This window comes from Crotalus tigris, unplaced genomic scaffold (genome assembly GCF_016545835.1).
Source record: "Crotalus tigris isolate CLP2741 ecotype Arizona unplaced genomic scaffold, ASM1654583v1 scf7180000023598.3388751, whole genome shotgun sequence".
NCBI lineage: Eukaryota > Metazoa > Chordata > Lepidosauria > Squamata > Viperidae > Crotalus > Crotalus tigris.
The window spans coordinates 1-112,988 of NW_024100068.1; the positions used below are offsets into that span (position 1 = coordinate 1).

Here is a 112,988-nt window from a genome sequence, read left to right on the forward strand (position 1 = left end):
TTCTGCATGTACTTCAAAGGCAGCCTCATGTACATCACATTGCAGTAGTCCAGTTAGGAGAATTTGTGGGCGTAAGTAACCTTGACCAGGACTGGGCACAACTGGTGCACATCCGAAAGCTGTGCAAAGGCCTTTCTAGCCTTGGCTGCCACCTGCTTTTCAAGCAGAAGCCAAGAGTCCAGGAGGACCCCCTAAATTGTACACTGGTTCTGTCTGAGGCAGTGCCTACCCATTCAGGACCAAAGATGGAAGGTTCCCAGAATCATGAAAATCATTAAACCCACTCAGTCTTGCTTAGGTTGAGTGGTAGCCTTTTGTGTACCATCCAGGCCCCCACAACATCCAGGCACTGAGACAGAGCTTCCATGATTTCACTCAGATGAATAGGACAATGTAAAGCTGCCATGAAAGGTGTATAATGTTTGGAAAGATAGAAGGAAAGAGAAGTGGAAGATACCCAGTACAAGATGGATGGAATTAATTTCAGTAGTGATGGATGCACTCTTGAAAACGTAAAAGGCTACTTTTGGGACAGATGATCATGAAGAACTATCTGTGATTGCTAAGAGAGAAAAAAAAATCAATTGATTAAATCATTTAGAAAAAAGTCAAGAACATTCACTTGTAAAGTTGTCTAACATCAACTCCTAGCACAACAAAGAAATATCTCTAACATCATTGTCATTGTCTACCATCAACTCCCAGCACAAGAAAGAAATATGATTTGATAGCTGTAAGGGAGACTTATGGGATGGCTTCTGCAATTGGAATGTAGCAACTGAAGAATACATTGTATTCAAAAGGAACAGATGCAACAGAAAGGAAATGGTGTTGCACTATAGGCTAATAGTAGCCATCAAATAAGAATATATACAGATTACTGGAGCTATAAAGATGCTCAGTGAAAATGACAGAATGCTAACAGATAATGAAACAGAAAAAAATGGTTGATTTTCAGAATGGTATAGAAAGGCCTTTCCTTGTACGTGGAGGAAAATTGTGCCTCCTTTCTTGTTCCCAGATCTTTTAGGAGTATCTTTGGCCTTTTATAGAGGGGGAAACTTTCATCTTGCCTCTTCAATGGTTCAATAACTGAGAATTGCTCTGGAATGTACTTAATCTTATCTTTTAAAAATATAGAAATCATCTTAGTCTGTCAATGTGGTAACAGTAGAGGGAGCTCATGTAATAAGAAAGACAAGCACCGTCTTCGGATAGGCTGAGCAAAAGAACCCATGGAACAGAAAATCCAGGAACAGCTTGTGAGGCTGAGCTCCTGCCCTTGATCTTTAGAACATAAACTTGGTGATCAATTCAGCAAAAGAAATTGTTTCTTGGGAACAGCCTGTGATAAATCCCCAGCACCTGAAAATAGGTTGAAATACGAACTGACACCTGGCCTTCTGTCTAATAGTGGAAGGGGTGGTGGGGGAAAGGAAATGAAAAAAAAAAAACTTCTTTTAATCCTGAAAATACCTACCTCCATTCATTCAGGAACATTAAACATTGTTGGATTGAAATCCTTGCTTCACTGCACTTTAATACTGGGATGGAAGGAAAGGGGGCTATAAATCCAATTGAATCTCATAATAGAATAACAGAATAAGAGAGTTGGATGGGACCTTGGAGGTCTTGTAGTCCAGCCCCCTGCTCAAGCAGGAGACCCTATACTAGTTCAGACAAATATTTGTCCAATCCCTTTTTAAAATCGCCTTTCATTCAATCCTTGAACATATATTAGTGAACAAGATTTCCACAACTATTAAGCCTCTCCAGATAAGTAGGGAGAACTAAAGGAGAAGGAAGCTACCATGGAACAGTCAGTGAGGACAAAGTAGGCCAGTCAAGAGGGAAAGAAAGGAGGGGAGAGATGGCTTGATTGGAATTCTTAAGGATAAAATGCAAACATGTTCTTTTAAAGTGGTACCTGGAAAAATATTAATGGTCTGACAAAGAATATGGGTAAAAAGCAGATGGCCCACCAAAGATTGTGTGTGTAAGGGAGGTTTGTTTTGCTTACAAGACAACTCTTAAATTTAGGATGGCCAGACATCCTGTTCCCAGCTCTGCACATGATATATTACTAACTGCCTGTCACATGGTATATCTAAATTGCTTAACACTTGATATATTGCTGATTGCTAAAAACATTCCAATGTAAACGAGGAGCTATCGATTATAGATCTGTCTAGTAGTTTTTCTATGTTAGAATAAGGACCTATAGAATGTAATGACCTGAAAATAACCCCCGCCAGAAAGGGTTATAAAAGTGGTCATCAAGATACAATCTGGGTTCAGACTGTTTAAGCCAGGATGGCTCTCTGAACCTGCGTGCAATAAACTTCCCTTTCCTGAAAGAGCTGATTCAAGTCTTTGATTTCTACTACATTTTCTGGTGCATTGGCCGGGAAAAGCTTGAGTGAGGCGATATTTCGCTGAGGACGGCTGGACCCTTCGGACCTGCTGGTAAGCCATCTCTGAACAATTCTCCAGGCGCCATGGGGGTGTGTTTCCTCCAGGAGACAGCTGTGGCTTCTCAGCAGAGCCGACAGTACTGAAGGCCAGTCCAAGAACCCTTTGGGAAAGGAAAGGAAGTCTGAACCAACTCCTGGCCAGGATGGGTGTAACTACAAGGCAGGCGAGTATGTGTTTAAAGTAATGGGACCTATCTCACTTGAAGATAGAAGAGGGGGCCTGATCACTCCCCTGGACTCGGGACGGCGATCCTAATGAAGTCCGTGTTAGGTTGTGTGGGTGGTTAAGCCAGTGCATTCCCTACGAATGACCGCCGGCGCTGTAGGTCATTGGCAGTGTGTTAGGATGGGGGGGGGGCGTAATATGGGTGTGGGGTGGCCCCCAGAGGGGACTTTTAAGAAAACTATCCTAACCAATTTTAGTATATAGATCAGTGGGGGGATGCAGTAGCAGGACGAGCTGATGAGTTATTGCAATGTCAAGCTGAAATGCTTCGTTTGTGTGTGGCTAGACCCAAAGGAAAAAAAGCTTCAAGTACAAACTAAAAGAGTGAAAGATGGTGTCAGATGCTAAGAAGGAGATAAGGATGGAGGTAGACCTCCTCCCTACGTTCCACCTTTCTCCCCCTCCCCCCCCCCCAGTGCCGGCTGTGGCAGAGCCAGCAGCCGCTCTGACAGAGGAAGGGCTGATTGACCCTGCTGTGTCCGAAGAAAGGCAGCCAGCTGTGAGACGAAAACAGAAAGGGGGAGGCTGTCAGCCCCCAAGGAGGAAGGGGATTTGGAAGGTCTCTCTGTAAATGTGAGGGGAGAAGCAAGAGGGAGCAATTGTTGAATATTTTGTTGACTCCCGAGGAAAGGGAGAAGGGGAAGGCTGCTGTTAGGCAGTGTTTGAAGGATAGGTTGCCGGCTGTATGAGATACACAGCCAGAGATGGAAGCCAGGGCACCAGAAAAGGACCCTGAATGGAATACACAAAACCCAGCACACATGACTTTGTTAAAGGAATATCAGAATTTAGTAGTAGAGGCTCTTTGCAAGGCTGGAAAGCCTTCAGTGAATGTGTTAAAGCCGTCTTTTGTGATGCAGGAGGCAGATGAAAGTCCGGAAAGTTTTTTTTTTTGCAAAGGCTGATTGAGGCTTATGAGCTTTATACACAGGTTGATCCAAGGAGTGCAGACAAGGTGCGAATGTTGAATGAGAGGTTCATAGCACAGAGTTATGAAGATATAAGAAAGAAGTTGTAGAGGTTAGAAAGAGCATTAGGAAAGAACACGACAGAATTGTTGGAGGTGGCTAGGAAGGTGTTTGTTAATAGGGATAAGGTGGAAAAACAGGAAAGAGATGCTAGAATGCATAAGAAAATTGAGTTGTTGGCGGTGGCGTTACAAGGAGGGATCATGCTGGGACCCAACCAGTGTGCTAATTGCAAGGAGGGAGGTCATTAGCAAAAAGAATGTCCAAGAAGGCAGATGCGAGGTAGAGGTTGGAGAGGAAGAGAAGGCAGAGGATGTGGAAGTGTTGGCAGTGGGCCCCCCATGCACTCCCCCTTCATGGGTAGAGGGCAGAGAGGGGCTCCAGGGATGGTAAGAGATGGTCTGAGGAATGTAGGAGATGGTTTGAGGAATGTGACAGATGAAAATAGAAATAGGGAGATTGAAGGAATTGGATTGGCAGGAACTAACTGGTCGGATTGACGGGGACCTGGCTTGGAGAAAGCCCCCCTGAGCCATTGGTTACTTTAAATATAAGGGGCAAACAGACAGCGTTTTTGGTGGATACTGGAGCAGGAAGATCAGTTGTGGATTTGAAAGCAGAGTCTTTGTGTGTGAAGTAAATATGACTGTTACTAACCTCAAGAGAAAAGAAGATACAAAAAAAAATATATATATATAACCTCACTCTGTTTGTCTGGCCAACAAACAAAGTGAAGAAAGATGTGTTTGTTTATTTATTTATTTTTTTTCTCTCCCTCTTAAGAACAGCCCAAAGTTACCTGCTCAGGCAGGAAATCCTATACCATTTTCTTGCCCATTCTGCTCTCTCCCTTTTGCAAATGTTAGTGTGTTAATGCCCTTTTCAAACTCTATCTGCAGACACAACCCCTAACCCCCCTGTTTTTTTTCTGGCTGTGTTGCTTTGAGAGGGAGAGAGATAGAGAGAGAAAGGAGAAAGGGGGGGGGTGATCTTTTTAACTTTTTCTCTGCTTAGAATTCAGGTTTGAGAAAGGTTGGGTGGCTGTGAAAATTTAATGCCCACTTTTGCAATTTTTTTTATTCAAAAGAGGAGTCAGTAATTGTTGGACAACTTTTTTGGGAAATTTTTGAGTTTAAATTGTTTAATATCAACCAAAAGAGTTTGCTTAGATTTGTAAATGTTCTCCCTATTTAATGGAAATTTAATGGAAATCTGTTTCCATCTGAATGGAATTTGATTAAATTGGGATTTGACTAACTTTATATTAAAAGCAATACTAGAGTTTAGAAAAAAAAAAAACTTTCAGTAACTCAGAATATCTTATTAAACTTGTTTATTTTTTTGTGGGAAGTTAGAACGAAGTTGAGAAAAATTTTGGGATTATAAATAGCTATGCTGTTTTGAGTAAAGATTTGTATGCAAAACTGTTAGAAAAAGAGCTTGTGTTAATAAATGCAAACAGGGTTTGGTGAGCTCTCCGTTGTTGGTTCTTTGCTAGGTAATTTATTTATAAACAAGGACAAAGGTTGGAGGAGGTTTTGGCCCAGAAGTGTGTGCGTGGGGGGGGGGGGGGAAGGCAGCCAGTGGCATTTTGATCTAAAATTGACATTTGGGGACATCTTGGTGGTTAGCATTTCTTATCAAGTGTGGACAATTTTAATCAGGAAGCCTAAAGGAGGTATACACTTGTTCATAGCAAAGTGGTTTTCAGTTGTGGATTTGAAAGATGCTTTTTTCATGATTCCTATTCACAAGGCTAGCCAGCCGTTGTTTGCTTTTGAGTGGGAAAATCCAAATACAGGGCAAAAAGCACAGTATACCTGGACCAGGCTGCCACAGGGCTTTAAAAATTCACCTACCCTGTTTGGAACAGCCTTAGCAGAAGATTTACAGCATTTTGTGCATTAGTCAGACGGAAAGTGAAGTATTTGGGGTATGAGATTGAGGAGGGGCATAGGGCTTTAGGCTGGGAGAGGAAACAAGCTATGCTAGCTATTGCTGAACCCCTTAATAGGCAGCAACTGAGGGGCTTTTTGAGTTTGGCAGGGTTTTGCAGGATATGGATACCAAATTTTGCTCTATTATCAACACCTCTTTATTCAGCTACAAAAGGAGGTGATAGAGAACCTTTTGAATGGGAGGGAGAACAAAAGAATGCCTTTAGGGCAGCTCCAGCTTTAGCCTTGCCTAACTTAGAAAAGCCTTTCAATGTGTATATTGATACCAGGAAGAATGTTGCCTTGGGGGTGTTAACTCAACAATTAGGACAGTGGCAATGCCTGGTGGCTTACTTATCTAAGCAATTAGATGGGGTTGCCCAAGGCTGGCCACATTGCCTGAAGGTTCTTGCTGCTATAGCAGTCCTTTTACAGGACTGTAATAAATTGACCTTCTCATGTCCCATAAGTGTCCACCCCCTCATGCAGTTCATTCTATCTTGGATAATAAAGGGCATTTGTGGATCAGCAGTCAAAGGCTTTTTAAGTATCAGGCGATGATGATTGAAAATCCTCAAGTGAAATTAGTGGTGTCTAACCGGCTAAACCCTGCCACCCTATTGCCCACAGAAGTGGATTCAGAACACAACTGCTTGCAAGTTTTGGAAACTGTATATTCAAGCCGTCCGGATTTGTCTGATATTCCTCTTCAGGATGCTGCCCTAAATTGGTATACAGACGGCTCGAGTTACATGCAGGATGGGAGGAGGGTTTCTGGATATGCGATTGTGAATGATGAGGAAGTGGTGGAAAGTAGTCCGCTAGGAGCAAACTGCAGTGCTCAAGTGGCAGAATGGTGGGCATTAATTAGAGCATTGGAAAGAGCTGAAGGGGAAACTTTAAATGTCTGGACAGATAGTAAATATGCTTTTCTAACTCTGCATGCTCATGGTGCTGTGTATAAGGAGAGGGGATTCAGGGATTCGGCTGGCAAACATGGGTTACATGGACACTTGATAAAGCATCTTCTCGATGCAGTACAAAAGCCAGCAAAGGTTTCAGTTATGCATTGTAAAGGGCCATCAGGGGGGAGTATGGGGGAACTGAATAAGCAAGTGGAAAAACTTAGGAATTATGTTGTTGAACAAACACCTCCTAAACTAATAACAAGATGTCATCCCTTTAAACCAGGGGATAAGGTGTGGGTAAAACATTGGAAACATGAACTGGAGGGGAGATGGGAAGGACCTTATGGAGTAATAATGGCCTCTCCTTTAGCAATAAAGATTGCAGAATCTAAATCTTGGATTCACTGGACCAGAGTTAAAGCAGCTGCAGAACCTCTGTGGACAGTGAACAGGGACCCCAAGGTCCCCACCAAACTCACTCTTAAAACGTGTTTAGTATGTTTAATGAATATTTTATTGTTTGTAAACCAGATATTGTATTAGCACAAGTGTATCCTGCACATATATCTACGGCTGCCTGGCTGAAATTCAACCCCCTGCTAAGCCACACCCGGAAGCTGGCTTTCTACGCACGGGAGAAGAAAGGATGAAAGGCTTCCTTCTGCTTTTATATAGTACTGTTGTTGCATGTAATAATGTTTGTCTTTCTAATTTAGGCCAATGGAGCAAGCCAGAAGAAGCTCCACGCCTTATCCAATCTTATGCTATAGGCACGGGCACTTGTGAAAGGTCACCCCCCTATTGGATTTTCCCCAGAATGCTGGAATGGTAGCTGGCCTCATCCTTGTCAATTTCCCCAAGCATTTGACAGAATAGTTAAAGAAGCCTGTATTATAAGACCACCTGTCAATCCCGAAGCCTGTCAGTATGTTGGGTATATTCTTAGGAAAGGCATATGTGTAAAGGCCCCATATAAGAAGCCTCCTCCTCCTGTTACTCTGGAGTGTGGGCCTCCCTTATTCTGGGGATGGGAGCGAGTCACCCTAGTCTCGCAGTTGAAGACGGGATGGAAGGGGACTTGCATCGTACATGTAATCCCGGGGGAATTAGGAGTTACTAACCAACGACCCCCGAGGAAGCGCCCAGAGAGAAAACGAAGCAAAAGGTCCCAGCAGAATAAGGATATGCCCCATCCATTGGAGTCAAGGATGCAATATAATTTGTGGGTCAATTGGCTAAACTAGCCAACACAACTGATTTTTGCCTTTCTGAAGCATATGACATGGAAAATTTGCTGTCCACATGTTTAATAACCGTATGTGTTCCTGTCACAGCAGCCAAGGAGTTCAGTCACCACGAGTTTAAAGAACACATAGGCTATGAAACAATGTACAGCGGGGTCACATTTCCAAGTTTCTACCCACTGATGCTTTAGCTTTACATACTCCTAATGTAGCCATTCCAGAAGACTTATAATGTGCACATATCACAGGGTGTGAGCAGAATACACCTTCACCTCATTGCCTGAAAGTGAGCCAAGAAAGGCTAAATTGCACATTTTTCCAAACAGTGTCTTTTGGGTATGCAAACATATGGTTACCTAAAGGGTGGTTCTTCACATGTGGGAATTCCAGAGACAAGAGTATAACAACATACATACATAAGACCCAAGTGTTATGGAATGAAACTTATCTGCATAGATGAGATAAGTCTCATCAGGGGGGAATAAAGTGGTACCTGGAAAAATATTAATGGTCTGACAAAGAATATGGGTAAAAAGCAGATGGCCCACCAAAGATTGTGTGTGTAAGGGAGGTTTGTTTTGCTTACAAGACAACTCTTAAATTTAGGATGGCCAGACATCCTGTTCCCAGCTCTGCACATGATATATTACTAACTGCCTGTCACATGGTATATCTAAATTGCTTAACACTTGATATATTGCTGATTGCTTAAAACATTCCAATGTAAACGAGGAGCTATCGATTATAGATCTGTCTAGTAGTTTTTCTATGTTAGAATAAGGACCTATAGAATGTAATGACCTGAAAATAACCCCCGCCAGAAAGGGTTATAAAAGTGGTCATCAAGATACAATCTGGGTTCAGACTGTTTAAGCCAGGATGGCTCTCTGAACCTGCGTGCAATAAACTTCCCTTTCCTGAAAGAGCTGATTCAAGTCTTTGATTTCTACTACACTTTCAGGTTCCATTCCTTTATATATATATTTCTCTTCCTTGGAAAATTCACTATTTATTAATTGCATTCAGAGTATAGATTTAATGCTGATAATAATAATATAAAGAATTAAAAGAGCAAAAGAGCCAGACGCCTCAATGAGAAAGCCAGCAGCAAGATAGTCTTTTAATAGCCATGCTGGATCTTCCAGCACTACTTTAGAAAGAACTCAAGAACTGAAATCATTCAGAACTGGACACATGCAAGCTCTCCAGGACTCGGAAAGTTTCCAGTTCTAAATGCAGCTCTAGAAGCACACTAGAAATGCAGTGTGAATGCACCCCCATAATGGCTAGTACCTCATGCAATTTGCCTACACATGCCAGGGAAAAGTTAAATTACCCTTTCACCCTACCAGTTCCTCTGCATGACTGTGCTTTGCCTCATGTAATATCTTCATACACAGAACAAATACTCTGTAAATGTTAAGATCAGTGTCCAGTCATAAGCAATTGATTACGTGGGCTTTTTAAAATCACATTAAAAAGAGCAACAATTCTCTGATTAGCTATCTATTGCTCAGTGGAGGGAGTGAATCATACCAGCATTGTAGCCACTATGTACTTTTTTTTTGTAACACCTGACTGTATTGAATGAATAAACATAGATATACTAGTGTTTCACATTGCATGGCTAGGCACGATCATATAGGAATGGTGTCACTGAAGACAATAGGGTTTATTCCAAATGAAATGGAACAGAGAACAATGTTGACAGGGGATTAACATAAAAGCTTAACCCCACCATCTCACACAGTCTCCACAGGTGCCATCTGCAAATAGTTCTTTACAGCTTTATAGTCAGGATTTCTAAAAGAATGCATGGAGAACATTCTGAACTTCCAGAAGTACTACGAACACTAATCTTTCCAGCCCAAAGAACACTGGAAAGCAATTATGTAAAACTATTTGCAATTGGGCCTGCAGGAAATCTCTCTGAACATTAGTATTAGTATGTTAGGTTGTATAGCAGAGGTCTTCAAACTTGGCCCTTTTATGACTTGTGGACTTCATATCCCAGAATTCCTCAGCCAATGTGCCTGGCTGAGGAATTCTGGGAGTTGAAGTCCACAAGTCATAAAAGGGCCAAGTTTGAAGACCCTTGTTGTATAGTTTGCTAGATGTTTAGACTGGATTCGGCATTTTTGTCCACCCATTGAGTTTCCAAGGACCTGGGATAGGCAGATGTTGTTTGATGGCATTAAAGATACTGTCACAATATGTAAGCAAAATTTTAATACAGTTGAACAACATCGGCCTATCCAAGGTCCTTGGAATAAATAAATAAACCTGCTTTTTTCAATTGACTGATGGTGATTTTATTAATGCCAATGTTATTCAAGTGTCATTCTAGATGATTTGGAATTGCACCCAACGGACCTATTACTATTGGTATTATCTTTGCTTTCTTTTGCACAATCATTCTCTTCTATTTGCAAGTTCTCATATTTTGTGATTTTCTCCAGTCTATTCTGCTGTCTCCAGTTACTGCAATATCCAGTCCAGATCTTTTTGTCTTTCTTATCAAGAGTTGTTAAGTCTGTGGTGTTGTATGGCAAGTGCTTGTCTGTTTGAATTCTAAAGTCCCAAAGCACTTTAGCTTCTTCATTTTCTAATACTTTATCTATTTTGTGATCCCACCAATATTTGCTTGCAGGCAAATGATATTTCTTGCAGATATTCCAGTAGACCATTATTGCTTCTTTGTCATGCCATTGTTTTTTTCCCTTAATCCTTGCATTGCCTGGAATATATTATTATTTTTGGATCACAACAATGTGAAGCCATAGCTGCCAATTCTTTAGCTGTTGTTGGCCTTCATATGCAGCAAGTTCTACCCAAAAACCTGGAATGTTTTAATGTATCCCTGTAGAATATTTGAGGTTCCAAGCAATGTGGTTCTTTGCAATTGATTGATGGAAAGTTTGTCAATGTGCAGATTTTTTCAGTGCCATTCAAGATTTTTGGCTATGGCACCCAGTATGCTGATAATCATTGGGACCACAAGGTCTGGTTTTTGCCATAATTTGCCAGCTTCAATTTTCAGATCTTGATACTTTATGATTTTCTCCAATTCTTTGTCTTCTATTCTACTATCCCATGGAATTGCCACATCAATTATCGACACTTTTTCTTTTCAACTGAAGTTTAAATCTAGTGTTTTCCGAGCCAAGACTTTATCAGTTTGTATTTGGAAATTCCACAATATTTTAATCTATTTGTTATTTTACTGCTTTTGCAACTATATATTCCCACTAATTATTATTATTTTAACCTGGAGCAGAATGAGACCATTTATATCTTTCTGTGTATGTATGTTTTTGTATGTATGTTTTGTGTGTGTGTATATATATGTATGTGTGCAATATGTATGTGCTATACATACATATATCTACGTGTGTATATATGTGTGTGTATCTGTCCTATGATAAACCCCCTTTCTGATTACATGACACAGAGCATTAAAGTATACTTCCCAATTCATATGGTCACACATGTAGCATATTATTATACAGAAGCATTTTTTTGCAGTTACCATTTCTTTACATATTTTAGAAAATTTAGCATTTATGGCCTCAAATTCCTCTGAGAGATAAGGGTCATAGCACTCCATCTTCCAATTCTAACCCTTCAACCACAATCTTGTGAGGTAGGTTGGGTTCCAAGTCACCAAGTTCCAAGTTCCAAGTCATTTGAAAGCCAATAGAATAGACTCTCTTGAATAGAGTCTAATTCTGTTGGCTTTCAAAAGCCAATAGGAATTGTCCAGGCTTTCTCTGCCCTGCTGAGCCCGCCAAAAGTCCCATTCTGCAAACGGTGCTGCACCAGTTGTGTAGTCCTCGACTTACGACCGGTTGAGTAGTCCTCGACTTACGACCGGTTGGGGGTCGCAGCATTACAAAGGTTGAGAACCACTGGTCTAACACCTTAATCACTCCATCACTTTAAATAATCAATGGCTTAAGGGTAGTATTAGATCTGTAGGAAGGAGAACAGCTTTCCTCAACTGGGGGCACTCTGAGTTTACTGATCTAGAAGGATGGTCATTTCCAGCTAACATGACTACAGTTTAATATACATGGGATTTGCCAGGAGACTGAACTGCACTGTTTATTTTCTGCCCACCCACTTCTTTCATCAAAGTTTACATCACTAATTAAGAGGGCAGATAAATGAGAGCCAGAAAAACATCTGTCAGGGGTTGGATTTCCAAGAAAAGATGACCAGTGCTAATGTCTAAATCATTTTTCATTTTTTTTTTTTAAAAAAAATCTGCCTTTGGTTTGAAGCCTATTGCTGAAAACTGTTTCCATGAGAACAGGAGCTGGGCCTATTCGCTAAATTGAAAGTTTCTGATGCAAAGAGATGAAATACTGTAATATGACAAAGGAAAGTGAATTGGATGGTTCATTGAAGTCTGTATAGACCAGATTATATATTCTGCAAATCAAGTGACAATCCCTTTCCTGGATGTTATCAATTTAGGCTGAATATCAGTACGTATTTTAATGTAAAAAGACACGTGTAAACAAAGAGAAAACAAAACTCTATATATAAGAAAAGAGAGCATCAAGTGAAAGAAATTTTACTTTCTGGTGTGAGAAACTTTGTTTGGGGAATCATTTCAACATTTAATCTCCCTACTAAATTAAGGCAATCCCCAGAATGCTTCACCACTTGATTCCACCAAATACTACAGTGAAACAAATGTTTAAAAAGAGAAAAGGGATGTAGGGGAACTGTGTCTTTTGAAGTATGAATTTTACAGACACCTAAAAACTAATCAATTTATTGTTGCATAAACTTTCATGGATCACTCATCAAATGCTTGTGAAAACTTATGCAATAATGAATGACTAGCAATTCCCCCCACCCCCCCAGTAGGTCTTTCTTTCTTGAGTATTGTGGGGTTTGTTTACTTAACTTATGACTGTCTGATTTGTCTGTTTAGCATCACTGCAGTTTTTAATGGTATTTTTGATTCTGTTCTCTGCCTCTTGCGGGGGGGGGGGGGGCAAATAAATGTCATGCTGATGTACCTGGTTTACTTATGTTCTGGTGGCTGTTTTCTTATTCCAAAAACTGTGAAAGAAAGCAAATGGTCTGGACAGAAAAGGAGAGCCAGTCCCAAAGATACATACCAAGGACCTATCCTTATGGCTTAGGTTCATCTTGATTCAATGGTAATTTCCTCCCTTTAAGAAATGTGGGAGTTGTAGTCTCTAAAAAAAAGCAAGTAAATGGTAGCTAAAATCTTGACAATCTTGTAGAAAACTCTACAATTAATATACACTGTTCTGTGAATAATAATAATAATAAAGTTGGAAGGGACCTTGGAGGTCATCTAGTCCAACACCCTGCTCAGGCAGGAAACCCTATACCATTTCAGACAAATGACTGTCCAGTCTCTTCTTAAAAACTTCCAGTGTTGGAGCATTCACCGCTTCTGTAGGCAGGTTGTTCCACTGGTTAATTGTTCTGTCAGGAAGTTTCTCCTTAGTTCTAGGTTGCTTCTCTCCTTGATTAGTTTCCATCCGTTGTTTCTTGTCCTGCCTTCAGGCGCCTTGGAAAATAGCTTGACTCCCTCTCCTTTGTGGCAGCCCCTGAGATATTGGAACACTGCTATCATGTCCCCCCTCGTCCTTCTCTTCATTAAACTAGACATACCCAGCAGCCTTTTCTTATATGCTTTAGCCTCCAGTCCCCTAATCAACTTTGTTGCTCTTCTCTGTACTCTTTAAAATATAATATAATATAACATAACATAAAAATATATAAAATATATAAAACATATAAATATATATAATATATATATATATATAATATAAAATATAATACAACATAATAATATCACAATACAATACAGTACAATACAATAGTATAATATCTTGAGGCTTTCTTCTTTATATTTAAGAAAGACAATCTTGGCACAAGAGAAGCTCTGCAAAGCCAGAGCTGCAAATGCTGAAGTAACAGTGTCTACATTTCTTTGTTCAGTATGTGGCAGAACATTCCGTGCTAACATCGGTCTTATTAGCCACTTACGGACACATCATTGATGGCCCATAACCCACAAGATGTCAAGGTCTTCACCGAAATCGATGGACGAACAACATATATAATATAGTTTTATATTATGTCTTGGATATACCCTCTCTTAGCCATTGCAAGTTCTTTGACTTGGACTATACTTGCTATATAATGAAAAAGAGAAAAATACTTCTCTTTCATCAGAGTTTTTTTTATTCTTACTTGTTTTTACCATTGATTTTTCTGGACTCTATTTTTAATGTTTTGTTAGCCTTGAGTACTACCTGGGTTGGTGTGTATTAAAAGAATAAGTAGTTCTGAGATGGATTAGAACTTTCACCTCAGTGGTGGAGGACATGTGCTCAATATGCAGAAAATTCCAAGTTCAGTCTCTGGAATCTTTATTTTTTGGTAGAAGGTGATGGAACAAATTTTGTCTGTGATCATAGAGAACCAGCATTTGTCAGACTAAATCCTATTGCAGTGTTCCTCAACTTTGGCAACCTAAAGATGGGTGAGCTTAAGCTCCCTGAATTCCCCAGCTGGCATGAGTGGTGTGAGAATTCTGGGAGTTGCATTCCATATGTCTTCAAGTCACCAAGATTGAGAAACAGTGCTCTGATGAGGTAAACTTAATGGACAAAGGGACAACTCTGCACAGCCTCCTATCCTCCCAAATTCTTGGGAAACTAAAAAGGCAAGTCTTTTTCCTGTACATTGGGACATTGAAAAGCACCTTCATGGTGTTTCTCACCAAATATTATTGTCCTTCAATACTTCTTGAAACCTATTGAAAAGCTTGCTGCTCCCATCTTCAAAAAGTCCCAGAAGCAAAACAAAAAAGAAGAAGAAGAGCCTAGTGATCTTCTGAGCACATGTCACATTTGCAGTTAGAGAATCTACAGCTTGTAATAGATGCAATTTCTTGCAATCACAAAATGTTCCTGACCTTTTGGTGATCATAAAGCAAATGTGCCTTTACTTATGTCAAGTAACATCAAATTTTCTTTTCTGTTGGCTGAGAAGAATGAAGTTATATGCCATTCAGGCTAACAGGAAATTTGAACGAAGTATTTGATTAGAACAGTTTCATTTAAGATTTTAATGATCAAAGCTCTGCCTTGGTGTTCTTTTCAATAGGTCTATTCCCTTCCCCCCCTTATAAACGTATATGAATGCAAAGAAAACTCCATAAGAAAGGGAACTTTTAAATAGGGTATTGTATGAATTTATGCAAGAATGAAGCATGTATGAAATATGGCTGTTCCATTTTAATTGTTCCTTGAAGTGATGAACCTCTAAATCAGTCTAAACAAATTCTTGGGTATAATTCTTTTATTTTCCTTTTTTTAAAAACCTGTGTGGAAAGACAACTGAACATTCACATTGCAAGCATTTTCTTTTATATGTGGTATAGTACTGGATTGTTGATCCAATGGGTGGGACTAACTTAACACCCCCTGAGCCAAAACCAAACTACACTTTGTTTTACTACAGTATGATCTGTAAATTGAGCATCTGTGGCTTTTCAGTCATTGTTTGTGAATTAGCTCTATGTGTGAACCCATCTGTGGTAGTTTATTCAACAAATCAAGGTTAAATAAATGATGGTTTAATTTAACAAAGAATTAAATCCAAAGTTGTAACTATTACTTGCTTTTAAAATGTTTTTTCATTGTCATAATCATCAATTTGGCTTGGATTACACATTACTTAATTTTCTCTATCCAAAATCCACTCCCTAAAATTAGTTTTTTCCCAACATAGAAATAGAACATATGTCACCTGAACAAAACAAAACAAAACAAAACAAAACAAAAAAATCTCTCCTGCAATGTACTCTTCTTATGGCTAAATATATCACTTCATTTCCTCATTAGATTTGTGTTTCCATACCATTAAACATCCCCATTGCTCTCCTCCAAATCTATTTCAGTTTGTTTATAGATCTAAAAAAGTGCACTGCTCAGAACAGTACTAATGCAAGATCAAAGCATGGAGATAGTTGGTTTACCAGCTATGGAATATACACCACCTGAGGAGTGCAGTGATCCAAGAAAATACAGCATCCTGAAACAGATGACGATTTTCCTCTCCCTATAGCTAAGCCCCTATATTTGAAAGATTCTTCACTGATTGAAACCAGGCTCATTCTTATTGTCCTTGCTCTTCCCAATGGGTTGAAGAACCGCCGTTCTATTTCACATTATAGTGCTGGAACCAGTGATGTTCAGTGTTGGATTAGTGACCCAATTAACAGACTACATTCAGTCAACTGTGTCTGTCAATCCCTACACATTCACCTGTGGAAGTCATAGCTGGTACAAGGTAAAATAAGTTTTTAAAACAAACTGGAATAATCTCAAATACACAGCTTTAGGTAGCTTCCCTAAACTTATGTGCTTCAGATATGATGAGCAACAGCTCTCTTAATCTCCAACCAGCCTGGTCAAAGGCTAACAAATGAAACCAATGAACAAGATAGCATCACTAACAAAAAAAGAACACACCCTATCAACGATCTATTATGGAAAATACAAGGTGGAAAAATATATGGTAAATAATAGGGTGGCCTATGGACAAACCACATTTTGCTTCACTGCTTAACCAAGTGTTCACCATAATTAATACAACATGGGTAGATTCACATGGGTAGATCTTCACAAATGTAATTCACATCTCTCCTTATAGGCAAAGGTAACATAAAAAAACAGCAATAATATAATGAATGTTCTTCATGGAGGTAAATCAGAATGATGTGATTTAGTGATTTAGAACTGCTTTAAGCTGTTCTATTTCATTGGAAGTACAGATTCCTTATCAGTTGAAATCCAGAAATGATAAGATATATCTCAAGCCTTTAAAACAAAGCTATAGATTCAACTTTTACATTCTATGTGAAGCTCCCATTATGGGGATTTTCCCATTCAGAAGCATCAGGCTGGGAAGCTGTTGTAAATAAATTGACTCCTTGGAAAAATAAATAGAAAATGTAATATTCCAGACCCAAACATATGTATCTATTTTATCTCTCTGTTTATCAAATCATAGAATCATCTTTCAATTATATGAATCAAATGTGGCATTTAAAATAATAGAAATATATTGCAATTGCAAGTAGGAGCTGAAAGTTATAAACAAGCAACAACCATCATAACCAGGAGAAGGTTCCCTTACACATTTGAGACCTTCCCCAGCCATTAACATGTTTGTAGTCTATTTGACTATATTTTGTTTTTATTTCTGCTTTATTTCATTTTAATTCTGTTTTTATTATACACTTTGGTAAGCATTTGTCTGTTTGTTTGTTTGATCAATCAATCAATCTATATGCTGCCCAAATCTTATTTGCAACTCTGGACAGCTAACATCAGATTAAAAACAAGTAAACAAAAGATCACCAAAACCACAAATAAAAAACATGTCACAACAGAGGCCAGCCACAATTATTCTCTTAAGCTTCGCGGGATGGGTTCATCCACACCTTGGGCCAGTGCCTGGGTGAAGAAGTGCCTGCTTTTCAAGGCCAGTAAGTTGGAGCTACCCAAAGTTCAGTGACGTGTGTTTCATACAACAGGCACAGCTACCAAACACATATGCATCTAAAACATACAGAATGTTTTATCAACTGCTTCATAAATGTTAAAGTAAGATGTGCCACATAAATATTTACAATAAACAGCCACATAATAAATCTAGGTTATGTTGATTTGAAAGTAAAACTTTTTTTGAATATAGAGAAAAAAGTTCTATCAAATATTGCAGATGGATGCTAATACGTTTTGCACACCGAAGAAGAAAATATCACTTCAAGAAGCAGGAAGAGTGCGAAGAAAAGAGACACTTCTTCCTTTCGCATTTGCTCCTGTTTCTCTCCTCTGCCAAAGTATATCATTAGCTTCTTTTTTTAGCAGCTCTTAAAAACTAATTAAACATGCTCACAGAGGGACAGCTTGGGGATGGGGTGGGGCACAGAAGGAGTGTGAACCACCAAGTGCTCCATAAACACACTTCGTGAAATTGAGGACTGGCACCGTATTTAACAAACTGAAAAAAGCTATTCATACCCTAAAGATATCTGAGAACTGCATAGGGAGAAAAGAAAAAAGAACAAAGGCAGACTCTTCAGAAGAAATATACTGCAAGAAGTACAGCTTCACTTATCTAAAGTTGACCAAAAAATGAAGAGAGAAAAAATAAAGATGGATAAAAGCTAAAAAAAAAAAGGAATATTTTTCTGAGCCTTCAGTTAAAAAAGAGACTTGATGTAGTAACTATTTCTCCCTGATCCTATCACTTTCACTCCTTGATTACAATTAGAAAATTTCATCAAGGTAAGTGTCATTTTTACCACTACTATTGCTTTTTTATGGATTGGTGACTTTAGAGAAGCAGTATGGAAATAGCAGGGTTTTTTTCATGGTTATAGTCATTATTTCAATAAGGAGGTCCAGAAGTCAAATAAACTAGCTGCTACCAGCCTGAAAGTAAATTGTAATGGTGAACCAAAGCCTTCTTGCTGTTGTGGTGATTGGGGCTGAGAACTGGCAATATTTGGTATGGTTGTTTTGTCCCTTCAAGACAGATGGGCAAGAAAGAAAACCAAGTTTTCTTAGAAATTTGTCCCATAATCAATATGATCCCAGAGCTAACATATTCTGGGACTGAGGAGTTCTAAGAGCAGAGATACAATATGGGCATGATTGCACTTCTTAAGGTCAGACATTTTTTTCAGGTTACTGTCTATGCACATGTAATAGAAAAAATAATTGAGAGAGAAACAATATCTGAATTACATTAGTTTGCTTGGGTGTAGCTGTTGTGATTTCAGAGAATGTTGACAATCGCTTTTTCTTACATCAAAAACTAGGTGTGCATAAGAGAAATTGCATAACTCCCCCCCCCTAAAAACTGAGCTCAAGAACCATGTATTAAAGCAACAAATTAAGGGAGGGTGTGCCCATAGATAATCTGTGAAATGCTGTTGATTTTCTGACAATAAGGGGAAAGTAATAAACTCTTATCCTTCCTTATACAGCTGGACCCGGCCTTTTTGCTTGTTATCAATACTGCAGAAAATGAGACACTTTTGATTACTCATTCAAGCATAAAATAGGACACTTACTACTAAATCCAGAAGTTCCCAAGTAACCCAATCACTTTATGTGTCTTCCATTTCTGATGTTATTGAGCAGTTTAAAAAGCTGTTTTAGCCAAATCATTTTTTGACAAGATAAAATACCCTCATTACTGTTGAACATTTTCTAGACAAAAGAAATCATCCCATAAATTAGATTCCAAAATATGTTGGGTAGTCAACAATACAAACCAAGCAACATGATTGGTCCAAGTAATGTATACTTAAAATATTAATAACGTTTGTGATGCAAATGATTGAATTGTTTTAATTGTTGCTTCCTCAAATTCTTTGCACAGTTTGCCCAGAATATTTTCTGCAAATATTTATAAGTAGAGCTTCAACTAAACATCAAATAATTACCTCCCATTTTCAAAAGAGGGAATCATAGTGCTAAGTCTGGGTTTGGGAGAAAGAACTATTATTCTGTGGAGACGCTCAGGGGCCGTGAGGCCTGGGTCCTTTGCTCCATCACAAGGGTTTTAAATCCAGAGTGCAACTCATCCTAATTTTTGGAAGTCATGATCTCACAAAGAAAGTCTCATGCTTCTGTCTGCCACTAAGCTGCCAAATGTTTTTATAACAAAGACTGGGCTTTGCCATCATTTTTGCCACTTCAGAGAGTTTGATATATTCATATCTAATTGTCAGAAATACTCAGCTTTAGCTGGATTCCAGTTAAAGTGTGTTTATGTCCATATCCATGAAAAGCAGTTAATGTTTTACCCATTTCTTCTCCCTTGGTGGGATTCAGAGGAGACCCAGACACCTGCTCTGTTTTCGTTCAGCAAGAAGTATCTTTTTCAAAAGTGAGTATCTGTTTTCGATTGAGAACCTTATTCAGCTTATAAGTAGCATGTTAAATATTATACTTAAACACAATATTCAAGGCAAAGCCAGGGCAAAATTAAATTCAATTAATGGATTATTCTTCTCTGTTTTACATATTTTCTTCTTTCTGTCATGGTAAAAATTACAATTTAGCGACAAGTTTGAGCCTAGCTTTGGAGACCATACCCAAGATTTTCAATAACTGCGTGATATCCTGGAGGACTGAAGTAGTATTGTAACATGATTATATCTATTTGCTAGTCATGTTTATGACTAATTATTTCTTGTTTTTTTTCACAGATCAATTACACTCTTGTTTCCTCCCACTCCTCCAATTGTTTATTTTTTTTATTAGAAATATGGCATAGCCTTGTGATTTGCAGGTGATTATATTCAGTAGTTTGTTACAGATGGATTATGTATAAACAATGTTATCTGTGAAAATGAGAATAAATCTGATTATGCAATTTTGCTTAAGCATCTAATAAAAGGAAAAGTTTGCTATAGAAAACTATTAAGTCCTTTGTAAGGATTCCTACATGAGCATTTTTAAAAAGGGAATAATTCAAGCTTTTCCCTTCTGATTAGAACCAGATATTTAAAGGACATAGACAATTACATCATTCAACCACAAAAGGATCTGATGGATGGGAGAACAATTCTTAATCTGCAATTTTGATTTCGGGTTTAATATTCTATTTCTACACTTGCCATAGCAGGTCAACCTATCAACAATATATTTTAATTGAAACCAGTTTAGGGCCAATAAAATATAAAGATGGATGCTGATGATGATCTCATCAAAGCATGGGACACTCTTTATCAGATACATTTGATTATATTATTTGCTTTCTTGTTTTGGGAGTTGGGATTGTGGTGGTTATAAACACTGTTAAATACATAAATAAATAAATAAATAAACAAGCAAGCAAAATATGGTCCAAAGAAATTTATAATCTGTAATCAGAAAAATGACCCAGTTTCCTATAGATGTTAATGTGAAAAAAATTAAGGCCTATTCAATGTAATGGGATTTACTTCCAGATAAGGAGCATGTGATTACTATTTATTTATTTATTTATTTATTTATTTAGCCACCCATCTCATCTAGAGGTGACTCTGGGTGGCTTACAAACATTAAAATCAGCAAACATTAAAAGGGATAAAATAAGAACAATAACAAAAATAATAATTTATCATTAAAAAATGGGGAGGAAAAGGGAGCATGAAGAACAAGGGGAGAGGTGTGGTCTTCTCCTAATCTAATAGCCACCTCCAGAGTGATACCTCCCCCATTAGTGCTCCAGGTCAACAAACAGAACTAGGTCATTAGAGCCTTACAGAAGGTCAGGAGGGTGAGTATGGATCTCACCTCAGGGAGGGATATGATATTCCAGAGGGCAGGACCATGACCAAAATGACTTTTCTCCTGGATCCCGCCATGTGGAATTCCTGAGAGGGTCCACAGCATGCCCCTTCTTCTGGAATGGGTGGGGTGGGCCAATGTCATTGGAGTGAGATAGCTCAGATAGCCTAGAGTCCCATGGCATGAAGGGCTTTAAAGGTGACAACCAACACTTTGAATTGAACCCAGAAGCAAACCAGAAGCCAGTGCAGTGGAACAGTGGTAGAATATGAGCCAACCAAGGGCCCCCAAAAACTGCCCATGCCACCTTATTCTGCCCAGTTGGGTGACCCTTTACAGATGCAATAAGAATGGAGAAATAGTGATCTTGCTGCTATGACGTAGACCTTAATAGTAGCTCTACATTGTGTCCGGTCAGAGTCATCCCTCATTTTCCTCCAGCAGCACTCTAGGCATCTCTTAACCCTTTTCAGAATCTGAAGCTCCTTCATGAACCACAGATAGAGTCAGAAGTGATGGGTCAAGAGGGGCCAAAAAGGCGTGATCCTGTCCAAAGCCTTGGCCCCCTTTGATTCCAGGACACTACAGATCTTTGTCAGGGCCATGCAGCAAAGTCCCCAGCATTTCCTTCAGTTCCCTTTTGAACCCATTTGGGCCCATTAGTCGCTGGGGGCAGACGACTCAAATGGGTCTAGCCTCCCTGCCAAAGAGAGTTGGTGGCATAAGAGAATCTGAAGGACAGCAGAGCATGATCTGACCATGACGGGGAAAACCAAAGGTCCCCAACAGGTCATGTTGCCATTGCTCCAACAAGAAGATCATATCTGACCACTGTTCTGAGTTGGATCTGAGATGATCAGAGATAGGTTGCCCTGGTAGTTATGAACTCCTGAGCCGTTTCCGAGGCCAAGCCCAGGGATGGCAGATTGAAGTCCCCCAGGACCATAAGCCTGGAGAAACTTCACTGGCAGCCACAAAATGGCCTCCAGCAGCTCAGGCAGGGAGGTTGCTATGCAGCAGGGAGGCTGGTGCAGTTGAAACACTACCAGATGATCCCATGAACCCAGTTTCAGAAACAGGGTGTCATGGTTGGAAACTTGGGGAGCAAGGTCTCTGAATGCCAGAAGAGATTCTAGGATGATTACTGCCATCCCACTTCCTCTGCCCCAGGGCTTGGTTTGTGCCAAATCTGAAACCCAGTAGGGCACATTGCTGACAAGGGACCCCTCCTCATTTGGAGTTAGTCATGTCAGATCTTGGGTGAGGGGAGTCTTATTATCTGGCATTCATAGCAGCAGCTGAACAGTAGGACTTTGAAGGATACATATGCTGTCCAGGGTCTGGGAGAGAGCTAAGTGGGCCAGAACACACCACTAGTCCTAAAAATCAGAGGCATCTTTCCCTGTAATGACCTCCCCTCTGACTATCATAACAGCCCATGCCTATCACCCCCTATATGTGTTCTCTTCTCAAGAGTTCCCAAGGTGACTTCCCCCTCCCCCTAATTTTCCTTTTTTCAGAGCCATGGCAAATGGGCGAGGAAGGGAGCAATCAGGGCATTGTAGCTCTGGCTCTCAGTGCTAGCAAGTTCCCAGGCTTCCATTTTCCCCACATATGTATACTCCCCCCTAAGCTGAACCCTGTCAGCTGGAGGGTGGGCAGATTCATTGAGCACTCCACTCGACTCTCACTCTGGGTGGAAGATCCCTAGCATCCACCAACGGCACATTAGCTACACTTAGGCTCTCACCCAAGGAGCAGCCTCTCAACCACCTCAGGGCCAGCTGTCTTTGGGTTGCCATGTTGCTGCCAAGGCAACATATACTGGAAATATTTGCATTTTCCCCAGAACTACCAAACACTCACTTCTACAAATTTTCTGGTACAGTTTTTAGATCAAAAAATTATGCAAAAAACTATGCATATTAAGAAATAGTAGAGTGCTCCGATCGGCATATGAAATGCATTATATAGGGAATATTGCTTGTAAGAAATTATACTGGACAAAATGCATGCAAGCATAATGCACAAAACATGTTTGAACAATATATTTAAAAAGCAACTGCAACTGGAGAGAGAAAGAAATTTTACTGGTATTTTCTCATCTGTTGCTGTGCTCTACGTGCTGTTGTGCGCAATTTTGTCACATTATAACAGGCTGCCTGTCCAAATTCACATCAGTGAGAAACAATGTTGGTGGTTTCAAAATTTTACTAAAAGGAGCATAGAAAATCTGTTGTGCTAATACATGTACAATTCACAATAGCACTTAGACTTATATACTGCTTACATAGTGCACTATAGCACTTTCTGAGCAGTTTACAAATGTCAATATATTACCTCCAACAATCTAGGTCCTCATTTTATCAACCTCGGAAGGATGGAAGGCTGAATCAATCTTCAGCCAGGCAGGATCAAACTCTTAGCAATGGGCAGAGTCAGACTACAATACTGCATTCTAACCACTGTGCCACCATGGCTCTTCCAATATATAGCTGAGTATGTCCAATAATTTCATTCCCCATTCAATCTCAGAGGCAAGTATGCTCCTCATAAGGGGTACTATTATATTTGCCCTCTAGAACAGGAGTTGAAGGAACAAACTGAAAGAAGATTCTGTGATGGTTAGACAGTGCCAATGTAGCGAGATATTTAGCTGGGAGTAGGCTTAGGTTCCGTCTCCAGGATTAGGGAAAAGATTTCATTTACAGTATTTTATCGTTCAGGATCCAGAATGTATCATTTAAGAAGCACTTATTCTTGATCATAGCCTAGTGTTTAAGTATTTCTTAAAGTGTGGATCTAGGATCTTTGGGGGCCCAAGACCATCTTGGGGGGTTCTTAAAATCAAAAGTATTTGCCAGCCAATGTTGAAAACTTAATATTAAAATCTCTTCAATTAATTGTGAGAAGCCATTGAGTCAAATTAAAATTTGAATATAGTAAATAGTGATAAATATAGTCCATACAAACAATTGCTCTTTTGAGGTCCTTCATAACTTTTTAAATTGTGGTGTCCAGAGATAAAAAAAAGTTAAAAGAAACATTGGCTTAGAAAACAACAACAACAATTGAAGTGAGAATTCAGTCAGCAGTATTGAAATTCAGCAGGAATTATTAAAGGAACTAGGTCCATGGAAGAGCAGATAAACTCCAATCAAAAATGAAAGATGTTCCCAAGTCTCCCTTTTATATAAAGTGCAAGGCAACATTAGAGATGTGCCTGGAAATCTGCCATCTGGATTGTGCAGCTTCTAGAGAAGAATTATTTGGATATGGACCAAATTATACTCCACATAAGAGATGATTTAAAAAATAGCTTGAAACAGTTTGATGAAATAAGCAGGAAACTGTCTTCTTTTGAGTCTGAAGATACCCATAGCCCTTCCTTATGCTGTCTCCATGGCCTTTTCAGCCTCCTTGCCTGAATCATGCATGCAACTCCCAGAAATTTCAAGCAATTAACTTACTCAGTGATACTGCCCTAGGGTCTTTTGCAAATATTACAGTCTTTGTCTTTTGATAATTAATCAGAAAATTATTTTTAACACCACAGTACTCAATATTCTCCTGAGATCAACTGGTGACTGTAATAAAGTGCCCAGCGTCATCTGTGAAAAATAGCATTGATGCACTGTTTCCACTGTTTTAGGAGGTGAAGGGTGTAAATCATGCAAGGATGTGACTAAGCAGTTAATATAAAAGGTGAACAGTAAAAGCTCTTAGAGAAGGGAATTAATAATTGTACAGCCAAGTAATGCACAAGAAAGGGGAGGTAATATTCAGGAGAGAAAGTGGTGAAGGAGTCATGATGGGAAATGAGAACTGAAAGTGGAAAAAAGGGAGTAACTTCACCTTTTGAAGGCTTAACTCAGCAGTGTTTCTCAACCTTGACAATTTTAAGGCATGTGGACTTCAACTCCCAGAATTCCACAGCCAGCATTGCTGGCTGTGGAATTCTGGGAGTTGAAGTCCACATGCCTTAAAATTGTCAAGGTTGAGAAACACTGGGCCTTAGAGCTTCTCCGGCCAGTTTAATGTTTTTTCTCCCATCTACCAGGCAACAAAGTAAGCCAGCAGTGTCCCAAAGGTGTTTTTTCCAAAGGCAGCTGGACTTTTTTTTTGCTTTTCCTTAAAGAAGTTTCACTTCTCACCCAAGAAGCTTCTTCAGTTCTCTGAAAAAGAAGCTTCTTGGATGAGAAGTGAAATGTCTTCAAAGAAAAGAAAAGCAAGTGCAGTTGCTTTTGGAAAAAGCACCTTTGGGGCAACCATGACCTGGATGACTGAGAATCTCCATAGACATTAAGCCAGCAGTGATTTGTTCAGCCCCCACAACAATTTTCAGTTCTGTCTGAGTAACAAAATAGGGCTGACCTAACAGTTTACTGTGGGGCAAAATAAGACATAACAAGCAATGTGGGGTGAGTATGGGGGAGAAGGCAAGTTTTGACAGATGGCTATAGCAGTGGGTTTAGCCATCTCTCAAGCCCAGTTCACAGCTAGTGGGGGATTTTGACTTCTGCTTTACCATGAAGCAGAGCTGGGTTGACACAATATCTTACCAACCACTACTCCCTATATCACAATTATTGTCACTCCGTTTTTGGGGATCAGGCTGACAGGCAGCACATGGGACAATGTTAAGTAAAAAAAACCCCATAGGGAGTTTTCAACTTATGACCACAGTTGGGATCATAATTTCCATTGTAAATTGAATAGGACCTGATTTTATGACAAATTATGTTGGCCATAAAACAAATCACATGGTTGTTAAAAAAAAATCCAGCTTCCCCAATGGACGTTTTTGCTGGGGATTGGCAAAAAAGATAGCAAATCATGGTTCATGTGATCACAGGATGCTGCAACTGGTCATGAAAGTGAGCTGGTTGCCAAGTGCACGAATTGTGATAATGTGGCTATGGTGGTGTGACAGTCATAAGTATGAGTATAGATCATAAGTCACTTTTACAAGGCCATCACAACTTTGAACTGTTGTTAAATGAGTAAGCTGAGGATTAACTGTACCTGTCAGCCAGGAATCACTCCTTCTTTCTGTTTTGGTGTTTGTATGTTTCTGCAGATGGAATGGTAGGTGGAATGATGCAGTAGTAACGTGCAGGATTGGAAATGAAGAACCAAGAAAGCATGTTTTGGAGTTATGACTATTTAGATCTCTTTTTTACCTTTGTTTTCTAAATGTGAGACTTTACAACCAGCACATGTTATTTAAAGCCATAAATATGTGGTTCTTTCTCCTGTGCTTTTAGCAGAGGGGGATTCTGCCTTATGCTTCTCAGAATATGAGACAGCTTGCCCCTGGGCAGAATACACACAATGGACAATATTTCCTTTATCAGGATGCAAATACATTATCACAGCATTGCCCTGCAAAATGGCTTGCCGGTTAGCAGAGTCATTATTTTATATACGGCAAGCTGAAAGTAGTCATAATTGGAGAAATCCCAGCTCCTGCTGTATCATCATCATCCTGATTGCCACAAACATCATATATTGTATTTACAGCAAGGCTTATAATGGGAGAAGATGAGAAAGACCAGAACACATCTCCCCAGCAGCCAACACTAGATATGCAGGGATTAACACCAAGCAAACAACCAAGCAGAAAACTAGCCTAATCAAGGAACTTTTGCCCCCAGTCCAAAAATTCCAAAGTTAGGTCGCCTCAGCTATGGGCTAGGAAGAAAGAAAGCTGTGCTATGAAGACTTCACGTTTAAAAATGGTTAGCAGGGGGCAACTTTGGGCAGAGGTTGGGGAATGTGTGGATGTGCTTTTAATGAGATCCATAAGGAAACAATTAATATAGCAGATGGATGCCAGTCACATTTTTGGAAACAAGGAAAGTTCAAGCCTATTGTCCTTTCAGAATGTTGGAAGAGTTTCCAATGGTTGGTCGGGATATTCCCAGGCCATTCATTCATAACTCTGGTACAGGAAGATAGATGTATTTACTGTATTTATTTTTTGATTTATATAGCTGCACATTTTGCAATAACACACAAAAGTAATACAATTATGAACAAGGAATAAAAGCCTACAATGGTTGATGAAGATAAGCCCAAGCAAAACAATCAATAGAAACCTCTAAGTGGACCATCTAATTCCCTGAACCCAGGTCTTCAGTGTTTTATGAAAGGCTGACAGAGTAGGGGCCAATCTAATCTTGGGAGTATGGCCTTTTAGAGAAAAGGCATGCTATCTAAGTACCATTAATTAGATGATATTCTTTAATTGAAAGGACCCTACTGTTAAGCCTTGTAGGATGTGTTGAGTCCGTGGCGGGAAAACAGACACGAGAAGCAGCTGGAGTTCTCAATTTCATTTATTCAGCGTTCAGCTTACAGGAAGATGGCTTCAGCCTCGCCCAAACGCCTCGCAGCCTCTTATATAGGCAACTCCCGGGTAAATGGGTTACTTTTCCCGCGCCAGCACCCGCGCATGCGCACGGCGCTGGCGACAGCCTGTCTGGTCCCGGGCAGCTTTGCACCTGCCCGGGACTGCCTGCAAACGCCCGAGCCGTTTGCAAGGCTCGGGACATAACACCCCTTTCCCCCGGGCTAAAACTACTACCAACATACAACATTTATTTTATATGACATTTTGCTCCCCAGTGCTCCCACTGATTACTGGCTTTTGCCTTGCCAGCAATGTTATGTAATCTTCTAGATACTTAGGAGATTTCTTTGCTCTCTGTGACCTTCTTAGCTCTGGGTTACTGGCATAAGTCCCCTGACTGGAGGGAGGCGTGAGCCTGTTCTCTCTATTGTGCCCTGGTGTCTTCCAAGGACTGTGCCCCGATGCCTGGCCTGCTTGCTTGCCCACCGGGCTCGTCAGGCCAGGGCTTCTGTTACTTTGTGACCTGGTTGACCTACCTAGCTGTAGACCCTCAGGCCCCTTGAAGTGATAGCCGCTGCTGGGCATCTCTGTAGAACCTCCTAGGTCAGTCCAAGACCTGTCAGGAGGCTGTCCATTCCCTGAACCCCATTCTGTGTTCGGGCTCGTGTGGGTTTCTGTACTTTCCCAAAACTCAGGTGTTCCCTGATTTGTGCTAGGATTGTTGTAGTCGGGACTTGGTTCCTCGACTACTCTGTGTATGTTTGACCCCCTGTAGGATTTGGGGTAAGGTCAGGCCAACCTTGGGAATTGTGTGCCAGCTCTCTTGCGGGGAATGATTTGTTGGGATGCCCCCGGGTATCCTCCGTTGCTGGAGTGCTGTGTGATGTGTGTGGAAAGTGAGTATGCCCCCGGGGTGACTCCCTGGCTGGAGTAGGCGTGAGTGCCTGTTGTGTGGGTAAGCTCCATGACTTCTTTTCGGAGCAATTGCAGAACCTTGGGACGAGCCGTTTGTGGCTCCCTCAGTGGAGATGGGCAGTAGCTCTTGCCCTTCCCTTTGCTCCAAAGGGTCCCCCTCCCCCCCTGGAAAAGACCCAGGAGTCTCAGCAGAAAAGTCTCGCCTAGAGCGAAGTTGGTCGATGTGCCGACGCAGGACACGACCGTTGTCCAGGGCAACCTCGTAGGAGAGAGGACCTGTGATCCTGGACACAGAAGCGGGGACCCATGTATGACCAGGCCCGTAATTGCGAGCCCAAACCGGGGCACCCACAAGTAGTTGTCTAGGTGCCCTAGGATGTGAGGTAGATGAAGGCAGTCTGTCCGGATGCAACCGGTCAAGTCTAGTAGTAAGTTGGCGCCCCCAACGAAGTTCAGCTGGACTTCTCCCTGTAGAAGTGGACGGTGTGGTGCGATAAGAAAGGAGAAAGTCAGCCAACCTGTGATGCCAGTCCCCGTAGGTGAGTCTCTTCAAGGCGTCCTTTGCGATGCGCACCATGCGTTCAGCCATACCGTTGGTGGACGGGTGAAAAGGCGCAGACGTGGCATGACGAATCAGGTTTGCCTGTAAGAAAGCTTGGAATTCGGAGGAGGTGAATTGAGGGCCGTTGTCGGACACAATGACATCTGGCAGCCCGTGTGCAGCAAAAATCCCCCTCAGTACCTGAATAGTCTTTGCAGTGGTGGTGGATGAGACAGGCACAACCTCAAGCCATTTTGAATGGCTGTCAACAAGGACCAAGAAGAACTGGCCCTGAAAGGGCCCAGCGTAGTCAATGTGCACCCTAGACCATGGGGACTGTGTTTCCTCCCATCTATGCACAGGAGCTTGGGGCATCTCTGGGCGAGATCGTTGGCACAGGTGGCATGCGTGTACCTTAGCCTCAATATCTTTATCTAAAGCAGGCCACCACAAGTGGCTGCGTGCAAGAGCCTTCATACGAACAATGCCAGGATGACCCTCGTGGAGGGATTCTAAGACCCTAGTCCTCATTGAGGTGGGAATGACAACTCTGTTTCCCCAAAGCAGACAACCCTGAGAAAGGGACAGTTCGTTTCTTTTGGACCAGAAACTCTGAAACTCAGGACTAGGGCAGTGCTCAGGCCACCCGGACAGGACCCAGGAGCGGACACGTGAAAGTGTGTGATCTGTACCTGTTTCAGCGGTAACATCCCTGGCACTAAGAGGGAGCTCGGGCAAGGCTTGGATTGATAGAATGTTGACAGCTGGCGCGGGGTCAGCTTCTACTACTGGCAGAGGCAACTACTGAGGCCATCAGCATGGCCCATTTCTTTCCCAGGCTTGTGGAGTAATGAAAAATCATATGCAGACAAGAAAATAGACCACCTAAGCATTCTAGGGGAAATGATGTGGGGAGTCTGCTTACGTGTGGTAAACAGTCCCAGCAGAGGCTTATGGTCAGTGAAGACCGTGAAATGCCTGCCATATAGAAAATCGTGGAATTTTTTAATTCCAGCAACAACAGCCAGAGCCTCCCTGTCTATCTGAGCGTAGTTGCGCTCGGCAGAAGACAGTGTTCTGGAGTAGTATGCAATAGGAACCTGAGTTCCATCAGACCTGAGGTGACTCAGGACAGCTCCAACCCCGTAGGGGGACGCATCACAAGCGATGCACACAGGGAGAGACTCGTTGAAATGTGCAAGAACACTGTTAGAAGTGAGCAAGGCCTTGACTTCTTTAAAGCAAGCCTCATGCGCTTGTGACCACAGCCACACAGCCTGTTTGTCTAGTAGCCTGTGAAGAGGCTCAGCTACACTAGCTTTATGTGGAAGAAAAGAATTGTAGAAATTCAGGAGGCCTAGGAAGGCCTGAAGTTCGGCCTTAGACTTTGGCCTGGGTGCATCTAAAATAGCAGTTAGTTTGGATTCAGCAGGATGAATCCCAGCAGCATCAATTTTGAATCCCAGAAATTCAGTAGAAGGCACCCCAATCTGGCATTTGTCTTTTCTGAGCTTGAGGCCTGATTTCCTGAATCTTAACAGGACAGCCCTAAGCCTTTCAGCTAGAATGTGTGTGGAGTCTCCTGCAATCAAGACATCGTCAAAGTAGGGGCAGACCCCTGGTATACCTCGTAGTGTGTTTTCCATAACGCTTTGGAAAATCCCAGGAGCGACATTCACTCCAAACTGTAGCCTTTTTACTTTAAAGGCTCCCCTGTGGGTCACAATGGTCTGAGCTATGGCAGCATCATCATCAACAGGCAGCTGTTGATATGCTTGAGCTAGGTCAAGCTTTGCAAAAACACGCCCCCCCTTGAGAGAGGCCAGGATGTGACTGACCACAGGAACAGGATAGGCATGTTGCTGCAATGCCTTATTGAGTGTGCATTTGTAATCAGCACAAATGCGAATGTCCCCATTTGCCTTTAGAGGCGTGACAATGGGGGTCTCCCACGGGCTGGAATCAACAGGTTCTAGGATTCCCTGTTGGATTAGTTTGTCTAGTTCAGTGTCAATCTTACTTTTTAAAGCAAAAGGGACCCTCTTGCTTTAATCCTAATGGGAGTGACAGTGGGGTCTAGCTTTAAGGACACAGGTGGTCCTTTGAATGTGCCCAGCTGGGGGCTGAAAACATCTGCAAATTCTGTGCAGACTTCCTGTAGGTCGAGTGTTTGTAAGCTATTTGAGTCCTGTGACGTGTATCCCCAGGGCCTCAAACCAATCGAGTCCTATGAGACTCGTTCGTTCACCCCCTACTACTAATAAGTCTAGTGGACCTTCAAAACTCTTGTATTGCACGTTAAGGGTGGCCTCCCCCTTAACACACACTCTTGAGTTCTGAAAATCTGTTAATACAATATCAGAAGGCCTTAACTTGGCCTTAGACCCACTTCTGGAACAAATCTTCCTAAATGTATGCAATGAAATGATGGACAGGGCAGACCCTGTGTCTAGTTCCATAGATAATGGAACCCCTTGTAGCTTCACGTTGAGTGACAGCTTTTTCTTCATGGGCTTGTGTGTGCCTGTTCTACAGATGCTTCTTCGCGAAGCGCAAAAACCTACCCTATTCTGGCTGGGGAATCTGGTACCCTTCAGGCGTTCTTCTTGGGGTTGTGCCTTTCGTCGGCCCAGGCACACAGCTGCAATGTGCCCTTGTTTACCGCATGCCCGGCAGGTAGCGGAGCGGAACTTGCAGTCGGTTCTCCTGTGGCGACCTCCACAGCCGATGCACTTGAGCGGAGCCAAAGAGCTTCCCTTCTGGTTCTCTTCCTTCGCGGGGTGTAGACGGTCGACTTCCTCGTCCGGATCCTCCTCGGAGTTTCGTCGGACGTCTTCCTGGTGCACGGACGCACCCTCTGCACTGTTTCTGATCGGCCGCATGTTTTTGACGGCGCCGCCTGCTGCTTCTTCTGCGGTGACTTCCCTTAAGGCGTCTTGGAAGGATAATTCTTCCTTTGCGAAAAGTCTCTGTTGTAGCTCGCGATGCCTTAACCCGCACACGAATCGGTCCCTCAGTCGTTCCTCGAGGTCCTTGAACTCGCAGGGCTTGGCGGCCTTCCGTAACGCGGCGATGTATTCCTTGGCTGACTCACCGGACCGTTGATCCCTTTGTTCGAAGGTGTGGCGCCATGAGATAACGGACACCTTGGGATGGAAATGCTCCTTCAGCAGCTTCTTCAGGTCTGCGTAGCTTACAGACTCTACTGGGACAGGTGCTGCAAGGTTTTCTGCGATTTCGAAGGCGTCTTGGCCGCAAACGCAAAGCAGGGTGGCCGCCTTCAAGCTATCTTCCCTCACTTGGTTTGCCTTGAAGTAGTTCTCCATTCTGGATACGTAGGACTCCCACCGCTCTGGATGTGAGACGTCGAATTCCGAAAGCCTTCCGATTTTCGCCATCTTCGGATCTTCAGGAGACGGGTCTATCAGCCAGCCTACCCCCGAATGCGCACCGGATTGGCGGGCAGCTGCCGAGTCGACGCCGTTCCTCTTTCGCCGCTCAGGACTCCTTGGGTAAGCTTACACTTCTTCCTTTCCAGGTAGTGCAAGGCATCCCATCCTCGTCGCCAGTGTTGAGTCCGTGGCGGGAAAACAGACACGAGAAGCAGCTGGAGTTCTCAGTTTCATTTATTCAGCGTTCAGCTTACAGGAAGATGGCTTCAGCCTCGCCCAAACGCCTCGCAGCCTCTTATATAGGCAACTCCCGGGTAAATGGGTTACTTTTCCCGCGCCAGCACCCGCGCATGCGCACGGCGCTGGCGACAGCCTGTCTGGTCCCGGGCAGCTTTGCACCTGCCCGGGACTGCCTGCAAACGCCCAAGCCGTTTGCAAGGCTCGGGACATAACAGGATGGATAAAAATAACAGCAGAGAGACAGTCCCGCAAATAACCTAGCCTCCTGCCACTGGTAGTGGTTAGTATGGTGTCTTGAGTGAAGATGAAGGAAGGGAAGCAACAGAAGCATAGTCATATAGTCTAAATACTAATGAAAAACCATTATAGTATTTACAATTGGAGAAGCAATGCAGTAATGAGTAAAATAGTCCCAAAGCCAAACCAATCTGAACCTAATCAGTTTCAAATGTGGGTGCTTCACCATTGACATTTTAAAGAAGAGACTGGACAGCCACGTGTCTGAAATGATATAGGAACTCCTGCTTGAGCAGGGGGCTGGACTAGAAGACTTCTAAAGTCCCTTACAGCTCTAGTCTGACTGATTGATTGAGAAGATGCTGGTTTTAACCCTATAAAGCCCTCTGTGACCTGATTCTCAAAGATATTCTGGATTGCCTTGTCTGAGTGGGATTGGTTTTCTTGATATTGATTTTTTAAAATAGAAATTAGCAATCCTCCAGTTTGAGGAGGTTAGCTGGACTGAGCTCATAAGCAATGTTTCTTGGTTGTGGCTTCTGTTTATGGAATAACCTCTGCCCAGGTTCACCCATCTGGTGAATATCAAATGATTTAAAAACAATATTTATGATGCTTTCTTATTTCAGTCAAGCACCAGGATAAAGTGAAATAAATAAGAAAGACAGTCAATCAGAGAAGAAGGATCTCAATCCAGACAAAGAATAGAATAGAATATTTTTATTGTCACTGTATAACACACAATGAAATTAAGTGCTGTCCACAGTGCACACTACACACAAGTAGAGTTAGTATACAACAACATTTGCCAGACAGCCAAATTTAATGATGCAAAAGTAACAAGTTATTTAATTCACAACTGAAACCCTAACTCCCAATAGATATTACTGAAGGCTATGACTGCTTCACACTTAGATAGTACTAATTAACCGTGATTTGGCTGTAAAACTATCTAGGCATGGAAGATGACTTTTCAGTAATCCTTAAGGGGAATCCCTTTTCAAAGTAAGATTTTTTTTAATATTTTAACATAATTTATATTGTAATAATATATTATAAAGGCATGTGGTTCCTGTTCTGGACAACCTCAAAGATCTTACAACATGGGAAGAAAAGATCATACAGTTAGAAAGTTATAAATTCAGGACTGGCAACTGCAAAGTTGCACAGGTTATGAAGCTTAGAAGGAGAAAAGAATTATCATAGACAAATAAGATCAGGTCTTTACATATGTAATATTTGAAGAGGCCCTGAGTCGAATACTTATGATTTCTGGCCCTGTTCATGAAAGTTTTATGTCAGGAGAAAAACCATTTTCTGAAAGATGAAAAATGCAGAGATGTTGAAACGAACAAAGTGGGCAAGTGTTCTTCTGAGCAACTCAAGTTCTTAGCAATCTAGGCAAAGAAAACATGTTGTAATCTCTCATCAATCCTAAACTTTCTCAAAGCAAACCACTTCAATGCTAGGTTTATGCCAAGTATTCACACTGAACAGCAAAGAAAGCTAAGTTTTTGATAGGTCTCGGTGCCTTAGAAACACCTCATCCGCTTTATGTAATTCAAGTTTACTCCTTTATATACTCTTCAGAATCTCCCTTCTGAACATTTCTAGTTTGAATGACACAAAACATATTATAGCTGAAGAATTTAGTCCTAAATAACTATCTATACACAGTATGAAGGAGTTCAATCAAGTATTGGGGTGGGAGGAAGCAGTGGATTGCTTTTTTAAAAAAACAGGTATTACCTCTTCATACCTATCATATAGTTTTAATTCTAGGCTGGAGTTGAGGGAAAGAACTATTCAGTGTCTATCTTTTCTCAGTGGTTCTCAGTGGTGAGCTGGGTGTTGACCTGAGGCAATTTGGAAGAAAAAAAATGACTTCTCAAATTTTATTACTATATCTGAAGATGACAAAACATATGGCAGCATATTGCTTAATTTGCTCTATGAAAATAAAGAATGTCCCAATAATTTGAAAGGGAAAAGAAACAGGGAAATTATCCTTGGAAATTTTTTTTGACTTGGTTAATACTGAATGAAATTATATAGTTTCTGTACTGTATGTAACTTTATAGAAATTGTATGAAAGCTGACCAGTTCAGGCCTTTTTGGAGCCTTCCTGTCTATACTGCCAACACTGATCGACAGAGGCTGTCCAACTTTACAGAGCACCTTTTCCAATTCACAGGGGACTGCGAAGACTGAACCTCTGACCTAGATGAAAAATTGTGCTCCCTAGTTGAGCCTCATCTTCAATTTCAGAAACAATAGCTGCAGCTGTAGGTTAAGAGAGGAAGAAGGAAAAGGAACCATGCCTATTGCATTATTGTGTAATATTAAAATATACTGAATTGGATACAAAGCTGTACAGTATATAAAATTCTTCAGCCTGTTTTCAGGTTTGAATTTCTCATCTGGGGCTGAACATTTTATTTTGTTTATTTATTTTTATTTATTTCAAACATTTATATAGCCACCCATCTGATAAATGTCTATGGAAATTCTCAGTTTTCCAGGTCATGGTTGTCCCAAAGGTGCTTTTTCATGAGGCAACTGTTGTTCTTGTTTTTCTTCGAAGACGTTTCACTTTTCATCCAAGAAGCTTGTTCAGCTCTGACTGGATGGTTGGTAATGGAAGGATTTATATTTCTTGCAGACAGTTCATTATTTGCATCCTTTTAGAGAGTTGTTGAGGCCACTTGGAGGTTTATCTGTGTCCTCAAGGTCACCTGAGTAGTGCAAATGGGTGTGGAGCCTTCTTGGTGCTGCTGAAAGGACTGTGTTGTAGACTGGAGATAGATGATATCGTATCCCTCTCCCTCTATTGAGAGAAAGCTGTTCAGTGTTGACATAGATCAGGGCTTTTCAACCTTTTCACCCATTGTACCACTTTTAGGATATGGCAATATCTGAGTACCACCAGTCACCTAGCAAGGTGTCAAAAACTTGATGACCCCCCCCCAAAAGGAAAAAAGTGATAAAGTACAGGTAGTCCTCGACTTACAACAGTTCGCTTAATGACTGTTCGAAGTTACAACGGCACTAAAAAAAGTGCCCCCCAAGGCACAGCCGAGCAAGACACCTGCCTGTCCACCCGGCGGCGCTCTCATTCCCCTCTCCCGCTACCACTTTTCTAGGATGGTCGCGTACCACCTGCCAGGTGCCAATGTACCACAGGTGGTACCCGTACCACTGGTTGAAAAGCCCTGACATAGATGACCTCTTTGACCCCTCTTTCAAATCAGCAATCCTCTCTGTCCAAAATGTGGACTTTGCTGTCTTCAAAATAGTGGACTTTGTCTGTTAAATTCAGATGGAATGCTGAATCTTGTCCTGATGGGTTTGTTCTCCTATGTTGTGCCACATGTTTATCAAATCGTTGTTTTGTTTCCCCAATGTACAGACTTTGATTTTCTTCTCTATAATATTTTTAAGATATTAGAAGAGTACTTTCATATCCCACTTCTGCCTTTTATTCTTAGAGTTAAAGATTCTCAGTTCCTTTGCTATCTCTTCATGTGATTTTGGATCGTTTCAGGTTCTCTGAATCTTTCTTAAAGTATGGTGCTCAGAACAGGACATAGTACTGTCTGTGCATTTGTGTATAGGTGTGCAGGTGATGGGGAAGATCTGACTGATGTGAGAAAAAAGTGGACATATTTAAAAAGGAAGTTAACTAATTAAAAAAAATAATAGAGATAACCCCAATTTGACAAACTGACAAATCCATGCTGACTTCTGGTAATTGCTTAATTGTTTTCCAGGCACTTACAGATTTATCTCATTATGATCTACTCTAGAATTCCTGTAAATGTCAGACTGATACGTAGTTCTTAGGCTTTCTTTTCCTTGCTTTTTGAAGAACATTTGGCCCTCTCCAAGATTCCTCAACAATAATATATGAAGACTCAGTCAGCTCATCAGGTTTTTTCCCCTGTAACATATGATACAAGATATTCTAGAGCAGTGTTGGGGAATTCTGGGAGTTGAAGTCCAAAAATCTTCAAGTTGCCAAGATTGAAAAACACTGTTCCAGAGAGTTAAAAGTATGCAAAATAAAAAGATACTTCTTTATGTTGACTACAGTATTCTCAAGATTCAGTTGTAGCCTTTCATTTTGCTCTTCATAGTTACTTGGTGGAATATACATTTTCTTTCTTTTTTTTTTAACTATTTTTATTCATAATACAATTAAAACAACAATGGACAAACATGACATTCCAGAATGAATTTTCCTATCAGTTCCTATCATGGTACAAAAGCTTAATACGTCGTTCTTAACCTCTATATAAACCTCATCTTCTATACAATACAATTATATATACAATTATATGTACAGTTATATATATCTTTTAATTCTACCATTAACTTGAAGTCCGAGCAGTTCTCCTTAATTCATACCAATGGTAAAATTTGCCCCAGATTTCGAAGTATTCGTGTTCTGTCTTGTTCTGTTCTGTTTTCATAATCATTGTAAGCCTGTCCATCTCAGCACATGATAAAATTTTATGCAGGATCTCTTCTTCCGTTGGAGTTCCCTTATTCCTCCAATTTTGAGCAAAAACCAGTCTGGAAGCTGTTAAAATGTGTAGCATTAAATAAAGTACGCCTTTGTCATGCTTTTGCGTAGTTAAACCTAATAGAAAGAGTTCTGGTTTTGGTTCTACCACTTGCTCTAATATTTCTTCCAACCATACTTTAATCCTGTTCCAAAAATCACAAGCTCGCGTGCATTCCCACCACATATGATAGTAAGTTCCACTTGTCAAATTACATTTCCAACATTTAGGGGAGATATTGGTACACATTTTAGCCAATCTTGTGGGTGGGAGATGCCATCTTGCTCCAATTCAACACAGTCACTTTTACTTGTTCCTCGTACATTGCCTGATCTAACGAGTAGTGGTATAATTTTTTAATCATTTTATCCTCCACCCCAATATTATTTTATCCAATTCTATTGGTTCTAATTTAATGCCTAACTCTTTTTTTCTTTCCAATATCTCGCCTGCAATTGCAGGTATGCCCACCATTCTAATTCTATCCCTTCATCCTGGAGGGTTTTCCTGGCTTTCAATTCCTCTCTTTCATCTAAGGAATATACATTTTCTTGTTGAAGAAGATTATATCAAAACAGGAGTTACATAACCCTTTTTTCCTTTGTTATCAGCTAAAATTTTACTATTTTCATCAAACAGCTGCTATAGTGATTCTTTTATTGTTTTTTTTAACTAACCTCAAATTGTTTTGAGCCTTAGCTTTTCTAGACAACAGCTTATAATTCTTATCTGCCTGTTTATACAAGTTTTTGTGTAGCTATGAAGAGGAAATGAACTGAAGATGCCTCAACAAAAGCCGAGCTGACAGTTATAGTTAATGAAGACCTGGCAAGTAGTTGAGCTCTTTGTAATTTCCCAGGCCGTGGGAAATAAGGGACTGAGAGATGAGAGAATAGCCATCTTGCTCAAACCACAGTTGGTACCTTCAGAAGGACCCTGGATTTGCATAGTATCCTTCCTTTTCTAATCACTTTCAGACATTGGTTGTTGATTGCTTTTCAGCTATTAGGCACCTTCGGATCAACAAGTCTGAAAACACAGGTGAGTTTCTTTTAATGCTTAGTGAAAGAAGTTTTAAATACAATTTTAAGGATTTTTAAAAAAAATAATAACAAAAGGGTAATTAGAATTTTGATTTTCGAAAATTAGAAAACTGACTAAGGGTCCAAAGGGATTTGAAATAATGTTTTGGAATTAATTATAACAATTCTTCCCATCAAAGTGCTTTTATTTTTAATTATTTTAGAAATAATTCAATTATTTTAGCAAAACATCATAGGAAGGAATTTTGAAGATTGGACACTAGAGGGAACTAGAAGAAACTAAAAATTAAAATTAAAGGAGAAGATCATTTACTTTTGATTTACTAATAAAGAATGAAGCAAAATGTTTTAACAATGGGCATATTGAAGGTTATTTGTGAACATTGGGCTCATTATATAGTTCATAATATTTAGTTACTTTTAAGAGTGTCTGACTATATAGACAGTCTGTGTTTAAAAGATGTTTATGGAAGAGGAACAAGTTTCACTAGAGAAGACGGAGACTGAGCTGAAATGGATTTAAAAATGACAGCCTATAAGAATGATATGGAAAAGATATTACATTGTATATATAAAAAAGAAACCAGCTTATATCTTCATAATTACAATTAATTAAAAAATAAAAAATAAAAAAATCAAATGGAAATACAAATAACAAACCAAAGGAGTTTACTATTTTGTGCCAGTATTGGAACAAAACTCTTTCCTAGCTAAGACTACTTTACATTAGCCCAGGTCTTACCTGGACCAACAGCCCATAATGGAATGCTATCTCTATTTGCAGAGACAGGGAAGCCAGGGGAAGCCATGTTTAGTCACCTAAGCTTTTTAGACTTTTCATCTTTAAAATGTACTGAAGCTTTTTACAGCCTTGCATTCCTGCCAGGCTGCACTGTTCATTTTATTTCAGCAGCTGCTTGTTTTGCTGGAATTCACATTATTTTATCTTTATGAAGACTTACTTTGGTGGTTGCCTTGCAAATAGTACAACCTCACTAGTGTGGTAAATTTCTAAGAGTGAGGTGGATTGGGGTCCAACAAAATAGGGACAAACAAAAAAGATATAATCCAAAATCATCTGAGAATTTAGATCAAGAAGGACGAAATGCATAGGGACATTCATAGAGGAATACTGAATTCTTTTTTCTGAAATTTATTTCTCACTTAAAAAAAATGAATATATGAATTAGGTTCAGAATTGGGCTCAGCTTGAATTCAAGCCAAGGGGTCAGCAGAGCAAGTATTCAAGAGCTTAGTAGGGTCCAATTTCAATTCTGAAAAACAAGCAACTATTCCATAGGATGGTTTTATTCAGGTACAGAGACTGATCGTGCAGAGGAAATAAACCCAATCAACTGAGACAGTTACTAGACCAACTTAAGACATATTTTAAAAATACAGAGATGGATATCAGAAAAAAAAGAGGTTAAGGAAACTAAAAAAAAGTTCATTTATAAAAGGTACCTATGCCGGTCATCCTGGAAATAAGATTATCAATAGGTCTTAATCAAATACTCCAGCACAATGGTATCTATCTTTTGTTTCTTCTTTTATCCTAACATAGCCAACTCCAAGATTTTGCTCAACCATCTTCTTGATTATCGGGAGATGGGCTCAATGCTGTTAAATAGACTTTGGGATTTGTCTTATTCTGCAATATATCAACTATGTAGGAACTTGAAAGGCCTAAATTTCTAGAGCTTCCCTTTACTGCATGCCTTGAAAGAGAACAAGATGAGGGATAACATAGACTAGGAGTGGAGCTGTTCCTCATGACCTGTTACAGCATGCGAGAAAATCTTGAGAAATGGGTCAAAGAAATGGGTCAAAGAGATGCTGTCTGGGAATGACCAGATAGGAGAGGATGCAGCCTGCAGCTCTACAGCTGGTGAAGAAAAAAGTTCAGAAAGGATTCTCCCTAACTTTTCAGATTCTAAAGTAAATGGTGGGAGATTTCTATTTTGAGATTTAAAAGATTCTGTTCATATAGCTTTACAATAAAATAGAAGTAACTCCTTTAATCTGTTTCCTCTCTGGTATAACTGGGAAGGCTGACATATGCAAAGACCATTGATGCTGCCACCTAAGAATGCCCCCGATGCACTCCCTCTAGATATTTATTATGTTTATAATTGAAAAATATAATTATAATATATTATATATTCAAATATACTGTAGATTTCTACTGGCACCTATTTACTAAATAAACACTAATACGTATCTTGTATTTATGAAAAAGTGAGCATTTATTTATCACCACAGTATTGATACAATGTATTAATATTACATATATACAAAGATGCAATATTATTAATATATTATATTTGGTTTTTATTTATTTAATATACATATTAAGCAAACACCACATACATACCAAGCTGGGCAAACTGTGATCATGTTGATTTGTGAACACAGCTGCACACTTCATTCTCCTTGCTATTTTACTGTCATAAATTCTTTGCTGTAGGAGGGAGGACCATAGGCAGATATTCAGAAGTTTCCTCTTGGGAGATTTTTTTAAATAAGCTTTCAAGCCTTCTAGAGGTTTGATGAAGATCTGAGAAGGTCCTAGGAGAAGGCCTCTGTAAAGCTGGGTCCATAGCCATGACCCTATCTCCATTCTGAAGGCAACAAGGTTCCTGTAGCTGGGGAAAGACTGAAGAAGGATAGGGGATGGCTTGAGAGAGGACAGGAGCCTTCAGGCTGATGCTAACCCCAACAATGATGAATGCTAAGCCAAAGAGGCAAAAGGTAGATAGCTCTTTCTTTTGGAATGAGCTTTATCTGAGAGTCTAATTTCTTCTTATTAGGCCCCTATTATTTTTTTATTATTTTTACAATTTCTGAGCGCCACTAAATTGCTGCTAATGGGATTGTTGATTTATCAGTGGCAAACAGAGCTGAGCTTTAAAAAGCTGCATGGTATTAGGTCAGATGAATGAAAAAAGTGTGCACAGTAGGAGATGATTATGATTTTTCTTTCTGATGCTTTGTCCTCATGTCTGTACAGTGGCGTTTATTTTCTGTATTTTAAGCAACACCCTTTCTTATTTTACAGATTCTGCATTAATATTGATTTTGTGACACAACATGATTTAGTAGGCTTAATAATCTTACTTCTTGTAATTGATTATGGCAAATTAATGCATTTCAAACTAGCGTGAATGTGTATTCATACATATATATATTGTTCAAATTGTTTAGAAATCTTGTCTTGAAGCATTGCCCAGTCTAGACAGGAAGAAACTTCCTGTTTTGAAGAGTTGAAAAGGAAACAAACTCCTCCACATGTTGGTAGTTCTTATGCTTATACATAAGCTTATGCTTCATTTGGACATCTATGCAATCTAGATTCAGTGTAGAAAGTTGTAGGGTGATGGTCTAAGACTTATGCAGCTTTCTGCTTAGAATGATGACCTCCAGGACCTTTGAGGACAGAAGCATAGGAGGTCCCTTCAATCCCAATGATAAAACTCAGATTAGGAATCCTGGTCTTTTACTGGTAGGAAGAAACCAGAATCAGAATCAGAATAACAGAGTTGGAAGGGACCTTGTAGGTCATCTGTTCCAACCCCTCACCCAAGCAGGAGATCTTACACCATTTCTGACAGTTGGTAGTCCAATCTCTTCTTGAAAGCTTCCAGTGATGAAGCTCCCATAACATCTGAAAGCAAACTGTTCCATTGGTTAATTGTTCTCATTGTCAGAAAATTTCTCCTTATTTCTAGGTTGAATCTCCCCTTGATCAGTTTCCATCCATTATTCCTTGTCTGGCCTTCAGGTGCTTTGGAAAATAGATTGATCCTCTCCTCTCTGTGACAACCCCTCAGATATTGGAACACTGCTATCATATCTCCCCTGGTCCTTCTCTTCACTAGACTAGCCATGCCCAGTTCCTGTAACCGTTCTTCATATGTTTTAGCCTCCAGTCCCCTAATCATCTTTGTTGCTCTACTCTGCACTTTTTCTAGAGTCTCAACATCTTTTTTACAGTGTAGAGATCAAAATTGGTTGCAGTATTCTAGGTGTGGTTTTCTAAGGCTTTATAGAATGGCATTAATACCTCCTGCAATCTTAATTGAATCCCTCTGTTAATGCAATTTAGGATTGCATTGGCTTTTTTGGCTGCCGCTGCAGACTGTTGGCTCATATTTAAACAGAGCAGATATATCATACTCAGTAAAATAATGGCTAACGATGAAATCAGTAATTTGAAAATTCATAGAAAGGAGGCTGAAGCTATTGGTCATAAGAGTTTACAAGACCTCTTGAGTCAGGTAGCCTGTATACACCATTGGAAATGCTTTGCCTTCATCACTTGCGGAAATATATCCAAGAGAGAATTTCCAAATGGAAAATCATTTCAATAATTTGAATGACTCCTCTTTTTGAGAACAGCTGCCTCACCTATTATCCAGGTGAACAGTGTGTTTGAGGAAGAATGGATGATGAACCTGTTGTATCTACAACCATTTTATGGGGAAGTTAATACACTAAGCTTTGGTTGCACATATTAGAAAGGAACTAAAAGAAGATAATTGGCTGATGCTTTGCTATGTGTCTCACCATTTTAGTGGACAAAATGACTATGGACATCAACTGTTTTGAATTATTTATTAATGGCTGACATTGGGTGTTGCTGCTGCTTGTGTATTTTGTTTTATGATGGATTCTGTATGTACGTTTTGCTTTCTTTCTTCAGATTTTTGATGGGTTTTTTATTTTCAGGGGGTCACTAGACAGCTCAGTTATCTCAGTAAGACAGAAAAACAGTTTAAATGTTTAATTAAATAAGAGAACACATACCTTGGCCATTTTGAAAATTGGTAAGTGGTTTCTAATACATACAGTAGGGCCATAGGGCTCCATGCTGCATGGCTGTTAGCTGAAATCCAGTGTGATAAAACTGTATCAGATTAAATAAGATTTGTGAGAACCTGGGTAGAGTCACAGCAGAAGACCTTACTCTGCATTAGAAAGTGGAGAGAAGAGGTCCACTAAATTTGGAAGTCGTCAGTTTAGAGTTGACTTAGAGCAGTGGTTCTCAACCTTTTTAATGCCGTGACCCCCCCAACCGGCCGTAAGTCAAGGACTACTCAACCAGTCGTAAGGCAAGGACTACTCAACTGGTGCAGCACCATTTGCAGAATGGGACTTTTGGCAGGCTCGCAGGGCAGAGACAGCCTGGACAATTCCTATTGGCTTTTGAAAGCCAATAGAATTAGACTCTATTCAAGAGAGTCTATTCTATTGGCTTTCAAAAGCCAATAGAATAAAAGGGAGTAGCACAGCTAAGGAAAAGGGGAAAAAAATGGCGGACTGTGTTGTTTGCTGACCCCCGTGAAATGGTCGTTTGACCCCAAATGGGGTCCCGACCCACAGGTTGAGAACCACTGACTTAGAGGAAGGATTAAGTCTTCCTTAATTTTCTCTTAATGATTTGAATTGGTTGGGCATATTCCCATATGAATATTGTAAACATAGCTGGCCTGAGTTTTATGTAAAACATATACAAAGTGTGCTTTTTTGATACAGCTTATAAACTAGCAAAGGATAATACCAAAACAGAGTGTAAATAAACCCAATTAACTCTGCAATGATCAATTATAACATTTGCTAAGATTAGAAATTACATAAATAAATACAAAGGTAGTACCAATTCCTTGATAAACCCAGTAGGTTTATATATGAAGACTACATGGATAGCAGAATAATGAAATGGTATTATGGATTGTCCAGGATCTGCCTACAGATGGCAGCTCCTACTTTTGAAGGTTTCCCATTTTCTTCTTCTTGTATTTCTCTTCTAGGATGAACCTGCTTATCAATATTCCTTGTGCTTGCTTCTGCCCAAAATTTAAAAAGCAAAAAGCAGGATAGTCCACTGGATTCAACAAACATGAATGAAATTTCCTGTAAGTAAAAAAAAAAAGAAGAAGAATAAATCAGGTTGAATGGATAAACTAAGTCCTGCTTGGAATTGTTAGCTTTGTTCCTTGCAGGGGATACTCGTAACAATTTTATATGTAGGTGCATAAAAAACCCCTTCATTCAGCTTTTTGGAGATGCATAGCCCACTTTATACCTTTTCATTCCATTAAAATATGACAGGTCCAAGTAAGAAAGGGAGTCATTAGGAAGAATAGTTGAAACTTCATTGGACTATATTATACATTTACTTATTTATCATTTTTATTTTGCTTTCTAATTTATCCTTTGGATTTATAGCATTATAGGATCTTAAAATGGATCTTAGCCATTTTAAAGAACTTAGCCATTGCAATTTAATTTGTATCATGGAAGCACAGTGGACAAAAAAAAAAAATCATATAACAGGCACTGCCATATCATTGAGTCCAGGGAAATATCTCTGGTACATTTATGACTCCTTAATTGTTACCTAACTATTACTCTTTTAGTGTTCCATCCTTCCATTACACATAATTCTACTTTTTTCTCTACTTACTCTACATGCAACTATAATAAGGAATTTTCTTCTTTTTTACAACATGTTGCATATGCTATTTATTACAGAAGGATAGAATATAAAAGAATATGTTTGCGTTATCATATTATGATGCAATAAAATGACTCTAACAAACTCTTTTTTCCCACATGAACCATCAGAATAGCAAACGCAATAGTAATAGCACTAACCTTGCCAGTTTTCCAAATAGGGTTGCTGTAGTACATTAATCCAGAAGAACCTCTGCAAAACTGTTGATATAAAAGGACTAATCTTCCATATAAAAAGAAAGAGAAAAATATTTCTATTAAAAGAAGAATGTCCAGTTTACTGGGGGAATAGCTAGTTGTTTTTATGGCATGTAATAGGTATAGATCAAACACACTTCGTAACTATCAGTGATCAGTTTGGAGAAGAAGACAGCACAGGTCTTATCCTCTGTGTTTTGCCCTCCTGGCATTGTCAGATGCATCTCATCTGAGATTATTCCAATCCCTTTTCCAAAATATAAACTCCCAAGGGAACTCAGACTAGAAGAATTCCACTACAATCTATGTACACACAACAATATCGAAATCTAAGCTCCCTTTCAGTTTCTTTCTCCACTGCAAATCAAAGGACAGAGAGGGTTTTATTTAGATCAAGAGCAGGTATCTAGCAAATGGAGACAGTAGGAAAGTGTGATTCAAATGCATCCTATGATAATTAGGTCTTTGTTGTCAGTTAATAGATAATCCTCTCTGCTGACGAGAATACATTAGTTTGGAACAAATGCTTACTAGTGTGAGCGCTGGAATAGGCAGTGACTAACAAGCTTCTGAAATTTGTTATGTCAGGAAGGAGGAGGAACTTAAACTGAGAGCTCTCGCTTTTCCCAGAGAAAGAAAACACGGAGCATAGATGTGTGTGATCTTGTGCTCCAAAGCTGGCAAGATATTGTTTCATAAAGACAGGCATTTGAGTTCTTGGTTGTCCTGCAGTGTATTGAAGGAGTTGGTCTTGAGTACAGCTGTTGCATTGGTGAAATTAAGGAAAGAAAAAAAGCAACAACAAAAATGCTGGAAATGAAACCTTGCTCAACATTTACTTAATGCTCATCAATGATTACAAAGTCAAGCACAGTTCATTCCAAGGCACTCAGGTAGGTAGTAGTATTTATATATTTCCTCTGTGTGTGAATGTCTACAGCATGGGTGGAAATAATAAGTGAATACTATACATAATCATAAAATCAATGTGCAAAAGAGGAGCACATTCTACGCTTGAGAATAATTCTGGAAAAAAGACAGTTTGCTAAGCTTGAAATGGTCTTTTCTCTGATTGAGAATGACATAAGCAAATATATTTATTTACAGGTCGCCTGATCTGTAGAAGTTTATGATATGAGCTGTTAGTGCGTTAAGTTTTCCTCTTTCTCCAACTGAAACCTTGAGAAGAAAAACTGGCAGTAGCACAAGGACTCAAAATGTTGTGTCAGTACTTCACTCAAAATTGCAGAGAAACTAACCCCCAGCAAATAAGCTGAATTGTGCCAATAAGTTTTCTGTATGTCAGTAAAGTTTCTTTGGATCAGACCTCATAGTTATTGCAATAAATACGGGGTTTGAGTGATCTTGTAAATAGACCCAGTAAGCTGTCTGTTGAAATGTTAAATAATGGATAAATGTTTTTGCCCTAGAGCTCTTAGGGGAATATTTTCTTCAATGTATGTGTCCATAGAATATTACAGAAGAATAAAATAGCACTTATAATTAATTAATTGATTATCAATTCCAGCATTCCTCATTAGTTTTGGATATGCTACCTTAATTTCTAATTTGCTTCTTTTCTCGTGCAGATTTCTCGGCAGCATTTTTGGAAGTGGGTTGCTGTTGTTTTTTTCCTAGGGTTGAGAGAGAGTCACTATAATAAACTTAGGCTCCCCCCCCCACTCTCTGTATACACATGGTTTATCTTTTTTTCTTTATTGGCAATATAGGGGCTTTTTTTATTTCACCATTTTAAAAAAAACACAAATTTCTGATTTCCTGAAGTGGGATTTGTATATAAGAAGCAATCTCCCAGCATATATAGAAATGGATTGTTATCTTTTGGGCATTCCAGCCACTATTACTTTTAGCTGTAATAGGTTCATTTCATACTTTGAAAAAGGAGACATATATAGAATTGCAATGTTTGTTTCACCTATATATTAATATGAAAAATAGGTATGTTTATCACTCCATGGGGAAAAAAACAACTGACTTCAAAGTATATAATTCTGAATAGATTGGAGAAAAGTATGCCTGATAAATATGTATTTTGGGCAAGAAAATCCCATGTCTACTTTCCAAATGTATGGAGTTATTGTAGTTACTTGAGCAGTACAATGCAAAAGCTTTTCCATTGTATCAACATTTAAATATAAAACATTTCTGATTCTATATTGAGCTATCTCATTTAAAATTCTAGCACGAGAAATGAATTTCTAGAATAAAACTTAACATACCAGAAATGGGATCTTTGGTTATTTCTTAGGTTTGTAACTCACTTTACTGCATTGTCAAGGCAGGTGACACTTCTACTAGAAGGTGACCCAAAGCCTGAATGATGTGCTTTTGCGCTGGCTAGAAGGGCCTCTTGAATCTGTGGTTTTTAATCCAACTTTCTGTATGCTGAAGGAGACTTGGCTCGGTATTTCTAAAATGCTAATCATTTCATAAGTTTAGGTCTAATTCATTATATCCCCAGTTTCAATTCCTGATGTCGTCCTTCAAGATCCAGGAGGGCCACTACCAATCAAAATGTAGAACTTCTGGCTAGAGTGAGCAATAGCTCAACTTAAGATAGCTTCCTATGATCTATCTTGGGAACATTGCCCCGGAGCTTCATAAATATAATTCTGGATCCTCTTCAAGTCTTTCCCAAGCAACATTCCACCCCCACCCCTCACCCTGTCCCGTGGAAAATATGCACAGTATTTACTTATTTGTTTCTTGGTAATGACGGACATTCAAACTATTGCTTAATTTGCTTCTGCCCAGTGGGGCAAAGAAGAAGAAGAAACATAGAAGATTATATATGTAGTTCTATTCAAAGCAGAAATTATATAGTAAACATTAAACTTCAGAGTTTTGTTGGCTGACTGTATACATTTAACTTCATAAGGTATATCCATAGTTTCATATTCATAAAGCATGTGCCAAATTAAAGGTAATTGCAGGCTTATACTTTTTTTGAAAAAAAAATGTAATGCTGACTGGTGCTTTGTCACATATTTTGAAACACAAATTATAGCACTAGAAATGATAAATGGTGAAGAGTTGGGTAGTAATTCAGCTATCCCAAAAAGTTTGGATGAACTAGAACAATTCCAGTCTCCTTGGAATATGCAGAAATGCAGGTTCAAATTTTGTTTTGCAAAACACATTTGTCATCTGTATCTCTCAATTCTCATGTAGCTTTCTTGATTTTGGGTAAACATGAACTGGACAATGCAGTAGCACTGCAAAGAAATACATATTGGTAGGTTTTCAATATGCAAATTAAAATGCCAAGTTATGCCAGCTTCTTTGTATGCCTAAAACATTTCTGTACTTCCCTGTACTTCAGAATGCCTAAGTCTGTTTACAACAAACACATTTAGACAATGAAGGACATTAAGTGCAGGTATGGGTGTGTAGCAATAGCACATGCATCTCTCATATTTATTGAAATGTTTGCTTTCAGTTTCCTAATTCCTAAATTATATTTTACTTTAGTCTTTCCCAACCTGATGCTCTCCAGTTTTGTTATGACTGACTATACTTCTTCTAGTTTCCAGAAGATGTAGCCAACACTTGAGAACATTAGACACTTAAAGGGTTGGGAAGGGTACATTATTTCAGTGAAACACAGCAATTCTAATTAATAGTTTGGATAGTCATTTCCCATGTTTTCAAAGTGGAAAATGTGCAAAAATGATGACAAACCCTATAAGATTGAAATAAGTTTCTAATACAAAGTGAAACATAAGTACTTCCCCCTAAAATTCAGGGGAAAAAAACCCTAACCCCATCTACATATGTCCCATGGCCTTCCCCATTTGTGCATAATTGCTTTGCTTTGTCTAGTGCTCAGTTTCTTAAAAACTGTTCAATGAGCCATGCAAGCCACTAAAGAGCCGAGGTGGCGCAGCAGTTAGAGTGCAGTACTGCAGGCCACTTTAGCTGACTGTGTTCAGCAGGTCAGCGGTTCAAATCTCACCGGCTCAAGGTTGACTCAGCCTTCCATCCTTCCGAGGTAGGTAAAATGAGGACCCAGATTGTTGGGGGCAATGTAAATATATATACAGTGCTTACTGGTGTACACCGCTTAGAGAGTGCTTGCACTTAAAGCAGTATATAAGTCTCATAAATAAATAAATAAAAGGTGACCTATCCTTGGTGTAGGGAATTAAAGTCTTTCCTTACTTGATTGTCACTCTTGATTGCTCTGTATTAGTGATTTTCCCCTAAAGCATTTGACAAGTCGTGGCAGTTTTACTCTTAATATAATCTGAGGAGGCTACGCTCATCAGTCATTTTGTTAGTGGTGCTTCAGGTGATGCAAAACAGCCAGACCTGGCCAGCACCTATTAGCCACATTAAGCTCTGATATCTGGGCTATTCAAGGTCTATTCTGCTTTAGTTAGCAGAGTTAGCAGAAGTACCCAGTTTTGTCAAAGTCTGTGGAGTTAGTGTTAAATCCCTGTTCAAGAACAGCTGGTGAGGGGTTATGCCATGAACTATGAAATACCAGGGAGGGAGGGAGGGAGGGAGGGAGGGAGGGAGGGAGAGAGAGAGAGAGAGAGAGAGAGAGAGAGAGAGAGAGAGAGAGAGAGAGAGATCATATGCTCAATTCCACTGTGTAGTTCTGCTGCCACCACTGATTAGCTGCGATAGCTGCAAATTTGACTTTATCCAGGACTTTGGGCCAGAGGTAGCTTGGCAAGTAAAAAACTTCCTCTCCTCCTTCTCCTACCATATTTCCCAGCTCGAGCAATTGATCTCTAGCCAGGGGGTAGGTAGAAGCGGAAACCAATTCTAACAAAAGGCTGACCGTGAAAAATCTAATCATCTGTCAAAAACATCATCAATCACAGCAGTGTTATGATTGGAAGATAGTTTTCCTGTCTGCTGGGGGTGTTGAAATGGAAGTCTGTAGAGAGGGGACAGCAGTCTCCTCTGCAGGAGGAATGAGGACATCATCGTCCATCATGAAACCAGAATAGATCGTCTCAGGATTGGCAACGGGGATGGCAAAATCTGTGCCCGTTTAGTTTTCTGCTGGACTGCACATAAGAGGACAGTATTGTAACTGAACTGTGGAGAAGACTCTTTATAGGATAAAAACCAGGAAACTGAATTAAGTACAATCTGTACATTCTTGATGCTTGGAATTATTGTGATTAAGCCTATACTACTTCTGTAATGAAGTCAGCACATGGTATTGCCCTTACAGACTTGGTGTGAAACACATTAAGGGAAATGATGGGTGGTTCTCCTGGCTATGTTGCCCTTCTAACCAAGCCTTAACTGCCAGTGGGAAAAACAACCATCAGTTGCACCCATTAATGTATGGTAGGACAGAGCTATGGGAGTATAGGTGGATTGAAGTGGTGCATTTAGCTGTCTGCCAAGTTGCTAAAGTTCACAACTATGGCACATATGATTGTTAGTCAGGTCAGCATTGAACAGAAGTGTAATTTTGTAGATAAGGACCTTGCATAAGACCAATATCTGTCTGGAAAGAACAGGTCAGCATTATGTGGATAAAATTTTCTTTGGAAACTAGGCATTTTGTTTCTGCTGCAATCCAAGCCAAAATGGCTAAAAGGACAGTGCCCAGTGATTGAAAGGGAAGGGATTGCTCACAACAGTTTAAATTGGCCAATAAGAGCTGGACAGATCTCAGCTCCTATTAGCATCATCAACCAATGGCCAAGGGTGGGCAAATAAAGAAGCAAATAAACTATTTTGCTTATTATTCTGCCTTTTGTGTTTTCTTCATTTTGATAGAAGTGGCACGGTTCTGTATTGTATTATTACCATTAATTTTATTATAGTGTTCTGATTACTGGATTATGTATCTTGCCTAGAGTTCAAACTGGACTGAGATGATAAATAAATCCAAGAAAGAAAGAAACTAAAGAGGATACTATTATTATTATTGCTGTTGTTGTATACTTTGATTGTTATATTTTCTTTCCCTCCCCCCAGAAAAAAAATTGTGGGCTGGAATTAAGAGCATGCAATGTCCTGGGGTCTGCTGTGCCACAGGTAGTGAAAGCTGAAGAGGGGCCCCACAGGTGATTCAGTTGCCATCTGCTACATCAGAATGGAGTGGCCTTGATTGGTGCTAAATCGCCTACTCAAACCTACTACTCATTGAAGCAATGTACAGTTAATGAGCAAGTAGAAGCACAGCCTATTCCTCCAAGAAGCAACCACTGTTTGATTGCTCCTTCTCTTGCTCCTTCAAGTCATCCAATGAGAGACAATGAATGAACAGACTATCATTTGTTTTCTTGCTCCATACCTGGTGTGCTAATCCCTGCTTTGTTGCCCCAAGAGAAAGCACATGCTTGAGCAAGGAGAGCATTGCAGAGGGAGAGTACAGGGGAATAGGCCTTGATAGAGGCATCTGTCACTTGGCCTAGTCCTTGGTATCAGTAGAAGAACGTCCTCAAGATGGAGTCAGCATCTGCTCCTGAAGGTGCTGATGCTAATGCTGATGCTGCTTCCTTTTATTAACCCTCTATCCCTGGAGGAGCCAACAAGGAGGATGTCCTTAATTGTCCTTAATCTGCTCTACAGTTCTTTTACCCAGAGAGATAATTCTGAGAAACAAGTTCCTCTTATGACCAGCATTTTCTGCACTGCCCAAGAGAGCAAGTGCTCCTTCTCTCTAGACAGCACTGGATCCTCATTCTGCTCTACAGGGACCGTGCTCAAAGAATGGGACAGAAAAAGAAAGGATGAATATCATCCTTGATCTTCCCACCATCCCCCAAAGCGGAAAAGTTTAGAAGAGATCTTATCCCCATGGGATAAAGACTATTTTGGTAACTTCCTGGTTATAGACTTCCTTCCAGCATTTGTATTCCAACTTCTCCACAAGAGGCAAGCAAAAGGAGCAATGACTATTTGGGTTTACTAATTGCTTCTGCTTGTCTAATCATTTTGTTTCCTTCAGTATAAGAGTGAGGAGCTTAGAAATTCTTTTGGAAATGTTACTAAATTAAAAAATAAATGAATGAATATGTTACCACATAGTAAAAAAATATCTTGTCTGAGGTTTTTGGTGGTTTTTTTTTGTTTGTTTTTTGTTTGGCTTGGATGACTTGCTTGACCTCGAGTTCCAGGATTCCTTAACTGGCTGAGAATTGTGAGGCATTGTAGGCCTAACACATCCTGTGGTTATTGGGTTGAGAGATAGTTAGCACCTGGTGCCCCACCTCAGCTTTTTTTATGTAGGAAGAGGAGTGTCAGTGAGATCAAATGATACAGCTGTGCATGTAGAAGTAGTAAACTGAATTACAACTGATGTATTTATAATGCCAGAGTATGCCAAAGACTTGAGCCACATCGAGGTTATGGTTTATTTTCTTAATTTATGTCATACCTTATTTTTTCCAAGGGTTTGGAAACTGTTCACTTATATCAGCAATGCTCATTATTCACTGGTTATGTATTTGTGAATTTGTTTATTCACAAAAATGTTTTTGTAACCTTCAAATCTGTACTTGTGGTACTGTTGTGCATATTCATGGACATGTGGAGTGACAAACCATTGGAATTGTCTCATGCACATATGAGACAACTAATTTGGTATTCATAGCATTTTCACAGAATATAGCAACAGGTGGTTTTCGACTTACAACTATTTCTGTAGTGACCATTCAAAGTTACAAAGGCACTGAAAAAAGTGATTTATGATCGTTTTTCACACTTATGATAGTTGCAGCATCTCCCTGATCACGTGATCCAAATTTGGATGCTTGGAAACTGGCATTTATTTATGATGATTGCAGTGTCTTATGATTACATGATAATCTTTTGCGACCTTCTGACAAGCAAACTCAATGGGAAAGTCAGATTCACTTAATAACCATGTTACTGATTTAACAAGTGCAGTGATTCACTAAATAACTATGGAAAGAAAGGTCATAAAATGGGGCAAAACTCACTTAACAGTTGTCTTGCTTAGCAACAGAAATTTTGGGCTCAATTGTGGTCATAAATCAAGGACTACATGTATCACAAATAACAAGAAGTGCCTGTATTACATCTTTTTAAGTCAAAGCTAACTTCAATCAGGTTATAATAATTTACAAAATACATACTGTACTTCTAAGGTTCTCAGGGAATTCCCTACTCATATACTGCAGAAGACATATTCAGACACTAAAAATACAGAGAATATTTTAGTGCTTCACATAAATACCGCCTCCCTTGATAATATCACTTCAGTGATATCTTATTCTCAGGTGGCGACAAAATGCATCTAAATATCCAAAGCAGATACAATTTCCTGGGTATACTTGTTTTGGCTTCCATGTGACCAGGGCCTGTATTGTTAGATGTTTGGGGATAGTTGTAAGCACAAAAATATCTCTGCTGGACATTTTGAGTACTTCACTAGAACCTGGGGGCTAGTAAAGTGGTGCTGTTGTGAATTGTGCTAATACCTAAATTAGACTATGACTGCAGTATTATGTGGTTTTGTATAATGTCCAGAAGCTCAAGTGCTTCTTCAATCCTTCATTCAGTTGGTGAACTTGTCAAGACAAATATGCAGATCTAAGGTATGTCGACTAGTGAACACAATGAGGTTTTTGATGACAGAAGACAAATATAACAGGTATGCATATGTTCACACATAAAAATCATAGAACCCATTTTCATATTTCAAATAGGAGGAGAATTTGCTTTACTTCCTCAAAATGTGTTTTATTTTAAATCCAAGATGAAAGCTTCAATCTCCCTAAATTTGTGATAGCTGTGATGGTGACAATTCTATACAATCAAGGGTTGGAAAGTGTAAGGGTTTTCTATTAACCCATCACTTTTAGGAGCCAGTATTCATTTCTTCCTTCAGGCATGTCAACAGAGACATAGGGAGAGTGGGTGAGAACAGCTCTCTCCTGCTTCTGCAAGTGTCTGTGAGAGATAGTGAGCTTTTCCTCACTACATAATCCACATATTCAACTTTACCCCTTAGCAGTTCTGCAGGAGAGGATAATGAACAAAGACAGGTCAAAAAGGCGTTCATAGGCCTTTTGACAACTTCAAATGTTCTGAAGGGATTCCAAAAGGGCTGGAATCAGCAGATTTAACTGGTGCAGAGATTTGAAGCAGCCTGCTAAAAAAAGAAAACCACAAACAAACACACAAATATAGATGATGAAATCTTTCCCTAAGGAAGGACTGTGGAATTTTTATTCTTCTGGAAGAAATGTAGTGAAATTATTGTCCAGTTTCTCTGCCCACATCTGAAGCATATGTATTTCCCTTCTGTTTTCTGTTGAAGTAGGAGAGTGTGCGTGCACTTGGTGCTTCTTTGTAGAAAAGTTATTTCTTTCTGTGTGAGAGATTGATAGATATGCACAGATGGGGAAATTGATTAATTTTACAGGCAATTTACTTAGTAGTTTTTGAATTCAGGGAGTGCTAGCTTATCAGTTAATGACTTCTTGCACTTGTATATTCACATACATATAGTCCTACACAGTGTAAATATGTACATATTCATGGAATTGAAATATTGGATTGGTGAGCCTTGCACAGAAGTTTTGTTTATGTTTATCATTTTCTTTTTTGTCTCCTTTTTATGTTTCACTATGCGGGCCATCTTAAATTCACAGTTGTCTTTTTTTTTTTTTTTAGAAAGTGATCTTTCTGATGAACCAAAGCAGAGAGAGAAAATATAATCAGTAGGAAATAATGTATTTTTTGCTACTTAAAAACAACTTCTGGTGATTGGCAAGGCTTGGGGGATCAATACTATAAATGTCTGCAGAGATCCCAGCTATCCATTCCAGGTGGGATGCATTCTGGCCATCAATCTATTTTGGCAATATTAGTTTCCATTAAAACAAATCTTCCTTTAAAGAACATATTTTGAAATTAATGTCAACATTTATTCTCACATAACACTGCCTAATAATATCAATCATGAATTCCTGTCTCTTTGCACTACTTTGCAGTTTATAATATGTCACTCTGAATAGATAATAATCAAAACATGCTGTAAGGATCCGTAGAAGCACAATATTGATGCACTGTGCACTGGTATCACTGTGATCTCCAGTATTTGTATATTCTGCTGGCACAAGGTATCCCTCTCCAACCAAAATGCACCCAGACAGTTATGCATTATTTTATGCAGATTGTTTTATTGATGAAAGTTTGATTAGATATTGTCCTTTTTAATCGGTGCTCGGGACATGGAACAGTATATAAATAAAAATAAATAAATAACATGATGAGTTTATAAAACTTCTTTTACAAATGAAGGCAACAGAAGAAAAACAGGAAATATCAGTAAGAATATGTGAATTATGCATCAGTTTTACATGCTTTGCTTAGTTGAAATGCTAACAAATAGCAATTAAACAAATATTCCTTTATGCTGCTTTGGATTTAAAGGGTGTTCACATTATCTGGGAAATATCTACAAAATCTCAATGTCTTTATTCAATCTTACTGTAACAAATGTAATTTTTCTTCAGTTATCTTTTAAAACCATTTTTACCTCATTTAGAAACAACTAATATACTATTATGGAAGTAAGAGACCTTAAAATAGATTTTCAAAATTATTCTTTCAGATACTATCATTTTCATGTTTGTGTATGGATGTATTTTGTAGTTTTTCCCAGTTTAATTATTTGTCTGTGTATCTCTCTGGCCAGGACTTCTGCATCGATTCTGTATTTGATCTGTGAATAGGTGGTATCTTGGCAATGGGAGAACAAAACAGAATAACTAGAAACAGAATAGCACCATAAAAATAATGTAAAAACCCACTTTTAAAGTGGAGATGATATTTCATGAAATTGTATATTGGATATTATTGTTCTTTTATTTTAATTAAATTTGTGCCTGAACCTTGCTTTTCTTACTAGAAAAACTGAAGTCAATATAATGTTAGTGATGGCACAGTTTTATTATTCAATATCAATTTTATTATTTAAGTTACATATTAAGAAAGTAATATGATTAAGTGCATTTTTTGAAAAGAGTGAAATCAAATGCTCTCTGAGTATCTGGTAAGCTCATGAAATGGATATTTCTCTGTATTCCTCTGGCAATCTTACTTTCTTACTAAAAAATCTTTCCAATGATTGAAGCCTAGCAAATACTGTATAATGTGTCTTATAACAATTGCAGCATAAAGGGGACACCACTCAACATTAAATTGACAATCTACTCTGATTTTGGTGGCTCTTCCTTCTATTGTAGCTCTCTAAAATGTAACTTATAATATTCAGCATATTCATCAACTCTCTTAATATATGGATTCTAGATCTAAAAATTTTGCTTAGCCAATTTCTCCCTTAACTTTTGTTTTTATGTTCGTTCAACATCCAATTTCCTATTTGTTTGTGTATTTTAATTAACTCTTTCTTAAAAAAATCTAAAACAACCACAGATGTTTCCCATCATTGCTGTTTCTTAGCTGTTAAACAGATTTTGCTCCCTTTTTCATAGCAGCTTCTTTTCGTTTAAATCCAACTCTATTTATATATGAACATTTAGCATGGGTTATCTTTTTAAAGTGTCTATGAATGCTGATTTAGGCAATTGAAAAATACCTTTATTCAGTCTGAGCCTCTATTCTATTTTCATATTGTTTAAAAATTATTTTTCTTGTTTCATATTTGGATTGACTCTATTTACATATAAACAGAGACAATATATTCATATTAATGGAGACTTTTTAATTATAATAAAACTATATCAAATATAGCACATCAGTAAATCAATAAAGCTGATAACATCAAGTATTATTAAGAAATTAAAATATTGATTTTTTTATTAGTCAGTGAAAGTTGAGAAACATTATCCAACTCAATCAGCAATTTATGCTTTAATATTATCTAAATCATAATTTCATCCTGTAAATTTATACCATCCACAACTGCTACAATTACATTACAATTAAACATGGTTATTCTATAATCTGTAATGTCCACTTTTGTCATTGTTCATTTTATACATTGCAATTTTTGGATTTACGTGGCTAATGTGGCTGATATGAAAAAAAAACAATTAACTGAATTAAACATTATTGAATTGTAATAATGCAAGTGCTATAAAAGTAATGTAAGATTTGTGGTAATATTGGGGAAGACCTCTACCTGAGGTCTTAGATAATAAGAGGAGAGTAATGAAAATGCAAATAAAATTTGCTGTTTGTTGCTGGAGACCGCAATGCCATTGCCTTCTTTCTAGGGCTGACAGAGAGTGATTAGCCCAAAGTTACCCAGTTGGCTTCACGCCTAGGGGAGATTTACAATTCACCTGACTAGACATTCATTTGTCTGAGACGGTATAGGTTCTCCTGCTTGAGTAGGGGACTGGAATAGAAAACCTCCAAGGTCCCTTACAGCTCCTATTCTATTCTATTCTATTCTATTCTATTCTATTCTATTCTATTCTATTCTATAATTCAGAGTCTCGTTTTTAAGATCAGCTGTATAGGAATCAGCAGTCAGGCTTTAGAAAAGATATTCAGATGTAGGAAAAGACTCTTGAGAATAACATGGACAATCATGAAAACAAACAGATGGATTATAAGATAAGCCATTCCAGGTTTCTCATTTGAGGAATCAATAATCAGGCTCAAATTATCATATTTTGGACACTTTTTATGAAGAGCTAACTCTCTTGAGAAGCCTATAATTCTAAAGAGAAAGAGAAGAAGAAAACCAACAGCAAACTGCACGGGTTTGATGTTAGCATTGGGTGCATTATTGGAAAACTAAACTTGAAGGGCTCTGATGAGGACATATATTATTCTGGAAAAGGTCAATCTATGAAGTCACTAAAAGGTGACATTGACCTGATAGCACATGATCAATTAATCAATAGGAGATCCAAGTGAATTAAAACCAAACATGTACTTTTTTACTATTTATTTTATTAAAGGTATATCTCGTGGCATGGTTAAGTTCATTATCTGCTGTTTGTAGACTTAAGTTATATCAAAGTGGAATTTTGCTGCTTTTGTGATTAATCTGGATTAGGCCACTGTGTACTTAACTGAAAAAAAATCAAATATGCAAGATAGAACATGGCATAGAGAAATGCTGGGCAAAGAAATGAAGAAAGATAAATAGGGGGAAAGCATTATGGTACAAACATAATTAGATTTAATTTACAGGCACATATGTTGATTAACAATTGTATGTACTTTTGTTTTAGAAATCTCTTTTAAGATATATTTTATTCTCAGAAAATGCTGTCTAGGTAAGCTAAACTCTTTTAATGGGATCTGATTTTGGGAACAATCCAGGTTTATATTTTTGAACAGCTTCCTCCTATCTAGCATCCTTCAGCTATAGTGGAATTATAGTTGCTAGAATTTCTGCCAACTTGGTCAACAAATATCTCTTGATAGGATGATTCAAGAAAAATGAAGAAGCATCAGTATTTTCTCTCAAATGTACCTCAATGGCTGATGAATTATATCATGTCTCCTGGACAAACTGCAATGATCTATCTAGAGGTGGGCACAGTTGGCCTTACAAAATTCTTTTTTAGAATTTGTAGAAACTGAATTGACAATTTCTTCCCATTGTTCCTGGAAAAGATATAATTCTACAGACTTTCCTTATGGGCAGGATTTGTTCTTAGTAATGACATAGGAGAAGTGAAACATTTGAAATACCTTAAAGTTGCTGGCATAGGAATCTTTCTAAAGACATATATCAGTAATATTCAACTTTACAACATTTATCTTAATAGGATTTAAATAATCTATTATAGACTGGGCAAAGACTATAATAAAGATATCTGAATTTGAATTTAAACTATCTATTTATATCAACATTGTCAACACCAGAAATAATTGTCACCCTGGCTGCAGTAGCCCTAACTGGAGACTGCTGGAGGCTGGATGATATGGACAAGCTTAAGGTCAAACTTGATCCCCCACTAATTCTGGGGATATTCCATCTCTGACAGAGTTGAACTCCCTGTACAGAACAGGCTAATTTTTGGAAGCCTTCTTGAGTCATACCTCCTGTAGAAAAAAAGATGGCTGTTGTGGCTTAGATGGCTTGGAGAGCTTCACTTGTGTGTGGGTCTTAAAACATTTTAAGTTGTGAGGAGAACTGAAGATGTTTTTGTTTGGACAAAGTCAACTAAACATGCTGCTTTGGTGTTTTGCCTGGGAAGTAATGGAAAAAAGGAGTGGGAAGATATTTCTGTGCATTTAAGGGATATTCTGTTATTTCTTGGTTTTCTTATGTTGATTTAAAAATTAATCCACTAGAAAGAAAATAACCAAAGGCTAGATTCTACAAAACCACCAGGGAAATTTCTATGATATGTTTACCTGTATATACTGAAAAAAACTTTTTTTCTCTGTTTAGGAAGTAAAACTTTCTATGGAACTCACAATGAGTGACAATTATTCTACTTTTACCAGAACTTCAATCTGGAAATTCTAGTCCAGAAATTAGCATTTTTTTTTTTTTACAAAAACCTCATATAGGCTAGCCTTTCCCACTAATTGCCCTCCAAATATGTTCAATTACCAATCCCAGAGAATCAATTTGGAGAAGGTAAATGCAGGTCAATGTTTCTCAACCTTGACAACTTTAAGATGTGTGGACTTTAATTTTCAGATGTCCCTTTAAAGTTGACAAGGTTAACCCTAATGTAAGTGATCTTAGGGTTGGGTAATCAGTGCTTTATTCAGGGCTTTCCCAGCAGAAGGCAACATATTTAGTAGCAGGCTCTGCCTCAATGGATCTGTTCTTATCAGCAATCTGTCTCCCCAGCTCTGCAAAAGTTTAAGACTGCAAAAATTAGGTTAAGGGCTTATAACAGTCCATTCAGCATCTTAGAACTCATAATTTCTCTGGTCTTTTCAGCCTGTTTAAAGTGTCAATTGGATTTAGCTTCCTGCTGAGGCAACATCCTCTTATAGAAGTGAGGATGAAATGAAAATTGGGGAAATATGCTGTCAACAAATGTTTATGAATCAACAGATTGCCAGAATAACTGTTAGAATTAAAAACTGAAGGAAACAGTTCCACCTCTAATGTTGGAATGGTCAGATGAGATGTAAGACTGGTGATGGAAAAGGATAAGCCTCTGCTGCTTGCAGTAGTGTTTTCTTCTAGTAAAGTGGAATTTTATTATTTTGTAGTAACAACACAGGCTGTCCTTAGCAACTATGAGATGGATGCTCTTTTAGATGTCCTAACTATTTAGACTGAATCCAACTCCTAGTTTGTGGAGCCTGTAGGCTCTCCATGTTACCCTGTCATAGATGGTGATCTACTTGACACACAGTGCTGACAGGCTAACAATAATAAAATAAGCAGAAATAAAAAACTTAACACTAATTTAGAGTAACTCAAAAACAACAATGATATCCAGGCAGGTTCTCTAAACACTCAATGCTCAGAGGAAGGTCCAGCTCTTCAGTGCTTTACAAAAAGGAAGCAGGATTGGGGCCATCCAAATCTCAGGAGTTATGCTGTTCCATAGAATCAATGCCATGATATAACAGGTATATTTCCTGGGTACCATTAAATGTCATGACATACTAGAGGGGATCTGGAGCATACCCATACGGTTAGAATCGGTGGATAAGCAAAGATGACTGGAGACAAGTGGTCTTTCAAATCTGACCCTTGGCTATGAAGGGCTTTGTAGGCTTCAATGAATGAGGATGTTGCAGGAGGAATACTTAAGCTATTCAAAGCGCTATCACACATTTCATTTAACTTTTCCATTGAGGGACCAGGAAGCTTTAAACATTGTAGTTGGCAATCTATCTTTTAGTTCTTGTTTATTCTTAGTGCTAAACCATGACCGCTTCTAATTTCCCCTTCCTTCTGAGTATCTCAACTAATGGTATGACCCTTACTCCTTTCTACTGCTGGCTGAGCAGAGTATTGCTACTCCTACTGCATTGTCTTCCTTCTCAGTGCCTCTAGGACTGACTAAAAGGGATATGCAGGAAAGGCGCTCAAAGCCATTTAAAAAGACAAAGGTTGATGGACAAAGTAAGAATTGAAAAACAGTTGCTAAAACTGTTTTAGACAATAGAATGGGGTGGTAGTGATAGTGGTGGTAATGAGATGAAGCCAGTGTTAGTTTCGATTAGGGTCTACAGTAGTTCCCAGTTATCTAGCTTCTGACCTCTGATGATCAATAGAAGATTTGTATTCTAAAATTCAGATAGAAGATTTATATTCTAAACTTCAGAAGTAGTGGTCTCAAGACAGGTGCCAAATTATATGAAAACTATTCTATTTACCGTATATGATTTATTATGCATCTTTGAAGAATAACAAAGTGGCATACTTACTTATATTCAATGCAATCAACCAATATGCATATAAAATCAACATTTTCTGGTAATCTACTGGGGAAAAACCCAGAAGATCATGTTGTAATAGGCAGAAAGACTCCACAGTCCAACCCTGAGCTACATATATTGTCTTCTATGAAAATATATTCCCTTAGGAAGCCACATCAAGTACTGCAACCTATTAAGTTCCTTTCCCCCAGGTCCCTAGCCATCATGTCAAGGAAATATAGCAATAAAGTCTTTGTGATTTTAAAATGCCTCCCCCCCAATATATTAACATAAGTTCACCAGAAAGCAAGTTTAAAATGGGGTAAAAAAATTTGGCCCACCCACTTGGTACCATCATGGCTGTGTTGTCAGACTTCTTGTTATTCACAATCCCATGAGGGAAAACAAGTTGCTGATGACATTATACACTCTGGAGCTTTAAAAGCAGGAGTTAATGATCAATTTGAACTGTGCTCAAATATAAAAAAAATATAGTGAAATTATATTTCCTGACCAGTTCCAGTAAGTAACACAAGCAAAATCTATGGGTGCCATTAGGAATTGCTGGGGGAATAGTCCGCCCTGTTTCACCTGAAGTAACCTACTACTTTCAAGTGTAATCACGGTCACTGTCCCATTATTGGCATTAGAGTATAATTTAACTGCCAGTTGGGTTGACTTTTGTAACTTGTATGTGAAGTGAAAATGGCAGCTTGCTCTTCACTTCAGGTAGCAGAATGCTTAAGGGTTGGAGAAACATTGCAATCGTGAAACCTGCAGTTTTCTGGGCCTGAAATGACCATGGTAAGGCATCTCTGCCCTGAAAATTTGCAGCATGGTTCTACCAACAGTAGGATGAATCTTCCTTGAACGTATATCATTTCTTTGTGGCATAACACCAGCGCTGACACATTTGAGTGCTCACAGTGAAGCTTGTCCCCTTTGTTAATCGCTATTATTACATTAGTTTGATTGGAGATGAGCAACCTTTGGAAGTCTGGAAGCCTTACTTCTTTTTAGAAGGGCAAAAGCCAAGTAGGTTGGTGAGGCTATGATCTAAATTGGGCTGGGTCATATCATGCAAGCATGTAGGCAGAACAAAGGTTTCCATATTTTTTGTTAATGAGTTTTGGGTTGGGAGTCCTGGGCTGTATTTCTTTTTTTAATTTTATTGATGCTGTAGTTTTTGTGTGCTTCTTGCCTCAAATTAGGGGGAAACCATACTACTGAGTTTTGCCTGAGTTGGGGTAAAAGGTTCTTTAAAACTTGGCTCTGGATCCTCAGGTTACCCTCCTCTGAATTAGGTGAATGGGAGATTTCAAGAGAATTATCTTTCCCACCCACAGGCAGTGGATCAGGCAGTTCTCATAGGATCACCATTTTTATGTCTGAGTAGGACTGTTTCTGTACTCGTTGGTCTACTAAAATTGCTATTGTAATATTTTTGCTCCAGATATATATGGCCAGGAAGTGAGGGTGAGGAGGGGGGGATTTTCTTTTTAAAAATGTATTTATGTAGCCTTACGTATTGCTGTTTTCCAGATTAAATGTTGGGGGATGACTGATTAAGAAAGCGACATTTGGCATCCATCTCACTCCAGCATGTCCCTCTGTGCATCGTCTCACAAGGAATGTTCTCATTTGCCACCAATTCAAGATCTCGGATGTAGTAAAAGAGAATCCAAAAGCGCCGTCTCTGAGCACAGCTCTCCCATCCCTTTCAGCTGCAGCCAGGCTGCTCTGACGGTCGAGCACAGCCCCATCTACATTCCATCCTGTTACATGGAGAACAGACCCGACTACTCGGCCATGGCTTTCTACAGCCCTTCGATGATGAATTATAACATTCCAGGCAATTTCAGTGATTCAGAAAATGCCACTTTAAGGCAGGCAGCAAGTCCAAATATGTTGTGGACCAGTCCTGGTCACATATCTCCTCTGACAGTACACTGCCAATCATCGGTTTTATATGCAGAGCAACCGAAAAGCCCTTGGTGTGAAGCCCGACCTGTGGATCACGTCTTACCTATGCACAGGTAATTTTAAAAATTATCTATTTAGTGCTAAATATCCAGTCCAGTGTAATATGACCAAGAAACAGAAAGCAAAATGCTTTAAATGGGGCAAATAGCATGAATTATTTCTCCAGAATTGCTTCTCTGATCAAAGTATTGTTTCTTCCACCCACAATTTGCTTTCAAAGTTGGGAGAGCCAATCAGTGATACCCCATGAATATATATTTTGCCTTTTTGCTTTGAAATAATGAAAAGATAGAAATTCTTAATATTTATCCATGTTCTTAAGTAACTCTTATTTCCATGAGAATATACTGTATGAACACAGTTCAGTCACAGGTTTAGATATTGAAAGTCAGAGCTAAGATGAAATTTGAACTTCCAGACATTTGGTTTGATATTTAGGGGATGATGTAGGAGAAATCTTGGGAAAGGATTTTGATGGTGCAATAAATATATTCAGAAGAGGACTGTTTTTAAAAATATTTCTGAGTTCTTGATAATGTAAAATTGTACCTGCATAATATTTGTGATGTATAGAATTCAGTGGGATTATTTCTCATTGCAAGGCTGATTTTTTTAAGGAAAAAAAGGAGCTATATTTATTAAATAATTTATTTTTTTCTCCTGTACTTGGAGAATTATTTTTTCTGGACCATCCATTTTCTCTGATATGCAATGGGTGGAATTAGCATATGATAGACTCTCAGTATAATTGGACTACAGGAACCTCAAACAAGTCCTGTATTTTGATCCTACAGTGGTCAACTTGGAGACTATGGGAAGTACACAAATAGGACATTAACACAATACCTTTCTGTTTTCCTCAGAACTGGGCACGCAGAGGTGCAGCCCTTCTGATGCTGGAGAAATATATAACTATCAGGGCTAGTAGCCACTGATTGTTTTCTATCCTTCGTTAATTTGTCTAATCCCATGATAAGACTGCCCACATTGGTGGCCATTATTTCATCCTGTGGGAGCAAGTTTAACTTTGTTTTGTTTAATTGATTTACTAAGATGAACAAGGCATTTTGAATCCAAGAGTTTAGACATTTAAAATGCTCCCGCTTTGAGTTCTAGCCATTCTGGAGTTATTTCAACTTTGTAATAGCTTTGTTTTAGTTTGAAACAGGTACTTTAAGCTTAAAAGGAATTTTCCAACCATTCTGAAGCACTCAAAATTTGATTTTAGACCACTCCTAGATTAAAGAGGCATTTTAAGAATTCCTATTTATTTTGAATTTCCCATCATTCAGCTTTATTGTATAACTCTGTGCTTGGAATTTTCATGGAAATTAAAATGATTTTAGAGAGCTCTAGAGTAGAAATCTTGCCAAGTATAGAAATTTAGTAGGTTAGTGGCTATGAAAGTATCTAAAGTTACTGAGCAAAGAATGATACATTTTCTGGATAATACAGAATTTCTTCTGCAAGTAACATAGAGTCTACTTTTTCAAAAACAGTTCACTAATAAGTGACTATGGGAAGATTCCTTGTGTAACAATTAGAAAATGGTGAAATACCTGAATAAAGGTAGGATAGGGAGCCAAGCTGGTCTATTGTTAGGCATAGTGAAACACCTCCACCCTTGCCTGGAAGAAGACAGCCTTGTTCCTTCTGAACTTTCTTTGTGTCAGCCTGCTTAATTAGGAGATAAAATTGTATGTACCCTGAACACATTCTGTCCTTTTTAGCTGGCCTGATTTTGATGATATGGGGAGGATACCAGCACATCATCTATATTAAACTAAGACTGATAGTCTGGTCACCTTAGCAGTATGAAATGGGTGAAGGATATCAGCTTATCCTTTGCCTCAACTAGCAAAATGGTTTTGACCATACGTGAAAAGAAAAAGTTTTTAGTCCAAGAACTTTGGACTAAATACTGTCTCTCACTGTCATGCAAGATTGTAGTCAGCTATAAAATGATGGATAAGAACACCATATATAGCTTTTGGGACTCCCAAAGGTGCCTTTCAAAAGGCAACTGAACTTTTTTGCTTTTGGAAAAGCATCTTGGGGCAACCTTGACCTGGATGATTGATTGAGAATCTCCGTAGACATACAGATTTTGGGATTCTTTATTGAAAAGGGGTAGGATAAAAATGAAGTAAGAATAGAAATTTTGGACATAGTTTGAATTTCAGACAGCTTTGGGTCTGTCTCAGTCATCTGCAATAACTTTCCTCCAGATGTCTTATTGCTGTCATCTCCAGATATCATGGGAGATAGTAACTAACACATCTGGAAGGAACAAGTTGGGGAAGGCTACACGAGCCACTCTTTTAGTGACTTGACAAACCTACAGAATATCTTATTTGAGTGGAATTGTACAATGAAATCCTCCATTACTTTTGAAAGGTAAGTGTAAAGAGTGATTTCTCATCTTCAAAATGCTCTGCCTTTGCACACATTCTCTTTCACAGTTGCACTTCCCCTTCTGTTTCATTTTTGTGGTGCCGTCTTAATGCTGTGTTCATGACATCAATTTATTGCCATGGAAACAATGATTGTGGTATTGAAAATTCATGAATTGTAACTTAAATTAAAAGTTCAAAGATGGAAAGAATATGAACTACATGGAGCCGGCTCCTCCCTTTACTTGATTAACTGAGCATAGGGCATTTTATTTTATTTTTTTTTCCTAATGAAGGATTTTGTTTTCAAATGTGACGTATAAAACTCTGTTTGAGTTTTATAGAGATTTTTTTTAAAGGACACACGCCCTCTTAAGCCTCTCCTCCTTTCTGAAACCCAGAGACATTTGTCACAACTCAGAAATCTACAGATATCTGGATGTGGCTTCTGACTGTAGTGATTTCTTTTCTGCTCATCTGTTTATCAAATCCTTTTGGACTTGCACATTGTCCCTGATCGTTGACAAAAAAGGGAGAAGGCTATCAAATCTCCTTTTACTTAAGAAAGAATAGAGGACATTAAGTTTGTCTCAGAGGTAAAGAATGTAATTCATATGTCCTGTAAAGTGTGCATTTAAGCAGGGATGTTCTGTGATACACTATATGTGTGTAAGTAAAAAAAAAAGTCAGTCTAGAGACGTGTTTTCAAACTTAGCAACTTTAAGATGTGTGGATTTCAACTCCCAGAATTTCTCAACCAGCATGGAGAAAATCAATTCCACACATTTTAAAGTTACCAAGTTTGAGTAACACTGAGGTGGAAGATTCAACCATATGACTGAAACTTTTGAAGGCTTTGATCACACAGTGAAATCCTCTTTTCTAGTTTTTGGGTTTTTTTTTTTACTCCCTTTCCCCCTGTGTAGCTGAAGCAATGTTTCAGGCCTCAAAAAGGAACAAAATACATGTTTAAGTCTTTGCATTTGTCAAATTTCTGATTTGGTGGACCACAGCTTACTTCTTGAACATTTGTTGAAGGAATGTGGTCCATAGCCAGGACAGCCAGAGGTCCCTAGCCAAGACAGCAGATGGAACCAATTTCCCTTCATCACAAAATAAAATCTATACTATTCAAGACCAGTCACTTTTTTTTGTTACATTAGGTTGAAAATCTCAGAAGCCTCTGTTCCTGCCTCTGGCAATTAAAATAGTGAATGAATGAATGGAAATAATAAATGAAATGCCTAGCAATTAATACTCTTTGTGCTTCACTTGGCCTAACAATGTGGCAAAACTAACTTTGCATGTGTATCATAAACTCCTAACTGCACAATGTTCATTCTGCTTAATCACTTTGCTAATTATTACATTCACCAGCCCAAACTAATAACTGCTTAAATGATTGGGGGGAGAATGTGGTAATTGCAATGTAGCACAACATCTGACTTAACATATCTAATGCTTGTCAAGTTTAATATATTGCATGTTTTAATAGCTGGTGCTTGCAAAACCTGGTGTGTTCTGAAGAATAAGTATTTTATTTTTATGATTCTAATCCATGCAAGTTTCTGTAAGATCAAGCTTTCCTTTATTGCACTTCCCACTATGTAAAACTTCATGTGGATGATTTAAAAAAACAGAACACTGTGGAGGCAAAATACAACATTCCTTTGTATTGTATGATGACAGATTTTCTCCTTTTCTGCCACCAGAGACACCCTGAAAAGAAAAAACAGCAGCAGTGACTGTACCAGTCCCACCACAAACAGTCCTGGTTCAAAAAGAGATGCACATTTCTGTGCTGTATGTAGTGATTATGCGTCTGGATATCACTATGGGGTTTGGTCATGTGAAGGCTGTAAAGCCTTCTTCAAAAGAAGCATCCAAGGTAGGGAAAACAGGAAATCCTGGGGAAAGAATTCATTTGAATGCAATAATTTTTATAAGAATCTGAAGATAAATTGCACAGAGCAACCAGGGAGATGTGCAGAGGAGGGTCAAAAAAGTCAAGATGACAGCCAACATCAAACCCCGCCCCTTTTATATGTAGATCATGATGCAATCAAAAAGAGGAGCACTTCAATTTATGTAGTTACAATTATCATTTGGAATTTTTGACCCAATCCCATTGTAGACCCACTTGAGACCGCATCTTAATTAAATTAGCACAACATTTTGGAGAGGGCTTAAGGCTATACTACATATACTGCAGAACTGGGTTATATTTTTTTTCTATTTTGTGAAAAGTTTCTCTCCTTTTTCCTCCTTCCAAAACAAAGTGTGAAGTTTAGTTTTGGATTTATTTTATAATTTTGGGTATTTCTCAAAATGTTTGACATGGTGCACTTGAAATTAAGGGACAATACACAAGCTGATACTCCCTAACACCAGACAAACAAACAACTAAAATATTATAGCATCTGCATGATTATTGTAGCATTTCAGAGAGATTTTAGAAGAGATTTAGCAATGTGCATGATAAATTGAATTATTATGTATAGTTACTAATAATTTAGCATTGATTACTGATCACTGTATTTCTTTCTATTATTAATAACATCTTATAAGCTTTCTATTTTTTTAATCACTGAAACTTCTTTAGGTTTTATTGTCCCAACATTTACTGAGTTGGTAGAATTATGGAAGGATACTTTTCTATTGGGAAACTGAACTGTTTGATAGTTTTGGTGCAGCGCTACATGGTCTGTCTCAAATGTATATATAGGGAGTTGTCAAACTGTGTCTTGGAATGGTAATTTGTGAGCAAGAAAGCTTACAAAAAAGGACAATACTTAACCTTATCCTTATCCAGATAGAACAAGGAGAAACCAAAAATGAAAGCCCTGTAGTACAGTAATAAACTAAGACTTCCATTCAACTGTAGGTTTTCCTTCCTTCCTTCCTTCCTTCCTTCCTTCCTTCCTTCCCGCTAACTTTTTCAGTTTGAATAAAGCGTTAGATAATTTAATATCAGAAAAACAGAACAGTACCATTCATTTTATACAGAGATGCTGTATAATTAGAAAGAAAAGGGAATATTAAAGTTTAACTAAATAAGAAATGTTTCCAATATTTACAAATTTCAAAAATTAATCTGAATCTGTACTTAACCCCAAAAAGCAACATATAGATACAAAAGATAAAGCTTTGGAAGACCTCCTATGTTTGCAAAAGTATGGGAAAGCAGCCCCGAAGCATAAATCATACCTTGATTTAGGGGAATATTGGCCAACTCTGTCGGAGAGATAGGGCTAACTACTTAAATTTTAATTTTAAGATCTCTATTTATTGTTTTAATGTTTTATATGGCATTTTTATTGAATGATTGCTGCCTAGAGTTGTGTTTGGTGAGATGGATGGCATATAAGTTTAATAAATTTAAAAAATGAATGGACATTGAATGGAACATCATTGAAAAGGGCATCAAAGAGCATTTTTTTTCATATTCCATTTAAGATTTCCTTTTCATTCCCAATTATATTAAAATAGTAGACTCAAAAATAGGTCTTAAAGTATCAGGCGCTCTTCACTTTTAGATTCACCATTAAAACTGGACTCATTTCTTCAACAACAATAATAATAATAATAATAATAATAATAATAATAAAGTTGGAAGAGACCTTGGAGGTCATCGAGCCCAACCCCCTGCTCAGGCAGGAAACCCTACACCATTTCAGACAAATGGTATCAGGTAGTTGATGAAATCTACTGATTAAAAATCAAAGTCCCATTTTCAATGGCAATTATGAAAAATCTCACAGTTTGGTTCTAGGCATATTTGCTCAGATTTTTGCTTACTTCAGAAATATTTATGTACATTGTTTCAGTCCCAGGACAAATTCCTTCCCCATATTTATTTTAATATTTATGTTTATAATTAAGAAAATATTGTTCAATGAGACTTACTCCAATGTAACTTCAGTTAGGAATGTTAAGCCTCAGATCTGTAGGAACAGTATGAAGTGGGATGCAAGAAATTAAGGTAATTGAAAAAAGTAAAATGTTTACCTGGCATATGATTTGGTGAACTACACTTTAGAACTGGACAAGATAACCTTTTGAAGGCCATGACATATGCTGGAGACCTGGCATGACAACATTTTTATCTTTTTTCCAGGGGACCTTTGATTATAATCAACCTTCACTGCCAAACACTGAATTCACATCTGTTCTATACAGACTGTTTTCCAAAAAGTGTTCAGCAGTTTCCCAAAGCAGATTTTTCTATGCATAATAAATTGGGTTGGGTTTTTTGTGTTCTTTTTGGTAATAGCATCAATGAAAACCAGCCCCTTCCTTAAATGCACAGACCCACTTGATAAAGCTGATAGAGACCAAGCTTCCTTTTAGTTGGAATGACTCTCTGAATAATGTGAGAAAATTATTAGATTTCCTTACAAGAGGCCATTTTGGGAGCAGATTTGGAGTGGGCAAGTGGTTTTCAGGGAGAAGGAATGATTTATAGTTGTATTCTTCCCTTCCACCCTTTTTTTCCTCCAAGTAACCAGCAAATCTGTCTCTATCACTTTGGACTTTTAGATGTGTGCTTGTAGAACTTATAAACCTGAAGATGAAGAAAACAGATGAAATAAAGATTATAACAGAATAACAGAGTTGGAAGGGACCTTGGAGGTCTTCTAGTCCAACCTCCTGCTTAAGCAGGAGATCCTATACCATTCCAGACAAGTGACTGTCCAGTCTTCTCTTAAAAGCCTCCAGTGATGGAGCACCCACAACTTCTGAAGGCAAGCCATTCCACTGGTTAATTGTTAAGTAGAGCTATATTTTATTAGGACACTGCGATTCAGAAATGGAAGACACATTTACAGTATAAGAAGAGATAAAGAATCATTTTTATAATCTGCATCTAGGTCTTAATTGCATGTCAAGTTCTTATTCTTGTAGCCAAGTCTAACATAATAATCTAATAGGAATCTGTCTTTATTCTTAATATAAATTGATTCTGAGGATTTTTCTTATAAGGCATGAGAGGTAGAATGGTAAAATTGTTTGGTACCAACCAATTACATTTTTACGTGATTTTTTTCCTTTTCCTCATATACACAATAATTCTTAGGCTAAACTAGGAGAGCAAAATTTGGCCATAACCTCCTAATGACCTTGATGTCTTATCAAACATTTCACTCAGAACATCATGGTCTAAATCCAGGCATTCAACTCCAAACATCATATATAGTATAGCCTCTAGACAAAGGTTGAGATAAAATGTTACTAAGAAAATTTGCCTTCATTTGCCTTTATTTTTGAACAGCTATAATTTGCTTTCATTATCATTCGGCCAGAATTTGTATTATCGACTCCCCTTTTAAAAGGGAGCCCGCTTGTCAAATAAATTTAAGAAAAACCATCTGCTTTGAGTAATTCTCAATATCAATTGGGGATATATGATTTTTTTTCCACAAATTGGCATTTCTCTATTTCTCCACAGAACGAAATGACTGTCTTTCCAGATTCTCCTTGGTCTCTACTGAATCTTGGTAGAAAGGTTAAATCTAGTCCAAGGATGAGAAACCTAAAAAGAAATATTTTAATTCTCTCATGTTGTATTTGCAAAAGCAAAACAAAAGCCTCTTCTGCTGATCACAGTCCTTTTCTGTGGTATACTTGTCACAATTTGCCTCTTTCTACTAAAAGGTCTTTCAAAATGTATGTGCTGCTTTCATTGAGAACTGAGGCATACAGGATTGTCTTGGTCTTTAGCCCTTTTACATGCTGTATTTCTCTATTGATTAGCCTTTCAAATAAGTTCTCAAAGATTATAAGCCGATAACACTTCTATTATTCTATTCTTTTCCTTTAGCACCCATGCATCTAAGGAAGATCCTCCTTTCCCCAGCTGCTTGACAGTTGGAGGACATGTTTATTCTCAATCCTCTCCATTGGCAAGCTGCAATCTTAAGTGCTCTGATTAAGCAAATTAATGCAATGAGACAGCTCTAATGAACACATAGCCCTAACAAAACATGCATCTTCATTGAATGAGGGAAGAAAGAACACATTTTTTCCATGTTTGTGTTGCTAAGATGCTCTTTGTTAGCTCAAGGACACATGTGACTCTTTTGGGTCACCCTTCCTCTGTCTGGGGTTCTCCAAGGACAGTCTAACCAGATGTGTTTCCCACACTAGAACTAGTAGCTAGCTCAAGAAATAAAATACCTTTTCTCCGAAACAAGGACGAAATCTATGACTTTATCACAGTATTTTTAAAATGTACCTTCTCTTATCCCTCCCTCCAGGGCACAATGATTACATTTGTCCGGCGACAAACCAATGTACAATAGATAAAAACAGGCGCAAAAGTTGCCAGGCCTGCCGACTCCGGAAATGTTATGAAGTAGGGATGATGAAATGTGGTAAGTTCTTTGCTCCTTTGGGCATTTTCTCTTATAGAGTTTCTCATATAAATTTTTGCTTAAATTCCAAAGCAGATACACACTCTGATTCAGAAACACAGTTATGCACGTATAAATTCCATTAATTTCAGTAGTAGGTGGATCTGAAGCTTTGTTTGATTACTGAAGCTCTGCTTCATCCTACTTTGGGTAAGAAAAAGAATTTGGTGAAGAACTCACCCCAGCAAATTTTTATCAGTGCTTTAAGCTACTGTACTAACTTCCCAGTTAGAACAACTTCCCCAATTTCTTTCCTCCAGATGTGAGAGGTTCCAGGTTCCAGAATTGCCTGGGAATTTAGCTGTTAATCATTTAGATAGGAAATTCTAAGTGCAACAAAACATCTACAAAAGTACTAGTATTAAAGTACTAAAGTGAGATTAGGCTATGATAGAGGCATGAATGGAAATCTTCCATAAACTGTTCCCTGTGAGACTTTAAAGAGACTAGTTGAAGATATTATTGAATTTCAAATTCTCATGACTTCTGCTCTGTTGTTTTTCAACAGGTCCATTAGGAAATATGCAAAAATATTATAATAATCTATGGGTTGTGTGTCTTTGTTTGCATTATTTGAGTTAGTGTAAGTACCCAACTCACATAAATTTACTAGGATGTTGTTCTGTCTTTGCCTTCTTCCCACATAAAGACCCACTTGTCCCTTGGAGATAGCTGACTGCGCAAACTTCCTTGATTTGTCAACTATGTATAGATTGTGTGATTCCTGTTGCATTTTGCCCAGATTGTGGCTTGGTTACATTTTTATTACCCTACTGAATTAACATCTAAGAGAAGTATCCTAGAGAATCAATGGTAATTTACAATTGGTGAAATTTTTGGCTGATGCAACAAGCTTGATTTGATATACATTTTACATTATGTACTAACTTTTCCAGAGACTTGCAATGTGTACATGAGATATGTAATGCAGAAATGTCTTTCTTATCTTCTTATCTCCATTTTATGTTCTGGTTCAGTGAAGCCTCTTAAAACAGCTTATAGTTTTAACATCACAGTTTCATGAGTACTAAGAAAATTTAGTGAAAAAAATTCAATGAAAAATTCAGTCTTAGAAAATTCAGTGAAAAGGGTTTAGCGATGCATATAAATACAAACACCAACAACAGTTGCAAATCAGAGAGAAACATCAACAGTACCCCAAAAAGAATATACTTAACCCAGGGTCCTGATGATGTTCATTTGAAATTATGGTATCTACCATATAGCCTGGACTTCATTTCCACTCTTGCCCATTAGGACAGCAGTGGCCTAACACACAAGCTTCATCTCCAGACATCCAACAATCCCTGTGCAGACATCAATGAGCATTTTATGTGCTGAGCATTAAGAACTGCTGTGGAGAGTTTTCAAGCATACCAGTATTCAATGATTAGGCACATTAATAAGGTGTTACTATAGTCTGCTTGTCAACAATTTTAATTAAATGTGTCCCTATCAGGATCTGTAGAGGCAGCCATGCATCCCAGGTGTTGGTAGTGGAGTCTGCATGTATTTTGGGGGAATGGACATTTTTATACTTTCTGCAACCAGGCTAAATCTTTGCAGGGGATAGAGTCTCTGAATAGTAGCTAAAAAGGATTTTCCCAACTGTTTTAGTAATAATATGATGTTCCTATCCTGTCCTATATTTTCCTCCAGAAGCTACTTGATACTGTCACAGGTGGCCTGGCACAATAATGAAGCTGTCCATATATAAATGTGTACAGAATGTACGTACTTTGGGACTATGAGTTCATTGGTTGGTGGGGAGGAGGAACTGTTTAGCATATACAAAGGATTCCTTCTTAAAGCAATAAGAGTGGGAATCTTTTATCTTTCCAGAATAGGCATGAAGATAGTACAACTTTTAAATGATTTATTTTTATATGGTTGCTTCTTTTCCTTGCAATTTTGAATTATGTTTTCATTTCAGCTTTGATTACATCCTGGTCAGGGCATCAATAACAGCCAATGATCTGCTATTACTTAACACAAAATGTTTATGTGCAAACCACTTTTTGAAATATTGAAAATGTATAGATAGATATTTGAAATCATAATAAAATGAACTTAAGTGATGAATGACAAGATATCTTCCAGTGCTTATTCTTTTGTTAATAAACAATAACAACAAACCCCAAGCACAAGTAACCAAGTGTACTATGAATTTTTAAGTATACAATCTTTATTCTGTTTAATTATTCTGTTAACTACTATACTCTTCAGCCCAAATTGGTACCTGTTCAAATGACTGGCTGAAGAACATGGTAGTTGTAATCCAGCACAACATCTGAATATATGTAGTGCTTGTCAAATATTCTAGTTTATTATATTATATCTGAATTGCTGATTCTTGCAAAACCCTGGTAGGCTTTGAAGAATAAATATTAAATTAATATTCCTAAACTCAGATCAAATCATTTCCTGTGACTTTATTTTATTATTTTCTCAAGATTTAAATATTCTGGTTGTAAATATGCATTTTGATCACACGTACATTCATTTTTACTTTATTCATATATGTATACAAGAAATCATTTGAGAGAGAAGATTTGTATTTTTTCAAAATACAAGAATGCTTTCTTAAACTCCTGAGTAACAGAATGCAGAGCAATTTTTTAAAGAAAAATATTATTCACATTGTGCTTTTCTACTGCACTTGAAGTTTTCAGTCTTTTAATCTGTTTTCCATGAACAAAACAATATCTTACTTATTAGGAGTCTTGCCCATAAATTCAACCATCATCTCTTTATTCTGGGAGATGAAAATGGAATATATATACATACATTGAAATCAAAGCTAAATTCTCTCAGCTTAACAATGCAGATTATTTGCAGGACAACTGTACAGTAGTATGTCAGCCTTGATTTCAGGTTGCTTAGATAAAAATAAGCATATCTCAACAGCAGAAGGGATCAAATGCTCACCTGATCACTTAAAAGGAAAACCTTCTATTGTTCAACATGCATCTGTTAATTTAAAATAAATCAACATTAACAATACACTGAGATGGGGTGTAAAGTAAGAACTATTCTCTGCCCCACAATCATGAAGGTATGAATCTCATACTTATCCACCATGGTTTGATCAGGTTACATTACAATTTCAATCAAAACAACACAGCAGTTCACCAGCCCATATGTGACATTTATGACTGGGTATTTAGCCAATGGCTGATTATTGATCATTGTTGAACAAATATAAAATGTGTGCTTTTCCAAGAATAAAATTCCATTGACTAAATTTAAAATTTCACTGTCCATTCTGAAATCTTATAGTGATCTCACATTTTCCATAGATAACCAAAGTAAACTATAAATATCCAAAAATAGGCCCTATAACACCATGCAGTTCCTTTTGAGAAGATATGAATCATAATAAAACTGAGAAATAACAGTACCTGCATGAGATGGTGAAGATGATGGAAGAGGAAGAGAAAGTTGAAAGGAGGATATTAATCACTTTCCCAACTGGATACCCTCCTGATGTATTCAAATTTCCTTAGCTGGCCTATTTGGAGAAGGCTGATCTCTGCACAATTTCAATTCTTCCTGCCATCCCTGTCACATTTTGATTTTCTTGTTTTCTTTGTTTGAATTTTCTTTGACAAATAAAAAATAAATTAAAAGGTGGTGCCCTTCTTTGGAGAAAAGGCTAGATCTGAATACAAGTATTAGGTTTGTTGAGTGAATCTTTGCTACTCATAGATATACTTTCTTGTTTATCTCTGAATTATATATCTCCTCTGACTTCAGAAAGTGATGCTTCTCTATTTGCAAAAATGTAGAAGAATACAGTGTTGTCTCAATGTGAATTAGGAAGTAGACAATTAGGAGATAGACAGGTAAGAGAGGTTAGACATGTAAGAGGGACTAGAAGCATTTTGATGACCTGCAAGATCCATACTTTGGATCAGGTTTCCCAACCTTGGCAACTTTAAGACATATGGACATCAGTTACTAGGATTCCCCAACATGGGGAGTTGAAGTCCACATATCTTAAAGTTGCCATGGTTGGGAATTCCTGCTTTAGATATTTAGTCCAGCTTCAGCAGTTTTAATGTTTGCAATTGGTGCCTATTTGCTTATTCTTTATTAAATTTATTTTCTGCCCATCTCACCACAAGATGACTCCTACACTGTATTTTACTTGTATGTTTATACCTAAAAGAAATAATTCAAAAATAAGGATCTGGTGTTCGTTAATCCATCTGAAAATGTAGCTCTGTAATATGTCCCTAGAACTTCTCACTGCTTTTTTTTCTTGTCAGTAATAAGGAAAAAAAATATAATAGTCCGAGAACCTATGATCAAATATTTAAACAAAAAATGGTATGAATAATTTTAGATTTGAGAACAGGAGAAATAGGACCAGTGATTGCTTCCATTGAAGCTTTAAATAGATCTAATGCACAGTATTCTTTTAAGGCTTAATAGTTGTAAATCACCAATATGCCCCGTACTGGCTGAAATTATGCTTTCGCTCTTGAAATGGAAATTGGCAGTGGAATGCTAGTGTGCCAAAGCACTGTGGCAGGAGGTCCATGGTTCTGTCAGTGAAAGTGGCTTGAGTGTTATGTGAAAAATGGCAAATGGGACTGGTGCAAAAATGTTATCGCTTTCGAAAGGAAACTTAGTTACTTTCTTTGAGAAATCCTTGTCTGTGTTTCTGAAAAGACCATGGGCCAAACTGGTTATGGATCTCAGTCTGAATTGGAAAGGACATTGAAAACCCTGAGCCTTTTTTGGTGGTGATGAGACTGTCTAAAATTTAATATGGAGCAAAGGATTTATTGTCAGTTATTTGTTTTCTACAGAAATATATTGGTGGGAGATTGTTAAATTTTTGCAGTTTACCTGAGTCTTGTTAGAAAAAAAAAAATCTAATGTTGCGATTGTGAAAAACAATTTAATGTTGTGATCATGAATGATAGTGAGACAATGTGGACGGGGGCACTGAAGAAGGATCTTCTCACAGAACCTAGTTCCATTTCTTCAGAAAGTGAGAAGGACACAACAGGATACAGACTGAGTTCACACACCCTGCTGCATAACCATAATGTGATTCATTTGGTTTTGTCTTCCATAAATGAATGCAGTCATTGTAGTTTGGAACCAGGCTTTCTGATTGAGTAAGATGCAGCCACTCAGCCAAGTGGCTTTACTCAGTAAACATAGTTAAATAAACTTGATTTTGCACAATGTAGGAAATCAATCATCAACCAACTCTGCATTGCTATCTCTAAGGCTAATGAAACAACTTTCCTCATAGATATGAATTATATTCTATCAACAATTAAAATGACTATATGTGCTGGCTGTTAATGTGTGAATCAGTGGACATAATGAGAACACCAGAATAGATTTGAATTCTTAACAATTATGCACACTTTGAGGATGTGTTTTCAGTCCTATGGCCCCTTGTGTATGGGGAGCAAAGTTGCTACCAGGAATCCTTCTGTTGATTCATAAATTGCAATATCTGCTCTGAAATGGAAGATTAGAGATTGAAGTAGACTATCATCTAAAGAATATATGTTTTTATTGGGCTAAATTCTGCAGTTTGGTTTTGTATTGAGAATAGTTTGGGAAAAATAATATGAAAGTAGTGTCTTCTTGAGAACTTTTGTCACACCAGTGGATTCCTGAAAGTTAAAACCAGGACCTTGACAATAATTCACAATTCTGAATATGGGTAGCAGAGGAATAAAATTAATACAACATTGAAAAAAGAAAATACTGTAAACCTAGTGCCTTAGATTCAAAGTAAGGTATAAGGAAGAGGCGATACATTTATTTAGAGGCCTTGAGAAACTGAGTCACATGTCCTCTCAAATCTGTCCTCCAGAACTCCGGGTGTTTTTTTGCCCACAACTTGTCTTACTTTTTTCAGTGCTGGCTGGGTGCTCCTCTTGCATTGCTGGAAGAGCTGAGAGGATGCAGAGTCCCAGCACTTCAGCTGCTGAATCTCTTTTGCCAATTTTCTGATATTGATACCCGAATGAGCCAGGATGGACAGAACCATTTATTCAGGAAGAGAGTAGGTACTCTTTTTTGCCAATATAACATCCATTTTCAAGGCATCTAGATTAGTAGAGGAAAGCTGAGGGGGCATGGAATATCGCTTTAATTTGGGGGTGGATATGTGTGTGTCCCCCCACCAGGTTTAAGAATAATTTTAGGTCCAAATAAATATTTTTTTAGTCTTGTTGTTGGACTCCTATCTCTTTTTCTTCTTACTGTCAGTTTGCTTTCCTCCCCACTGCCACTCCTTAGACAGTTTTCAACTGCCTTCCCCAATTTTGTGCTATTAGTATTTGAGAAATTTCAGTTTTCATAATTAATCCCAAATTGAGTATAATCAGGAGTGGCCAACTGGTCTCATATGGAAGGCAACATTTGCAGAAGCCTGGATTAAAGTACAACAGAGGAATCCAGAGAGTCTTTCACCCACTGGGACACTGGAAAAGACATACCAATAATTTGATGAGACCATTTCTGCTAACTCTGCACAATGCAATTAGTGTTTCTGCTTTTCTTATTTTTATTGAGGATAGCAATACAGTATGAGCAAATGAAATAGGCACTGATTTCTTATATATGTTAGTGTCTACATGTGTAGGTATGTGTCCATTTCTTCATAATGACTGCATTTGACTGTCAAAATGACAGGAATATTATTTTATATACATCATGGTTTGGCAGCATATTATAATAATTTAAGTTCTATGAATTATTTAATAAGAAACCATTTTATCCATTCTGCCAAGGGTTTTCTTTTTTTTTGCATGTTGTAATCATGTAGATGTTTCCACTACAAATTTCTTTAGCTAAATAAATACCTAGGTTTAGAACTTATAAAAAGAAAAAAAAATCATTCCAGAGAACCAAGAATTAAAAAAAAAATTCTTACATTTTGAATATTTACATGAAAAAGAAATTAATACTCATAAAATTGCTAGTTATTAATATATTTTGGTGAGTTTGAGCTAGGGTTTGGATTGAAAGTGATATATTTTTGCAGATGCTTTCGTCTATTGCATCTCTTAGGATCTTATTAATTTTCATTTTCAGTTTAAAAAAGACTTAATTTCTGGTTATTGTTGTTCTAGAAGGAAGTTTGAAACTAATAATTGTGGAATGTGGGTTTTGTTTATGTTTCAGAAGGAAAGGGAATATGGACTGAGGTATGCAAATGGCTGTAAGAGTCATCTCTGTTATGAGGGTGAGGGTGCATAATGGGCTGGATTGTTGCAAACCATTCTTCTGTCTGTTTTCATGAATTTGTATACAAACAAGACTGCAGAACAGTGTGGAAATTTACATTTTCACAAATATTGTTTTATATTTTTCAAATTAAAAAAATGATACACTAATGGAAGTATTAGAGAATAGTTTACAGAAAAATCCATATGAGTTTCCTTAACGTGCATATATTGACCTGGATATGGGATGAAATAAATTCAAAGCTGGAACAAGATACTGAGAAAAATAAAAATTGGCAAATTTATCTATTCCCAGAAACACAGTGTTCTCAGTTTTTAAGTAGATAAGATTTCAATGATGTTTTGTTATGCTTGATTGGTATTTCTCAGTAATAATTTCTGCATTATTCTTTCTATTTGAGAGTGCAGTTTCCTAGGTTTTCTGTTGGATTTGGACTAAGAGGCTTTCCCCCCTGGCTTTGTAAAGTTTAAAATGGCAAGGTATGATAAAAGAGAAAAGAACATTTAAACTATCAGGAGAACCATACATGGTAGCCTTTGCCAAACTGACACCCTCAAGATGCATCAGGCTATAATTTCTGGATACTGTGGTTTATGCTGTCTGGAATTGATAAGGACTATAATCCAGTACAGCAGGAGAGGACCAGACTGGAAGAAGACTAAAATATAGATAAGCCTATTGACTGTTCAGGATCACCATTAAATCCAAATTGTGGCCCAGCATCCTAATCGACCCCCTGTAGCTGGAAGTTAAGAGATGTTCCCTCCTGTCTCTGTCATCTCTTAGCAAATGAAGGCCAACTGTGTCACCTCTGCCCTAGTTGGCAGAGAGGATAAAAATGTTGTGGTCAGCATGGCTCAGGTTGTTCTTTGTGTTTCAGAAGTTAAGCTGATCCCTTGGGTCAGACTGTACAAGTTCCACATTTACATTTACTTCTTTTGGGAAGCAAAGCTTTGTACAAATTTAGCATTGTTGATAGTGTACTAAAATTAGTTTTATTTCATAATTATAGAAATTGTATATATGATGTATGAGCCAATTTGGTGTAATGGTTAAGGCATCAACTGGGAGACTGTGAGTTTTAGACCTGCCTCAGGCATGGAACCAGCCAGCACCCTCTCTCAGCTCTAGGAAAGAGACAATAGCAACAGCAATAGCACTTAGATTTATATACTGCTTCATAGTGCTTTACAGCCCTCTCTAAGCTGTTTACAGGGTCAGCATATTGCCCTCAACAATCTGAGTCCTCATTTTACTGACCTTGAAATGATGGAAGACTGAATCAACCTTGAGCTGGTCAGGATTGAACTCCTAGTAGTGAGCAAAGTCAACCTGCAATACTTCATTATAACCACTATGCCATCACAGCTCTTAATAACAAACCATGTCCCCAAAACCTTGCCATGAAAATTGCAGGGATTAGGTAGTCACCAGGGGTCAAAAACTGTCACAAAGGCACATACACAAAATAATAATTAAAAATTCTGTGTTCCTTCCCCTTTATACTTTGTTTCAGTCAGATTACTGATATAGGACTCACATGCATGGGCTATGTATAGGCCATTCTCTTACAAACATATCCAGAGACTCAGAGCCATTCAATCTTCATCTAACATTTAAGTCTTTGTTACCTGGATAGTGTTAATGTAGTGTTCACCTCCTTATCCTGACATAAGTTTCACTGAAGATGCAATCTGACACAATCTGCCAGGTATTCTGTTGGCTGTGTGTTCACATAGAATTTGGGGGAATGAGATTAGATTGACAGGTCTTGGCAACTTTAGACTGGCATGGAAACATTGCTTCTTGTCCAGTCCATAAGGATTCTCTAGCAGGGCCATTTTCTAGAAAAAGAGTCTAGATATTTCAAACTAGGTTCTTCATTTGTTTGCTAACTCTCCAAGTTGATCTGAGTGAATTTGGATCAGTCTGTGATTCAACTCACCTAATGAAGTAGGAAAGAGACACAGTTCTCTTTTGACTGTATCCTAAGGCAATTCTCCCATCCTTGTCATTGTTGTTTAGGCCAAGGCTTTTCAGCCAGTGGTACGGGTACCACCTGTGGTACATTGGCACCTGGCAGGTGGTACGTGACCATCCTAGAAAAGTGATAACAGGGGAGGGGAATGAGCTGAACCGATGGCAGCACTGCACAAGCCTGAGTGAGAGATGACTGGAGCTGCAGAGCTGTCAGGGCTCAGTGGAAGTGCCAGGATCAGCGCCAGGCTCTAGCTGGAGCTCAGCGCTGATCCTGGCGCTTCTGCTGAGCCCAGAAGAAGCGCCTATCAGCTGGAATGTTGCAGCATCTCCAGGGTCTTGTGATTACATTCAGATGCTTGGCAACTGATTCATATTTATGATGGTCTCAGTGTCCCAGGGTCATGTGAAGTGACCAAAACCTGCTGCAACCACTCAGCAGACGGAGGGAATAAAAACCAAACACCCCTCCATCCCACCCCTACTGCCAATCCTCAACAGAAATGCTCAGAACAATGAAAACCTCGGACAGGAGGAAGAGGCGGCCGGGCGGGCAGGCAGGTATCTTGCTCGGCTGTGGCTTGGGGGGGGGGTCACTTTTTCAGTGCCATTGTAACTGGCATTCAAACAGTCATTAAGCGAACTGTTGTAAGTCGAGGACTACCTGTACTTCATCAGATGTTTCCTTTTTTTTTTTTTTTGGTCATCAAGTTTTTGACACTTGCTAGGCTACTGATGGTACTCGGATATTGCCATATCCTAAAAGTGGTACAATGGTTGAAAAGGTTGAAAAGCCCTGATTTAGGCTGCAATTGAATTTGGGTTCACCACTTTTCTGGAATAGCATTAGATCTCTCCCTCAAAGGACCCTAAAAATGTCAATTGATTATCATCTGATAACTGGGGTGCCTTTGAACAAGCTTGCAAAACATTTGTGTAAACCCAAGTGAGCTTTATCAGATACAGTAGTTAAACCTACCATTCTGAGCAATTGCCAAAACTTGCCTCCTCCCTGGTCTCAGCCCCATTCAATCTTAAGGAGGATGGGGGAATAGTTTCCCTTCCTTGTTGGGCAGCAAGGGAAACAAGTGAAGCGTAATCTACCTAGCCCGTCTTTAATATGCCTTATATACCATAAAAATGGACAGCATCCTTTGACAGCATCATATTCCACAGTAGGATTGTCAGTAGGCACAGCAAGTTTGACAATGGTATAAATACAATAATAAACAGTGTTGGAAGAGACTTTGGAAGTCCAACCTCCTGCTCAAGCAGGAGATCCTATACCATTCCAGATAAATGGCTGCCCGGTCTCATCTTAAAAGGCTCCAGTGATGCAGCACCCACAACTTCTGAAGGAAAGCTGTTGCACTACTTAATTGTTCTTAATGATTGTAGGTAAGAATCCGCTACTAAATTTCAGCTGCAGATCTTTCCTTAAATTTATTTATTTATTTATTTATTTATTTATTTATTTATTTATTTATTTATGAGATTTATATACCGCTTTAAGTGCAAGCACTCTCTAAGTGGTGTACACCAGTAAGCAATGTAGATATATATATATTTACATTGCCCCCAACAATCTGGGTCCTCATTTTACCTACCCCGGAAGGATGGAAGGCTGAGTCAACCTTGAGCTGGTGAGATTTGAACCGCTGACCTGCTGAACACAGTCAGCTAAAATGGCCTGCAGTACTGCACTCTAACTGCTGCGCCACCTCGGCTCTAAATGCTTGTCTCAGGAGTAAATCAGCAATGCAATTATTGTTCTGTTCATATACATATCTGTACTTTATACTTTCCTAACTCCTTTTTGTCTTTTGAAGAGAGTAACACATGCTCCTCTACTTGCAGAAGAGAAACAATGGGCAGGAGGGGTACTTCAACTTTCTTTCAGTAACAATTCTAAGTGCTGTGACTAGGTAGTTGCAGGCCAGAAGATAGTGGACCACAGGAAAGTGATGGATAGAAGCAAAGGCTATTATATTTCTTTGTCTTTAAATCTGACCTTGCTCTCTTTTCCAGTGTGCACAGCAGCAACAATGTCCCTGACTGAGAATCTTAAAAATTCTGAAATTCCCCTTCAGCTTCCATTTAACAACACCCCCCCCCCCCCCACCCCCAGTCTTCCTAGGCTTCACAGAGAGCTGCTTCGTGGATACAGTTCCAAACAAGGCTGAGGAAGATATGAGGAATGGCCAATGGCTACACGCTGTTTGAATCAGAGTAAATGTCTTGGATGGAAATTCCTGCTGAGCTCCATGTGGATGCCAGAAAATATTTGTTTGCTGTCCATAGTCAGATCAGCAGCTAGTTTTCTGGCTACACCATACAGTATTTGCAAAGCGAGTCACTGTTCTTAGAAAGGTTGATAAACTATGTTTGAGTTGATTCCATTTCTATTGCATTTATGGATAGCTTTAAATGCCAAGACAGAAACTGTGGTGGTATCTGTAAATTTAGCTTGATTAAGCCATGAAAACTTTGGCAGTTGGGAACTTTTTGTATTGAACATATAAATGACAGTAGAAACATACAAGTAGGTATTTGAAGAATCAGATCCAATTTCAGAATATTTGTTTGTGTGTGTGTATATGTGTGTGTGTGTGTGTGTGTGTGTGTGAGAGAGAGAGAGAGAGAGAGAGAGACAGACAGACAGACAGACAGACAGACAGAGATGGAGATTAGAGACAGAGAGAAACATAGAGACCCACAGAAACAGATAATAGAATTGTGTCTCTAGTTAACAAGTTTCAGGATTAAGAAAAAAGTTTGATAATATTTTTTTTAATAATACAGCTGTTGGTCAACTGTGGGGAGGAGGCGGGGTCTGTGTATAGGACAGTCCTTTTGTGGGATCTGCTATACTAGGGCAGACTGATTATGGAAGAATGGCACGGACCTGAGAAATTGTTTGAGCACTTTGTTCTCTGGACGCAATCTCATTAAATCAAGATTTCATTATGCCAAACTAGACCTACATTGTGCCTTCACTCTAGCAAATTTGCAGCATCTTTCAGACCCTTTATTTATTTATTTAATTTTATTTATATGCCGCCCAATCCCAAAGGACTTTATGTGGATGTTGTTTGTCCAGAATTTAGAAAATAGTTGTTTTAGAGCCAAATCAATTGCTTGGCTTCCTACCATTTACCTGGGATCCTGATTCCAATCAGCTCCTCTCTTGTTGCCAGGGCTCTTTTCTGATGATGAATGTATCATACCAGAGTATAAAAGTCTACAATAAGGATCTTGATAATATCCTATGACCCAGATTTAGTCTCCAAGTCCTCTTTCAATAGCTTCCAAAGCCCCCCAAATAAGAAGCAATATACGCCTCCAATAAGATTAACACCTATTTTATTTTTTACTGTTTTTATTTTGGACTGCCATGCTACTAGAAGTCCCTGGAGGGTGATTTTAAAAAAATATTTGATGCAAAAATGTTGCTTTGTTTTTAGATAGATGGATATATCATCCCCATCACTAAATTGTTTACTTCATGGTACAGATACACTTAGTGTTTTATTTCCCATTTCAATTACCCTACTTATATATATATATATTTAGTCATTCACTCATTCAATTTCTATAGCTGCCCAACTCAACCAGTAGCTTACAATTCTAAAATGATAAAACAATGTATATCATAAGAACAGTAAAACAGTAAAACATTTTTTGTTAATATTTGCTATAGTTTTGCTAGTTGAACTGAATGTCACACAATGCTCTGATCTGGGTATAGGGATTAGATGTGTGCGAACTAAACTGGAAATTACTCACCGGAATTTTCCAACATGGATCTGGCACACTTTGGAAAATTGGCAATCAACTCTTCTTATACCATTTAGGTACACATGTATAATTAATACAGTGATTGAGTTAAATTAAGTCAATTGTTTTTCAAAATTACAGGTTCAAGAAGAGAGCGTTGTGGGTATCGTATCGTTCGCCGTCATCGCAATCCAGAAGATTTGGTGCATTGTGTAGGCAAAGGGAAAAAGAATAATGACAGTATGATCCAAGCAAAAGAAGCCTTGGGCAATGCGCTAAGCCCAGAACAGTTTGTCTCCATATTACTTGAAGCTGAACCACCAAATGTGTTGGTGAGCCGCCCCAACAGGCCATTTACAGAAGCTTCCATGATGATGTCCTTGACGAAACTTGCAGACAAAGAGTTGGTCCATATGATTGGTTGGGCGAAAAAGATCCCTGGTAAGGAATTTGAAAACTCCTTTGTTTAGAATGGAGCTTGTGCTAAATGACATTTAAAAAATAAGTATTGACAAAAATATATATTTTTTAAACAAACCTTAGGGCCTACAACAAGAAAAGCATATCACACATTGCATTGTTATTTAGTAATACAACTTTGGTAAGGCCATTGTTGTGGAACAAAAGTAGAATCACAGAACATAAGATTTCACAGGATTAAGGAAACCATCTATAGTAGTCTAATCTACTTGGGACACAGCAACGGTCCTAAATATGAATCAGTTGCCAAGCATTCCTAATCTGAATTTTGATCTCATAACCATAGGGATGCTGCAAAGGTCGTAAGTGTGAAAAGCAATCATAAGTCACATTTTTCAGTGCCATCGTAACTTTGAACGGTCACTAAATGAACTGTTGTAAGTTGAGGACTACCTATATCCAGTTCCTGCAACCATTGATTGTATATTTTAGACTCCAGATTCCAGTCCCCTAATCATCTTTGTTGCTCTATTCTGCATTCTTTCTAGAGTCTCAATATTTTTTTTGTATCATGGTGATTAGAACTGGATGCAGTCAGTGGTGGGATTCAAATATGTGAACAACCATTTCTCTGTGTGGATGCCGATTCCGGAAGTCCATTCTGGGCCTGGGCAACAAAAAATTAGCTGCCGGTTCGGCCAAACTGGTGCGAGCTGGCTGAATCCTACCATTGGATGCAGTATTCCAAGTAGGGTCTTATCAAGGCAGTATATAGCAGCACTAATACTTCAGGTGATTTTGATACTTTCCCTCTGTTGATGCAACCTATGTCTGTATTGGCTTTTTGGGCAGCTGCAGCATATGTAAGTGGTGGTCCACCAGGACTCCTAGATCCCTCTCACAGTTACTGCTGTGGAGCCAGATAACAACTATTCTACACCTGTGCATTTGGTTCTTCTTGCCTAAGTGTAAAATCTTACTTTTCTCACCACTGAATTGGATTTTGTTGGATAGGGCCCAGTGATATATTTGGTCCTTTTTGTTCCAAGTAGGCAACTTGGGGTCCCTGAGGGTTTTTTTTTTTTTAAAAAAAATAACATTACACTTAGAACCCAATTTCCTGTTTTGGAAAGATTTTTACCCATTTGTATTAAAAACTTGGATTTCTCTACTGCTTTCTTTAGACAGCAGTGGCTTCCCAGTGTGAGGAAATAATCTAATAATCTAATCTAATAATAATCTAATCTAGATAACAAATGGCTTTTTCTGTCATTTGTATCTATGTGATTCTTCCTGCTTGTCTTTTAACTATATACTTCACCCAACGTTTAAGGTTTAATATTAAATATTCTCCTCTATAAAGAATATTTTTTTCAATTGATCTGCTATGACTGGTGCTGTTTCTAGTCTGCTTAAAAACCCTGGTTAGTTAATTTGATGGGGTTTTTTTTTTTACATTTTTAAAGTAGAAGTAATCCTAGCTCTATGAGAAAAATAGCTATAGCTAAATAATACCTTAAAAATAAGGTATTTTGATTTCTTTTTGTTGTAACAACATTAGAAGTAAGAGATAAGGAAGAAATAAAAAAGCCCCGAAACTAGACACAACTTTTAAATCATGAGATCTTTGGGGATGAATAAATAGAAACTCCATGTAGTTATTGCTGGCATCATATATGGATACATAAATCCGAAGCCCTTATTTACCAGCAATTATTAACAAGACCGGGTTAACTTTAGTGGAAGTCATATTCTTTTTCTTTAAGACTTATTCTCATTCTATTTGCAGATCCTGGGCATATCTTGAATCTTCAGATGGCTCCTATTTAAATATGGGTTGGACCATTTTGACTGTATATTGTGAGCAAGGTTTAATTCGACATTCAAGTAATGAAGTCAAAATAGCTAGAACTGTTGTAGCCCAGACTGAATAATAAAAACTCTACCAAAGAACAGTGGCATTACAAAATCAAAAGTTAAGAAGGGCCTTTAGGCCATCAAATCCAACCTTCTGCTCAGAAAATAGGTTTCTATTAAAGCATCATGACAGGTGGCTACACAGTTTCTGCATCTACAGGTAGTCCTCCACTTATAACAATTTGTTTGGTGACCATTCAAAGTTACACTGAAAAATGTGATTTATGACCATTTTTCCAAGTTACAACCATTGCAGCACCCCCATGATCATGTGAACTAAATACAGATGCTTGGCAACTGGTTCATCTTTATGACTGTTGCTGTATCCCAAGGTCATGTGATCACCTTTTGTGACCTTCTGACAAGCAAAGTCAATGGGGAGGCCAGATTCACTTAACAACCCCGGGCATTAATTTATCAACTGCGGTGATTCACTTAACAACTGTGGCAAGAACGGTCGTAAAATGGGGCAAAGCTCACTTAACAAATGTATCACTTAGCAACAGAAATTTTGGGCTCAATTGTGGTAATAAATCGAGGACCACCTGTATTTTATTCTACAGATATTTGACAGTATTTACAGTATAATCTACTCCAGTCCTAGTACAGAATGGGCAGGAGTCAACAAAAGAACAACTACATGATTCAAAGAACAGAAATATGAAGACAATTAAAACAACTGTTTTTTATTGTCAAAAGACTCTTCTAACATTCAACCATAATCAGTTCAGCATGGCGCCACAGCCACACAACTTTAGAGCTAGGATATAAAGACAATAATGCTTCAGACATTACTACAATAATGCCTAATATTGGTGACATTTACATACATAGAGTTTGATTTCAACATTTCAATTTGAGCATAGTTAACAAAATTTATCTAAATTTTTTCCTAAATGTTTTTTAAATAAAAAATATTTTGCAACTGAAAAACAAAGTATATGTTTTGTTTTGTTTTTAAAAAATGAAGGATTTACTTTGCACAAAAACAATACAGTAGCCAGTTGCCTTCCGCCTTTTCACTAAAAGTCTTAAATGAAATTTGGAGATATTGATGTCCTGAATGGGGGTCCTGATGATAGTAATTTTACTTTGATCATTGGAAAATTCTAGACATTCGCATTTCAGCTGGGAAATGAATCCACTTTCACTTTTGATTACTTTCCCTGCTTATTTTGTCACTCACAGTGATGGAGGTAGAATGTGTGTAATTCTGCTGCTCCTCCAATTCAATCCATTTTTGTAGTAAATGCACTTGTTATTTTTTTTGCTCCCACTTTAAAAAAACCCTCTGACTTGGATCCAAATATATTCATATTTAGAACAGCACTTTGAAATAAATCTGGCTTAATGTAACTGAAGTTCTACTGATTTTGATAGGTCTACCCAGTGCTTTTTTTGTTAAAAAAAAGGTGCCAGAACTCACATATGTCATACAACCCGCCTTGCCTACCCTACAAGCTTCCATTCAAAAAAGGCGCCAAAACTCCATTCTGGGCATTCTATGACAAAAAAAGCCTTGGGTCTACCACAGATATGACTATGCTTCCAAACCTCTTTTTTTTTTTTTTAACAAACATTTGTCTTCATCAATATTGTTTCATTTGTTTCAGAGTGGCCTGTTTTCTTTATTAATCTGACTCTCAGGCGAAACACTATCTAAATTCAACCTGTATAATCAAATTGGCATTCTGTATGTATATTGTAGGATACATCTGTGGTGAGAGAAAGTTAAAAGGCAGAATAGACGTGTGATCATATTAAAAAACTGATACTGCACATATTAACATAACCCTTTTTAGTCTGGATGAATGTTCACACAATACTCTTCTTACAAACTGGAGATGAATAACCTTTTTAGACTACACAATGAACGTCCTCTTTGAATACAGTGTCAAGGTAAAGTGTTAGTTTTAAATAAAATAAATTTAATAAATTCTATGCCAGATTATAATTGTTGATATCCATACGCTTAGTAGTTTTAATATTTTATCTCAATAACATTTATAATTTAGTGGCAAGTTTTTAGAGTTTGGAAGACTTTGAACTAACTTACAACATGATAAAAATCTGCAAGAAACAGCACAAATTAGGTTAAGAATAAGAAACCTAAAAAGGCTAAAAAGGAAAAAAAATCTAATTGTACAAATACTGTTTATATTTATCTATTTATTAAAATTTTACACTATCTGGCTCTGGGCAGCTTATAGATATTTTTTAATTTAGGTTCATGCAAGTAGTAGATTTTAAATATTTTTCTAAGAATATATTTCTAAATACATGTTTTATAAAAATGTATTTAATATCCCTTTCATTACTTAATTTTTTTATTAATTGGGAACCACACTGTAACATTTGAGAAAGTAGAACATCAGAAGGATAATTGTGGTCTCATTAGTCAAAAGCTGTAGATTAGATTAAATCTAATCTAATCTAATATAGGCAGAACAAAAGCCACTTCAGAAATGGAACAAAATATAAACTGAAGCAAGCTAGCAAATAAGCAGTAAATAAAGCAATAAAGTAATAAATAACTGAAGGAAGTAATAAATAAATAAATACTGTAGTGTTCTTACTGCTTAAATCTTCTTTCTACCATGTCATTCAATAAGAATCACTACTTACCAGGACAGATTTTCTTTAAAGGGAGCAATGAGGTTCATTCCACATCCTTATGTATAAATTCTTACAACCTTCTTTTTCCCCCTTTCTTTTCTCTTAAAAAAACAAAGCAAAACACTTTTTCATCTCTATCACGATGACTTCTTAAGTGAGTGGTTGATTCTCCCATAAGGTTTTGCTTTTAATGCCAGCTAGAATAGGAGACTGCTGCTGATTCATTTCTAATTAATGTGTGTGTGGCTCCTGGTCTTCGACTATAGCACAGATCAGGGGTGCAGGAGATCATTTGTGGTGTTCCCCATCCATGAATTTCCTAAATACGTCTTTTTTTGCCAGAGTTGTTAAGTGAATCGCTGCATTTGTTAAGTTAGCAACACAGTTGTTAAGTGACTCTGGTTTCCCCATTGACTTTGTTTGTCAGAAAGTTGCAAAAGGGGTTCACATGACTCTGGGACATTGCAACTTTCATAAATAAGAACAAGCATTTAAATTTTGATCACATGACCATGGGGATGCTGCAACAGTCATAAGTGTGAAAAATGCTCATAACTCACTTTTTTCAGTGCCGTTGTAACTTTCAACGGTCACTAAGTGAACTGTTTTAAATCTAGGACTACCTGTATTACTACAAAAGTTCTAGTTAAGATGTAACAGATGAAGGTTTGACAATGCATGGTAAAGGCTTATAGAGTGCTTTGGACAACGAGATGGTGACATATAAATTAATAAAGAAACAAATAAATAAATAGCTAATAGCTCTGCTGTTCTGCTGAGATTTGGGGAAGATCTTTTCCTAATCTGCAGTATTGTGGTTTATTTTTGTATGTATCTCCTTCTATTATTTCTGTCTTTCTTTATGAGCTAAAAATGTGGTGAAGTGCAGCATTGTACAAAAAGGAGACTTCGTTGCTGTTATTGTCTGCAGACTGAAAATACAAAAATAGTCTACCATTAAATTTATTACATGCATTCACTCTTCATGTTCCTAAGAAAGAACTTTTAGAAAAGCAATTGGTTTCTTTATCCATCATCATTTACCTATTTCATTTAGTAATAACTTCAGGGAGCTAAATACATATTAGTCTGGAAGTGAAATGGGAGCATTAGAAGAGCATACAAAATTGCAAATTAAATGCAGAAGAAAATGTTGAAGATTCCCTCAAAGGATAATTAATCTGATTCATGTGGATTCTAAAATACATGAAATATCAGTTGAGCTGCAGGAAAAAAATGGGAAATGAAGGCAAAATAGGGAAATACCTATTCAGGTCATAGATGTAGGATCAAATATAGTTTTGTGGTTCACTTCTTACATTGTCCCCATAAATACCTTAGCATTTTAAAGTATATAGAAGATTGACTTAATAAAAAACAATATACTTTAAATATGTTCCATCAATTAAACAATGTTACCCTTTGGGACCCAGGATCCTTATTGCCTGGAACTATACCCCCCCCCCCCGGGAGATCCATTATGTCATTTAGGAAATTGTTAAAGACCTGGTGGTCCTTTCAGCCCTTGGGGTAAAAGTGATTGCAGTTGTGGTTGGTTTATCCTTACCGTTTTGTTCTTCAGGTAATTGTTTTATTTATTAATAAATCATATTGATAAAGCCAAAATCCATATGTTTGCTACCCAGTATAGATAGTAGATGAAGGAAGGAAGGCTCCATCACTTGGAATCAACAGTTGACAAACTTCTAAGAATTGAGGTCATAGATTTTCTAATTTCAAGTGAATCAAGAAGATAACTTTTGAATTTTTAATAATTTTATAATGTTCTAAGGACAGGGAAGGAGTGTATACTTGGTATTCATGATGTAAGTATGCCTTCTCCTTTCCTTTCCTCCTTCTTTTAAAGGCTTCATAGAGCTGAGTCTATATGATCAAGTAAGGCTTTTGGAAAGCTGTTGGTTGGAAGTATTAATGGTGGGTCTAATGTGGAGATCCATTGATCACCCAGGGAAGCTCATATTTGCACCAGATCTTGTGCTTGACAGGTGAGAATTAAGTATTGTTGGACTTGCACGTATGTTTGGAAGTTAAGATTTGAATGAAAATGCATTAATAAGCAAACCCAATCTTTTGCTCTATTAAGGACAGCCCAAATATTTTCTCCTGCATGAACTATCATGGTTAACATTCAGTTCACCCTGCCCATCCTCTCCTGCAGATTTACTGGCAAGGCTATTAAAAGAAGCTTTACCAATTCCTTAACAAGTTTTCAGTTGGACAGGCTCTAGAAAGTATTTTGTAGCAGTCTAGGATTGCTAGGCTGGGCAATCTTTTTATAGCCACAAATCATTTTTTAACTACTGCTTTTTCAGATTGCAAGAAACCGTATAGGAGGCATAGTGGTGATTTCACTAGTCAAAACAAGGCTGGAATTTTTGGTCATTCTGGAAATATGTGTGGGATGTTAGGCTGAATGAAATATAGTTATTTTAGAAGGAAGTTTTAAGCATCAGAGCAGCAAGACAGAAAAAGAAACTGTTGGAAGCAAGAAAGTTAAAAGAATATGATCGTGAATTAGATTGTAATGAAGGTATGATTTCACCTTTTATAAAATAAACAAAGATAAGAATTTTGTGTTGAACACTTACATTTAATGCTTAAAATATGTACAGTGTACATAAAATATGAATCACTGAATAGAGACCAAATATGATTGTATGTTGGAATAAAATGCAGTATTTTGGTGGAAAGCATGCTTTGTATGTCAAGTAATCCTCTGACTATTTTCAAATTAGGGATGAGGGAAAATGTGTAGAAGGAATTTTGGAAATATTTGACATGCTCTTGGCAACAACTTCAAGGCTTCGAGAGCTGAAATTGCAGCACAAAGAATATCTCTGTGTCAAGGCGATGATTCTTCTCAATTCCAGTGAGTAGAAGTTTCAGTCATGTCAAGCTGTGCTTATTATTGCGACAAAAAGTTGGCTTGTGGTAGGAAAAATTCAAAGGACACAAAAGCTGTTAACATGAATGAAATGCTTTTCTGTTCCTTATATTATAATGGTTTTATACCTAAGACCAAGGTCACTATATTCAAATACAAATACAAACTTTATTGTCATTGTATGTGCATACACAGTGTACACATACAACAAAATTTACTTGACACCCAGAGACCAGGTCCCACACACATAATCTCCAAACACACTCCCACCCACCACAATTTCCCACCCCTAAGACCACCCAAACATCCACACAACAGACCAAGTAATACTGTCCAACAGTTCACTGATGGTGGCCCTTTAATTCATTGTTGAGTACAACTATGGCTCTGGGATAAAAACTATTCAGAAAACATGTGGTCCGAGTTTTAATTATTCTGTATCTTCTGAAACAGTCCAAAAAGATTGTAAGCAGGATGGGAAGAGTCCCTGAGAATGTTATACAACTTCCTCAAACAACGAGATTCGAAGATGTTGTCCAGGGCTGGTAGCTGAAATCCAATAATATTCTGGGCAGTTTTAATGATTCTCTGTAGAGCTTTTTTGTCCACTACAGAGCTACTTCCATACCATGCAAGAATGTCGTATGTCAGGACACTCTCAATGGTGCTGTGATAGTAGGACAGAAGTAGATGCTGAGATAAATTTATCTTCCTGAGCATTCTCAGGAAGTACAGCCTCTTCTGTGCCTTCTTCACAAGCATGTTAGCATTCATAGTCCATGAGAGGTCCTCTGAGATATAAGTGCCCAGAAATTTAAAACTACCCACCCTCTCCACCTCCTCACCATTTATGTACAATGGTAGATGTACATCTCTCTTCCTCCTGAAGTCAATTATAAGTTCTTTAGTTTTTGTGGTATTAAGTGTGAGATTATTTTCATTACACCACAATGTCAGCCCTTGTAACTCCTTCCTGTAAGCAGACTCATTGTTCTTATTAATGAGCCCCACCACTGTTGTGTCATCCACAAATTTAATAATTGTGTTGGTGTTATACAGTGGGGTGCAGTCATGCGTGTACAAGGAATAAAGGAAAGGGCTTAGCACACAACCCTGGGGGGCTCTTGTGCTTAATATCAGAGTAGAGGAATGGTGAGATCCCATCCTTACTGACTGTAGCCTATCTGTCAGAAAATCCCTTATCCACAAGCAAATCCTCTGATTTATACCCAAATTGGATATTTTAAAAAACAACCTGTTTGGTAAAATGGAGTTAAAAGCAGAGTTATAATCCACAAATAACAGCCTTGCATATGTCCCCTGTTGTTTCAAGTGATTCAATACAATATGGACAACAAGAGACATAGCATCATCAGTTGATCTATTATCCCTATATGCAAATTGGTATGGGTCCAAAGTAGATGGAAGACTAGCCTTAATATAGTTCAACACTAGCCTCTCAAAACATTTCATAACAACAGATGTTAAAGCTACTGGTCTATAATCATTAAGAACATACCACTACTGTCTGCTTAGGAACTGGCATATAATAGATGTTTTCAGGCAGGTAGGGATAGAGCACTGCAACAGGGATAGATTGAAAATATCCGTGAACACTTCAGCTAGCTCTGCAGTGCAGTCCTTGACAACTCGTCCCAGAATTCCATCAGGCCCAGCTGCCTTCTGGATATTAACATTCTGGAAAGTGTGTCTCACATCGGAGATCTGCAGTAAAAGTGGTTGTCTATCGATGGTAGATGTTAATGGTGCACTATCAGTGGTAAATGCTGGAATGATATTGTTCCATTCTGCAGGATTGTGAATGTGCGTCCAATTGTTTTCCTAGTTGTTTCTATGGAATTAAGTTTGTATATTCTAGATCAGTGTTTCTCCACAATCTCTGGGGGCTATTCCTTTGATTGACTCCCAGATACAAGATCTGATTATCAAATTGAGCATGTTACTTCTTACATTAAAAAATTAGGGTGTTAAAACATATTTTTCTCTTTCAAATTGGTGTCTCCTTTTATAATACATACACATACATGTGTATGCATGTACATATAAGCTGTCGCTCTTCCATTATCAAAAGCAATAGAGGACTCTTGTCACTAGCAGTTGTATTGGAGAGATGGGGCCTCCTTTACAGCCCAACAAGCATATGAATCAGTGAGGATACAGCTGTGCTTGAGAAACTAATCATCAGAATTAAACTCAAGTGCCTATCTGGTAGAAATGCTTCTAAAAGCTTTGAAAACATATTTGTATTCAAATTTTCAATTTTTATTTTAGGATAGCTCTCATTGAAAGTAGGTGAATTTCAAAACCTTTTAAATGGTGCCTGAATATATGAATATGATCTTTCTTTTGGTTTACTCTTATAATGAATTATGGCATTATCTTGAATGAGGCATTCATGTGAGTCACTGTTTTTCTATTTAAAATGTACATTGGGTATCAGTATTTTCAGAGTCATTTTCTTAACAACTGCTTAGTTAATTTAGCTGATTAGGTCAGCTAATTTGACTGAAATAATCACCTTTAGTGTTTATTGTTTTGCTCTAAAGCATTTTGTCTTGGACACTTCAGTGTGTATGGAGGAACAATGTAATGGGCAAAGAAAAGGTTGAATAAGCAACTATATTAAGAAGGAGATAGAGTGACAAAATGAATATATGCTGCAAAGTAAGCAGAGTTGCAAATTCTTAAAGCCCTTCCATGTTGTATGCTGCCATTTATAAACTGCTCTATATTTTCAACAACAGTTCTTCTATCTTTCGTCACAAAGAGTAGAAGCATAACCTTTTCTAACATTCTTTCTCCCTGTATACACACAATCCATATGATCCTTGAGGGAGACGGCAGTGTAGAAACATGAACTATAAATGAATAAACAATGAGTATTGAAGGGGCAGTTTGTAAAATGTATCTTCTGATGGGACAGCTGCAAGAGTAGTTAAATCTTTTTTATGAAACTGTTAACAAATGCAAAGAAGCCAAGAAAAAAAAAAAACCCTTGATGGCATATCAGCAAGCTATCAAAACTCTGTTCCAAGAGGCCCCTGAACTGGTCTGAACTAAAATTGGAAAGTTGGAAAGTAAGAAATAAGGCAGAATTACCAGTTATGCTGATTACCATAGTAGGAATTGTGTGACTTTAAGTCACAGCCTGGTATCCTGGAGAGGGTGCCAGGCTGTAAAATATGGTTGTTTGTTTGGTTGTTGGCTGATTGATTGATTAGCTACAAAACAACTTTCTTTTTAATCTGGTGGTTTTTTTTCTCCCAAGATTTTACATACATAGAATAAATGTATGTATGTAATAAATACTAATAAATACATAAAATATTTATGTTTGCTGTGTTTTTGTCAGTATGATCATTTGGTCTTATGACATCTAGATTTTTTTATCAATGCGAGTTGTACAACTTACATTGTGACTCATAAATAAAATATTTTATTAAAAATGGTCTACTGTTCTGATATCAGTACAATATAAATAAATTAATTAAAGTAATTAAATCTTAATGTTCATGCATTCTTTCATTCATGCATTAATTAATTAATTAAAGTAATTAAATCTTAATGTTCATGCATTCTTTCATTCATGCATTAATTAATTAATTAACCCCTTTATGGATTACTGCCTTGTCGTGGCGAAGGGGCTTGCGTAACTCAATGAAGCTATAAGCTATGCCGTGCAGGGCCACCCAAGACGGACAGGTTATAGCAGAGAGTTCTGACAAAATGTGATCCACTGGAGAAGGAAATGGCAAACCACTCCAGTATCTTTGCCATGAAAACCCCATGGACAGTACTAAAAGGAAAAAAGATATGACGCTGGAAGATGAGCCCCTCAGGTCAGAAGGTGTCCAATTTGCTACTGGGGAAGAGCAGAGGGCTAGTACTAGTAGCGCCAGAAAGAATGAAACGACTGGGCCAAAGCCGAAAGGACGCTCAGCTGTGGATATATCTGGTGGTGAAAGGAAAGTCCGATGCTGTAAAGATCTTTTCTCCATAGGAACCTGGAATGTAAGATCCATGAATCAAGGCAAGCTAGACTAGTCAAAAAAGAGATGACAAGACTGAACATCGACATCTTAGGAATCAGCGAACTAAAATGGACAGGAATGGGTGAATTTAACTCAGATGACCATCAGGTATACTACTGTGGGCAAGAATCCCTCAGAAGAAATGGAGTAGCCTTCATAGTCAATAAAAGAATAGGAAAAGCAATACTGGGATACAATCCCCAAAATGACAGAATGATCTCAATTCGAATCCAAGGCAAACCATTCAATATCACAATAGTCCAATCTATGCCCCAACCACTGGTGCTGAAGAGGATGAAATTGACCGGTTCTATGAAGCCCTACAGCACCTTATAGAATTAACACCAAAAAATGATGTCCTTATCATCATGGGGGATTGGAATGCTAAGGTAGGAAGCCAAAAGATAACCGGAATAACAGGCAAGTTTGGCCTTGGAGTACAAAATGAAGCAGGGCACAGGCTAATAGAATTTTGTCAAGAGAATACGATGGTCATAACAAACACCCTTTTCCAACAACCCAAGAGACGGCTCTATACATGGACATCACCAGACGGTCAACATAGAAATCAGATTGACTATGTGCTCTGCAGCCAAAGATGGAGAAGCTCTATACAGTCAGTAAAAACAAGACCAGGAGCTGACTGTGGCTCAGATTATGAGCTTCTTGTTGCAAAATTTAGGCTTAAATTGAAAAAAGTAGGGAAAAGCACTAGGCCACTCAGGTATGAACTAAATCATATTCCTAATGAATATACAGTAGAGGTGACAAATAGATTTAAGGAATTAGATCTGATAGACAGAGTGCCTGAAGAACTATGGATGGAAGTTCGCAACATTGTACAAGAGGTAGCAACTAAAACCATCCCAAAGAAAAAGAAATGCAAGAAAGCAAAATGGCTTTCTGAGGAAGCTTTGCAAATAGCTGAGGAAAGAAGGGAAGCGAAAGGCAAAGGAGAAAGAGAAAGATACACCCAATTGAATGCAGAATTCCAGAGAATAGCTAGAAGAGATAAGAATGCCTTCTTAAATGAACAGTGCAAAGAAATAGAAGAAAACAACAGAATAGGGAGGACCAGAGATCTCTTCAAGAAAATTGGAGATATGAAGGGAACGTTTCATGCAAAGATGGGCATGATAAAGGACCAAAATGGCAGAGACCTAACAGAGGCAGAAGAGATTAAGAAGAGATGGCAAAACTACACAGAAGAACTATACAAGAATGAGCTTAACATCCCAGATAACCACAATGAGATGGTCATTGACCTCGAACCAGACATCCTAGAATGTGAAGTGAAATGGGCCTTAGAAAATCTGAGCAACAACAAAGCTAGTGGAGGTGACAGTATTCCAGCTGAGCTATTCAAAATCTTAAAAGACGATGCAGTAAAAGTGCTACACTCAATTTGCCAGCAAATTTGGAAAACTCAACAGTGGCCACAGGATTGGAAAAGGTCAGTTTACATTCCAATTCCAAAGAAAGGCAATGCCAAAGAATGTTCAAACTATTGCACCATTGCACTCATTTCACATGCTAGTAAAGTTATGCTTAAAATCCTACAAGCTAGACTCCAGCAGTATGTGGATCGAGAACTACCAGAAGTACAGGCAGGATTTCGAAGAGGCAGAGGAACTAGAGATCAAATTGCCAACATACGCTGGATCATGGAGAAAGCTAGGGAGTTCCAGAAAAACATCTACTTCTGCTTCATTGACTATGCAAAAGCCTTTGATTGTGTGGATCACAACAAATTGTGGCAAGTTCTTAAAGAGATGGGAGTACCAGACCATCTCATTTGTCTCTTGAGAAACCTATATGCGGGTCAAGAAGCAACAGTGAGAACTGGACACGGAACCACTGATTGGTTCAAAATTGGAAAAGGAGTCCGGCAAGGCTGTATACTGTCGCCCTGCCTATTTAACTTATATGCAGAGCACATCATGAGAAAGGCAGGGCTAGATGAATCAAAAGTTGGAATTAAGATTGCCGGGAGAAATATCAACAACCTAAGATATGCAGATGATACCACTCTAATGGCAGAAAGTGAAGAGGAACTAAAGAGCCTCTTGATGCGGGTGAAGAAGGAGAGTGCAAAAGTTGGCTTGAAACTCAACATTAAGAAAACCAAAATCATGGCATCCGGCCCTCTCAATTCCTGGCAAATAGATGGGGAAGAAATGGAGGTAGTGACAGATTTTATTTTTCTGGGCTCAAAGATCACCTCAGATGGGGACTGCAGCCAAGAAATTAAAAGACGCTTGCTCCTGGGGAGGAAAGCTATGGCAAATCTAGACAGCATTCTAAAAAGCAGAGACATCACCCTGCCAACAAAAGTGCGTATAGTCCAGGCCATGGTTTTCCCAGTTGCAATGTATGGCTGTGAAAGTTGGACCATAAGAAAGGCTGAGCGCAAAAGAATTGAGGCCTTTGAACTATGGTGCTGGAGAAGACTCCTGCGAGTCCCTTGGACTGCAAGGCGTTCAAACCGGTCAGTCCTAGAAGAGATCAACCCCGACTGCTCTTTAGAAGGCCAGATCCTGAAGTTGAAACTCAAGTACTTTGGCCATCTAATGAGAAGGAAGGATTCACTGGAGAAGAGCCTAATGCTGGGAAAGATTGAGGGCAATAGAACAATGGGACGACAGAGAATGAGATGGCTGGATGGAGTCACTGAAGCAGTAGGTGTGAATTTAAATGGACTCCAGAAGATGGTAGAGGACAGGAAGACCTGGAGGAACATTGTCCATGGGGTCGCGATGGGTCGGACACAACTTCGCAATTAACAACAACAAATTAATTAAAGTAATTAAATCTTAATGTTCATGCATTCTGAAATGTACACCTTAGTCTATGATTTGTAAGCAAATACAGCACATTAAGAATAGCAACTTTTCTACTTGATAGATATTTTATGATATTTTTTTTTGCTGGATTTTCTTTTTAAAAGAAGGAATAGATAATGTCTTCTCTCAGATCTTGTTACCAAGAATAAACAAGCGTGTGTTGATAAATAACCAAAGGATCTCCTTCCTAACCCCGTCTCACTCTCCCCCAACTCTATACAACTGCAAATGAGGAATAGGTAATTGTATTTTGTGAGCCACATGTGGCCACCAACCCAGCTTTTTGAAAAATTCAGTCTCCCAGTCTGCCAACATTCAGCAACAATTTGGTGGACTTTGGAAGTGTGATATCCTGCTAATTTTTAGCATGAAATAAACAGCTAGACTTTTGGCTAGACTGAGCATAGTGTCATTTACAGTGCCTGCAGATGCCATTGTATGCACAACACACTCTCATAATAGCATCCACAGAATTCTAAAAATATATTAAATCTAATAAAAATGTTAAATTATTGAAAGCTCATGAGTTTCTGAAATCTCCTGAAATGTTTTTTTTTAATTTTGTGGGTTAGAGAAAGGGAAAAGGAAGTGCCCCACCAGGGTAGAGATTATAATTCAGAAGACCCTGGAGATAGGGATTAGCTGGGAGAAATGCTCTTGTACTATCCTCCTTGCTGCACAGCTGCATCCCCACCTGGACTGTTGGACCTCATTACATGGCGGTGCAGATGTCATCCAGCCTTCTGGGTACAGAGGAAGGTAAATTAATGTTTCTGTGGATTGAATTCCTGTCTCACGTGGTTAGTTTAAATGGCCAAGGTGGTGATAGGAGACTGTGTCAAGAGGTAGTGAATAAATTCTTGGAATATTACCCATTAAGTTCCTAGATAAATATGACCACTAAAAATGCAGTGGAAAATTGAGATATTTTTGCATAAATAGCTGAGTGATTTTATAGATAGATAGATAGATAGATAGATAGATAGATAGATAGATAGATAGATAGATAGATAGGCAGGCAGGCAGGCAGGCAGGCAGGCAGGCAGGCAGGCAGAGATAGATGATAGATGATAGATAGTGTATATAGTGTAAAGAGATTTACAGTTCAGTAAATCTCTCTCTCTCTCTCTCTCTCTCTCTCTCTATATATATATATATATATATATATATATATATATAATATCTATATATATATATATAGAGAGAGAGAGAGAGAGAGAGAGAGAGAGAGAGAGAGAGAGAGAGATTTACTGAACTGTAAATCTCTTTATAGATATTTGGGCATCAGCATTAAACCAATTTGAATGAAGCAATTCCACTGGTAACATAAATAGCTTCTGGATTTGCTGTATCTGTATGTAGGTGAATTAAAGACAGAAGAATACAAACTTGTGTTGAAAATGCATAGCGGTGTGCCAACTCCTGTTCTGAATAGCTTTAGATAACTTCTCCACCTTTGCATCACAGTTAAGTGCCAGTGTAGGTCTAACTGACCTCACAGCTACTAAACAAGCTAAACATTTAACACTTCATTTTACTTGTCTGGAAAACTGCCAATCTGCTGCCATCCTATTCTAAGCTCTGTAGAGCTGACTCCAAAAGTGATACCTATAAATTGCAGTGACTGAGGTTATTCTGTTGCCCCTTTCTTTCTTCTCATTGGTTCTCACTTTTCACCCTGAAAGGGCAACCATCTCAGCTATCAGCACATCAAAAGGCAGCCTTTCCAACTCATGCATGTTTATAATTAGAGTTGCCAGCTAACCAGAAAGAAATTGATCTGGCTGGAATTAGCAGGGAGATTTGGAAGAATCTGTAAATTTTATCTCTGATTTAATAGATCCCTATTAAGTGGACTTCACATGCAGTGGATCAGATTTCTGTCCAGTCATTTCCTCCACCCTCCATGATGGATATTTGTTGCATCTATCTATGTTAGACAGTTAAATTAATTAATTTGTGACAATTAATGTCTTTGTGTTTTGAAACATTTTTATAAAACAATGCAAATCACATTATGTGGAGTTATCATGCAAATAATGTATTTTGTGTTATGATGCAAATTGTGTATTTTATATTTAATAGACAATTGGGAATATCAGAACTCCTCCCTTCAATTAGTCTTTTAACTTGAAATTTTCCTGAACTAAGTAATGACTTATTTCACAGGCATAGCTCATAGTGCAGAGATGAAAAGGTTAGGAGCTACTAGATCCAGTGTGCATGTTTGCAATTTTCATATACTTTGTAACTGCAGTAAGGTAGAAACATGGGTTAAACACAAGCACTTCCTCCCCCTCCCCGCTACTCTTCCCCCTTCCTCTCCGACCACCATTTTCCTTTGGATTTTTGAGACAAACTTCTCAGAAATGAGGAAGTTCATTGTCACGGTTGCTGCTTCATAATGGACATAGGATTATTATTATTTTCATTCAAGGCTAATATGGTGTCTGTACTCAGCACTGTTTAATGGTTTTCTCTACTTTTTAAACTATATGTTTCCACCAATTTTTCATTACTTGTACATAATAATTTTACAGATGTCCTAGTAAATCATTTTGGTGACTGTTATGCCATTGTTTATAATCAGTTTCTGTAATCTTCTTGCAGGAGCTGAAAATATGAACTACCGTTTCTTCTGCTTCTTTGCAGAATCATCAAAAGTCATTTGATGATTTTTCAATTCTGACTTTGATTGCATGAGCTTAAATAGCTTGCTCTTGCAAAGCTAAAATCAACCCTTCAGTTTCTTTTTTTAAAATGTTAGTTACAAGCCATTGCCTGGCTTTATTGTTATCCATTTTCCCCTAAATCTTTTGTAGAAACAGACCTTGTAATACTTGTCCTTGCCAGTATTCTGTTTTGTTATTACATTATTTTGATATTCAGTTTTTGTTTCCTGAACATTTAGTAAGTTCGAATTTTAAACTTGTATTGATACTTGTTCTTGGCTGTCTTTTACATAATAGGCTAATTCATGCTTTTCTTCTTTAACAGTTAGTTTGACCTGAGGAATACCTCTGCCCCCATTTTGGAGGAGCAGGTCTAATCTATCAATATCACTATAGGGATATAATGCATAGCGAATAGTCATCAATTTTCTTGTTTTTCAGTCCAAACTGTCTAGTTTGGCTTGTGTCCAGTTAATAATTCCAGCATTGTATTGTATCTCAGGTCTGCCCAAATATTGACAGCTCTAATAGTGTTTCCTCCATTCAGTTTTGTCTAGCATTTTTTTTTTACTCTTTGCATGTATTTTTTTTTTTTACTAATCTCATTTTTAACTTGTCCACTCTTTATGTTATCCAGCTGTAGAATGCCCAGATACTTTTAGGCTTCATCCTGATGGTTCTAGACCAAATTCTATTGCTATATCTTTGCTAAAAATTCAATGTTTTCAATTACATTTGTCAACACTGCTAACATCGGATGTTCTTGCTTTGACAACAGATGGAAATGTAGCCATCTTTTCTCTTTTGCTTTTAGAATTAGATGATGCTGGAAGGGGGGAATGTAGATGAGAGTCCAGTTAGTCATAACAACAATAACTCAGCCATGGGAATCAAGGTTATTGCACCCAGCACTGATAAAGATTTGGCGGGCAGGAGAGCTGGGGAGAAAGCCCGCACTTCAAGCTAATTGGGGAATGTGATTTAAGACTGTTAATTGGAGGAGGGAATTGTGCTTTCTATTTTGTGTGTGTGTGGGGGGGGAATTCAGTTTTTGGCTTTAACTATGTAGTGCCAATACTTGTTTCTCAAATAAAAGATTCTTTAAGGTAAACAATGCCTCAAAGTTCTTTTAAAGAGTTTCATCTGTTGGAACCATGACAACATTATTATTATTATGGTCTGTCGAACAGTCGGCCAGATGTTCAGACTGGTTTTTGTCCGCCTATTGAGTCCTTCCCAAGGACCTGGGATATGTGGATATTTGACGATGTTAGATTGTAGGATGAAAGCTGTTCTGAGTAAAGCTGCCTTTTGCAATTTACTGATGGTGAATTTATCAATGTCAATGGAATTGATAGCTGCCGAGCAGGCAGTTAAAAGCCATCTTCCACTCCACACAGCTCTGTATATGGACTCTGTAGTAGGCCTTCCGCAGGTCCAACTTTGTGAACACACGCCCCGTACCCAGGTGGACGAGAGCAGAGCTACTTGTTGTGGAGCCATGCCGGAACTGGGCATTGGATGGGGCTGCAGAGGCTGTGTATTGGGGTGGGTCCCCAGGCCCCTATCCAGGACTCAGGGGAAAAGGGGGCAGGGTGCACGAACTGGTGGGGGGCAGGAAAGCGGTCAGCCGAGGTCCAGATGCCACTCCGGGGTGTCGCCCAACTCCTGAAGACCAGCTGGGAGTCGGCAAGCTGGCCGGACACCACCCGGCTCCTGAGGATCAGCTGGGAGCCGGTGAGGCCACTGTGCACTGCGGCTGCCTCCCTCCGTTGCCGTAGGGACCTCCCTACTGCCAGCTGGGTGTCAGAGGTAGGCCTGCCGGATGCCAGGGGATTCGCTACTCGCTGCAGCCACTCCTCACTTGCACCAGACACAGGGGAATCCCCGGAAAGCAACTGGGCTGTGGAGCTGGCCGGCTGGATGTCGGGGGGCCGTCTCTTGTCGTTGCCATTCTTCCTGTAGGGCCGGTGGCCCGGGGAAGGCGCTGGTTGCTGGGGGAAGCCATGGCCTCATGGACGAGAGCAAAGCTACCTGTTGTGGAGCCACGCCGGAACTGGGCATTGGATGGATGCCAGACAGGACAGCTGGGGCTGTGGAGGCTGTGCTGATGCGTCTGAAGGGGGGAAAGGCGGAACTTGAGCTATGGAATTTATCCATACAGACCGGATGCTGGCTTGCTGATTGGGGTGGGGTTGGAGGGCAGGGCACGTTTATTTAAGGCACTGGGAGCAATTCACTCCCAGTGCTGACTTTTTCTTTGCATTAAAGTTTGCTGGTCACCTGTTCCTTCTGTGTCTGGAGTTTGTTGGCAGCTAGCAGAGGACAGCTGACAGTCGTGTTCCAGTTGTTTTGGGATTGCACCCAAGGGGCCTATTGCTATTAGTACTATACTACTACTTTGCTTTCTTTACCACAGTCATTCGATTTCTATTTGCAGGTTTTTTTTATTTTATTATCTTCTTTCTCTTCTATATTGCTGTCTTCAGGTACTGCCACATCCACTATACAGACTTTTTTTTGTCTTTCTTATCTACAGTTGTTAAGTCTGGGGTGTGACAGGTGCCTGTCTGTTTGAAATCTAAAGTCCCAAAGCACTGTAGCCTTTTCATTTTCTATTACTTTATTTTATGGTCCCACCAGTTCTTCCCTGGAGGCTAATGATATTTCTATCAGATATTCTGATAGATCATTTTTGTTACTTTGTTATGGTGTTGTTTGTGGTCAGTCTGTGCAATCTTCTTGCAGTAGCTAATCAGGTGGATCTATTGTTTCTTCAGCTTCTTTGTAGAGGCAGCACTTGCTCTCTGTTGCTGTCTTCTCAATTCTGGCTTTGTATGCATTTGTTCTTGTGGCTTGGTCTTGTGCACCCAGAAATAGCTGTCTCTTTCTTCAGCTTTTCTGATATTATTATTATTATTATTATTATTATTATTATTATTATTATTATTATTATTATTAGTAGTAGTAGTAGTAGTAGTAGTAGTAGTAGTAAGGTTCTAGCTTAGTTAAAGAGTAGTTGCTCTGTATGTAAAGATGTCTAAGTTTGGTTCCCAGAATCTTCAGGCTGAGTTGAAAACATTTATATTTCCCACCTTAAATCTTGGAAAGCTGTCCCTCGTTGTGAACAATATAGACCCAAGAGGAATAATGTTTAATCCAGATTTAATCATAGGAAAGGAAGGGGGATTCCTAATAACTAATTAACACTGATTTTTGCTACTCTTGCGTAGGCATGTATCCACTGTCATCTTCTACAGAAGAACCTGAGAGTAACAAAAAACTGAGCCATCTGCTAAACTCAGTGACAGATGCCTTGGTGTGGGTCATTGGAAAGAGTGGGGTCCCTTTACCCCAACAAACAACTCGCTTGGCAAATTTATTGATGCTACTTTCTCATGTTCGGCATGCCAGGTAAGACCATTCTAGATGTTGGAGATGTCTTCTTGCAACTTATTAACTTTTTTTCCTATGAGTGTGAAGGAGGAAAGATCATTTCCTTGCGTTACTTTTTATTTCTGCTTTCGTTTCTCTTTATGAATTATTTCATATCTTTTTTACATATGTTGGCTATTGATGTAACTGTAAATATAGAATTTATGGATAACATAAATAGCAATTTCACTGCATAATACATCATCTGTAACACTTATATATCCATTGTATATTGGATACTATACTATTATATTCCGAATTGTCTTATAAACAAAGTGTTCTGCTTAGAAAAAGCAGCATTTTTTCCATCAGTCCTCTTTGTGTTGTTCCAAATCAGCTGGCAGCTTGCTTATCCTTGTGACATTCTTCATTTCAAGGACTGAAATGGTCACGTTCTGGATCTATTCTGTCTTTTCTGAAACCAGAACTACACAATGTGATGGCTTGGGGAGGGGTGGCCTGTTTTTCTTTTGGCTTTGATCTTGCTTCCCCCCTGCCTCTTGGCTCTGGGATACAAGCTGATTCTTTCTCAATATCTGTTGCAATCTAACTACATTAAAAAAGGAATAGAGGCAAACTGATTAATTGAACTTCAGGCATGTGGTCAGGAGGTTAGGTAAGCCTGTCACTGTGAGTTTGTCCCTTTTATGATAAGAGTTGGGTTTGTTCTCAGCTGCCCTTACTTTTCTTATTTTCATGTGTGTTTGCTTGGGTTTTATACTAAGCGTGCTGTCCAGAGCCACAATTGTGAGAACACCAGAAACTCCTGGTGGCAGATTTTCTTGAGTCCTGTTTTTGAATTTTTCTACTAATCACTCAGAGAAAGGACTATTGCATCCTAGTCTTTCCTATTCAATGTTAGTCTTTCAAGTCTGCTAGAAGTTAGCTTCACAATAGTTCATGAGATAAAGTGGTTTATGAGGGAAATGAAATGTTTATATATATGAAAATATCTATTGATAATGCTGTCTCATCTCCAGAATGAGTTTCCAATGCTATAGAAGTTGAGCCTGTAATGAAATTTCTGTGGGTGCCATGACAAAGAAAAATAACATTTTAGAAGACCAAATGATAGTCCAATCTTTCCTAGTGGTCCAGAATGCATTCATGAAGTATTTAACAATTTCAATTTTATTTTATAAATTTTATTTCAAGTGTTTTTCTGTTTTTCTGTTTTATTTTTTTAAAGTTTTTAATGTTAACTTTTTATTAATTTTAATATTCTAAATCCATTTTTGTTTTGCATTTCTGGCAAAATCTCAGGAGTTAGTGGTTTCTCCTTTATTGGAATTATTCAAGCAAAGTGGTCCTCTATCAAGGATGTTGTTGTAGAATTCCTGCATTGAGAAGGGAATTGGTCTAGATCAGGGGTAGGCAACCTTGGCTCTTTTATGACTCATGGACTTCAACTCCCAGAATTCCTGAGCCAGCCATGCTGGCTCAGGAATTCTGGGAATTGAAGTCCATGAGTCATAAAAGAGCCAAGGTTGCCTACCCCTGGTCTAGATAACCTAAAAAATACCTTCCAATCCTTATATTCTGTTATGCAACATTGTGCAGCTGTGTGGATCATTTAAAAGTCTTGCTGTTTCTGTCCTAGAGCACCTCTGTATTTTAAATCTCAGGACTTCTTTCTGATCGCAATATTTTCTTTACAGCAACAAAGGGATGGAGCATCTTCTTAGTATGAAGTGCAAGAATGTAGTGCCAGTCTACGATTTGTTGCTGGAGATGCTCAATGCTCACACTGTCCGCAGTAACAAGAAAACACCCGTCTCCAATCTTGAGAATAGCCCATTGGAACCAACAGAGACAGCAGATGGAATTCAGCAGTGATTTCATAGAAGTCAAAATCCAGGAAATACCCAAAGAAAAAAAGAATTAAGAAATATTGAGATCAAAACTTTGGATATTCGCTGTTAAGCAAACTACAGCATCTTTACAATTTTTACTGGACCATTTGTTAATCTTTTTCAGACTGAATGTTGTCTGTCAACTTAGATGGTTTTAGAAAAGCCCCATGTGGTTGGAACTGAACAAACAGCTGATGATTTATGGTTTTATCAAATGTTGCATTTCTGGAGTGCCTTCTAGAGGAGACTGTTTAACTGCCAAAACAGCCTTAAGCTTCACGGTATCCTAGGTAGATGCCAATATAAGCTTTTTTTTTCTTTTTTCTTTTTTTAAAGGAGAACTGGACAACTCAAAAACCTAAGATCTCACAAATGAATATCTGTCAGGGCAGAAAGAGAGGCAACTTCTGATAAGAAACTGAGTAGTTTGACATGACGCTATTCATCAATGCATCAAGCTGCACATTTGAGCAAACAGGAGAAACTGCTTGCATTAAAAATGCATGTCGTTCAGCTTATTAATTGCAATGGACATTAATATGTTTTTCCATTGTGCAAATGTACTTTAGATAAGTTGGTAAAGGAGAATAATGAGCAGGTCTTCATATTTAATTGCAAAGCCTTGGTTTGGAGCGCTTGTTTCTAGATTCATTCTGAAAAAATGAACTAGAAACATTTTAAAGCCCCAGTTTGTCTTGACTGTATTTGAGTTCCATGTTCAAGTACCTGTGGCTTTATATCCTCTTAGACGCTTGTACAATATACTGCTATTGTTGTGAAGGAATTATTGCAATGAATATTCAGCATTTGTGAATAGTGATGTAATATTTGAAGTACTAAAAATCAAAATAATTATGGTTATTTTATATGAATAAGAAGAGATTCAGGTGTTTACAGACAAACCTGGAAGTACAAAATTGGAAATGGAGGACCAAACAGAATGTGTCTGATCAACCACCCTATGCATGTCCATGTGCCAATCCATCAGCCTTGTCATTCGTATTCATATATCCCTACCAGCTTCTCATTGTAGGAGGCAGCTCTACACAAATATGTAAAAGGTAGTCAAAGCTGATGGCATAATTAAGGACAGTTAAGGAATTGTGCATGCATTATTGTCCCATATGAATACCTAAATGCATACATTATTCTAAAGCTTGCAGAATGATCTGTGACATATGTGAGTTTTGCATGCAAGGGCTTGGGATAAAGAAGTTAGCCTAGGAAATGCTCTTAGGAATGCAAGGTTTAGTATCCCTGAACCAGACCTGGAAACAGTGGACTGTGCCTGACTGTACTGCTCTTCATGCTGGGTTATCTTTAAGAAGTGTCCAGAAACTTCAAATGATACAAAATGGGGCAACTAAACTCAGTAACAGCCACAGTAAGCCACAATAATATAAAATAGTGAAACACATGTTCTACCTTTAGGTAGTGATATTCATTTAAGACAAGTGTGTAACTCACAGTATTTATATCATGACACCATTACATGCATTTGGCCTCTCATTGATAGACCTTCATAACTAGGCTACTAAGTTAGGCACAATACTGAGAAGATCTTATATCCCTGCTTCCACCCCTTCTTGTTGTCGGTTCTATTTGGGGTACAATTAATAGTTTTTTATTTTTAAAGTCCTAAACATCATTGGATTTAATTTCATCCCCTCCAGTCATGAAAATCCATCCATTCATTCTTTCTACATATAAACTATTGTAAGACAGTAAAATATAAGCAACATCTAAAATATCCACATTTTATACTTAAACAATCATAATTACTGAGAATAATTAAAAAAACAATCACGATGAATCATTTAAATTAATTATACTCGGTTATATTAATTGTACAAAGTTCAGCAGAGAACGCCCCCTTAAAGATGCCCCTCCTTTCCAAGGTTTGTATGTTGGACATGTGAGAAAAGGCTTCCTTGCTGTTTCTCAACCTTTGGAATACCGTCTCATGTTTGATCTCTTCCTCCTTCAGCTTTTAGGAAAGGAGTCCAGACTTTTCTCTGTAATCAGCCCTGTTCTGTCTCAAACAGTTAATAATTAGTTCAAATCAGTGTTGGGATTCAGCCAGTTTGCACCACTTCGGCAGAACTGGTAGCTAATTTTTTGTTGGCCAGGCCCAGAATGGACTTCCAGAAGTGGCATCCACATATTTGTTCACATATTTGAATCCCACCACTGGTTCAGATGGTTTAAATCACATTTTAACTGTTTGTTACTTTTTGATTGTTAACTTGAGAACCCCCAGGCTACAAAGAGGGAAAAGTTAACAACTACCCTGATAATAGGAAAGTCATGTAACAGCTGCCTGATTTCAATTGGACAACACAGACTAGAAATTTTCTTTTTTGGGGGGTGGGGGAAGAGGATAGCCATTGATAGGGACATTTCCCCAATTAACATTTCATTCCCAATGGGAATCTGTGTGGTCACAGCTGCCAGGAACCACTGGAATTCAGTAAAGTTTCTGCAAATAGTCCATGTGAAAAGCACCATAGATAAGTAATGACAAAAATTATGTGAGACTGCCAAATCTTGGAGTTTTAAGCAATTAACTACTTTAAAATTGAATAATGAGAATTAATTGGGAGGAGAGATCTTAACAGATACTTGAGAAGATTGTGAATGCGGTTTGAGGCTCCCATGTTGCTGACCTTGGGTTTATTCAATGGTCTTTTATCAGCTTTTTATTTCAATGTAGCATTTTTTTTATTATGGAGAGTTGTTTGTGAGTTAATGTTGTTTTCTGGTGACTGTCTGGACAAGTCCCTGCCATTTTCTTGGCAAAGTTTTTCAGAAGTGGTTTACTGCTTCTTCCTAGGGCTGAGAGTGACTGGCCCAAGATGACCTAACTAGCTTTATGCCTAAGGCAAAACTACAGCTCACAGTCTCCTAGTTTCTAGCCTGATGACTTAACCACCGCACCTGGTTCTTGCTGATCAAGTGTACTGATTAGCATAAAAATAAAAGCTGAGAACAATCAATCTATGGAAACATCAAATCCAGTTCTATACATATAAAATAATTTAGATGTGCTCAGCTGCCTGGTGTAATTTGACACATTAATGGGCTTTTGCACTTTTATTTTGAACACGTATTTTCAGTCTGCTATTTTCTGTATGGAACAAAGTATAGAATTGGAATCTACAACAGGACAATGGAAGTCCTCAGGACTCCAGTAGTCAACCACTTCAGATTTGGTTCAGAGCATTTCTCCCACCTCTTCAGCTGGCACAGAAGGGAGGTTGGGACTAAAATACAGGTAGTCCTCGAGTTACGAGTGCAATGGAGCCTGCCCATTCCACTCGTAACTCGAAAACTCATAAAGTGAATCTTGTACCTTGAACAAGATCACTCCCTTGCTTGTTAAAATGCATGTGGCTCATTAAGCAAAGATGAGATATCTCAGGGTGGGGAAGGCCATGGAAGGTCTAGTGATGGAACAGATCCCCAAGGCCTCCCTGACCCACTAAGATACTGCATGCTTCCCCCTCCCTTCTTGCCGTACTGGACTCACCTGGAAAAGATCCGTCTCTTCTCTGCCAAGTTCCTGCTGCACCTGGATCTGAGGCTGGGGGATGCTTCTGCAGCCCCTGCAGCCCGATCCAGGCTCTGGAGGCCTTTTCCAGGCCGCTGGAACCCAGATTTGAGGTCAGGGAACACTTCCACACACCCCCATGGCCCGATCAGGCCTGGAAATTGCCTCCAGAGCCCAGATCGGGCTATGGTGGGCACGGAAGTGGGCCATGGGCGACACAGAAGCGGACCACGGGGGGGCACAGAAGCATCCCCTGGCCTTAGATCCGGGCCACAGTGGCATGGAAAACGCCTCTGGAGCCACAGTCCAGCCTCCAGAGGCATGTGGGAGCATCCTCCAGCTTCGGTTCCATTCTCTGTTGCAGAGGCCTAAAGTACCATGAGATCATGTGAGATCAGTGGTATGAGATCTCGCCCCACTGATCTCACATGATCTTGCGTTACTTTAGGCCTCCATTCTCTGCAAATGCACCAAAGGCCTGGAGCAGCCAAGAAAGCAAAGGATCTCAATCTTCACAGAGTGAGTATTAAAGGCCTGGTGCCTCGGGAGACCCGGGAGGGGGTGGGGAGGGAGGGAATAACCAGGATGAATGTTGCAAAGCCACTGCGGTCACTCGTAAGGGCGAATGACTGCTGTGGTGGTGCAATATTCGTAACTTCGGGACTTGCTTATAAGCACTAGGGGGTGCTGATCACGTAACTTTGAACAAGCATTAAGTGAACGTTCGTAACTCGGGGATTACCTGTAGAAACTAATTTTTTATTTTTGCTTTAGAGAAGTTTTTCTCAACCTTGACAACTTTATGATGTCTGGATCTCAACTCCCAGAATACTCCCCATGCTGTCTAGAAAATTCTGGGAATTGAAGTCCACACATGTTAGAGTTGCTAAATTTTAGAAACACTGCTCTAGGAAACCCGGAGTAGGGAATAGAAGTTTTGGCTGAAACTTTTCTGTGCGCTTATGGAAAAAATGGTGCAAATAACAAAATTTAGTTCAGTGTTTGGGGTTTATAATTTGCAGCAGAAAGTTTAACATTGTAATTTTCCCAATGTCTGATAAATGCATTTTTTTCTGAATTAGACCATGCATTTTTCACTATAGCACCCAACTGCGCATCTGATAACATCAGGAATGGCAGAATTTAAGAACAGAGTTTGGGGGTGAGCTTATCAATTCAGCTTGATTCCCCAGTGGTCTCTGGTTCCTACTTTCATTTTTATCTTGAGGAAAGAAAACATAAAAATCAAATAGGGTAAATAAAGTATAAGAGAGTCCACAACCATTCTTGCAAAATAGAGTTCTTTGTCCATTGAGGTTGATGCCGCAACAAATCTGTCCATCTGCAAAGGGGCATCAGACTCCTTCGAAGTTTCTGCAACAGTGAAATATGACTACATTTCAGGATTAATCCAGCTAAACCTCTTTTGTTTCTGCCAAAGTACTTTATTGGATTTTTTTTTTTTGCTATATGTTTTCATTGCCTTAAAGAAACATTTCTTTGTTCCCTTATTAAAGGAACACCTTTAATTTTCACCTGAAA

The 112,988-nt window shown here is 38.4% G+C and overlaps 1 protein-coding gene and 1 long non-coding RNA gene across 6 annotated transcripts; one reads left to right on the forward strand and one right to left on the reverse strand.

Moving 5' to 3' along the window:
* The first annotated feature begins 38,333 nt into the window (after positions 1-38,333).
* On the forward strand, positions 38,334-111,995 carry ESR2 (estrogen receptor 2). 5 transcript variants are annotated; one of them, XM_039319527.1, is made up of 10 exons: positions 38,334-38,401; positions 44,214-44,318; positions 62,956-63,449; positions 67,502-67,677; positions 72,047-72,163; positions 85,325-85,624; positions 92,004-92,142; positions 92,893-93,026; positions 105,842-106,022; positions 107,702-111,995. In XM_039319527.1, the coding sequence occupies exons 3-10, from the start codon at positions 63,016-63,018 to the stop codon at positions 107,877-107,879; spliced, it is 1,659 nt and encodes a 552-aa protein (XP_039175461.1). In that variant the 5' UTR covers positions 38,334-38,401; positions 44,214-44,318; positions 62,956-63,015; the 3' UTR covers positions 107,880-111,995. The 5 variants fall into 5 exon arrangements, with proteins under 5 accessions (XP_039175461.1, XP_039175460.1, XP_039175462.1 ...); XM_039319526.1 differs by lacking the exons at positions 38,334-38,401; positions 44,214-44,318 and adding an exon at positions 45,760-46,010; XM_039319529.1 differs by lacking the exons at positions 38,334-38,401; positions 44,214-44,318; positions 62,956-63,449 and adding an exon at positions 65,765-65,793.
* LOC120297191 lies at positions 44,185-47,728 on the reverse strand. Its single transcript, XR_005553718.1, has 3 exons — positions 47,358-47,728; positions 45,061-45,142; positions 44,185-44,316 (listed from the first exon to the last, which is right to left on the reverse strand). It is a non-coding gene; the product is annotated as an uncharacterized LOC120297191 (long non-coding RNA).
* Positions 111,996-112,988: the final 993 nt, after the last annotated feature.

What these genes read in the sequence shown, in the direction of transcription:
- ESR2 (XM_039319527.1), top strand. Translation starts at nt 63,016, where the DNA reads ATGTCCCTCTGTGCATCGTCTCACAAGGAATGTTCTCATTTGCCACCA. An exon ending in CTTCAAAAGAAGCATCCAAG is followed by an intron (nt 67,678 to 72,046) that starts GTAGGGAAAACA and finishes CCCTCCCTCCAG; the next exon opens with GGCACAATGATTACATTTGT. An exon ending in AGTAGGGATGATGAAATGTG is followed by an intron (nt 72,164 to 85,324) that starts GTAAGTTCTTTG and finishes TCAAAATTACAG; the next exon opens with GTTCAAGAAGAGAGCGTTGT.